The sequence below is a fragment of the Theropithecus gelada genome, chromosome 13 (assembly GCF_003255815.1).
Source record: "Theropithecus gelada isolate Dixy chromosome 13, Tgel_1.0, whole genome shotgun sequence".
In the NCBI taxonomy this organism is placed as follows: domain Eukaryota; kingdom Metazoa; phylum Chordata; class Mammalia; order Primates; family Cercopithecidae; genus Theropithecus; species Theropithecus gelada.
Genome location: NC_037681.1, coordinates 5,043,236 through 5,187,414, shown reverse-complemented (window position 1 = coordinate 5,187,414; position 144,179 = coordinate 5,043,236). Strand labels below are relative to the sequence as shown.

Here is a 144,179-nt window from a genome sequence, read left to right as displayed (position 1 = left end):
TTCCCTCCCTGCAGGGAGAGCCTGGTAAAGCTGAGGCAGTGGTTGGTGGAAAGTGATCCATTTGAGTCTGACTTCCTCATGTCTCTCCTTGGGCACATGTTTAGACTCCCAATAAACCCACCTCTGAGCCAGGTGGCCTCAGAGTAGTTGGACTTCTAACACAGTGGCTCGTGTTCCTAGCATGAGTGTTCCAGGCAACAAAGTGGAAGCTGCATGGCCTTTTGAGACCCAATCACGTATTGTTACCTCCACCAGACTCTGTTGGTCAAAGCAGTTACAAGAAGCCACTGAGTCCTGGGAGGTGGACATAGGCCAATGAGTACTTCCTGAATTGAATTGAGCTGAGAGGTTTCAAAGGATTTTAGGGCCATATTTTCAACATGCCACTCCTGGTTTCCTGTTTGGGTTTCCAGTGCCTCATGCAACCTGGCTTCCAGTCTGTGGGTTTCATCAGATAGCCCTGTGTCCTTTCAGTCTTCCTTTGCATGCATTCTTTTGGGTCTTCTTTTCAAACCAATGACTTCTGCCTAAAATAAAACTTACCCTCTAGTTGAGAAGTAAGATCTCCACATCTGTCACAAGGGGGTACTTTGAACAGTGGTAGAAACAGAGTGAAAAATCCGATGCGTGTGGTGCTGCAGGCTCACCAAGCTCAGAGGCTGGGGGCAAGGGGTCACCGGAAGAGTCAAGACCAATTCATGGAGAAGTTGGCACTTGATTCATGGAGCAGTTGGTTCTTATTAGAGGAAGTCTAATGGTAAACTTAGGCCACCCTTTGTCACAAAGAGCATTGCCAACAAAACACAGCATTGGCCTGACCACAGAAATATTAGCTGACTTGCAAACAAGAGACTAGGATGATGAAAATTAGATTTGGGCTGATGGGATTTTCTGAATCTGACCACATTTAATGAAAAATTAGATCTTAGCAATCTAGTTTCTTAGCTCGGGGAGCTCTTTAGGTGCATTCTTTAGGGGGAAAGTGTGCTCTGTCATATACCTTGCTAACTTATGCCAGGATTCACCTCAGCCACAGGGTGGCACTTACACAATAGCTTGCCTTCCTTTCTTATGGTTGGCTGAGTGGCCGGACATGTTTCTGCAGATAAAGATCTCTGCCTCTTAGACTCATTTGCCCACCTGACCCAGGCCAACCTCCATCATAGGAAGAGTTCACTCCTTGTGCCTTGCTGGGGCCCTGAGTGGCAAGGTAGTTTACTGCTCCCATTCCTTCATTCCTGTCTTCAGCTCCCAGGGAGTGCCAGACCTGGGCTTGAAAGCTGTGGGAGATAAGAACAGTGTCCTCTGGGGAGTCTTTCTCATACCATTGCTGGACTTCCTGTTATGTGAGATAACGTGGCTATGATTGAAGTAGGTTTCAGATGGAGTTCTTGTTTGTAGCCAGAAGCATCCCTACAGACCTGACCTGCTGGGATGCCAGCTCCGCAAAAGCAGGCATCTTGTCTGCATGCTCCCTGAGGCAGCTCCAGTGCCAGCCTGTCCTGTGGGCAAGGTGATGGACAAGGCACAAAACAGTTGGCATTTGTGGTAGACATTAGCAAATTTGGCCTAATATTTCCTCCTCTCCCACCTCTGGGCCCATGATAGGCTGGCACTCTGTGCCCTCATGGGAGCGCATGGCACTGGGACCAGTGCTGGCTCAGAAATGGTGCCAGTCTCTTCCAGGCCAAGGAACTCACAGATGCTGGGACCCTCAGAGTTCTCTCTCCTCTCATATGGCCAATGGCTCCACTCAATGTAGAGGTGGCCCTGTCAGTTCAGGTGCCTGAGTGATTACAGTGAATTGCTGACCTATGAGCCTCAAAAGCATGAGCAAAAAATGGTCCTTTGTTGTTTTAAGTCACAGCGATTTTAAGGTTATCCTTTGCTCCAGCATAACTATCCTGACTGACTCGTGGCAGAAAGGGAGAAAATAAAATGACAAGATCACTCACTCATGGATGGCAAGATTATGAAGTGGACTGAGGAATAGTCACATTTGACTCCGTGCACCTGCCTTACCCCTCCCCCCAAATTAATTTCTTCTTCCTTTTTTTTTGGAGGGGGGGACAGGGTTTCGCTCTGTCACCCAAGCTGGAGTGCAGTGGCATATTCTCATGCCACTTCAGTTTCCACCTCTCAGGCTTGTGCGATCCTCCCACCTCAGCCTCCCAAAGTGCTGGGATTACAGGCGTGAGCCACAGCGCCCAGCCTGATTTCTTAAATTGCAAAACTCAGGCTAGAATGGCCTGTATCAGAGGTTAGAATATCCTTTCCAGCATCATAGAAGAGTCAGCAGGGCCAACCTCAGCTCTGTCCCAGCCTCTTGCCTGAGGAACCTAATAGGCTTTGTGTTGTAGGCTGAACTGTGTCTCTCAAAAAGATATGTTTATGTCTCTATTAGTCCATTTTCATGCTGCTGATAAAGACATACCCAAGACTGGGTAATTATAAAGAAAAAGAGGTCCAATGGACTCACATTTCTGCATGGCTGGGGAGGCCTCACAATCATAGCGGAAGGCAAAGGTGAAGCAAAGGCATGTCTTACATGGCAGCAGACAAGAGGAAACTTGTGCAGGGGAACTCCTTTTTATAATACCATCAGATATCATAAGACTTATTTACTATCATGAGAACAGCACGGGGAAGACCTGCCCCCATGATTCAATTACCTCCCACCAGGTCCATCCCATGGCATGTGGGAATTGTGAGAGCTACAATTCAAGATAAGATTTGGGTGGGGATACAGCCAAACCAAGTCAATGTCCTAACACCTAACATAGTACTTATGAATATGACGTTATTTAGAAATAATGTCTTTGCAGATGTAATTACTTAAGATGGGGTCGTCGTGCAATGACTGGCGTCCATAAGTGAAAACACACACACACACACAGAGAGACATGCAGAGAGAGAGAAAAGACGGAAGCAGAGTTTGGTGTTATGCTTTCACAGCAAAGGGATGCTGAGATTGGTGGCAATCACCAAAAGCTAGGAAAAGGTAAGGAAGGATCATTGCAGCCTTCGAAGGAAGTGTGGCCCTGTATATACCTTTAGTTCAGACTTGTAGCCTCCGGAACTGTGACAGAATGCCACCTGCTTTGTGGTATTTTGTTCTGGCAGCCCTAGGAAATGAACACACCTAGTATCCCAACCTCCCCAGCTGAGGGTCAGTCCCCTGACACGGCTGAAAGGGGTCATCCCCATCCTAGGGAACACAGACAGCCACCAACTGCCAACCAGTCACTTCACTTCCAGTCCACATCCCGGCTCAGCCATCCTTTTCTTTGCCAATAATCTTGGAGCAAGATGATGACTTTATTAGTGTAATTGCAGCTAAATGTAGAGCCAGAGAGGAAAGCCATTTTGCAATGAGGGCAGAGTCATACTGGGACATTCAGGGAGCTGATTTTCAAACATTGTAATCTTTTTCTATTTCTGAAAAAGACATTGACTAATTTTATAACTAGTAATGACATGATTCTACTCACTTCAGCAGTAAAAGACGAAACAAGGGGCTCAATCAGCATATTTCGTAAAGAGATTCATTGACTCCAGGGATAGGAAGGACTGTAGAATCTTAATCCCAACCCTGGATTTGCCTGGAGAACTGCAAACAAAATCAAAGTCATTCTCTCCTCAGAATCTGCAGGATCCAAAACACTCCCTCTCGCAAACCTCCTCTTCCAGGCCTGCTGTCTGCCTCCTCCCTAACAATATTCCTGCAGCAGCTGATTCAGCTCTTACCCCTTTCTGTGGTCTGGATGTTTATGTCTCCCCCAACCACCCAAATTCATATGTTGAAACCTCATCTCTAAGGTGAAGGTGTTAAGGGTTAGGGCTTTTGGGAGGTGATTAGTTTATAAAGGTGGAGCTCTCATAAATGGGATTAGTGCCCTTGTAAAAGAAACCCAGAGGCGTAGTGTGGTGGCTCATGCTATAATCCCAGCATTTTGGGAGACCAAGGTGGGCAGATTAGTTGAGGTCAGGAGTTCAAGACCAGCCTGGCCAACATGGTGAAACCCCCGTCTCTACTAAAAATACAAAAATCAGCCAGGTGTGGTGGTAGACACCTGTAATCCCAGCTATTCGGGAGGCTGAGGCAGGAGAATCCCTTGAACCCTGGAGGCGGAGGTTACAGTGAGCTGAGATTGCACCACTGAACTCCTGCCTGGGTGACAGAGTGAGACTATCTCAAAAAAAGAAAGAAAGAAAGAAAGAAAGAAAGAGAGAGAGAGAAAGAGAGAAAGAGAGAAAGAAAGAAAGAAACCCAGAGAGTGTGTCTGCTACCTTTCATCATGTGAGGACACAGCAAAAAGGCACCATTTATTGGTCATGAAACAGGTCCTCACCAGGCACCAAACCTGCTGGAACCTTGATCTTGGACTTTCCAACCTCCAGAACTGTGAGAAATAAATTTTTGTTGTTTATTAGTCACCCAGCCTAAGGTAGTTTATTATAGCAACCTGAATGCACTAAGATACACCCTCAGTAAAGTCAGGGAAGCCTCCCTCCTCTATAGTCTACCAGTAAGTCAGGCTAACTAACTGGAAGCTCTGATTTTATTAACTTCAGGTGACATTACAGAGCAAGTGAAGGACTCTGTGGGTTCCATCTGCATGCTGATTAAAGTCAGGCTCTGCCCTAAGAACCAGGATGCATGACCTACCTTTCCTTTTCCTCTTAGACAAACAGAAGGGAAAAAATTTATAATCCAGATCAAAAGTGAGTCAAAAGACAAATGGACAGGAATTCCACAGAAATGCTCCCAGGACAAGGCAGTCCCCCTATCTGAGAAATTGCCCAGGGTGTCTTTTCTCTTTTAGCATCCCTGCATGCAACTCTCCCTCTCTGCATGGTGAGAGACAGTTGTAAGGTGGGCAGAGTCATTTCCTGGTGTCCATTTCTCTCATTTGCTACACTTTTCCAGCAACGGAGTGAAAAATTGCTCTGTTGGCAGCAAGGCTGTCAGGGAGAACTAAGAATTGAAACAGAAGCCACAACTTTTCAACATGGCTGCTCTAGAACTAACCCATAAATGACACCCATTCAGAACATGAATGTCACAAATCATCTAAGCATAAACTCTCCTAACATCCACTCACTCACACAGCCAGACAAGGGTGACTGACTCTTCCAGCAACTCTCTAGTTTACAAAATCTAACCCATGCCTCCCAGGATCATCCTATGACTTTCTCTGGTCTCAAATGCCCTGTCTCTAACTCCCTGCTGTTAAGATGTTCCCCAGTTCCTCTCTGCTGCTGTTTGAATGTGCCCCCAAATGTTCATGTGTTGGAAAATTAATCCCTCTGCCCTCATGAATGAATTAATGTTAGCTCTGTCTTCATGAATGGATTAATGGGTTAATGAGGCCTCTGCAGTCATAAATGGATTAATGTCACTATCACAGAAGTGGGTTCATTATTGAGGGAAGGGCTTTATTATAGAAGTGAGCTCTTTCTGGCTCTCCTGCTGTTGCCCTCTTACCATGTGATGCCCTTCACCGTAGTATGATGCAGCAAGAGGGCCTCACGAGATGCCAGTGCCATGCTCTTGAACTTCCCAGCCTCCAGAACCATGAGCTAAACATTTTCTTTATAAATTACCCAGTCTGTGGTATTCTGTTACAGCAACAGAAAACAGACAAAGACACCTGCCCTCCGGCCATATGCAATCTCTTTTGCTGCAGCAGATAGTAAACCTGACTTTGTTGACTGTATGTGGGTTTCTGGTGGTCTTTGACTAAGAGACATCAACTCCCAACTCAAGCAACCAGTGCCCTCAACTGCAATCCCTGATCCACTGGAGTGTGGTGATCAGTTTTGAAGTGTTTATTAGGTAGTTGGTGGCTAGTACTAATTAAGATTCCCAAGTTTGGAAATAACAAAGGAGTATGGCTTGCTCAGAAGGAACTGTGCAGAGCCATGGAGGACACCTCAGATGTTCATGGGAATGTCACATAAGGGATGGCATGTATGCAGCTGGCTTATGCATAAGGAACCACTAGCTGCATACTTGACCATTCTCCTTCATTTCTGCCTTTGTCTGGGGAATTCTTGAATTACCTGAGCAGAAGGACACATAACCTCCATCTATGTTGTTTCATGGATAAGGCGTAAATTTTTTTTTGTTTTTGTTTTGTTTTGTTTTTAGACAGAGTCTCACTTTGTCCCCCAGTCTGGAGTGCACTGGTGCGATCTCGGCTCACTGCAACCTCTGCCTCCCAGATTCAAGCTATTCTCCTGCCTCATCCTCACAAGTGGCTGGGATTACAGGTGCCCACCACCACACCCACATAATTTTTGTATTTTTAGTAGAGACGGGGTTTCACCAAATTAGCCAGGCTGGTCTTGAACTCCTGAGCTCAGGTGATCCACCCACTTTGGCCTCCCAAAGTACTGCGATTACAGGCGTTACAGGTGTGAGCCACCACACCCAGCCTTAAATGTTTTTTAAAATCCTATTTATTCTCTTTCACTTAAAGGTCACCATTTTTCATATCGTTGGATAGAAAAAAAGCAGCACCCATTTAAATGTTTTAAATTTTAATGATTTAATGAATATTGAGCAAGTGCCTTTTATGTGCTTGATCCTTGCAGAGAATACAGCTTTGGAAGGGTCAGGTACACTAAATGCCCTTCCACGGCTTCCAGAATGTCAGGGAGGACAATTTGAGACAAGGAGTGTGCGGGTTGCTGAGATCAAAGGAGGGTGGAAGGCGAGATGGACTCTTGCCTGGTGCACTAAGGCTGCCTCTGAAAACAGAGGAAATGTGAGTGAGGCCTCTGAGGCAGGAGGCAGGGCCCAGTTATTGCTGTCCTGAATCTCTTTACAAATCCTGTGATTTGACCTGGAGAGTTCTGAACAACAGACCCTTGCCCATTCATGGGTGGGCCCAGAAGACTGTTTCATGGACCATCACGCAGCTCCCACACCACAGCCTTGTCACAGGTCCTTGCCAAGATTTAACAGAAACAGAACAAAGGCCATAGACCCCAGCAGTGTCTTCCCAGGTGAAGATCTCCCAAGTCTCCCATTTGTTCCAGGGTACCCTGTTCCCTGCCTTGCTGTTCCAGCTCCTTGGCAGAAGGCCTGCATATCCTATTTTAAAAGTCAAGGGTGTTTTTTCTCTTCTTTTTATTCCCCCCCGGTTCAGAATTAGGTGTAGGACACATCCCAAAGAACATAGCCCTCCAGAACTCCAAGCAATCCAGAGTGGCAGGAGCCAGGGGAGGTTGGGCAGGTTTGTGTTTCCTGAGGGGCCACTCACATCATCTCCCCAACTTAGGGAGAACATAGAATCCTTCACAGCTACACAAGGACGGGCATTCAGTCTCTGAGATAATAAGGAATTCACAGCAACCAGGTTTCCCTCCTTCATGGACTGAAATGACTGTTTTATGTGTATTTGGCTGAAATAAGGAGCATTTCTGTTGGTTCCGGGTTTACCTAACTGAGTTCAGCTACATGAGGAAGTTTAAATTGGCTTACAGTCTGTGGGCATATGGGAGGCTGAAAAGAGCTGGTGTGTCAGCAGATATGGGGCCGAATCACAAATTCATTCAGGAAGTCCAAGATTAAAGTCTAGTTTATATTATTATGTAACAAATATACCTGCCAAGCAACACATCCAGGCAAATACATTTGAAGTATTTTGATGTAGGATACAGCTGGGATACAAAGCTTGTATTTGTTTAAGACTTATGGGAATGGTAAATAAGACCACTTCTGTGGAATCTCTTAAAAAGGTAGCTTAAAATTTGGAGCATGGAGTAAAGGTCCCAAATTCTTATGAACTAGGAGCTTCCTGCTAACAGCCATATGCACTTTATCTGTCAATTGTTTACCGTCTCGTTCCTCTGAGTGCAATTGCATTCCGCAGGAAGATGAGTCCCTGGACATGCCAGGCAGGGAAAGGGGATTTTGAAATAAAAGTACTAGAAGATGACATGTTCAATTTTCATACCAGTCATAAATACATATATAGTTTATTTATATATACTTCTACTTATATATACATACATAGATATGAAATATATTTAGAAATATATATATTTTAAAGTGCAGGGTTTTTTTTTTTTTTTAAAGATATTGTGATTTCAAACCATACTTAAAAGTGAGTTAAGGTTTCTACCTCTGGAATAGCAGAGTAAGAATCTTCAAAAATCCACTCCTCTATGAAAGACATAAAAACACTGTGAAAACAGTCAAAAATCAACTTTTCCAGAATTTGGAAATTAACTGAAGGCTAGCAACAATTTGAAGATAATTTATTCAAGTAAAACAGCTGAATCTTGGTGAAATGCCTGTGGCATTTTAACTTCTCTAATGTCATTCTCCTCTCCCCAGCTCCACAGAACAAGCCTTGAAGCCTAAAAGCCCTGCGACCTTAACAGCTATGAAAACTAGTACCTACTTACTAGTCACTGGAGTGAGTAGAACAAGTTTGGAGCTCCTCAAAAACTCCACCCCTCCCCCCACCGCCCAAACTCACTGTTTGATCTCACAGCTTACTGAAAAGCTACCTTCTCCGGGCTTAGACTCAAGAGCTCACTCTGTGTGAACAACCTTAACATTTGTCAAAAACAATCAGTAGCAATTGTTTAATATTGCAGCTGGAGGTGTTGTTACCTCCAGAGCCAACAAGAGGCTGATGACAACAAAACAAAACAAAACAAAAACAAAAAACTGGGAAATGAAATATCTATAGGGGGCTTTGAAAAGTTCTGACACATCCCTGGGAATCTAGAAGACCATGCGTGTGCAGGGATGAGAACATGCCCAAGAAAGAGCTGAAAGGGTCCTAAGTTCTCATCTCAGGCCAGCCTGAGGTACTCCTCGTGCAGGAAGTAAAGCCTAAGGCAGAGTTGTAAATTCTTAGCCAGAATATTGAAGGTATGTTCCAACTCACACACAGAGTTCCTCTATGAAGACTGGAAGACTCATATGTTCCAGGTATTTGAGAAAATCTCTGCCCAGTCATGGGCTGTCTATTAAGCTAACTGAGTGCTGACTTTAATAGTCATACACAATAAAAAAATACAAACTTTACACAATTAGTTCAGGAAAAACACTAAACAAACAGCAATGACAATAAGCAGAAAAAAAGTAAACCCTGGATGGAGTAGTATGATTTACAAAGTTGACAAATTATATTGTTTAAAATGTCCAATTTTCAATAAAATGTTATGAACTTACCAAACAAAGGGGGCCCAAAGAAGTATGCTCCCATGCATAAACAGTCAATACACACTATCCTTAAGGAAGCTCAGAGCTTATGTATTAGTCCGTTTTCGTGCTGCTGATAAAGACATACCTGAGACTGGGAAGAACAAGATGTTTAATTGGACTTACAGTTCCACATGGCTGGGGAGGCCTCAGAATCACGGCAGGAGGCAAAATGCACTTCTTACATGGTAGTGGCAAGAGAAAATGAGGATGATGCAAAAGCAAAAACCCCTGATAAAACCATCAGATCTCCTGAGACTTATTCACTACCACGAGAACAGTATGGGGGAAACCACCTCCATGATTCAAATGATCTCCCACCAGGTCCCTCGCACAACATGTGGGAATTATGGGAGTACAATTTAAGATGAGATTTGGGTGAGGATACAGCCAAACCATATCAGCTTACAAAGAAAGACTTTAAATCAGCTATTATAAATATTTTCAAAAAAACTAAAGAAAAACCATGTCTAAAGGAAAGTATGAGGTTGTCTCATCAAATAGAAAATATTGATAAAGAGATAGAAACTATTTTTAAAGAACCAAATAGAAATATTAAATTGAAAAGTATAACTGAAATAACAAATTCACAAGAAGGATCAAGAGACAATTTGAGGAGGCAGAAGAAAGAATCAGTGAATTTAAACATAGGTCATTGGTATTGTCCAGCTTGAGGAACAAAAAAGAAAAAAATAAAGAAAAATTATCTGAGCCTTAGATATTTGTGAGGTCACCATCAAGCATATCAATATATGTATAATGATCATCTCAGAAGGAGAAGAGAGTAAGAAAAGACAGAAAGGGTATTTGAATAAATAAGGCAGGAAACTCCCCAAATCTGATGAAAAACACTAATATGCACATCCAAGAAGCTAAAAGAATTCCAAGCAGGATAAAGACAAAAAGATCCACACTTAGACCCATCATGATCAAACTGTTGAAAGTCAAAAATAATTTTTTTTTTATTATACTTTAAGTTCTAGGGTACATGTGCACAACGTGCAGGTTTGTTACATATGTATACATGTGCCATGTTGGTGTGCTGCACCCATTAACTCGTCATTTACATTAGGTGTCTCTCCTAATGCTATCTCTCCCCCTCCCCACTCCCCACAATAGGCCCCGGTGTGTGATGTTCCCCTTCCTATGTCCAAGTGATCTCATTGTTCAATTCCCACCCATGAGTGAGAACATGCAGTGTTTGGTTTTCTGTTCTTGCGATAGTTTGCTGAGAATGATGGTTTCCAGCTGCATCCATGTCCCTACAAAGGACACAAACTCATCCTTTTTTATAGCTGCATAGTATTCCATGGTGTACATGTGCCACATTTTCTTAATCCAGTCTGTCACTGATGGACATTTGGGTTAATTCCAAGTCTTTGCTATAGTGAATAGTGCTGCAATAAACCTACGTGTGCATGTGTCTTTATAGCAGCATGATTTATAATCCTTTGGGTATATACCCAGTAATGGGATGGCTGGGTCAAATGGTATTTCTAGTTCTAGATCCTTGAGGAATCGCCACACTGTTTTCCACAATGGTTGAACTAGTTTACTTACAGTCCCACCAACAGTGTAAAAGTGTTCCTATTTCTCCACATCCTCTCCAGCACCTGTTGTTTCCTGACTTTTTAATGATTGCCATTTTAACTGGTGTGAGATGGTACCTCATTGTGGTTTTGATTTGCATTTCTCTGATGGCGAGTGATGATGAGCATTTTTTTTCATGTGTCGGTTGGCTGTATGAATGTCTTCTTTTGAGAAGTGTCTGTTCATATCCTTTGCCCACTTTTTGATGGGGTTGTTTGTTTTTTCTTGTAAATTTGTTTGAGTTCTTTGTAGGTTCTGGATATCAGCCCTTTGTCAGATGAGTAGATTGCAAAAATTTTCTCCCATTCTGTAGGTTACCTGTTCACTCTGATGGTAGTTTCTTTTGCTGTGCAGAAGCTCTTTAGTTTAATAAGATCCCATTTGTCAATTTTGGCTTTTGTTGCCATTGCTTTTGGTGTTTTAGACGTGAAGTACTTGCCCATGCCTATGTCCTGAATGGTATTACCTAGGTTTTCTTCTAGGGTTTTTACGATTTTAGGTCTAACATTTAAGTCTCTAATCCATCTTGAATTAATTTTCATATAAGGAGTAAGGAAAGGATCCAGTTTCAGCTTTCTACTTATGGCTAGCCAGTTTTCCCAGCACCATTTATTAAATAGGGAATCCTTTCCCCATTTCTTGTTTTTGTCAGGTTTGTCAAAGATCAGATGACTGTAGATGTGTGGTATTATTTCTGAGGGCTCTGTTCTGTTCCATTGGTCTATATCTCTGTTTCGGTACTAGTACCATGCTGTTTTGGTTACTGTAGCCTTGTGGTATAGTTTGAAGTCAGGTAGTGTGATGCCTCCACTTCATTCTTTTGGCTTAGGATAGTCTTGGCAATGCGGGCTCTTTTTTGGTTCCATATAAACTTTAAAGCAGTTTTTTCCAATTCTGTGAAGAAAGTCATTGGTAGCTTAATGGGGATGGCATTGAATCTATAAGTTACCTTGGGCAGTATGGCCATTTTCAAAATATTGATTCTTCCCATCCATGAGCATGGTATGTTCCTCCATTTGTTTCAAAAAGAATTTTTAAACCAGTAAGAGACAAGCCCTCAAGTATAAGAGAGCCTCAATAAGAGTAACAGGTCACTTCTCATCAGAAACTATGGAAGCCGGAAGACAGTGGGAGGACATATTCAAAGAGATCAAAGAAAAAAGCTGTTGACCAAGAATTCGATATCAGCCAAACTCTTCTTCAAGAAAAGAGAAACTTAGGCATTCTCAAATACAGAAAAATTGCGAAAAGGTATTGTTAGCACACATACCCCATAGGAAATATTAAAGGGAGTCCATTAGGCTGATACAAAAGGACACTAGAGAGTAACTTGAATTCACACAAAGAAATAAAGAACACCAATAAAGGAAATTATGTAAGTAAATATAAAAAAAACATTTTTTGTTTATAACACTGTTAAATTTTACCTGATTTAAATGACAACTGCATAAAGCAACAATTATACAACTTTGTTGATGAGTTTATAATGTATACAAATTTAATTGGTATAAATAAAATAGTACAAAAGAGGGGAAAGGGACAAAGGCCATATTGGAACAGGTTTTCATTGTCTGCTATAGAAATTAAGTTGGTGTCAATCTGAACTAGATTGTTTTACATTGTTAACTATAATCCCTGGGGCAATCATTAACAAAATAACTCAAATGGCTATAGTAAAAGAAATATCAAAGGAATTAAAATAGCCTAGAAAATACATATGTAACACAAAAGAAGCCATTCATACAGGAATAGAGAAACAAAAAGGACATAAGACACTCAGAAAACCAATAACAAAATGTCAGACATAAAATTCTAGCTTACCAGCAATTATATTAAGTATATTTGGACTGTTACATATGCATAAATTTTATATATGTATGGAGTAACTACTAAAAAAACTACACAAAGAGATGCACTCCAAAATACTATACAGAAATAAAAATGGAATTCTAAAAAATGTTCAAGTAACTCACAGGAAAGCAGGAAAAGAAGAAAAGAACAAAAAACAACAAAACAAATAATAAAATGGCAAATTTAAGTCTTGGCATATCAATAATTACATTAAATGTAAATAACAGTCTAAATACACCAATTAAATCAGTTGCTTATATTTGTGTGGACCTATTTCTGGAATCTCTCATCCATTAAGTTGATATGTTTGTCTATCACTTCACCAGTATCACTCTATCTTCATTACTATAGCTTATAGTAATTTTTAAAATCAGCTAGCATGAGTCTTCAAATTTTATTCTTTTAAAAAATATATTTGGACTATTCTACTCCCTCTGCCTTTCCATATAAATTTTAGAATGAATTTTTCTATATGTACAAAAAAATTCTTTTGGGATTTTTATGAGAGTTGTTTAAATCTGAATTAATTTGGAGAGAACTGACATATTCCTAATGTTGAGACAGTGTAGAATTTGTGGGTTTTTTTTTTATAGATTTTGGTAGAATTTGTCAGTGAAACTATCTGAATCTGGAGATTTCTTTTGTATAAAATTTAAACTATGACTTCAATAGTTACAAGGACTAATTCAGGTTATCTACTTCCTCTTATGTGGGTTTAGTCATTTGTGATTTTAGAGGAGTTGGTGTATTTCATCTATAATCTCAAATTTGTGTGCATATAGCTGTTTGTAGTATTCTCTTATCTCTTTCATTTCTTGCAGGATTGCTGGTACTATTCCCATTTTCATCCCTAACACTGGTATTTTTTGTCATCTCTCTTTTGCTCCTTATCAGTTTGCCTAAAAGTTTACCAATTTTACTGACCTTTACAAAGAACTTGGTTTAACCGACTTTTTAAAATTGATTTTGACTTACAAAGCTTTTGGTTTCATTGATTTTCTCTATTATTTTTCTGTTTACAATTTCATTGATCTCTATGGTCGTCTTCACTTCCTTCATTCATTTTGCTTTGGATTTATTTTGCTATACTTTTTCTAGCTCTAATCCACTTTAGATTATTTACTTGAGATTCCTGGGTTCAAGCAATTCTTGTGCCTCAGCCTCCCAAGTAGCTGCAACTATACATGTACACCACCACAGCTAATTTTTATAGAGACCGGGTTTTGCCATGTTGGCAGGCTGGTCTCAAACTCCTGGGCTCAAGCGATCTACCTGCCCTTGGCCTCTCAAAGTGCTGAGATTACAGGTGTGAGCCACTGTGTCTGGCCTTCTATTATCTTTCTTATTGACTGTGTTTTTTGGGACAAGATCTCACCCTGTTTCCTAGGCTGGAGTACAGTGGCACAGTCACGACTCACTTCAGCCTCAACCTTTCAGGCTCAAGTGATCCTCCCACCTCAGCCTCCCAAGTAGCTGGAACCACAGGTGCACACAACCATGGTTGGTGGATTAAAAAAAAAAAAAATTGTAAAGATGGGATCTCACTCTGTTTCCCAGGCTGGTCTCAAACTCTTGGGCTTAAGTGATCCTTTTGCCTTGGCCTCCCAAGGTCCTGGGATTATAGGCGTGAGTCACTGTGCTCAGCCTTCTTACTGATTTTTAATCTAATTCCATTATGTACAGAGAATACACTTTGAATTATTTCAATACTTTTAAATTTGTTAAGTTTTATTTTATGACCCAAGATATGGTTTATCTTGGTCAATGCTCCATGAGCACTTGAAAAGAATGTGTATTTGGCCAGGCAAGGTGGCTCATGCCTGTAATCCCAGTACTTTAGGAGGCAGAGGCAGGTGGATCACCTGAGGTCAGGAATTCGAGACCAGCCTGGCCAACGTGGCAAAACCCTGTCTCTACTAAAAATACAAAAATTAGCCAGGTGTGGTGGCAGGCACCTGTAATGCCAGCTACTCGGGAGGCTGAAGCGGGAGAATTGCTTGAACCCAGGAGGCAGAGGTTGTATTGAGTGGAGATTGCACCACTGCACTCCAGCCAGGGTGACAGAGAGACTCCATCTCAAAAAAAAAAAAAAAAAGAAAAAAACAAAAGAATGTGTATTCTACTCTTGTTTGAGGAATATTCAATAAATGTCAATTAGACCAAGTTAACTGATAGTGTTGCTCAGTTCTTCTATGTATTTGTTCTGTCTACTAGTTGTATGGATTACTGAGAAAAAGGAGTGTTGAAGTCACCAAATATAATTGTAAATTTGTCTATTTCTTGCCTCAGTTCTACCAGTTTTTGCTTCATATTCTGATTCACGGTTTTTAGATGTGTACACATTTTGGATTGTAATGTCATAACAAGTCACCCCTTTTGTTATTATGCAGTGACTCTATCTTTTGAAATTTTCTTTGCTCTGGAGTCTATTTTGTTATTAATATAGCCTCTCCATCTTTCTTTTGTTTGATGTTTGCATGTTGTATTTTTTCCCATCCTTTTACTTTTCACCAAAGTGACTTTATTGTAGACAGCATATAGTTGGGTCATTTAAAAAAAATCTTTTCTGACAATCTTTTTCTGTAAAGGCAGAAAGTAAATATTTTGGGCTTTGCAAGCCATACATCCCGTGTAGCAATTACTAAAGTCTGTTGTATTGGTAAAGCAGCCATAGACAACATGTAAACAAATGGGCATAGTTGTGTTCCAATAAAACTTTATTTACAAAAACACATAGTGGACTGGGCTGGAGGCGGTGGCTCATGCCAGTAATCCCAGCACTTTGGGAGGCTGAGGCAGGAGGATCCCCTGAGGTCAGGAGTTCAAGACCAGCCTGGCCAGCATAGTGAAATCCCCGTCTCTACTAAAAATACAAAAATTAGCCGGGCATGGTGGCAGGAACCTGTAATCCCAGCTAGTTGAGAGGCAAAGGCAGGAGAATCGCTTGAATCTTGGAGGCAGAGGTTGCAGTGTGTCGAGATCACGCCATTGCATTCCACACATAGTAGACTGGATTTGGCTTTTGAAGTTTCGACCATTTACATGTAACTGAGTTATTATGTCTGAATTTAGGTCTATGTTTTATTGTTGGTACTCTGTTTGATCCCTCCACTTCTTCATTCTTGTTTTACTGGCCATTTCTGTTTGGTATTCTTTGCTGAGTCCTCCTTATTTCCTCAGACTCTTAATTACGGAGTACCCTGTGGTTCAGTACTGGATTACTATTCTCTCTCTTTTTATGTCCACTCACTTTCCAGATAATCTTATACAGTCTGATAGTTTTTAATATTATGTACATGCTGATAACTCCAAAATTTATATTTCCAGGCAAAACTTCTTGAAACAAATCATATCTTAAAAGTGACAACTTCAAATTCCTCTGACATTTGGGGATCATTTCATTTGTAATAACATAAACATATCTCTAGTCCAAAGGACCCAAATTAACCCTCTGGACCTATCTTGAATGAATGGCTGATTTCAGAAAAAGGTGATGATGATGTGGCATTTGATTTGGACAATCCGCACCCTCCCCAAGATCCCTTTTGGTTCCCTTAGAAATGCATTATTGGACAACTTCCATTGTATTGTCCCTTAAATTTTTCAGTGTATTTATATCCATTACCTCAAATCAAAATCATAATGTAGGCATGACAAATTTTATTTTTAGCTCATGTTCCAGATGAAGAAACTAAGTTTCAGGAAGATTAACTGCCAAATGGCACACAGCTTAAAAATGAAGAAAATGGGATTCAAACACAAGATAATAATGAAAACATGGTGCTTTTTCTCCTGAAACAGGCTACCTTCCCCCCTTTATCTGTACCTCCGGCTGCTTCTCTGGAGGTGTTTTAGTATGAAGAGTGCTTCAGAACTTCTGAGTTTGACTGACATGGGTTCAAATACCAGCTCAATCATTTGCTGAATTACCCTGGGAAAAACTCAACCACGTTAGCTTTCTGCTGTGAAATGGCAATGACATCATCTACCTCATAGGCTTACTTTGACAATTAGAAGTAATAAAGAAATATACCATAAACTTAGGGAATGAAGAAATAATTTAATGGGCCACAGAGCATGGCATCCCCAGAGTGAGAAAGGGGAGACAGAGACACAGTGTGTCAGAACATGACTACGTTGAGAATGTCAACATGAGAGGGTAATCAAGCACGGGCTATCACCAGAGCCTGAGCAGGGTGAGGATAATGGAGTCAGACAAAAATTGAAGTCACAAAGGGAAGACGGCAATCTGACCCAGAATGCAGGAACCCCACATAGGGAAGACAGGTGTCTTCACAGGATGACCACCTGACAGAGTGTGAGAGCCCAAGCAGAGTGAGGAGGCCATCTGCTGAGAAGAGTGGCCCAAAAAAGGGTGTCAGAGCCAAAAGAGGGTGAAGAGGACGTCGGCACAGGTCAGCGTGGCCTGGGGTGTTGGAGGATGAGGGTGAAGTAGGATTAAAGGTGGAATCTATACCAAGTGGAGCCGGAGCACCAAGTGGAATGAGAGATGTCTGTGTGGGGAGTGGTGATGCTGGCAGCCCAGCACAGGGTGTCTGAGCCTGGGGAGGACACAGGGTATCTGAGCCTGGGCAGGGTGAGGAGGGAATTTGTGCAAGATATAGGGCACTGAATTCTGAAAGGGATGGGGAGGAATCTGGACTGGTGATGGCAATCTGACATAAGGTGTTGGAGCCCAAGCAGAGTGAGGGCAGTGTCTTTACGTGAGGTGGAGAATGTGGTGGCAGGGACATGGCTCAGTATGCCTAAAGCCCAGAAGAGTATCAGAGTCTGATCCTTCACTCAGAGATGGGGTAGCAGTGGGTAGCTGCAGTGGCGATGGAGCTCGTAATCAATTAAATGAATATGTATATTAAAGATATTGGGATCCAGAATTCTCACTGTTGAAGAAAGTTGTTAAAAATAAGGAAAGGTAGGGCCGGGTGCAGTGGCTCATGCCTGTAATCCCAGCACTTTGGGAGGCTGAGGCGAGATCACGAGGTCAGGAGATCGAGACCATCCTGGTTAACACAGTGAAACCCCATCTCTACTAAAAATACAAAAAATTAGCCGGGTGTGGTGGCAGGCACCTGTAGTCCTAGCTACTTGGGAGGCTGAGGCAGAGAATGGCATGAACCTGGGAGGCGGAGCTTGCAGTGAGCTGAGATCGTGCCACTGCACTCCAGCCTGGGCAACAGAGTGAGACTCTGTCTTAAAAAAAAAAAAAAAAAAAAAAGGAAAGGTAATAGGCTGGGCACGGTGTCTCACGCCTGTAACCCCAGCACTTTGGGAGGCCAAGACAGGTGGATCACCTGAGCTCAGGAGTTCGAGACCAGCTTGGCCAAGATGGCGAACCCCGTCTCTACTAACAAAAATTAGCCGGGCATGGTGACACGTGCCTGTAATCCCAGCTACTCGGGACACTGAGGCAGAAGAATTGCTTGAACCCAGGAGGAAGAGGTTGCAGTGAGCTGAGAGCGCGCCACTGCACTCCAGCCTGCATGACAGAGTGAGACTCTGTCTCAAAAAAAAAAAAAGTATGGAGAGGTAGAAAATTGGACTGGAATTCGAGATGCTGGTGTGAAACCAGAGTTTCCAATATACGTTGAAATAGAGATGTAAATGTGTGTACATTTATACACACAATACACATATTCCCTAGTTGTGTCTTAAGAAGGCACTAGATGCAGCGACATTCAGTAGTAATGAGCACATCTAGCGACCAGATACTGGTTTGCAAATACTATTCTCAACTAAAAGGAATCTGGGCTGCTTGGAGAAATGGCTCATCTGAGGGCTACGATGGGAAGATACAAAATAAGCCTGGAGCACCTCTTCCAAACCCATTCAGGTTGCTGGTAGATTGAGTGGCTGATAAGACTGAAATCTCCACTTCTTGTCATCTGGGGGTTGCTCTCTGCTACTAGCAGCTGTCCACAAGTCCTAGATACATGGCAGTTTACTTCTTCAAGGCTAATAGCAGAATCTCTCTGATGCTTCCTATCTTTGACTTCAGAAAGGGCCCAGTCTCTTTAAAAAGCTCACCTGATTCATCGAGGTCTACCCATGATAACCTCTCCCATTTTTTTTTAGACTCCAAATCAACTGATTGGAGACCTTAATTGCATCAAATGTCAAATCTTCATATTTGCCATATAATAAAAATTAATCATGGGAGTGAAATCCCTCGTATTCATAATAATGCCCACATTCAGGGGAGGGGTTATGAGGGTCATGTACACCAGAAAAGAGGAATCTTGGGAGCCATCTTAGAACTCTGCCTACAGAAAGGAGGAGGGGGCAGAGAACCACTCTTTTTCCCTGAAAAAACCTTCATTATGCTTTTGTAATTCATTAATCCATAAGAAACTCCATAACAAACTTTATTTCACAGTAAACTTTTATTTAACTATGTACAACTCCAGTTAAAAATTATATTTAATAGAATCTAAAGGTCACTGAATCAAGATTCCCCATTTCTTATGTACCACCAAGAAAACAATAACCTGCTAATTAAAATGTGAGTCTATCAATTGTAAAATATATTCCAGTTTCAGAGACGTTAAATAATGTATAGTTCAGAATAACATATAGTAACTAAAAACAGGTCTTTTTTTGTTTTTTCATGCCTCCGAGACAAGTTTGAATTTCTTAGTTTATTTTTAAATAATGTAAATGAGTGTTACAAATTTCTCAGGAATCAACAGCACTTTTAAGATGAGTTGGGCATCTTGTCCCTCCCTACCCAAACATATACATTCTCCCCTTTCCTCTTAACCCCTCTAAATGTATCTATTCTTTCTAGTTTTCTGCTCCTTGTTATGAAAATAGCCCTTCCCATCTTAATTTCTCTTCATTTCTTAGTCCATTTGGGCTATTGTAACAAAAATACCATAGAATAGGTGGCTTCAACGACACTTATTCCTCACAGTTCTGGAGACTGGGGGAGGTCAAGGTGCCGGTAGATTTAGTGTCTGGTGAGGGTCTGCGTCGTGCTTTGTAGACAGCCATTTTCTTGCTGTGTCCTCACATGGTGGAAAAGGGAGACAGCTCCCCAGGGCCTCTTTTATAAGGGCACTAATCCCATTCATGAGGGGCTCCACCCTCAAAACCCAATCACCTCCCAAAGGCCCTACCTCCTAATAGTTAGTCCTAGGAGTTAGGATTTCACCACATGAATTTCGGGGGATGCATACATTCAGTGTGTAACACTTCCTTAAACCTGTTTCTTAATGTGTGCTCTTTGCAGGAGCTGAATACAATGAATGTAGTTTTTGGTGAGGGGAAGAAACATGGACTTTGGGAAGAAGAATGTAGGTTTGCTTCTTGGTTCACATTTATTAGTTTCCCTTTGGCTGCAGGTAGCATAGTAGACAACCCAAATCAAAATGGCTTGAACAATAATGAAAATACATTATTTCAGGTGGTATGACATGAAATCTGAAGGTGGGGGTCTCTCTAAGACTGGTTAAGTCCATGGCTCAGCTGTTATCAAGGATCCAGCTTCTTCCCAACTTTCTTCTCTGTTATCTTAGCTAGCACCCCTTGAAATCTTAAGACAGCTGCCTCCGTTCTGGTGTCATAATCGCTATTATAAGATTGTAATAGAGATGAAAAATAGATTTAAAATGCATAGACACAATCCTAGCGTTCAGCAGGTGCTCAAACCTGAGATATTCTGATCTCACCAAACTCCAAATGTGGTATCTGTGCTTCTAATTGGCAGGAAGAGTCCCATGCTCATTAGGCACATCACCAAATCACCTTTTTTTTTTTAAAGAGACAAGGCTCTGTCGCCCAGGCTGGAGTGCAGTGGCACAATCAGAACTCACTGCAACCTTGAATTCATGGGCTCCAGTGATCCTCCTACCTCAGACTCCTAAGTAGCTGAGACTCAAGATGTGCACCTCCATGCCTGGTTAATTTTAAAATTTTCTGTAAAGATGATGAGATCTTGCTATGTTGCCAAGGCTGGTCTCAAACTCCTGGACTCAAGTGATCCTCCTGCCTTGGCTTCCCAGAATGCCGAGATTAAAGGTATGAGCCACTGCACCCGGCCTGAAGAAATCCTTGCATGTAACACCCCCAATGGTTATGCTTATAAGAAACTAGTCAGTGAACTGAGACAATTATGCTGAAAGTCAGGAAAACTATTAAAACAGGAGACAGTCATTTAACATCTCTGGGTCTGAATTCCTGAAGTTCTAAGATTGGATCAAGTCAAAACACCTAAAGGCTACATACCTGACCTATATTATCTCACCAACAGATAAACACTGAATTCTGCCTGGGCACGGTGGCTCATGCCTGTAATCCCAGCACTTTGGGAGGCCAAGGTGGGCAGCTCATGAGGTCAGGAGATCAAGACCATTCTGGCTAACATGGTGAAACCCCGTCCCTACTAAAAATACAAAAAATTAGCTGGGCATTGTGGCACACGCCTGTAGTCCCAGCTACTTGGGAGGCTGAGGCAGGAGAATCGCTTGAACCTGGGAGGCGGAGGTTGCAGTGAGCCGAGATCACACCACTGCACTCCAGCCTAGGCAACAAAGTGAGACTGTCAAAAAAAAAAAAAAAAATTGAGTTCTACTATTATGTGGCTTTTAGTAACTGATCATAAAAAGACCCATATGAAACGTGTCACACAGAATTTTAGAAATCAGAATTCTGTCCATTCTATTCTGTGATTTCCATAATGAAGACCCACATAAGAATTGTTTTTATGAAATTAAGAGAGGTTTTGCCTCCTGCCTCCTTTCTGATATTGAGAGGTAAGTAGTTGATCACTTTATCCTGTTTGCTTTGGCTTTAAAGACGGTCAGGGATAAATTTAATCGAGCCATAATAACCATGCTGGCCAAATATATCTGTGCAGATTTTTCCCATATAATTTTCTTGCTTTATTTCTCCTTTTTTAGACTATGGTTTTATTACATATCTATATAATATATATATATATACACACACACACACATATATATTATATATTATATATGCTTGGAGCGGCATGAAGGGTCAGTGAGATTTACTTCACAGGAGGAAACCAAGGGGAGCAGAGGGAAGTAGGAAGCCCGGCTTGGTACGGCTACAATGGCTAGTTGATAGAGTACTTTGGACGAATGGCTCTTGGGACGAATGGCTCTTGGTTCAGGGAACGACACAGTGAGGGCATGGCTGAAGCAGTATACTCAGAAATCTGCTCTGAGGAACCAGAGCAAACTGTACAGAGGAAAGGGGAGAATGGAGGCCAGCAGCTGGCTGTGAGGTACTGCCATAACCCAGGTAGGAGAGACCCACCGGCTAGCAGCTGCTTTGACAACACAGGACACATTCATGAGAATCTCTCTCTCCTAACTTGATTCAACACAAGTTAAGATATTTCACTGACACGGGTATGCTTGTTTCTTAAAACAAGTATTTGAAAAAGAAGAGGTTTTTAACCTACTCTATTTGACTTCTGAGTCCCTCAAATCTCTGCTGTCTCTTTTAAGTCTACAAGTGAGATGGGTGCTGCCTCAGAAATATAAGAATTGTTTTTTTCCTTATATATAAACTTTATATATAAAATCTATACTTCATAAGTATCAAACTATACATGAGGTAATATTAGGAAATAAACTGCTAGACTGTAGTAGAAGATTAATTACAAGTATTGACAAGGCTCATGAAAATTAAAAAATTAAGTATTCCTATTTACTCCCTTTCTATGCAATGAATTGCATTATCCACCTTATAAGGTTGTTATGAGACTTGAATAAGAAGTGTCTTGCCCTTCTCCCGAGCCACAGCTGGGAAGTGAACCAATCAACCTGGGGGCAGACAGCAAAAGGGCACTGAGAGATGACTTGCTCTTCATTCTTCAGTTTCCTGCTTCTAAGGGTCTAGGATTTACCCTTGTTTCCTGCTTTCTTTGGTCTTGTCTGATAAACCTTTGCTTGGAGTTGATGCAATTCCCTTTCTTGCTTTAGCGGGATTAGATAACAACGAAAATAACTTTGATTCCTACTTTCAAATAGGACTTGGCTAAGAAGTATCACTAGCTTTGGTGTACTCTGTATGTCCAGCAAGTTGGTAATAGTATTACTTTTCCCAGCAATAAAACAATATAATGACGAGTTTCCATTTCATAGTATTTGTCCAATAATAATATTACTATATAAAACTGCATATTTAGAATCTCATTATTATTTGTACTTGGAACATTTTGTATTTGAATCTTGTGTTAATGATACCATCACACTCCTAAAGTTTGTAATTTACACAAGTGTATAATATGACTACAGTTTATAAGCCAATGAGAAAGATAAATATTCTTATATTTTAACAACAGAAAAGTTAGGAACTCCAAATTTAGAAATGGTATAGTAAGAGATGTTGTTTCACTTTATTTATAATAGTAAGAAACTGGAAATAAATGTCTAACAATAGGAAACTGGTTTAAAAAAATCATAGAACCGTAATTTAAGCCCTAAAACGAACAACCATTAAAAATATGTTGTGAAACTATTTAATGTCATAAAGAGAACCAACTCTGTTTTTATGGTCCGTCTACCAATGTCTTCCGAGCAGTTCTCTCTCCTCAAACCTCCTCTACCTCTTCACCCACCCTCACTCAGCCTAACCTTGCTTCCTATTTTATTAAGGAAATCCAATCAATCAGAAGAGTTTTCTACAATTTACTATCATATTTACCCATCAGCCAGCATCTCTGCCATATATGCTCCTCTCCTATTCCAATGGCTGGAATGTCTCAGTGAAGACCAAGCCCTTCACTTGTACATTAGATCCCAGCTCTCTGTCCCATCCATTATGGAAGCTGCACATCACCCCAGTCACACAAGAGGGCACTCTGAATGAGGAATCTTGTAAACTACTCCAAATCACCAGTCTTGAACAGTCTTGAACAGGCATGGGTGTTAAGTACTCTTCATCTGTACAATGCTACCTACAGAAGAAAACAGAGAACAAAAACACATCAGCTCATGAAAATTACCAGCTTAGCCGCCCTTACTCCCAGCTCTCACCTCCCAAAACAACAACAAAAAACATACAGCTGAAGAAAACAATTAAGCAAAAATCCAAACTGAATTAAATACCCCTCTTTGGGAAAATTAAAGAACATTCTGAATTGAAATTCAAAAACTAAGACTAGAACTGAAGCAAAAAATATATATATAAATAATGAGACAAGAATTGACTAACCTCAGAAATGACAAGAAAAAAATAACATTACAAATTAAGAGTATATTACAAGAAAGAATAAATTTGAATGGAAACATGATAAACATTATCAGACAAAAGCAGAAAGAGAACAAAAAATGAGATGAAAAAAGAAAAATTTAATAGAAAACAAAGAAAACACATTATAAAGAAAGAAACAGTAACAATAAAATGACAGAAACTAAACCAAACATTTGGTCATTTTAATAAATGTGAATGATCTTAATCCACTTATCAAAAGAAAAAGATTTTTGGTTCAGTCTGCAGAGCAAAACCCAACTACATATGTTCCATACAAGAAACAAACCTAAAAATTATTCAGAAAAGCTAAAAATAGACCAGGCGCAGTGGCTCACACCTGTAATCCCAGCATTCTGGGAGACCAAGGCGGGTGGACCACTTGAGGTCAGAAGTTTGAGACCTGCCTGGCCAACATGGTGAAACCCCGTCTCTACTAAAAATACAAAAAAATTAGCCAGACGTGGTGGCACATGTCTGTAATCCCAGCTATTCAGGAGGCTGAGACATGAGAATCGCTGGAACCCGGGAGGCAGAGGTTGCAGTGAGAGAAGATCGTGCCACTTCACTCAAGCCTGGGTGACAGAGCGAGACTCCATCTCAAAAAAAAAAAAAAAAAAGAAAAAAAAAAAAACTAAAAATAAAGTGATAGGTGAATGAATATTAAAAGCAAATGGAAACAAATTTTCAAGTTGCAGTATGAAATCTGAAACCGCATCAATGCACTTTTTATACTGTTATATTAAAATCCATTGGTCTTTATAGGGTGGATGGGTGCTTTATGCATGTATAATTTTGTCATATTGTGCATTGTTTATGTGGAAAATATCAGTTTACTAATCTATGCGGATCTTCTACGTTTCATTATATAGTACAGTGTTTTTTAAAAGTCACATTCGTTAATATCACCAATGAACCTTGCCAAAACAGTCTTTAGGTACAGGAAAGCTTTCAAGCTCACAGGGACAGAGCAAATGTTCTAAAACTGTAATTTGTGCTTAAAAGCTTGAATTTTATCATTGAAGACAAATATTTTCAGTTGTCCTCCTCAAAGTGACAGTCACTCTGTTCATTTCTGAAAAAGTTCCTGTCAAACACCTATATCTGAAAAAAAAAAAACCTGCCCCTCAGTTTTGTGTGTTTCTGTTTGTGTTTGTATGTGTGTCTGGTTTGTTGTGTGTTTTTTGTTTTTGTTTTTGTTTTTGTAGAAATGGGGTCTTATTGTGTTACCCAGGCTGGACCTGAATTCAAACTCCTGCCTCCACCTCCGGAGCAGCTGGGATTACAGGTTTATACCAGCACACCCAGCTCTCGGTTGTTCTTTCATGTAAAAACAGCAGTCATGAAAAACAGCTCATTCAGCTTGCAACTCAGATAGCACAGCACATGTACTTTTCTTAGGAATACAGTTGCAGAAGTACTTTGCATATCTTCCCATTCTGTTAGGCATAATATTGAAAAGACTGTATGTGAGGTTTAATAACATTAATAATTGTTACTGCTTCATCAAGGACATTCTTCAATGAACCTGACCCCAAAGGCAGATGTTTTTAGAAGGAAACTCTACTCAAGGTTTAGAAACCAGGCAGTCTCAATGGAACACAGACTCTTCTAGTGGAAATGCCTGTACTGTTTGCCCTATTGAGTATGGTGCATTCCTATTAAGGTATAGAATATTTTATCATGTTAAAAAAGTATCCCCCCAATGATCTTCTATGTGGAAAACCTCAACACACAATAATCAGAACAATGAACAGTCTAAAAAGGAAATTAAAACAATTCCATTTACAATACCCAAAAAGAATAGAATACAGTTGACTCTTGAACAACACAAGTTTGAACTGTATGAATCCACTTATATATAGATGTTTTTCAATAAATACTTTGGAAAATTTTTTGGAGATTCACTACAATTCGGAAAAAAAAAATATATATATATATAGATATGAGTCTACTTATGTGTTAATCGACTGTTTATGTTCTTGGTAAGGCTTCCTGTCAACAGTACGCTATATTATTAGTTATGATTTTGAGGAGTGAAAAGTTATATGCAGATTTTTGACTGCACAACAGTTCAGTAATCATAATTCCTCTGTTGTTCAAGGGCCAAAGGTAATTAGGAATTAATTTAATCAAGGAGGTGAGACTTGTGTAATAAAAACTATAAAACACTGCTGAAAGAAATCGAAGGCACATAAATAAATGGAAAGATATCCCATGTTAATGGCCTGTAAGACAATATTGTTAAGATGTTATTACTACCCAAAGCAATCTATGTATTCAATGCAATCTCTATCAGATTCAAATCGATTGTTTTTTCCAAATATAGAAAAATCCATCTTAAAATTCACATGGGATCTGAAGGAATAGCCTATATATATATATATATATATATATATATATGTATATATATATAGAACAAATTTGGGGGACTCACACTTCCTGAGTTCAATACAAAGTGATAGTAATCAAACGGTGTGCTAACAGCATAAAAGACAGACATATAGAGTAATGGAACAGAGTGGAGAGGCTAGAAATAAACCTTCACATCTGTGGTAAATAATTGTTGACAAAAGCACCAAGACCATTCAATTAAGGAAGGACAGTCTTTCAACAAATGCTGCTAGGAAAACTGGATCTCCTCATGCAAAATAATGAAGCTGGACCATTGTCTTGGACAACAAATTAACACAAAATGGATCAAAGATGTAAATGTTAAGAGCTCCTAGAGGAAAACATAAAGGAAAGTCTTCACAACACTACTTACAATATTATTTACCCAGAAGCCATTCAGGACCAGGTTAACTTCCATGTAACTGTATAGTTTTGTGCAATTTTCTTTCTTTCTTTCTTTATTATTATTATTTTTTTGAGACGGAGTCTCGCTCCGTCGCCCAGGCTGGAGTGCAGTGGCGCAATCTCGGTTCACTGCAAGCTCCGCCTCCTGGGTTCATGCCATTCTCCTGCCTCAGCCTCCTAAGTAGCTGGGACTACAGGTGCCCGCCACCACGCCTGGTTAATTTTTTTGTATTTTTTAGTGGAAACGGGGTTTAACCGTGTTAGCCAGGATGGTCTCGATCTCCTGACCTGGTGATCCACCCGCCTCGGCCTCCCAAAGTGCTAGGATTACAGGCGTAAGCCACCGCGCCTGGCCTTGTGCGATTTTCTTAGCATTGATTTCTACTTTTCTTGCACAGCGGTCTGAGAGTGTGAGTGGGGTGATTTTTTTTTTTTTTAATTTGCTGTGGATTATTTTATGCCTGGTTGTATGGTCAATTTTAGAGTATGAGTCATATGCAGATGAGCACATACAGGAGTATGTGTCATGTGCACATGAGCACAGAATGAGTACCTTCTGATGTTTTTGGGTGCAGAGTTCTGTAGATGTCCCCTAGGTCCATTTTGATCAAGTATAGAGTTCAGGTCCCAAACATCTTTGTTACTTTTTTACCTCAATGATCTAATACTGTGAGTGGAGTGTTTAATGTCTCCCACTATTACTGTGTGGTTATTTAAGTCACTTCATAGGTCTTTAAAAATCTTTGTTGGTTTAAAGTCTGTTTTGCCTGAAATTAGAATAGCTAACTCCTGTCTTTTTATGTTTTCCATCTGCTTAGTAGACTTTTTTCCATTCCTTTACTTTGAGCCTATGGGTGTCACTGAACGTGAGATGATCCTCCTGAAGACAGCATACCATTGGGTTTTGTTTCTATATTCAACTTTCCAGTCTGTGCCTTTTAACTGGAGTGTGTAGCCTATTTACATTCTAGGTTAATACTGACACATGTAGATTTGATCCTGTCATAACACTGTCAGCTGGTTATTATGCAGACATGTTTGTGTGGCTGCATTATAGTGTCACTGGCCTGTGTACTTTTAAGCGTGTTTTTGTAGTGGCCAGTAATGGTCTTTACTTCCCATATTTAGCACTCCCTTCAGGACCTCTTGTAAGGCAGGTCTGGTGGTAACAAATTCCCTTAGCCTTTGCTTGTCTGAAAAGGATTTAATATTCCTTTGCTTATGAAGCTAAGTTTGGCTGGATATAAAATTCTTGGTTGAAAATTCTTTAAGAATGCTGAATACAGGCCTCTAATCTCTTCTGGCTTGTATGGTTGCTGCTGATAGGTCTGCTGTTAGCCTAAAGACCCCTTTGTAGGGCCAGGAGCGGTGGCTCACACCTGTGATCCCAGCACTTTGGGAAGCCAAGGCAGGTGGATCACCTGAGGTTGGGAGTTCAAGACCAGCCTGACCAACATGGAGAAACCCTGTCTCCACTAAAAATACAAAAATTAGCCAGGCATGGTGACGCATGCCTGTTATCCCAGCTACTCGGAAGGCTGAGGCAGGAGAATCACTTGAACCTGGGAGGTAGAGGCTGTGGTGAGCTGAGATCGTGCTATTGCACTCTAGCCTGAGCAAAAAGAGCAAAACTCCGTCTCAAGAAAAAAAAAAAATCCCTTTGTAGGTGACCTGCCCCTTCTCTCCAGTTGCCCTTAATTACTTTTTCTTTCATTTTGACCTTGGAGAATCTGATGACTATGTGTCATGAGGATGATCTTCTTGTGTAGAATTCTGCAGAGGTTCCCTGTATTTCCTGAACTTGAATGTTGGCCTCTCTAGCAAGGTTGGGGAAATTTTCATGGATGATATCCTGAAATACGCTTTCCAAGTTGCTTGTTTTCTCTTCCTGTCTTTCAGGGACAGAAATTTGTCACAGATTTGGTCTCTTTACATAATTTCATATTTCTCAGAGGTTTTGTTCAGTTTTTGATATGGTTTGAATCTGTGTCCCTGCTTGAATCTCATGTTGAATTGTCATCCCCAATGCTGAAGGTGCGGAGGTGACTAGATCATGGGGGCAGATTTCTCATGAATGGTTTAGCACCATCCCCCTTGGTACTGTCCTAGCAAGAGTGAGTGAGTGCTTGCAAGATATGGTTGTTTAAAAGTGTGTAGCTCCTCCCCACTCTCTCTCTCTTGCTGGTCATGCAACATGCTGGCTCCTCATTCACCTTCTGCCATGTCTGTAAGTTTCCTGAGGCCTCCTCAGAAGCAGAAGCCTCCGTGCTTCCTGTACAGCCTGCAGAACCATGAGCTAATTAAACTCCTTTTCTTTATAAATTACCCAGTCTAAGGTATTTCTTTATAGCAATGCATGAAGGAACTAATACAGTCTTCTTTATTGTTTTTACTTTATTTTTCTCTGACTGAGTTATTTTGGAGAGCCAGTCTTCCAGCTCTGAGCTCCTTCTTCAGCTTGGTTGATTCTGCTGATAAAACTTGAGATGGCACTCTGAAATTCTTCTCGTCTGTTTTTCAGCTCTATCAGGTCAACTCAGTTCTTTCTTATAATGGTCATTTGGTCTATCACCTCCTGTATTGTTTTATTGTAATCCTTAGATTTCTTGGATTGGGTTGACTATCTCCTGTATGTCATTGATCTTTGTTCCTATCCATATTCTGAATTCTATTTGTGACATTTCAGCCATTTCAACATAGTTAATAACCACTACTAGGGAACTGGTGCAGTCATTTGGAGGTAAGAAGGCACTCTGGCTTTTTGAGTTGCCAGAGTTCTTATGCTGGTTGTTTCTCATTTGTATGGGCTGATGTTCTTCAATCTTTGAAGCTGCTGTCCTTTGGATGGATTTTTTGCTTTTTTCTTCTTGATAACCTTAGGGGTTTGATTACAGTATAAGATGGGTTCAGTTGACTGGCTTAGATTCTAGTCTGCTCCTGGGTCTTGGAGGAGCCCTCTCTGATTACTGTCTCTGTGCCCGTGTTTCTTCTGTTGAGTGTTCTTGTCCATGGGGCTCTCCCTCAGACAGGAACCTCAGTTGGCAGACAAGTTGTATCCTTGCTAGGTCAGCCCTAATCTGTTGTCCGTGTACTTCCTGGGTAAACATGGGGTTTGCACCTGCCTGCAGAGTTCAAGTAGAAGTGGGACCACTGGGTTGGAAGCTCTAGCAGGTGTGGCCTGGCCTGTCTGGCTACAAGAGGTGGGGGTGGATGGAGTTGCCTACCCTTCTGTTTGGGTGTTTCCAGGGCAACAGGAGGCTGTGCCCTAAAGAAAGAAGAAATTCTGACATGCTACAGTATGGATGAATCTTGAGGACATTATGCTAAATGAAGTAAGTCTGTCAAGAAGGACAAATACCATATGATTTCACTTCTATGAGATACCTAAATTTGTCAAAATCACAAGGGACAGAAAATAGGATGGTGGTGACAGAAACGTCTGTCAAAAAGGATAAATGCTGTATGAGTTCACTTATATGAGATATCTAAAGTAGTCAAAATCACAAGAGACAGAAAACAGGATGGTAGTTGTCAAGGCCTTGAAGACAAGAGGAAATGGGGAGTTTTTGTTTAATGGATACAGGGTTTTAGTTTTGAGATTAAAAACATGAGCTCTGGTGATATACGTGGTGGTAATGGTTTCAAAACTATACGAATGAACTGAACATTACTTAACTATACATTTACAAATGGTTAAGATGGTAAATATTATGTGTATTTTATCACAATAAAAAACTTTTAAAGTATCCATCTATTCCTATTTTCTTTAGTGTTTTTTTAAAATAAGAAATGAGTGTTGAATTTAGCAGAAAGCTTTCCAGCATCTACAAAAATAATCATGATATGAAGGACTGCTGTTTTTCCACGATTCTTGTATAACCTCTTGACTTTTTAAACTATCTGCATATATTTTATAAGAATATTTAATTTAAAAACTTTGGGGATATAAGTAAAAGAGTACATTAAGAGAAATTTATAGGTTTAGATGTGCTAAGAAAGAAGAAATGCTAACAATCAATCTTTGGGCAAAATAAGCCCAAACAATGTAAAAGGACTGATATAATCTAGAAGATAAATTGATGAAATAGAAAATTAGTATAAAATAAAATTAAGGAAAGCAAAGTTGGTTCTTTCTAGAGAATAATGTAACTATGAAACTCCAGGCTAATTAATCAAGAAAAACAGAAGGCACAAATAATCAACATAAGGAATAAAGGCCAGGCATGGTGGCTTAGGCCTGTAATCCCAGCACTTTGGGAGGACAAGGCGGGTGGATCATTTGAGGTCAGGAGTTTGAGTCCAGGCTGGCCAACATGGTGAAACCCTGTCTCTACTAAAAATACAAAAATTACATGCCTGTAATTCCAGCTACTCGGGAGGCTGAGGCAGGAGACTTGCTTGAGCCTGGGAGGCAGAGGTTGTGGTGAGACGAGATCACACCACTGCACTCCAGCTTGGGTGACAGTGAGACCCTGTCTCAAAAAAAAAAAAAAAAGGAATAAAAAGGTAAACATAACTACAGATTTTTACAGCTATTAAGATACCATTAATATTATGCCAGATGTCTTCATATAATATTAATGATATTTGAAAACTTCACATTTATATTTAAAAATTTAGTTTATATCAGGAATGTAAGGGTGGATTAGTATTTTTAAATACATAGATATAATCTGTCGCTTTAGCAGAATAAAAAGAAAAACTCTGGTCACATCAAAAAGCATTCCAAAAAAGTCAACATCTCTGCATGATTATAAAACAAAGAAACAAAAAGCCCAATAACTCTTATCAAACTACAATTTGAAGAGAATTTCAGTAACTTGATAGAGTTTCTACCAGAAAATTGCAGGACACATTGTATTCAGTGGGGAAAATATTAACAGCAGTCTCTTTTAAAACCCAGGACAAAAATACACTATCACTGCTTTTATTTCAAATTACATTGCCTCAAAGACTTGAACACAAATGTTCACTGAAGCTTTATTTATAACACTCAAATGTCGATCAACAGATGAATAAACCAGTATATCCATACAAAAGAACACAATTCAGTAATAAAGAGAAGTGTGCTGCTAATACACACATAAAAAAGGGAAGCATCAAAACACCATACTGGGCAAAAGACACAAGAGTGTAGACTACAGAATTCTGCTTATATGAAATTCTACAACAGGCAAAACTAATAGATACTTACTGAAAGAATACCAGTGAATGCCTGAGGTTTGAGAGAAGGAGAATGAGTTGTAGTAAAGTGTCACAGGGAACATTCTGGGGTGATGGAATGTCCTATTTATTGATTGTGGGGGTAGATACATGGTTATACACTCATGTCAAAACTGGTGTCCAAACTCATTGAACTGTATACTCTCCATTTATTTAGATCTTCAGTTTCTCTCAGTTTTGTAATTTTCAGTGTACAAGTGTACACCTTTTAAATTTATTCCTATTTTATTCTGTTTGATGCTACTGAATGAAATTGTTGTTTAAACCTCATGTTTAGATTGTTCATTGGTAGTATGTAGAAACAGAATTTATTTTTATGTATTGATCTTGTTTCCCGAGACTTTGCTGAATTTATTAACTCTAGTAGGTTTTATTTTGCATGTGTGCATTTAAAATGGGTGCAATTTATTGACTGTTCTGTATACCTCAAAATAGTTAATTGGTAAAAAAAAATATGCAACCCACTGGGGAAAATAATAAAATGTTATCAAAAGACATTTTGAAAGACTACAGACAACAATTAGCCAGGTGTAGTAGCACACACCTGCAGTCCCAGCTACTTGGGAGGCTTAGGTAGGAGGACTGCTTGAGCCCAGGAGTTCGAGGCTAAATTGAGCTATGATTGTGCCACTGCACTCCAGCCTAGGCAACAGAGCAAGACCCTATGTCTAAAAAAAGACTACAGTCAACATATTCATAGATTAAAAGCCTCAATATCACAAAGCTGGCCAGGCAAAGTGGCTCATGCCTGTAATCCCAACACTTTGGGAGGCTGAGGCGAGCAGATCACTTGAGGTCAGGAGTTCGAGACCAGCTGGGCCAACATGGTGAAACTCGGTCTCTACTAAAAATACAAAAATTAGCTGGGCACGGTGGTAGGTGCTTGTAGTCCCAGCTACTCAGGAAGCTGAGGCAGGAGAATCACTTGAACCCAGGAGACAGAAGTTGCAGTGAGCCAAGATCATGCTACTGCTCTCCAGCCTGGACAACAGGGTGAGCATGGTGGCTCATGCCTGTAATCCCAACACTTTGAGAGGCCAAGGCAAGTGGATCACCTGAGGTCAGGAGTTCGAGACCAGCCTGGCCAACATGGTGAAACGCCATCTCTACTAAAAATACAAAAATTAGCCAGGTGTGGTGGCACACACCTGTAATCTCAGCTACTTGGGAAGCTGAGGCAGGAGAATCACTTGAACCCAGGAGGTAGAAGTTGCAGTAAGTTGAGATTGTGCCACTGTACTCCAGCCTAGGCAACAGAGTGAGACTCCATCTCAAAAAAAAAAAAAAAAGGAAATATTTTTATGATACAGAATTCAAAAGGTTTATAAGATAATACTATAAACAAATTTACACCAACAAAGTAGACAACTTAGATGAAATAGCGAAATTAATAGAAAGATACAAATTACCAAAGCTGTTTTTTTCTAAAAAAGAAAAATCTGAATAAACTTATAACAAGGACAGAAATTGAATCTGTTATGTAAAATCTTCTAATTAAAAAAAAAAAAAAAAGCAGCCAGGCGCGATGGCTCACGCCTGTAATCCCAGCCCTTTGGGAGGCTGAGGCAGGCAGATCACGAGGTCGGGAGATCGAGACCATCCTGGCTAACACGGTGAAACCCTGTCTCTACTAAAAATATAAAAACATTAGCCAGGCATGGTGGTGGGCACCTGTAGTCCCAGCTACTCGGGAGGCTGAGGCAGGAGAACGGCGTGAACCCAGAAGGCGGAGTTTGCAGTGAGCCGAGATTGCACCACTATACTTTAGCCTGGGCGACAGAGCAAGACTCCATCTCAAAAATAAATAAATAAATAAATAAAACAAAGAAGCTCAGGCCCAGTTATCTTACTGGTGAATTAAAGGAGAAATAATAACAATTTTTCATGAATTCTTCCAGAAAATAGAGAAAGCTGGAACACCTTTCAACTCATTCTAGGAGGCCAGTATTACCTTGATATGAAAGCCAGAAAAAGACATCACACAAAAAGAAAGCTACGCATGAATACCCCTCATAAACATGAAAAAGATGCAAAAATCCTTAATAAAATATTAGCAAATGAAATCCAATAATAAATTATATACAACATGACCAAGTGGGGTTTATCTCAGGAATGTAAGATTTGTTTTACAACTAATATATCATGTGAATAAAGTAAGGGGAAAATTATATGGCCATCTCAACAGATGCAGAGAAATCATTTGATAAAACCCAAGATTCATCCATGATAAAAGTACTCAAAAAACTAGAAATAGGAGAGAACTTCCTTGAACTACAGTAGCTATAAAAACCTACAGCTAAAATCATATGTAATGGTGAAAGACTGAATGCTTCTGCCAAATATCAGGACAAAGGCAACACTATCTGCTCTCACTTCTATTTAACCTTGTATAGAAGGTTTCAGCCAGTAAAATCAGGCACAAAAAGAAATGAAAAGCATCTAGTTTAGAAAGGAAGAGGTAGCCGGGCATGGTGGCTCACACCTGTATTCCCAGCACTTTGGGAGCCCAAGGCGGGTGGATCGCCTGAGGTCAGGAGTTTGAGACCAGCCTGGCTAACATGATGAAACCCCATCTCTATTAAAAATACAAAAATTAGCCGGGCATGGTGGCAGGTGCCTGTAATCCCAGCTACTCGGGAGGCTGAGGCAGGAGAATCACCTGAACCTGGGAGGCGGAGGTTGCAGTGAGCCAAGATCGCGCCATTTGCACTCCAGCCTGGGGGACAAGAGCAAGAATTCATCTCAAAAAAAAAAAAAAAAAAAAAAAGGAAGAGGTAAAACTAAAACAAAAAAAAAGGAAGAGGTAAAACTAAAAAAAAAAAAAGGAAGAGGTAAAACTATCTTTATTCTCAGATAACATAATCCTACATGCAAATTCCTAAGGAATTCCTAAGGAACACATGCACACACAAATAAAACCTACTAGAGCTAATAAATGAATACAAAGTCTTGGGAAACAAGATCAACAACAAAAATAAATTCTGTTTCTACATACTACCAGTGAACAATCTAAAAACAAAGTTTAAATGGCAATTCCATTCAATAGCATCAAACAGAATATGTAGGAATAAATTAACAAAAAAGTGTACACTGTACACTTGTACAATGAAAATTACAAAACTGAGAGAAACTGAAGATCTAAATAAATGGAGAGACATTCCACGCTCATAGATCAGAATTCTATGTGCAATTTTCCACAGATTCAATGCAATCCCTATCAAAATCTCGGCATGGGTTTTTTGCAGAAATTTACAAGCTGATCTTAAAACTTATATGGAAAAGCAAAAGATCCAGAGTAGCCAAAACAATCTTTGAAAAGTAGAATAAAGCTAGACAGCTTACACTTCCTTATTTCAAAACTTAGGACAAAGTTATAGTAATCAAGACACTGTGATAGTGTATAAGGACACACATATAGAGGTCAATGGAACACAACTGAGTACAGAAATAAATCCATACATTTATAGTCAGTTGATTTTTGACAAAGGCGTGAAGGCAAGTCAGAGGGAAGGGGCAGTCTTTTTTAAAAATGGTGCTGGTGGCCAGGCACAGTGGCTCACCTTTGTAATCCCAGAACTCTGGAAGTTCAAGGTGGGCAGATCACCTGAGGTCAGGAGTTCAAGACCAGCCTGGCCAATGTGGTGAAAGCCCGTCTCTACTAAAAATACAAAAAGTAGCCAGACGTGGTGGTGCATGCCTATAATTTCAGCTACTCAGGATGCTGAGGCACAAGAATCACTTGAACCTGGGAGGCAGAGGCTGCAGTGAGCCAAGACTGTGCCACTGCACTCCAGTCTGGCAACAGAGTAAGACTCTGTCTCAAAAAAAAAAAAAAAAGTTCTGGGACAACTGGATATCTACATGTAAAAAAATTTTGCCCTTAACTCACACAATTCCTAAAAATTAACTCAAAATGAATCATAGACATAAACACAAGAGCTAAAACTAGAACATTTTTAGAAGAAAACCTAAGAGCAAATCTTGTGACTTTGTGTTAGGCAATGAATTCTGAGATACAACACAGAAAGCATGATCCATAAAAGAAAAAACTGATAAACTGTACGATATCAAAATGAAAACTTTCATGCTTCAAAAGATAATAAAATAAGACAAGCCACAGATTGGGATATTTGCAAATAAAGTATCTAATGAAGGATCTGTATGCAATATATGTAAAGAACTCCTAAAACTCAATACGAAAGCAACCTAATTTTAAAATGAGCAGCGATCTAAACTGGCTAATGGCCAATAAGCACATGCAAAGATGTTCATAGTCATTAGAGAAATGAAAATTACAACTACAGTGAGATACAGCGTCACTCCTACTGCAAAAGCTAAAATCAAAATGACTGATAGACACAAGTGTTGCTACAGTAATTAAGATAGTATATGCTGGAGAAAAAAAAGACAAATGGAGAACTGACATCCCAGAAACAGACCTTCAGATCTTCACTTGATGGAAACTTGACATATACTGAAGGGGCATTACAGGTTAGTGGGGGAAAGCAGGCTTTTTAATTAAATAATACTTGGGAGATTGGTTATCCATATGGGAAAAAGGTAACAACAAAAAAAAAGAAAGGTATGAGTCAATTACTATTATTTTTTCTTTTCTCCCTAGAGTTATAGTTATACTCTTTTTTCATTCATTCTAACAGTTCCTCCCACATGTAAAGTACAAAAGGTGGAGTACAGTTTCCTTCTCCTTGACTTTGGGCTTGGCCACATGACTTACTTTAGCCAAGTCAATGTGCTGTAAACAGGGCTTTGCCCTCTTGAGTTTCTGCCAACACCATGAGAAGAACATGCCCTAGCTAGCCCACTGGTCCCAGGAAAATTAGATAAGAACTGTCCTAGCAGATCCGCCATATGAAACAGAGCCAACCCAACCAAGGCCAGATGAGATCAGCCAACTCCCAGCCAATCTACATATGCATAAAAAATAAGCACTTTGTGTTATTCACTACTGAGAACCTGGTAGTTGTTTTTGCTAAACACCATTACTGTACCAACTGTTAATACAATTCCCAATGGATTAAAATATAAATGTATAAGGCAAAGCTCCAAAACTTAAAAAAAGAAAGTTAAATTACTTTACAGACTCACGATAGGGAATAATTTCTTAAACGAGACACAAAACATAAAACTAGCCATAAACAAAAAGATTCCCAAAATAAGTAATTCTACTCCCTGAGATGCCTAAAAAAAAAAAAAAGAAAGAAAAGAAAAGACCGTCCACAAAATGGGAGAAGGCCTGCCACACATAACTCACAAAGAATTATATAAGGAATATATAAAAATCAATGTATAAAGGACAATCAGACCAATAAAAACATAGGCAAAAGACATTAACAGGCATTTCACCAAAGATGAAACTCAAAAGCCAGTAAGCATAAGAAAAGATGCAAATTAAGTTATGAGATTCTATTTTTACATCCACTAAATTGGTTAAAGTACTGACAATATAAAATATTGGCAAGTATAGAATGACAGGATTTCTTCTACACAGTTTGTAGGAGTATAAACTGGTATAACTACTTGAGAAAAAACTGATATTATATTATATTTTATGATGATATGATTCTACTCCTTGGCACATACTGTGGATAACTTGTGCACATTCATACCAAGAGGTATGTATATGGATACTTACAAAAAGAGTTTGTATTTTTAAAAATTGAAAATAACCTAAACATTCATTAATAGAATGACTAAATAACTAACATAAACATAGAATGAAATGTTATATAGGAGTAAAAATGAATGACAGCTGCATGCATCTACATGAATGAATAATGTTGAGTGAAATAGCCATGTCATCAATTAATACAGAGAGTATGATAGTCTGAATAAAATCCAGACATAAGCAGAACTAAATATATTGTTTTGTGACTTATATGTATTTGGTAAATCTACAAAGAAATACAAGAGAAGAATAAAAATATACCTGATAGACAAGCCCACACAAGGAAGCAGGCTGATGTCGATCCATATAGGTATGTAAATATATCAAATATTTTATAATTCTTTTTTACTGGGGGAGGAAGAAGAAAAATACTTCTATTTGAGAACCCTATTGAGGTTGACATGCCAACTTCTGGAGATGTTTAGACAAGAAAAAAATAAAAAAATAAATGTGGTAAATTCTAATTTTACCTTTTTATGTCTATTTTATTTACATGGCTTCCTTTCAGTATCCAAAACCTAATATGAAAAAAAAAATCACATAATCATTTTTATGCATTTATGTCTAATTCAGGTATACTGTCATACTCATAACTTTCAAATGATTCCAATAAAATTCATCCTAATAATCACCTAATATTATTTACTACTACTACAGGAACTGAAAAACTTATTTTATATATATCACTTTTCCATATCTATTTCATACAAATAAACAATGGAATATTTGGTACAACTTCTAATTCCACATTAACTATTCATATTTTACAACCTAAAAATATCTATAAACAAGCACCTTTGACTTTGTAATATTTGCATATGCTCAAGGGAACATTTTGCCACAAGATCGTATGGTTGGCTTCAAAAGAATCTTTTAAATTTTTATGTATACTTAGATTGAATTTTTAAGAGACTAGCTCCAACTAACATGAGAAATGAAAGAATGCAAATGACTAACTTTTCAATGACCTTTTCTCACAGACTGCAAGAATATCTGAAGAAAACATTTTGAAATTACTACTTAACTATTATCTGATGTAATTCTAAAATGTTTATAAACCTGTAACTTGTAACTTTCCTTCCAAGAGTCTTTATAACAGGCGTACTATTTTTCTTATTTGATTTGCTTTGTTTAGCTTAGCTTAGCTATTAAAATGGCTAATTACACTGAAGATTTTACATCATTCAACTTAAATCAGCAATGAATATACATCTTCCTTTCAGCTACAAGGAAACATATACAAATGAAAAATATTTAAGCTGAATTCTTATCAGTCCTAATATATCCCATATGCTAATCTAAGAGGCACTCTCCTTATCTTCAAATTCTCATCCTTAGTTCAAACATATTCCTTAAAAAAGAAAAAACAAAAGATTATTAAAAAGTATACTTACTTTAGCCAACAATTCTTGTGTTTCAGGAGTCAGTGGAGCATGAGAAAACTTGCAATATTCTCCCTGATAACATTTTGTTCCTGTATGGTAAAACTTACAAGGATATTCATGTAACCCAAGTGTTAAGGAAAAGAATAATTTTAATCCAACTGAAATAATGTTATTAACTTAATGACTTTATTTTTCCTAAATAAAGACCTTTGTGGCCAGGGGCGGTGGCTCATACCTGTAATCCCAGCACTTTAGGAGGCTGAGGTGGGCAGATCACTTGAGGCCAGGAATTCAAGACCAACCTAGCCAACATGGCGAAACGTTGCCTCTACTAAAAATACAAAAATTAGCTGGGCATGATGGCACAGGCATGCCTGTAATTCCAGTTACTCAGGAGGCTGAGGCACCAGAATCATTTGAACCTGGGAGGCAGAGGTTGCAGTGAACCAAGATTGTGCCACCGCCCTCCAGCCTAGGCAACAGAGCAAAGGAAAAAAAAAAGAAAAGAAAGAAAAGAAAAAGACCTTTCCTACTAGTAGAAACTGGATTTCTCTATTTAAAGTATGAGATAATAAATTAACTGGAATACATTAAAAAATCTAATTTTAGAAAGACTACATACATAAATCAAGTTTAATGGCTATCACAGGACATTTTCTTCCTTCATATCCATTCTTAGAGTACAGGCATGTTTCATATATGAAAGGGGTATATATTTTAAATACCTTGATAAATGTGATCATTTTTAAAGCATTCCTTTGGGGGTGGAGGAATCAAAGTCAAAAACAACATATCTTACAAATCTGGATCCTTTGTACATTAGACTTGTTCACAACAGAATAAATCTATATAACTTCAATATTGTTTTCTAGGAAAACAATCCTCAAATTACATTTTGATACTCCTTATACTGAATGCCTGAAGAAAAAAAAATTTTGTGATGACTAAAGGTGCTATTAACCTAAAATGTTTATATTCCATATTTTTATAACTTCTCTGTGCCATTTGCACTGAAGAGCTAAGGCTATTCCACAAATTAAGGGACAATTAATTTCTACACAGTATAGAATACACAGAAAACAGGTACTCCCAAATTACGTAATCCCTGCCTTTTTATGAAGTAGCTTATTTGAATATAGATTCAATTAGTCAGTGTCACAGTAGAAATTGTGATATTCTTTCTGGGACTTGAAGAGGTCTCATGGACCCTCTATATCACCCATGTTGAAGATCATTTGAGAGATTTTCTAAAGAATTCCTCTTTTCTTGCTTATGAAAAAATCCATGTACAATTTAATCACTTTGATACTAAGTTGGACTTGAATACTATCATTTTGGTATAGCTAAAACACTGGTTTCATTAAAAATTTTGCACATTTAAAATGTTCATGTAAATATTTATAAAGAATAAAGTCACTATATCTTGTGATAAAGGATATTATGCAAATACAGACAGTTTTCACCTCTGGTACAATATCCTTGTACGTAAAACTTACACATTTCCTTTTTCTTCTCTATCTCTGCATCATGATCAAATTTACACTGGTCTCCCTAAGCCAAAAGAAGGAGCAAGGAAAAGCCATTATTTCCCATAGTCATTATTATTTAATTCCCACTAAACTTTAAATAAGCAAATGATTCCAGAAAGAACCAAAGTCTTAGAGGTAGCACATTCTAATTGTTAATAAATTATAACCACATCACATATATTTGCTTAAAATTCTCTTAAGCCCCAAACATTTTTAAACACAAAGCATTTTTAAAAATTATCGGTGGCTCACGCCTGTAATCCCAGCACTTTGGGAGGCCGAGGTGGGCGGATCATGAGGTCAGGAGATCGAGACCATCCTGGTTAACACGGTGAAACCCCATCTCTACTAAAAATACAAAAAAATCAGCTAGGAGTGGTGGCAAGCATCTGTAGCCCCAGTTACTCAGGAGGCTGAGGCAGGAGAATGGCATGAACCCGGGAGGTGGAGCTTGAAGTGAGCCGATATTGCACCACTGCACTCCAGCCTGGGTGACAGAGTGAGACTCTGTCTCAAAACAACAAGAACAACAACAACAACAAACCCAAAAAATTATCTGACTTAGGTGATCCACCCGCATCGGCCTCCCAAAGTGCTAGGATTACTGGCCTGGCTACTTTTTTAAACACAAAAGAATACTTCACTAAAAAAGAAAAATTATCTTTTTTCTTTTTGAGACAGAGTCTTGCTCTGTCGCCCAGGCTGGAGTGCAGTGGCGCAATCACAGCTTACTGCAGCCTTCACCTCCCAGGTTCAAATGATTCTCCTGCCTCAGCCTCCCGAGTAGCTGGGACTACAGGCATGCGCTACCACATCTGGCTAATTTTTGTAGAGACTGGGTTTCACCATGTTGGCCAGGCTGGTCTTGAACTCCTGACTCAGGTGATCCACCCACCTTGGCCTCCCAAAGTGCTGGGATTACAGGCTTGGCTACTTTTTTAAACATGCAAGAATACTTCACTAAAATTTTCTAACTGAATTTTTTCCAGAATGAAACAGCTTTAAAAACCTAAAGGTATGAATTAGATAAGTATCAAACAGAAAGAGCAGTTTTACATTTTAGTAGATTTTTGCTTACACATTTTTATACCTTAATACATTTCCTTTCAAGAAAATATTTACAAATTTGTTTTCCCTTGCGTTCCACTGTATGTTGGTTGATGAATGCCTGACTCAAATGCTGCTGCTTCTCTTTAGGTTTACCATCCTTTAAAAACAAAAACAAAAAACTAAATGTAAGAAACAGAAAATTAAATATTTTATTCTGTTACACAAAATTATTTAAACCAACTTCAAAGCCTTAAAGGGTGATTCTTCTAAATTGGCCTTCATATGTAAAATTTGGATTTCAGTACACCAGGTTAAAAATGAATGTTTTGTCAGTTTCAACAGCATTCCATCATTGAATATCAGTGTTTGTATTGATTTGTATATTTTATTATACATTACCCTTATTTTGTAAAACTGAATGAAAAAAAAATTTTAAATGGGCCAGACGCAGTGGCTCACACCTGTAATCCCAGCACTTTGGGAGGCTGAGGTGGGTGGACCACTTGAGGTCAGGAGTTCAAGACCAGCCTGGCCAACATAGTGAAACCTCATCTCTACTAAATTACAAAAATTAGCCGTGCATGGTGGCAGATGCCTGTAATCCTAGCTACTCTGGAGGCTGAGGCAGGAGAATCTCTTGAACCCAGGAGGCGGAGGTTGCAGTGAACCGAGATTGCACCACTGCACTCCGGCCTGGGCAACAGAACAAGACTCTGTCTCAGGGAGAAAAAAAAAATTTTTTTTAAAAGAAAGTGATAATATTTATGATTAAAAAATGAAGTCTAAGAACAAAGATCTTTACAGTGATAGAGACAAAGATGGAAATCAGAGTGAACCAAAAGCAGCAGAATCTATAGTTTCAATGAGATGCTCACTGGGTGTGAGTTGAGCACACTTATCAGCCCAAATTAACAAATACAAGTAGCAATACACCATCAAAGATGGTGATAAAGGTATAAAAGGAGATTTTCATATTAAAAAAAGGAAGGAGATTTTATAATGCATTTAAGCTCTTCAGAAACATAAGGTAATTTTTACATGTTAACTTATGCTACAGCTTATAGCTTCTGTATACCAAATTTCTGAATACAGTCTTAGGAATACAGTATGTGCAAACAAGGGAGCTGACTGTACAGTCATTTACAATAATGTCAAATTTCCACTTAGCACCATCAAATTTATGTCTTATAAATATCTGCCAGTTTAAATCTTTTGTTTTATTTGGTAATGTTACTAAATTCTACTATGTATGTTTAGAATTTGTTCCTTGTGTAGGAGGGCTGTCAGCTTTGGCTGAATAATCATTTGAGCCATGTAAATCAAATCAAAAGAGAATACTGACAGGGTGTTGGGAAACAAAATCCTAGTCCTGGCTCGGCCCTGTGTGACTATGGGTAGTTATCTGAACTGTAGGGCTTCAGATTCCTCATTCATAAAATGTGGAGGCAGGGGATAGACTGTATATAAATGCTTTTCAATCTAGAATATTTGGCATTTCTAATATTTTACCACCCTTTACCCTTGTCCCCTATAACCAAGTGTAATAAAAAAGGTTGCCATCCAGTTAAAAGCCCTCAGAAAAGTGGAATCCAGAAAAGGTACTTATTATTCTACCCTGATTACATCTACAGACCAAGGAAAAGGAACTTCTAAAAAACAAAATCAAAATATAGGAAGGTGGGGAGATTTGGTAAGGCCAATGCTCAGAAATATTCATTTTTAATTTCCAGAAGGAGCCAGGATGAGGGACTTTAGATAGTAAAAAATTTGTAAGACTCAGTGACCTTTGAAATGCCTCATGACTATTTGATCTTCTCTGGCTTCCCATTTTTCCAGAGTCATTGATAGTATAATACTAAGGAAAAAAAAAAAAAAAAAAAAAATCAAGGAGCCTAGGCTGGCCACAGTGGCTCATGACTATAATCCCAGCACTTAGGGAGGTGGCGGGTGGTGGGAGCCGAGGCAGGTGGATCACCTGAGGTCAGGAGTTCAAGACCAGCCTGGCCAACATGGCGAAACCCTGTCTCTACTAAAAATACAAAAATTAGCTGGGCGTGGTGGCACGCACCTGTAGTCCCATCTACTCAGGAGGCTGAGGCAGGAGAATCGCCTGAACCCGGGAGGTGGAGGTTGCAGTGAGCCAAGATTGCAACAGCCTGGGTGACAAGGCAAGATTCCATCTCAGAATAATAATAAAAATAATAAAAATCAAGGAGCTTGTGTGCATATATTCAGGAACAATAGTGAGAACACTAAGGCTTTAAAGTAGTGTTGGCAGCTAATTAGTGGGAAAAAGAAAGCTGCAATAAGGAAGAAAGAACACGGAGAACCCAGTGATAGTAAAAGGACATCTTCATCTTAAAACCCTGATTCTGTAGGATGCTTCCACCTCTCCATATCACACAGCACTTCTTGTCACTGAAGTGTAAGATAAAGTCCAAAAGCATGCAGGGGCCAGGAATTCCTAGAAGCATATGTTCTTATACCTCTTCCTGTGAGCCACTGTTCCTCAGCAAAGCATTTGATCCTTTGTTTCCAGTGCCAGGCCGTTTTCGCTTCATTTTCTTCTGTTTGCCGTTTTTGTGACCAGCTTTAAGATTTTTATTTTTTTGTTTAGCAGCTAAAAGTAAAAAATTAATTTAAAAAATGACATAAAGTTACAATAGCAGTTTACTTTTAAGAAGTACGGGGCCAGGTGCAGTGGCTCATGTCTGTAATCCCAGCTCTTTGGGAGGCTGAGGCAGAAGGACTGCTCAAGGCTAGGAGTTCAAGGCCAGCCTAAGCGTTCAAGGCCAGCCTAGGCAGCCTGGAGATCTTGTCTCTACAAAAACTTAGCTGGGTGTGGTGGGTGCATGCCTGTAGTCCAGCTACTCTGGGACTATAGGCTAAGGCAGGAGGATTGCTTGAGCCAAGGAGTTCAAGGTTACAGTGAGCTATGACTGCACTGCTGCACTCCAGCCTGGGCAACAGAGTGAGACCTGTCTCAAAACAAACGGAAAAAAGAAGTGTGATTTACAATAATTGAGGAAACTTCTCTAAGCCTCAATAAGTGAAAACTGGCATGATACTGACCAGTCTTTCTAGAAGCTCTGGGATTAAGGGACCAAAAAGAGAATTATGATAATACACCCTGGATTCTCCATTCATTGTTTTTAAAAATATATAAGGTATTGTCAAGAAAAAAGTAAGATAATAAAATCAGTCTTACAAGCTCTAAGGCAGATCCTTTTGAAGTGTTCAGAGTATGATGGATCTAATTAGGAACTGTAACAGTAAAAGCTTTAAGTGTTTAAAATGACCTCATATATTACTGTCAGATTTTTCACTGAAAACATTTTAAATAGATTAAGTTTTTATTTATTTATCTATCCATCCCTGCATTTATCCATCCATCCTGCAATGGCATAATCACAGTTTACTGGAGCCTTGAACTCCTGGGCTCACAAAAAAATGACAGCATTAAAATGTTAATTTTTTTTGAGACAGAGTCTTGCTCTATTGTCCAGGTTGGACTGCACTGTGCGATCTCGGCTCACTGCAACCTCTGCCTCCTGGGCTCAAGTGATTCTTGTGCCTCAGCCTCCAGAGTAGCTAGGATTACAGGCATGTGCAACCATACCCTGCTACTTTTTTTATTTTTAGTAGAGACAGGGTTTCACCATGTTGGCCAGGCTAGTCTCGAACTCCTGACCTCAAGTGATCCACCCACCTTGGCCTTCCAAAGTGCTGGGATTACAGGCGTGAGCCACCATGCTTGGCCAAAAATTTCATTTATAATTGCCATTTACCCTCATATTTATGGCTAAATCTCATTTTAGTAATCCAGAATAATATATTTCTGAGTTACAGTCTGACATACAACCATTCCAGTCAATTCCTCTTTAAATGACAACAATACAAACAGGATATCCTATCCTTCATACATGCAGAGGCCAGGGCTTTAGCATTCTCCCTTTAGAAATAGACATGGCCTTTGATAACCCGCCTCCATCCTCCATCCTCCTACAAACTGAGCATTTAATGCACCAAGTGGCCAGGTCTCAGATGAGGTCTCTGGCCATGCAAGCTCATGTCTGGTATAAATATCCATGAAAACCACAGTCTTACCATGAGAGAAAGTGCAAGGAAAAATCCTCTGTCCATATATGGACAACTGTGACTGCTTCTCTAGATAAACTTTAAATGATAAAATAGTTTGACTCTTACCCTGTGGGGTATCTTTTACTCCTTCTTTCTTTGTAGATTCTTCAGGTTGTGCAGCATTTGCCATTTCTCTGGCTTGTATGTACTGTTGAAGCTCTTTGGCAAAATTATCTTCTGATTCCTGACCGCAGGTATCATTATCACTATACACATCATAGTCCTTACTTCTTGATTTTCTATGCAGCGAACTTTTTGGTGATACTGCAGAGTTTCCAAAGTGCCTAAACTAAGTAAAAATTAAAACTTCAATTTTAAAAACCTAGCATGATTCAAAACAATCTGGCCATACAGAAGAAACAAGATTGGCTATGAACTGGTCATTGTTGAAGTTGGGTAATAGGTACATGGGGTTCATATACTATTCTCTCCACTCATATATTTGAACATTTCCAGAATTAAAAACAAACTAACAAACCACTATGACATATCTATCCTTAAAGATGATTTGAGGGAAGATTCTAAATTTGTACATTGTATGCATTTGACTGAATTAAACATCTAAACCCCCAAATCTTAATTATTTGCTGTGAGAGGATTACAGTATTACAGTTCACACATTACATTTCTGCCTTTGCATCGACAGTACTTTTAAATGTCTTCAATAACTTATCATTTTGTAAAACACCAAGTAAACTGTAATGGTCCATATGAAAACCCACTTACACTTAAGATACATCTAAGTTACCAAAGCCTAGTCTTTCTCCTATAACTTACAGGAGTGGTAGCAACAATGATGACAAGGAATAAAGAACTACCCTGTTCTCTATAATCAAGTTAACTTCACTTTCAGAAAGTTTCCTAACTCTGTTGTTGCAAGTGCCCACGGAAGGGTGAAGAACCCAGGTATGGGAGCTAATCCTAGAGGAGCCCAAGCTGATCATAGCAGATGACTTAAAGCAATTTCTGCATAAAAATTTTCAGGTATTGGTTACACATGTGTCTACGTGACACAGGGATATTAAACTGTATAATTATAATTAGTATGTATGACACATTTTAATCAGAAAGTTTATTTTAAAAAAATGACCAAGGATCAAAGGGCTCTTATTCTGATGTCAGGAATAAATGGCATGCCTATCATTACAGTGGACAATGATTCTGTTTCAAAGCATACTTTGGGGTCTGGTCCCTTATTTGCTTTCACATGATAACTAAGAAGCAAACTCAAAACAAACAAACAAAAAACAAAACAGAAGACTCGCTATTATAAAATATATTAGGTGGTCCGATTTAACAGTTTACTTTTTTTTTTTCTTTTTTGATGGAGTCTCACTCTATTGCCCAGGCTGGAGTGCACTGGCACGATCCTGGCTCACTGCAACCTCTGTCTCCCAGACTCAAGCGATTCCCTTGCCTCAGCCTCCCGAGTAGCTGGGACTACAGGCGTGCACCACCATGCCCAGCTAATTTTTGTATTTTTGGTAGAGATGGGGTTTCACCATATTGGCCAGGGTGGTCTCGAACTGCTAACCTCAAGTGATCCGCCTGCCTCGGCCTCCCAAAGTGCTGGGATTACAGTCATGAACCACCGTGCCTGGCAATAGTTTACTTCTGATGTTTAACTTCAAAGTTAGGAGTTGTTCCACCAGAGGATTAATTATAAGCCTAGAAAATGAACTTGCTCCCTGCTTAAAGAATCCAAACAAGCTGAGGAAGTTTCTTGATCTGACAATGGCCTCAATTATACCTTATCTTCACTACACCAGACAAGACTACCAACCAATCTAATATCTTCGGGCCACCAAACTTCTGGTCTCCAAGTCTTCAAGAAAGAGTGCCTTTTTGCCACTAACACCATAGAATAAACTTGTAAATATAACTTCTGGACTGAAAGATCAGGGGTTGGCAAACTTTCAGCTTCACTACCTGTTTCTGTAAATACAGTTTTACTGTAACACCAATTACATCCATTCATTTACATACTGTCTTAGTTGTGACAGAGACAACATGGCCTACAAAGGTGAAAAGATTCACTAACTGATCCTTTATGAAAAGGTTGGCTGACTCCTGTGCTAGATTATGTTTACCTTGGTTTTGGCCTTTAATTTTATTTAGTAGGAATGGGGGAACCAAAAAGATTATTCAGTATGTATTTAAAAACGACTATTATTATGTACTGAATTCTATCAGTCAAAGGTTGTGGAAATTTTTTTTGTCTCCTTCATTATATAAGTACCTACATAACATCCTCAATTTTGCTTCTTGGCTTAAAAATCTAAAAGATTTATTGTCTTGTCCTTTATAGAAAATGCTTACCAATCCCTGATCTACAGAACATCCAGAAGAAGCAACCATCATTTGAGAAAAAGAACTCGAAAATTAAAAAATACACAAAGATATTCAAAATGTATTCAAAAACAATGTTAGCCATCAAAACAAGAATAAGATCTCAGTTAAATTGTAATTTATGAAATGATGATAAATAGAAACAGAGGAAATATCTTGGGATATAAAGAAAAAAGAGATAAAAAGTAAGAGATCTGTCTCATATAAAAGGATGTAAGTAAATAATCTCACCACAATAGCACTAAGCAGAATAAAAAAAGATTCACAATCTCATAGAATTAAGAATGCCAAGAATGAACAGAAGAGCCTTAAAGCTTCCAGAAAAAAAGGGATACTTACAAAGATATTAGAATGAAATTGGTAAGACTTCGCCTTTGTAACACTGGAGAGTAGAAGACAAAGGAGCAGTAACCTCAAACTTAATCCTATTTCAGCCAAACTCTCTACCAACAATGAGGATAAATTCAAGATATTTTCAGAAATGTGAACAAGAACTCAAAAAATCTGTCTTCCATGCATCCCTACATATGTGTGTATGCCAACCACTGAGAAACCAACAGCCAGAAAATGATACTTTAAAAAAATTATTCACAATAGTTTCATTAAACACTTAGCAATAAATATAACAAAAGGTATATAAGATGTGAGATATCTACAAAGAAAGTTATAGGAATATCTTATTTTAATGTCCTTCATTTTACCGTGTGTCACAAATAACGCATTTCTTTACAAATTGAAGGTCTGTGGCAACCCTGCGTTGAACAAGTCTGTTGGCACCATTTTTCGAAAAGCATGTGCTCACTGTGTCTCTGTGCTACATTTTGATAATTCTCACAATATTTCAAACTTTTTTGTTATTACTATATCTATTACAGTGATCTGTGATCAGTGGTCTTTGATGTTAATATTGTAATTTTTAAATTTTATTTATTATTATTATTATTTTTTGAGATGGAGTCTTGCTCTGTCGCCCAGGCTCGAGTGCAGTGGCACAATCTCGGCTCACTGCAAGCTCCGCCTCCTGGGTTCATGCCATTCTCCTGCCTCAGCATCCCGAGTAGCTGGGACTACAGGTGCCCGCCACCACCGGCTAATTTTTTTTTTTTTTTTGTATTTTTAGTAGAGTTGGGGTTTCACCGTGTTAGCCAGGATGGTCTCGATCTCCTGACCTTGTGATCCTCCCGCCTCGGCCTCCCAAAGTGCTGGGATTGTAGGCGTGAGCCACTGCGCCTGGCTACTACTGTAATTTTTGAGGGGGTGCCATGAACCATGCCCACATAAGATGGAGAACTTAATCAATAAATGTTGCATGTGTTCTGACTGCTCCACCAACCATCCTGTCTCCTGTTTCTCTCCCTCCCTCTCTCCTCAGGCTTCCCTATTCCCCGAGACACTAAGATAGTGAAGTTAGACTAATTAATAACCCTACAATGACTTCTAAGTGTTCAAGTGAAAGGAAGAGTCATATGTCTCTATTGAAATCAAAAGCTAGAAATGATTAAACTTAGCCAGGAAGGCATGTCAAAAGCCGAGACAAGCTGAAAGCTAGGCCTCATAAGTCAAATAGCCAGCTTGTGAATGCAAAGGGAAGGTTCTTGAAGGAAATTAAAAGTGCTACTCCAATGAACACACTAATGATATGAACACAAAACAGCCTTATTGCTGGTACAGAGAAAGTTGTATTGGTCTGGATAGAAGATCAGACCAGTCACAACATTCCCTTAAGCCAAAGCCTGATCCAGGGCAAGGCCCTAACTCTCTTCAAATCTGTGAAGGTGGAAAAAGTTGAGGAAGCTACAGAAGAAAAGTCTGAAGTTAGCAGAGGTTGGTTCTTGAGGTTTATGAATAGACAATGTCTCCATCACGTAAAAGTGCATGATAGGCCAGGCACAGTGGTTCACGCCTGTAATCCCAGCACTTTGGGAGGCCGAGGCGGGCAGATCACTTGAGGTCAAGGGTTCAAGACCAGCCTGGCCAACATGGTGAAACCCTGTCTCTACTAAAAATACAAAAATTAGCCAGGTATGATGGTGCACACCTGTAGTCCCAGCTACTCGGGAGGCTGAGGCAAGAGAATCGCTTGAACCCAGAAGGCAGAGGATGCAGTGAGTCAAGTCATGCCAATGCACTCCAGCCTGGGCAACAGAGCAAGACTCTGTGTCAAAAAAAAAAAAAAAAAAAAAAAAGTGTATGATGAAGCAACAAGTGCTGATGTAAAAGCTGTAAATTATCCAGAAGATCTAGCTAAGATCATTGATGAAGGTGGCTACACTAAACAACAGATTTTCAAAGTAAATGAAGCAGCATTATATTGGAAGAAGATGTTACCTAGGACTAGAGAGAAGTCAATACCTCACTTCAAAGCTTCAAAGAATACCCTGACTTCACCACTACAATCTATGCATGTAATCCAAAATTGCACTTGCACCCTGTAAATTTATACAAATAAAATATTTTAAAAGGCTTCAAAAAGACAGGTTAACTCTTGTTAGGAGCGAATGCAGCTGGTGACTTTAAGGTGAAACCAATGCTCATTTACCAGTCTGAAAATTCTAGGGCCCTTAAGTGTATACACTAAATATACTCTGCCTGTGCTCTATATATGGAGCAACAAAGCCTAGATGGCAGTATATCCGTTTACAGCATGGTTTACTGAATATTTTAAGCCCACTGTTGAGACCTACTGCTCAGAAAAAATACCCTTTTCAAAATATTGCTGCTCATTGACAATGCACCCCGTCACCTAAGAGCTCTGATGGAGATGCATGTTTCCATGTCCACAAACACAACATCCATTCTGCAGCTTATGGATCAAGGAATTGACTTTCAAATCTTACTTCAGAATGAAATACACTTTTTAAGGTTATAGTTGCCATAGAAAGTGATTTCTCTGATGGATCTGGGCAGAGTAAATTGAAAACCTAGAAAGGAGTCACCATTTTAGCTGCCATTAGGAACATTCGTGATTCATGGCAGAAGGTTAAATGTCAACATTAACAGGAGTTTGAAAGTTTATTGCAACTCTCAGGGATGACTGAGGAGTTCAAGACTTCAGTAGAGGAAGTAATTTCAGGTGTGGTGGAAATAGCAAGAGAACTAGAATTAAAAGTGGAGATTGAAGACGTGACTGAATTGCTGCAACTTCATGATCAAACTTGAACAGATGAGGAGCTGCTTCTTATGAGTGAGCAAAGTGGTTTCCTGAGATGCAATCTGTATCTGGTGAAGCTGCTATGAACATTGCTGAAATGACAACAGATTTAGAATATTATATAAACCTAGTTGATAAAGCAGTGGCAGGGGTTGAGAGGATTAACTCCAATTTTGAAAGAAGTTCTACTGTGGGTAAAATGCTATCAAACAGCATCACATACTACAGAGAAATCTTTTGTAAAAGGAGAAGTCAACTGAGGTGACAAACTTTACTGCTGTCCTATTTTAAGAAATTGCCAGAGCAATCACCACCCTGAGCAGTCATCAACACTGAGGCGAGACTCCCTGCCATCAAAATGATGACTCGCTGATTGTTAACATTTTTTAGCAACAAAGAATTTTTAATTAAGATATATACTGTTTTCTAAGATATAGTGGTATTGCACACTTAACAGACTACAGTATAGTATAAATATAACTTTTATATGCACTGGGAAACCAAAACATTCCTGTGCCTAGCTTTACTGCAATGTTTGCTTTATTGTCGTAGTATGAAATCAAACCCTCAATATCTCTGAGGTAATGCTCTTTCTTAACTTGCGAAGTGTTTACCTGGGTGTTCTCTTTTAAATAAGCTGTGGTCGGGCATTGTGGCTCACACCTGTAATCCCAGCACTTTAGGATGCCAAGGCGGGCAGATCTCGAGGTCAGGAGTTCGAGACCAGCCTGGCCAACATGGCAAAACTCTATCTCTACTAAAAATACAAAAATTAGCCAGGCAAGGTGGGTGGCAGTCACCTGTAATCCCAGCTACTTGGGAGGCTGAGACAGGAGAACTGCTTGAACCTGGGAGGTGGAGGTTGCAGTGAGACAAGATTTCGCCACTTTACCTGCAGCCTGTGCAACACAGCAAGACTCTGTCTCAAAAATAAGTTAATTAATTAGCTGTGATATTTATTTGATAATGTATTGACCTTTTACGTACTTGTGAGTGAAGAGCCTGCGCGGAAGCAAGCCTGGTTGGGAATAACCTAGGAGTCCATCTTCTCACAATACTGTTTTGTGGAAACTACGTAAGACAGTTGTAGAATGTTGTTTCTGCCTGTCTGCTGTGCAAGGTTATAACATATAATACAAAGACTGGAGGAGCTAAACATGGGCATAAAAGACTGAGGCCTATGTGACTCAAGTAGTAGAGAAAACTTGTGGGAAGTTGAAGTTGCAATTTCTTGCCGTCAACCTTGGCTCTCATCTTTGGAAGCCACACAGGCCCCAGAGGGCAAAAGAAGTTGCTTACTTGGGTAGCTCAGAGGCTTCTAAGAAGATGAAGATACTGTACCTGCTTTATCTTCTGTCCTGTATTCTTTTATGAAGCTAAGGAGGCTGGGCATGGTGGGTCAAACCTGTACTCCCAGCACTTTCAAAGGCCAAGGCTGGCGGATCACTTGAGCTTAGGAGTTTGAGACCAGCCTGGACAACATGGTGAAACCCCATCTCTGCTAAAAATACAAAAATTAGCCAGGTGTGGTGGCACATGCCTGTAGTCCCACCTACTTGGGAGGCTGAGGTGGGAAAATTGCTTGAACCTGGGAGGAGAAGGTTGCAGTGAACCAAGCACGCTACCGCACTCCAGCCTGGGCGACAGAGACTCCATCTCAAAAATAAATAAATAAATGAATAAATAAGCAAGCTAAGTAAAAGATATACTATTAAAAGTATATTTCTGTCTTATGAGTCTCGGTGACAATTTAACCCATTCTTCCATAGTGTGTTAAAACTCAATTTTTTTTTTTTTTTTTGAGACGGAGTTTCGCTCTTGTTGCCCAGACTGGAGTGCAATAGCACGATATGAGCTCACCGTAACCTCCGCCTCCCGGGTTCAAGCAATTCTCCTGCCTCAGCCTCCCGAGTAATAGGCACCTGCCACCATGCCTGGCTAATTTTGTATTTTTAGTAGAGATGGGGTTTCTCCATGTTCAAAAACAGAAAAGAAGGGCAAGACAGGAACAGACATTATTTGTGTTATGGGTTGAACTGTGCCCTCCTAAAATTCTTATAATGAACTTCTAATCCCTAATACCTCAGAATGTGATCTTTTCTGGAAATAGGGCCACTGCAAGTGTAATTAATTAAGATTAGGTCATTAGAGTGGGCCCAGTTCAATGACTGAGTTCCTTATAAAAAAGGGAAATTTGTCCGGGCACAGTGGCTCAGGCCTATAATCCCAGCACTTTGGGAGGTCGAGGTGGTCAGATCACTTGACCCCAGGAGTTCGAGACCAGCCTGGGCAACATGGCAAAACCCACGTACGTTTTGTCTCTACAAAAAATACAAAAATTAGCCGGGCGTGGTGGTGCACACCTGTAATCCCAGTTACTTGGGAGGCTGAGAATTGCTTGACTCCAGAAGGAGGCTGCAGTGAGCAGAGATCGTGCCACTGCACTCCAACCTGAGTGACAGAGCGAGACTCTGCCTCAAAAAACAGGAAATTCAGACAATTCAGACCCAGGCATGCAGGGAGAACACCATGTGAATATGAAGGCAGAAATCAGGATGATACTTTTGCAAGCCAGCACCAAAGACTGCCAGCACTCCATCAGGAGCTGGGGAGAGGAATGAATAGATTCTTCCCCACAGCCCTCAGAAGGAACCAACCCTGCCAACACCTTGTGCTGGGACCTCCAGCCTCCAGATCCTTGAGACAATAAAGTTCTGGGTTTTTTTTTTTTTTGAGATGGTGTCTCGCTCTGTCATCCAGGCTGGAGTGCAGTGGCGGGATTTTGGCTTACTGCAACCTCCGCCTCCTGGGTTCAAGCAATTCTTCTGCCTCAGCCTCTCTAGTAGCTGGGACTACAGGCGTACAGGCGCATGCCATCATGCCCAGCTAATTTTTTTTTGTATTTTTAGTAGAGACGGGGTTTCACCATATTGGCCAGGCTGGTCTTAAACTCCTGACCTCATGATCTACCCACCTCAGCCTCCCAAAGTGCTGGCATTTACAGGCATGAGCCACTGCACCCAGCTTAAGCCACCTGGTCTGTGGTACTTTATTATAGCAGCCCTAATGAACTAATACGGGCTTTAAGCTATATAAATCACTAAGGTTGGTTAAGTTAACAAATCATAACCCTCAAAAATGTCAACCCAACTTGAAAGAAGCTTTTGAAACTGTTTACAATCCATTTTGGAAACAACAAAAACCAAAATAAAGGCAATTATTAAAAATAGGTCATGTTAAATGACAATAATGTTATTGAATAATAATTTCTTTAAAAAATATAACCAGGTTTCTTTGATACAAGTAACTGGGTCCCGAATGCTGGTTAAAATGAGACAAGTAGGATCCTTCATTAATTTCTCATATCCATTTCTATCTGTTTTTTCTTTTTTTGTTGTTCCATGTGAAACTGAGAAAAAAAAAATGTGTTTTCAACTTAAACAGTTGTCAACTTAATCTTACTTTTTTGGGAATTTGCTCGTGCTCCAGTTTAATTTTCTCCTCTTGTATTTCTTCAACTTCTGCATCATCTATTTCATCATCGATTCTGCAAAAATATCAAATAACACAAAAGGGTTTTTTCAACCTGAAGAGTTTATACCACAGTGTTACAATTCGCTGCTTTGGCTTGTCTTCACCTTACCCTCAAAGAAATTACAAATTCAAATTCCACACCAAATACTCCAGGTAATGTACAAAATTATGTTGACCAATAAATGTCAATATATGTTTACGAATAACCTATCAAACTAAAATTTTAGATTATACCACCTTAATGTTCAAGCATTAGCAGCTATATAAATCATTCATTCATCCATCATTCCATTAATTCAACTGGCTCCAGGCCTTAGGCCCTGGACTACAGCAATGAAAAACACAGACCCTGTCACTGTCTTCTGAGAGCTTTCTACCTGCTTGGGAGAAAAAAATAAAGCTATTTCAATATGGTATACGTAAGTACAGGGGCATATACGCAGAACACGACCCAGACTTGGGGACCAGAGGCATTCAGAGCCTAAATGATACTTATGAGTTAGCCAACAAAGAGGAGAGAGGAATGTGAGGGAGAAGGGTATTTTAGGCAGAATGCAGAGTGCCTTTTGAGATTAGGAGCGAGACAAACACATTTAAGTGTAAAGACGAAAAGAAGAACTGTTTTTAGATTTATAGGACTGAGAAGTTGACCATGCATATATATAACAGTCTGAGACAATTACTTGAGGATATTCCAGCGAAACTAAATATGAACCCAAGAGGGATGGGAAATAAAAGAAACTGGTGAACAAAGAAGCCAATAAAATGTATAGGTGTATCTAAATTATGGTTGATACTAGAGATACAGGGAGCTGAAGAAAATAGTGTCTTAGTAAGTGGTGACTACTGAACACAAGATTGGGAAAAGCTGTGAATTAAAATATGAGTTATACACCAGATAAAGGCAAGGAATTGGGCAATATGTCCCGTCTCAAGGAAACATGTTACAAAGGGAAAGCACTGACAGCACAAGGAGAATGTGAACAGTGGCTCTCTGGCTCTTCCTTCAAAGTTACAGGAGCTCAGGCTTCACGGCTTTGTCCAATTCAACAGTTTACACTGACTCAGAGCTCCTGAGTTACATCCATCAGATGAGGTACCAAGTTGTGAGCCTTCTACCGAAGCCACCATTACAAGAACCAAAAATCCCAAATACTTGTGAACCTTTATTGCTATACTTTCCAGTAATGAATCACCTCATGGAGTAGGAGGCAACCTCTCCTTAGGCAGAGGAATAATGATGATAAAGACCTCACCGGGCGCGGTGGCTCAAGCCTGTAATCCCAGCACTTTGGGAGGCCGAGACGGGCGGATCACGAGGTCGGGAGATCGAGACCATCCTGGCTAACACGGTGAAACCCCGCCTCTACTAAAAAATACAAAAAACTAGCCGGGCGAGGTGGCGGGCGCCTGTAGTCCCAGCTACTCGGGAGGCGGAGGCAGGAGAATGGCGTAAACCCGGGAGGCGGAGCTTGCAGTGAGCTGAGATCTGGCCACTGCACTCCAGCCTGGGCGACAGAGCCAGACTCCGTCTCAAAAAAGAAAAAAAAGAAAAAAAAAAGATAATGACCTCGATAGCAGTAACAGCATCATCCAACACTTGAATGATGCTTACTCTGTGCCAGATGCTGCTCCATGCACGTAACACTTATCACAAACAACAGTGTTACGACATACATACTAAAAGCCCATTTTACGGATGAGAAAACAATCACAGAAAGGATATGTAACTTGTCACAGAGCTAATACATGGTGGAGCTGAGATCTGAGCCCCAGCAGGCAGGCAGGGCTCCCAAGTATGTGCCCTACAATCACACTGTTATTCAACACTGCCCATTCTAAATAGATGTCTACTTTCACTATGAAGGTCTACAATACTCAGCACCCATATTAGACCTATGAGCAGGATAGGACAGAGTTGACCCACCTCTTCTGTGTAAAACATGTTCTTTACTTAGCTTCAGAGATAGTGGGCTCTTCTAGTTTCTTCTTTCCTCACAGCTACAACTTCTCAGTCTCCTTTGTTGGTTCCTCATCTTCAGAACTTTAAAAGTCAGTTCTCACCTCTTCTCTTCTGTGTCTATATTCTCATTCTAGGCTATCACTTTCTATATCATCACTATCAATATCATCCGTATGTAGCTGATTTCAATATCCAAGTCTCTAACCCAAACTCCTCCTCTTAAAACCAAACAGAGCTAACTTCCTACTCAACATAACCACCTGAACATCTACTAGACATATGTAATCTTAAAACATCCAACACTGAACTCTTGCTCTTCTCTCTGAAGCCTAAGCCTTCTTGCTATTTAAATCGGCAGCGCCATGCCTCTCAAGATCCCCACCAAAACCTTAAAGTCAATCTTGATTCCTCTCTTACATCCCCATCCAATCTCGGAGGAAATCCAGTTTGTTCTATCTTCAACATACCCACATTTGACCACTTCTTGCCACTAATACAACAATCCGAGCTGCTCTGGCACCCCTACATTCTACTCTCAACACAACTAGAATGACCCTGCTAAAATATTTCAAATGTCACTCTGCTGAAAAACCCTCCAATGGTCTGTTGTCTCATTCAGAGTAAAAGCCAAAGTCCTTATTTTGGCACCTACCAGTTACTCCATGATTGGGCTCCCATAACCCTACCCCAATACCTCGCAGACTTCCAAGTCCCTCTTACTCCACCCCAGCTGTCCTTCTGGCCACTCTGCTCCCCTAACGCAATCACACCAAGCTCACTTCCCCTGAGGACCTTTACACAGACTCCTCTCCACTCCTCTAGACTATGAAACCCCCTCACCTCCTTCAGGTCCCTACACAGGTTTTTAAAACTTACCAACGTTATCAGTGAGGCTTTCCTTATCTACCTTCTTAAAATATCTACACCTGCCTGGCCGGGCACAGTGGCTCACGCCTGTAATCCCAGCACTTTGGGAGATGGAGGTGGGTGGATCACGAGGTCAGGAGATCGAGACCATCCTGGCTAACACAGTGAAACCCTGTCTCTACTAATACAAAAAAATTCGTCGGGTGTGGTGGCAGGCGCCTGTGGTCCTGGCTACTCCGGAGGCTGAGGCAGGAGAATGGTGCGAAAGCGAAAGGTGGAGCTTACAGCGAGCTGAGATTGTGCCACTGCACTCCAGGCTGGGCGACAGTGCAAGACTCCGTCTCAAAAAATAAATAAATAAATGAAAATAAAAAAATAAAAAAATCTGCCCCCTCCCTACCACCCCACCAGTACTTATTTTCCCCTTAGCCTTCATTCATTTTCTCAGGGTATTTAAATACGATATATTTATGTATTGTTTGTCTCCCCCTCCCCCTAATAACGTAAATTCATTAGTACAGAAATTTTCATCTCTTGTTCATTTACCGCTATATCCCCAAGGCCATAGCAGGTGCTGAATACGATTTTTTGAATGAATGAGAAGTACTCCCATCACAAATTACTAGGAAAAAAACCAGAAACCATATGAGAAAAGACTGATTCATTTGACTGGATAAAACAAAACCACAACATCCCTATTCCTTTATACCTTGAAAAATAATGCCATAGGCAAAGACAAATGACAATTGGGAGTAAAGTACTCTCAGATAAGAGATCCTAGAATTTGAAAAAGACCAAAAAGAAGAAAAATGGGCAAATAATATGGACAGCTCACCATACTTCCATACCATCCTTCACCCATCATTTTGGCAAAATTCCAAGTGTCTTTTATGTATTGCAGTCAAGTTTTTAGGAATGGAATTTTTGTCCAATACACTTTCAAACTGATAGCTGCTGTTGGGATTTTTACATGTTATCTTTTTTTTTTTTGGTGATGAATTCGTATATATTTTACAACGTATCAATTAGTTCCAGTTATTTTTCTTAGTAAATTATATCATCTGCAAGTAATTAGAGTCTTTGTCTCTTTCCAGTATTTATAGGCCTTATTTTATTTTAGTCATTTTGCATGAGAAGCTTGGTGGTAAAATCATGGGTCCTGGACATAGTTTTTCCACTTACACTGTGCAATCTCGGCAGGTTATTTAGCCTCTCCGTGCCTCATTTTCCCATTTGTAAAACAAAGACAGCATCATCTTTTCTTTAAGTTTGTTTTGAGGATTAAATGATTTCATGTAAAGCACGAGGTAAAGCTCTGGATGATCAGTTAAAATTTGAGATAGAGTGAACAGCTGAGCCATATCGAGAGGTAAAATCAACCATAATTGGAAATATATCTCAGTTGAGGGAAATAAAAGACGTAGGTTTAAGAACAAAGATAGTTTTTAGCATTTCAAATTCAAAGAATAAAAAGTGAACATCTGGGTGTAAGCACTATGCACTGCTCCAAAAATGAAATCTACAAATTAGGGCCATTTGACCAAAAGTCTCCTTTGCTTTTCCAACCTAATGGAAATATTAAGTCCAAATGATGTCTGTTGCTTTATTGTGGTCTTTAGGGTCTTTCCGTGCCAATCGGTGGACTAATGGCAGAGTATTCCCTATTCTTTACCTTTTAATAAACTTGTGGTTTCGTCCTTTCTACAGAAAAGAGCCTAGCATGTGTCAGTGAAAAAGGTCCAATCAGTGTCCTCTGGGAGTTTACGGTCTCGTGGAAACAAGCAATAGTAAAGACAGACGCTACCGGACCACAGAAGCGGGCTCCTAACCCGCTGCTGTGCAGAGAAAGGGGCGCATCCTGGAGCCTTCTCGCTTCCACCCCGCTCCCCCGCCCAGGCTCTCGGTAGCCCCGGCCGTGGCGGCCTACGCCTGAGCCCGGTGTTCAGCTTCTGCTCCCACCCGGACCCCGCACGACCACTATAGGTCAGACGGTGGCGTCCGGCCGGCCCACGTGCTCCCCACGGGCTCTCCCGACGCGGCCCGGACGTGGTTCCGGACGGCCTCCAATCCTGAAGAAACTAAGAGGCGGAGTCCCGCTGAGCCCCTGCATTCAAAGGATGAAAAGATGTGGGATCACCTTTCGTCAGAGTCCGTGGCCGTTTTGCCGAGGGCCGGGTTGGGGGGTTTTGAGAAAAGATTCTCAAAATCCATGACCCAGACAGGTCCTCCCTTTCGCGAGCCGAGAAGCTACAGAGTAATAACCCGAGAGAGTGACAACTCGGACGCGACAAGACGGACCCAGACCCGCACCAGGGCCACAGGCTCCGCCCCGCGCAGCCCCACCCACCCCGCACATGCGCCGAGCCGCCCTCCGCGTCTCTGGGCAAGCCCGCTCCCTCCCTGCCATCTTCGCCTCGGCTCTGCGCAGGCGCCGCCGTTGTTGCCCTTCCGTAGGCTTTTTCGTCCATTACCTCAGATAGTAGACTTTAATTAAATTAAATTAATTAATTTGTTATTTATTTATTTATTTTGAGACAGAGTCTAGCTCTGTCGTCCGGGCTGGAGTGCAGTGGCATGATCTCGGCTCACTGCAACCTCCGCCTCCCGGGTTCAAGCAAGTCTCCTGAGTAGTTGGGATTACAGGTGCGTGCTACTACGCCCGGCTAATTTTTGTATTTTTAGTAGACACGGGGTTTCGCCATGTTGGTCATATTTTTAGTAGAGACGGAGTTTCACCATGTTGGCCAGGATGGTCTCGATTTCTTGACCTCGTGATCCGCCCACCCCGGCCTTCCAAAGTGCTGGGATTACAGGCCTAAGCCACCCCGCCCGGCCCCAGCCCAGAATTTTAAAAATGATTTGTTAGGATTCTGCTTTCACCTTGGTGAAAACTGTTCCATCAAAATCACAGTATTTCTAAGGGATGGTAGTAACAGCTAACATCTGAGCACTCCACTACTATTCCTTAGAAATAGCGTTTCATATGTTAGCTAACTTAATCCTCACAACAGCCCTGTAAAAGATGTTCTATTACCATCCACATTTTTGAAATGAATAAGCAGATATGTAGTCTGGTAATGTAACTTGTAGGGTCTCTACAATTGAATGGGATTAAAAGGAATACACAAGTAACCTCAAGACCGAAAAGTCCATTAAAAAGTACCAAATACTAAGAGGATTCAGGAGAGGGAAAAAATTGCATCCAGTTGGGAAGGCTTCTTGAGAAGGGAGTATTTGGGCTGGGTCTTGAGATATTTCCATAGGAAAAGATGAAGTTAAGGGTAAATGGACATTCCAAGTAGAGAGAATTGTATTAAGGCAGGAAAACAGAGCATGCTGTTGCAGAACGGGGAATTGCTCAGTTTTGCTCAGTGTAATACCATTTAAGCCAATAGTAGAAAGGAAGGCGCAAACCCTAGGTTGGGCCAGTGATAGAGAACCTGACTTGCTTCTGTAAGTGAAGGGAATGATTCTTGACATGAATCAGGATCCCTCTACCAATTAGTGAAGGGAACTATTTGAAGCCAGACATCTTCCCTGGGGAAATTCTACTTTCCCGTGTTGTTTGTGTTATGTTATACAATCACCTATGGAACATGAATCATTACTAAAAATGGAGAGAAAAAATGAAGGAAATGAAAACTACAATTACTCCCTCTTTAGCAGGAAGCACTATTATAGAACTCAAATGGTTACCATACACATTTTTTTATATAAAATGTCCAGCATACAGCAAAAGATAACCAGACACAAATGAAAATTCGATTAGCAGGTAAAAAGCAGCTAAAACATCTGACCTGCAAAGGCATCAGACACTAGCATTTTCAGACAAAGACTATATAAAAGGCTACATATGTTTGTGTTAGATTGATGCCAAAAATGGCCCCAAATTCTCCAACTTTTCCTGTATCCATGTCCTTTGCGGTGTGACTTTGCAGCTCCTCCCACAAAGAGGTAGGATCTGTTTCACCTCCTCTTTAATCTAAGTTGACTTTGCCTGATAGAACAGCTTGTTTTAGCTAGTAGAATGCAGAAGTGGCCTGCCAATACCAAGCCAAGGCCCCAAGAGGCTTTGTATGTGTCTGCTCTCTCTTCTATGCCTGCTTTCTTCGGGACAGTAAGTTCAGGCTACCCTGCTGATGATAAGGGAGAGACATGTGGAAGATAAGGCAAATGGAGGAGAGCAAAAACACCCAGTCAACAGCTAGCAAAACCCTAAAAGCAAAGCCTCCTAGGCAGCATACAGCTGAGCACACACGATGAAGTCCTGCAGAGAACTGAAGACTCTCAGATGATCCCAGTCCAAATGACTAACCCACATTAATTGTGAGCTAAATAAATGGTTCCTGTTTTAAGTCACTAAGTTTTTAAGTAGTTTACTATATGGTAATATCTAACTAATAAAAAAGAAACTACAAAAAATGTCATAGAGGAACTGGGGAGAAGTAACCAAGTAGACCTTCTAGAAATAAAAAATATAATCCTGAAATTTTAAAAAATCAGTGGATGGGGCCGGGCGCAGTGGCTCACACCTGTAATCCCAGCACTTTGGGAGGCCAACGTCGGTGGATCACGAGGTCAAGATACAGAGACCGTCCTGCCAACATGGTGAAACCCCGTCTGTACTAAAAATACAAAAATTAGCTGGGCAGGATGGCGCGCACCTGTAGTCCCAGCTACTTGGGAGTCTGAGGCAGGATAATCGCTTGAACCTGGAAGGCGGAGGTTGCAGTGAGCCGACATCGCGCCACTGCACTCCAGCCTGGCGACAGAGTGAGACTCCGTCTAAAAAAAACCCAAAAAAACAAAAAACAAAATCAGTGGATGGTGTGGTCATATTAAAATGTGTTCAAAAATTCCTTAACACTTCTCCCTGCAAAAGGTGGAGACTTAGTCCCCTCTTCTTTAATGTGGATAGGGTTTACTGATTTATTTCTAACAAATACAATGTGGCAAAAGTGATGATGCATGATTTGTGAGGTCATAAGAAGACATTGTAGTTTCTGCCTTATTCTCTTGAATTATCTCAGCACTTTGGGAGGCTGAGGCAGGTGGATCACCTCAAGTCAGGAGTTTGAGACCAGCCTGGCCAACACAGTGAAACCCCATCTCTACTAGAAATACAAAATTAGCTGGGCGTGGTGGCGCATGCCTGTAGTCCCAGCTACTTGGGAGGCTGAGGCAGGAGAATCGCTTGAACCTGTGAGGCGGAGTTTGCAGTGAGCCTAGATCATGCCATTGCACTCCATGGGCAACAAGAGTGAAACTCCATCTCAAAAAAAATAATAATAATAAAGAAGATCGATTTTTTTTTTTAACCACAAAGTTTTAGGCTAATTTGCTATCCTGTATAGCAATAGATAAATGAAATTCCCTATTATTATAAAGCAGCTGGCCTAAACATAAAATTATCATATGACCCAGCAATTCCACTCCTAGGTATATACCCAAAAGAATTGAAAACAGGGACTGAAACATATATTTGTACATTCATGTTAATTGCAGCATTATTCACAATAGCCAAAAGGTAGAAACAAACCAAGTGTGCATCCACTGATTAATGGATAAATAAAACGAGATACACACATAGGATATTATTTATCCATAAAAAGGAATGATGCTCTGATACATGCTGTCAGAACTGAATTTTGTATCCTGGCTGAACTTTGAAAATGGTATGCTAAGTTAAATAAGTCAGGCACAAAAGGACAAATATTGTATGATTCCACTTATACGAAATATGTAGCATAGAGAATTGTATAGAGACAGACAGTAGATTAGAGGTTACCAGGGACTGAGAGGAGGTGAAATGGGGAATTGTTGCTTAAAAGTGACAGAATTTCTGTTTGAGGTGATAGGAAAGTTTGGAAATATATAATGGTGATGGTTGCACAACAATGTGAATGTAACTAATGTCACTGAATTACACACTTAAAAATGGCTATAGTTGCTCACTCCTGTAATCCCAATACTTTGGGAGGCCAAGGTGGGTGGATCATCTGAGGTCAGGAGTTCGAGACCAGCCTGACCAACATGATGAAACCTCATCTCTACTAACAATCCAAAAATTAGCCAGGCAGGGTGGCAGGCGCTTGTAATCCCAGCTACTCGGGAGACTGAGGCAGGAAAATCGCTTAAACCTGAGAGGTGGAGGTGAGTAGGCGGTAGTGAGCCGAGATGGCACCATTGCACTCCAGCCTGGGCGACAGAGTGAGACAGCGTGAGAGTCCCTCTCAAAAAAAAAAAAAAAAAAAGGTTGAAATGGCAAATTTTATATTTCTTTTACCAAAATGAAATAAAGCAGCTGGCATGTTAAAATGGTGAAATGGCCTGTGATAACTCAGTTCCAGTATGAGCTAGGTGTAATACCTCATGAGTATGTGCTATAAATCAGCAATCACCAATACGTGGTGCTGTTTCTCCCATAGCCAGGAGACATGGGGTCTGGGAATCAAAGCTTGCAAGTGGGAGTAGATCCTCTCTGTATTATTCCTAGTGATGCCCTAGAATAATGTTTGCTTCCTATCTCCACAACTTTGGGCTCTGCTGGTTTAGAGCAGACTTTTTCAACCTCAACATTATTGTCATTTCGGCCTGGATAATTGGGAACAGTCTTGCGCACTATAGGACGCTTGGCAGCATCCCTGGCCTCTACCGCTAGATGTCAGTAGCGGCTGTTCCCCAGTTGTGGCAACCCAAAATGTCTCCAGACATTACCAAGTGTCCTCTTGGGGAAGCAAAATCTTCCTCACTTGAGAACCACCGGTGTAGAGTTAATCCCGAAAGTAGGAATGTTTGCCTCAAGGAGCATGACAATGAGTCCATTAAACTTGAGGTTGAGACTGCCGTTTGGCCACCTCGGGCTCCTCATGCCAGGGAATTAACAGGTAAAAAAGGGGCTTATTGTATTGGCAGGGGTGATTAATCCTAACTAACAAGTTATCCTGACTACACAGTGAAGTTAAGGAAGAGTATGTCTAGAATGCAGGTGATTTCTCGGGCAGGGGACTAAGTAATCCTACGTTCCATGATTGAAGTTAATAGAAAACAACACCACCACAGGCAGCGCTGAAAGTGCCCCAAACCCTTCAGGCAAACCACCTGTTATCGGAAGGAGGGTACTTGAGTGTAAGTTGTGGTGGTCCTTGGTATTTTCAACAAAGAATTAGACAAAACTCACAAAGTAACAAAGGAATGAAACACAGGAACGAAGCAGCAAAAGCAGGAATGCATAAAAGCGAGAAAGCATTCCCCAGCGTGGGAATGGGCCAGAGCAAGCAGCTCAAGGGCCCAGTTGCAAAGTTTTCTGGGTTTTAATTACTCCTTTTGAGGTGCCTATAGATGAAGGATATGGTCTCTGGCTAATCAAAGGCTGAGGTGTATTGGCACCCTATGCAAATGAAGCGATAGTCCCTACTAGGCCCTCGGCCAATCCAGGGCACTTTCCTTTTCCATCTGAGATGTGGTAGAGGGGAGAGAGTTGTAGGGAGAGTAGCCTTTGATCCTTTGCTACTCTGGTGTGAGGAGATGCGGGGGCGGGGCAGGGTTCCTTTTGGTTCAGCTTTAGGATATTTACAGTAATTGGCCTTAGGGTCCCTTCCCCCAGACCCAGGTGTTTTCCTTTTGATCCAGCTTTGGGAAGTCAGCATGAATTGGCCTCAGATTCCCTGCCCCCAGACCCTTGGTGTTTTTCCTTGATTCAGCACGAATTGGCCTTAAGTTCCCTGCCTCCAGACCCTATTCTCCTGCCTCACACCCAGCAAGGAGTCAAGACCAGCTTGGGAGAGCAAAGAGAACATGGCAAAGGGTAGGAGCAGAAGGTGGTTGTACAAATATCAGCTGCAACTGATACAGGAGCTTAAAAGAAATTGTTTAGGCTGTAAATGAGGGTAAGAGAGTCCTCAGTAAGGTTTCCCTTTTAATAAAAAAGCAGCTCCAAAATCATTTCTTTTCTAACAAAGAGCAGCCTGAAAAATCAAGCAGCAGACATAGGAAAGCAAGCTAGAACCTTGCAGAGGTAAATGCCGACAGCTGTGCCAATAGAAAAGGGTTACCTAGGAGCCAGGCATATCCAACATGGAGGCTGCATCTTTCCTTTTCTTTGTCACCACATGTATAGTCAGGGAACAGGCAACATGGCACCAGTCACGCAGCAAACCCATCTGCATAATCAAACATTAGGATGAGGTTGCTAGCTTCTTCAAGCACCATGTAAATGGCACACCTGGTCCGACCAATCCTTTGTACCCTGTGTAAATCAGATACCACCTCCTCAAGCTCATCTATAAAACCACCCACATCTCTCCCTGAACCTGGAAATTTTGGGGACCCCTTCCTCTGCACAAGGCAGCTTTTCTCTTTCTTTCACCTATTAAACTTCTGCTCTTAAACTCAGTCCTTGTGTGTCTGCATCCTTGATTTCCTTGGCATGAGACAATGAACCTCAGGAATTACCCCAAACGAATGATGCTGCTTCCCAACTACATGACCAGTAGCAAAAATGATTGCAATATTTATGAATATATCATTCTTAATTTGATATAAATTTGTGGAAATATGGGTGTAGAAATACACACACATAGACACACACACACACACACACATATATATTTAAAATTTTCCCTTCTACTATTCCCCTACCATCGGACACAAAATATGTTAATAGTAGTTAACTTTATATCTCATTTAAGTTATAGGATATAAAAGGAGGAATGTGACTGAGCTAAAAGAAGAATTCAAAGAAGAATGAACATCACCCAAAAGTGAAAAAGGTACGTTTTATCCTTTCTTGGGAAAATGGGTAGCATGTTTTTGGTTGAATGGGGGATTGTTGCACCATGTTAGGCTGAGGCATGACTTTGCTATTGCTTTTATCTGAAAACTAAATATGGGTTAAAGAGACATTTATAGGCACCTAGTTAAAAAGTGTATACTTGGGCCAGGCACAGTGGCTCACGCCTGTAATCCCAGCACTTTGGGAGGCTGAAGTGGGCGGATCATGAGGTCAGGAGATCGAGACTATCCTGGCCAACATGGTGAAACCCCCTCTCTACTGAAATACAAAAAATTAGCCAGGCATGGTGGCAGGCTCCTGTAGTCCTAGTTACTCAGGAAGCTGAGGCAGGGGAATCGCTTGAACCCGGGAGGCAGAGGTTGCAGTAAGCTGAGATCGCCCCACTGCACTCCAGCCTGGTGACAGTGCAAGACTGTCTAAAAAAAAAAAAAAAAAAAAGTGTATACTTGGTGATTTTGTAACATGTCATCTTAGTGTATACTTGGTGATCTTGTAACATGTCATCTTAGCTAGGCTAACCCATGTTTTCCAGGATTCTTATCCTGCATTTTTCTAGTTAGGGTGAACCACAAGATAGATTTTGCATAAAATTTGGGAGGTGGAAGTAAAACAGCAGCCATATTGCTTTTAACATTCGGGAGGTCAGTGAAGGGGCAGAAGATGCTATTGCAACTCATGCGCATTGTTGTTTACTGGTTTACCTTGTTAATATGGGACAGCAACAAGACCTGATATAACTCACCCCAGATCTTCCTTCAGATTTTCTAAATTCTGGGCCAAGCATGTCTTTAGTTCCATGATAAAGGGCTCAAGATTCTCCTGCACAACACCTACATCATTGAAGTAGAACAGACGAAGACACCAATACAGGTTCTGGTTTATGCTCAGGGATTCTAGTTTGTCCTGAATCTCCCCACTTTACATCTAACTTCCCTTCCTGAATATGTGCCTTGCGGATTTTAAAAGTTTTTTAGACAAGGTCTTGCTCCATCAGTGGCAATATTATAGCTCACTGTATTCCCATGGGGTTGTCACTGTGTTGCCCAGACTGGTTTCAAACTCCTGGTCTCAACAATCCTCCTACCTCATCCTCCCAAAGTACTGGGATTACAGGCATAAGCCACTGTGCCTGGCCCCACCTTGTAGCTCTGAAGCTCCAATATCAGACAAGATCTTTACAGACTGTTTTAAACAGCTCCCACAATTGCATAAGGTCAAATCCCTGTAAATCTAGCTAGCTATCATCTGTCATCTATCTATTTATCTTCTAGTGATTCTGATTATCCGATTAGACTTTCAGTAATAAGATGGCATCAATAGAGTAGACAGGGTTTAAAAGAAAATTGTGAACCGGAAGATAAGTCAGAAGAAATTATCCAGAGTGCATCATAGAGAGACTGCCACCCCAAAAAAGGGAAATTACGGAAGATATTATTATAAAAATATAAATAATAGATTTAAATGTCTAACATATAACTAATAATAATTATAAGAAGAGAAGAAAAAAAAAGAATGAGGAGGAGGACATATTTGAAAAGAAAAGACTGGCCAGGTGGTGGTTCATGCCTGTATTCCCAGCACTTTGGGAGACTGACACGGGTGGATCTCTTGAGGTCAGGAGTTCAAGACCAGCCTGGCCAACATGGTGAAACACTGTCTCTACTAAAAATACAAAATAGCCAGGCGTGGGGGCTCACACCTGTAATTCCAGCTACTTGGGAGGCTGAGGCAGGAGAATCACTTGAACCCAGGAGGTGGAGGTTGCAGTGAGCCAAGATTGTGCCACTACACTGCAGCCTGGGTGACAGAGCAAGACTCTGTCTCAAAAAAAAAAAAAAAGAAAAAAAAAGAAAAAAAAAAAGAAAGAAAGAAAAGAAAAGGCTGAGACTTTTCCAAATTGTTGAAATTCACCAATTTACAGATCAATACATTAAACAAATACTAGGCAGGATAATTAAAAGAAATCCGGACTAAGACACACCATACTGAAACTACAGAAAAGCAGAGAAAATATGTAAAATAGCCACAGAAAAGTTTTAAAAGTTTACCTTCAGAATAATGACAATTAGACTGCCAGCTGTCTTCACAGCAGCAACAAGGGAATCCAAAAGACAATAAAATTGTATCTTCAATAAATTGAAAGAAAATAAAACTTGCGAACTAGAATTCTATACCTTGAAACTATATTATTCAAAAATGGAGGTGATCTATAAGATATATTTAGGAAAACAAAAACAGAGAGGTTACTATGAGCAAATTAGGAGAATTCTAAATAAATTTAGAAATTAGAAAGAATGAATTTGATAGCAGCAAATCTTAGGTGAAAGGTTTGAGTTATAAGAAAAAAATGCAGAATGAAGAAACTGATCATTCTAAGTAAATATTTAGTGAGTAGAACAATATTACTAAGGTATTTGGTGGTTAAAATTTATATATATTGGGATTTCTGGTTCTGGGTAACATAGTAAAGGCACACTATATCCCCTGAATATAGGTTTACCTAGATAGGATGCATGGAATTGTTTGAAGACTCTAGAAAATAATTAAAGGAGGTGTATTGGTGATGAAGATGAGAATTCAAAGTACCACTGAAATAGTGTTAAGGTGGTTTTTTTTTTTTTTTTTTTTTTTTTTTTTTTTTTTTTTGAGACGGAGTCTCGCTCTGTCGCCTAGGCTGGAGTGCAGTGGCCGGACCTCCACTCACTGCAAGCTCTGCCTCCTGGGTTTACGCCATTCTCCTGCCTCAGCCTCCCAACTAGCTGGGACTACAGGCGCCCACCACCTCGCCTGGCTAGTTTTTTGTATTTTTTAGTAGAGACTAGTGTTAAGTTTTTAATTTTCTTTTTTCTGTGGTCCTCCTGCCACCAAGCCCAGACATAGGTACAATTGCAAACGTGTGCAGAGGTGGGGCTAACTGAAGCTCAAGCTTTCTGGTTGGACAACCAAAAACTAAAGCTCCAGGGACCTGAAAAATTTCTAGGAGACCATAATGAAGAAGGGGCCTAGAAAAGTGACATCATAAATTTCTGAACCCCTGGGCTTACCACTGAGTTGTGCATGCATGGATGTGATCATAGTTGGCATGCCAAAGACTTTTGAGAGTTGAATAGACATAATTCATCCATGTCCTGACTGGTCCCTGGTAGTACAGATCTAAGATTCAAATAGCATTGCAAAGGCATTCAGTTGAACAGGCACTGGAATCGCAGTGGGTAGAAATCGAGGCTTGAACCTAACCAGGTCTATTACCTATAAAAACAAAAACATAAACATTCTGCATAAGATTTAACTAAGATCCAGAGGCTTTATAGCATATTATCATTCCTAATCTCCAGGATACAATTCAAACATATTTGGCATACGAAGAACCAGGAAAATCTCAAATTGCCTGGGAAAAGACAATCAACAAATGCCAAAGCTGTGATGACTTATATGTTGGAATTATCTGACAGACTTTGAAACAGCTCTTTATAAAAATGCTACACTAAATGCCCTTGAAACAAATGGAAAAAGTAGAGCATCTCAGTAAAAAAAGAGAAGACATGAAGAACCAAATGGAATTTTGAGAACTGAAAAATATAAAAACTAAAATTAAAAACTCAATGAATATTCAAAGACACAATAAATAAATCAAATATGGAATATCCCAAAATGTTAAAGCAGAAAAGAAAAAAAATAGAAGAGCACCAAGAGAATGAATAGAAAAAATGTTAAAGATAGACTTAAAATCAAACATATTAATAAGTACATTGAATGCAAGTGGGATAAATTTACCAAATAAAACAAAGGGGTTGTCAGAATGGATAAATATGATCCAGCTATGTGTTCTCCACAAGAAACTCATTTTATTTTACTTTATTTTATTTTATTTATTTATTTTTTGAGATGGAGTTTCGCTCTTGTCACCCAGGCTGGAGTGCAGTGGCACAATTTCAGCTCACTGCAACCTCTACCTCTCAAGTTCAAGGGATTCTCCTGTTTCAGCCTCCTGAGTAGCTGGGATTTCAGGCGCACTCCGCCATGCCCGCCTAAGTTTTGTATTTTTAGTAGAGATGAGGTTTCACCATATTAACCAGGCTGGTCTCGAACTCCTGAGCTCAAGTGATCCTCCCACCTCAACCTCCCAAAGTGCTAGGATTACAGGTGTGAACCACCACCCCTGGCAAGAAACTCACTTTAAACATGATATGGGTAAGTTAAAAATAAAGGTTGGCAAAGTACATACTAAGAAACACTAAACCAAAGAAAGCCAAAGTGACTGTATCAAAGTGGACCTTAGAGTAAAAAATTAGCAGAGATAAATATAGATGTTATGTAACTACAAAAAGGTAAATTCACCATAAAGTCATAATGGTCCTAAATAGGTGTGCACAATATCCAAAGCACATGGAAAATTCACCAAGATAAATCATAAACTGGGTTATAAAATAAACTTTAACAAATGTAATAGTATTGAAATAATACAGAGTATATTCGCTAACCATAATGGAATTGAATAAGAAATCAATAATAAATAACAACAACAACAACCATCTCCAAATACTTAGAAATTAAACAACATACCTCTAAAAATTCCATAGGTCAAAGGAGAAATCACGAAGTGAATTAGAAAATACCTTGAACTGAGGCCAGGTGTGGTGGCTCACACCTGTAATCCCAGCACTTTGGGAGGCTAAGGCGGGTGGATCACTTGAGGTCAGGAGTTTGAGACCAGCCTGGCCAATATGGTGAAACCCTGTCTTTACCAAAAATTAGCTGGATGTGGTGGCACGTGCCTGTAATCCCAGGTACTTGGGAGGCTGAGGCAGGAGAATCGCTTGAACCAGGGAGGAGGAAGTTGCAGTGAGCCGAGATTGCGCCACTGTACTCCACACTGGGAGAAAGAACAAGACCCCGTCTCAAAAAAAAAAAAAAAAAAAAGTTAAGAAAGCAAGATAGCGAGAAAGAAAGAAAGAAAGAAAAAGAAAGAAAGAAAGAAAAAAAAAATATTTTGAGCTGAATGAATGTGAAAATGCAACATAGCAAAATTTGTGAGATACTGCTAAAGCAGTGTTTATAGGAATTTTAGAGCTCTGAATACTTAAAGATCTCAAATAAATAAACTTCTACCTTCAGAAATTAGAAAAAACAAGCAGAAAGAATGATACATTAAAGATAAAGGCAGAAATCAATGAAAGGTAAGAGCAGAAAAATGATAGTTAAACCAAAATCTAATGATTTGAACAGATAATTGATAAATCACTAGCAAAACTGAAAAAGAAAAAGGAGAAAAGATACAAATTACCAATCAGATATGAAAGAGGATATTTCAGTACAGACTGTACTGATAAAAAAAACAAAAACAAAAACCGTAAGTCAATTTTATGAAACACTCTTAGATTAAAAGGCCAAATCCTCACAAACTACAAACCATGTAAACTCATCTAAGGTAAAGTATACAATCTAACAGAACAATAACTATTGAATAAATTAAATTCATATCTTAAAACCTTCTAAAATAAGAAATCTCAAGCCCCAGATGGTTTTTCTGGAGAATTCTACCAAACATTTAAGGAAGAAATACCAGTTTTATATGCTGTCATGCAGAAAACAGAAAAGAAAGGAATACTTCCCAAATTATTTTATTAGGCATGCATTAACCCAATTCCAAAACAGTCAAAAACAAAGAAAGAAAACTGCAGACCAATATCCCTCTTGAACATAGATTTTTAAATCCTTAACTGTTTAAAATCAAATCCAACAATATAAAAAGAATAATATGCAACAACTAAGTGGAGTTCATATCAGAAATATAAGGTGGTTTGTTACTTGAAAATCAATCAGTACAATCCAACATGTTATGAGTCAAAACAAGAAAATCTACATGATTTCATCAACTGATGCAGAAAATTATTTGACAATATCCAACATCAATTCAGCAAATTAGGAATAGATAGGTTTCCTTAACAGAAAGATTTCCTTAATAGATAAACCTCAACAAATGTAATAGAATTGAAATAATATAAGTATGTTGTCTAACTATGGTGGAATTAAAAAAGAAATCAATAATAAATAACAAAAAAACCCCTCCAAAACAAAAAAATAGATTTCCTCCATCTGATAAGGGCATGTCAAAAACTATGGCTAATAGCATACTTCATATGACTGAATGTTTTCCCTCTAAGATTTTGAAAAAGCAAGAGATACAAAAACTGAAAAAAAGGCAATTTTTAGCATAAAAAATAAATGAAGAAAGTCATTTTTCTGAGTGAAAAAAGCCTTATACAAAACAGCATTTATTCTATTTATAAATCATAACCATGTTTTAAAGCAGGCAAAACTAATTTATAGTGAAAAAAGTCAGAGGAATGGTTGCCTCTGGATGCAGATGAGGATTGAATGGGCAGGAGCAGAGGGAAATTTCTAGGGTATAGTCATGTTTTATGTTTTCATAAAGATTTGGGTGACGCAGGTGTATGTATTTCCTGCATTTTTCAGAACTCATCAAATTGTTTTCTCAAGATTCTGTACCTCAGTGTATGTAAAATTTACCTTAAAATGGTAGTGTAAAAAATATTACATTCTAATTAATAATTTGTATGCTGAAGTGTTCAGAAGGTGCTATAAATGGAATGTTTGTGTTCCCCCCAAATTTATGTTGAAAATTTGAAATTCCATACGTTGAAACGTAATCCCCAATGTGATGGTATTTGAAGATGAGGCCTCTGGGTGGTGATTAGGTCATGAGGTTGGAGCCCTCTTGAATGAGATTAGTGCCCCATAAAAGAGAACCCAGAGGGTTCCCTTGCCGATTCCACCATGTGAAGACACAGTGAGAAGACAGCCATCTGTGAATCAGGAAGCAGACCAAATCTTCTGGCACCTCGATCTTGTACTTTCTAGCCTCAAGAACTGTGAGAAATAAATTTCTGTTGTTTATAAACCACCAGTCTATGAAAATTTGTTATGGTGGCCCAAACAGGCTAAAACCGGTGAAGTCTGCAACTTACTTTGAACTGTGTCTAAAGATACAATCGGCTGATGGATGGATAAAGAAAAGAATAGATAGCTAATAGTGTAATAAATATGATAAAGTGTTAACAAAGTAACAAGTAACAGAGAAATTTGTGAAAAATGTCTGGAGATGCAATAGTGATGGTGGAGTCTGTGGGACTAGGTGCTGTTTTAAACTGATGTCTATGGGTTGGTGTCTTAGTATGTTTTGTGCTGCTATAACAAAATACCTGAGACTAGTTGACTTAGAAACAACAATTCTGAACAACAGTTCTGGAGGCTGGGAAGTCCAAGATCAAGGCACTGCCATGTGGCCTGGTGAGGGCCTTCTTGTTGTGTCCCCACTGGTGGAAGACGGAAGGGCAAGAAAGGGAAGAGCACCATGTCCTCACATGGTGCAACTGCAGAAGAGAGAGAAACAACTCCTGCAAGCCTTTTTTTTTGGCAGCATGAATCCATTCATGAGGGCAAACCCCTCATGACCTCTGCACCTCCCATTTGGCCCGCCTTTCAATACTGTTGCATTGAGGATTAAGTTCCCAACACATGAATTTTGGGGGTCACACTCAAACCATAACAGTTGGTGTCTTGGGCCTGGGGCAGGAAGCAGCTTGGGAAGGTTGTGAGAGGAGAAATTAGAAAAGAAACAGTTCCAATTGTACCCTTGTTTCCCTTACCACTGCCTTGGACAGACAGTGACCCACATTTTATATTGGTGTCCTCCAGACAAAAATCAGGGTAGTACAGAGCCTTCAGCTTGTGAAATGCTGAAAGAACAATGGAAAAAAAAAAAAAAAGGCTCATTAGACAGAAACTAAGAAAGATTTTATAGCTATATGAATATTAAAAAAAGATTTAAAAGACTTTAGGAAAAACAGCATCATTAGAAAAGGAGAAAGTTACTAAATAACTTACTAGGAAGGGAAAACAACTTTAGACACTATGTACAATGTCCTTGTAATAAACGAAGACTATGTGATATAACTGTAAAAGAAGTGGAGATATACATCATTGTGAGGGATTTAAATTACTTTACTTGATTGTTTTATCAAACAGACGAAGAAAAATCTGCAAGGATATAGAAAATAAGAACTTTACAGTGAATAATCTTGACCTACTGGACATATATAGAGTTCTGCATTTAACAATGAGAGAATTTACATTTTTAAAGCCCAAATGGAACATTTACAAAAATGAATCTTATACACAAAACCCCAAAATTGTAAAGAATGGGTGTTATACAGACCAAAACTTATGACCTCATGGCAGTGAAGCTAGAAGTTAAAAACACTTCTAAGTAACTCATAGGTTAAAGAATAAATTATAATAAAAATTGTAAAATAACTGAATGAAAATAAAAATACCACATGTTAAAACTTACAGGATTCAGCTAAAGGAGTTCTTCAAGAGAAATTTATAGCCATAAATACTTATAATAGAAAAGATGCATCAAAATTAATGAAAGAAGAAGTTAAAAATAAAATAACCAAAAAGAAAGCAGGAATAAAGATATAATATGATTGAGTGAAAATTGATGAAAGAGACAATAAAAATAAGAGTGAAAAATTATGACCTACAGTAAAAGGTGAAATTCTTAGGGGAAAAAAACCAAAGATTCACTTATATGAGAATTTGTTTCAACCAGACTTGGGAGTATCATAGGGGTGCAGAAAGCAGCATATATAAAGGACCCACTTTTCATATAGTAGAGTTGCCAATAGAGTTTCATATAATATGCGTGGATTTTGTTATATGCAGGGGTCTTGGTACCAATCCCCCATGTATGCTGAGGGACAACTGTATATAAAATCTCCAGATATCATCCTAAATGGGAAAACTTTATAGTCATCTGGGGAAACAAGACAAGGATATCCAATAAATCCATTTCTATTTAACACAGGATTGAATGTCCTAGTGCTGGAGATCCTAGCCAGGGCAGAAAAAGAAACTGGAGTCTAAGGATTGGAAAGGAAGAAATAAAACACTAGGTGTGTGGTAACTTGTTATGCAGCAACAGAAAACAAATACAAATACAAAATACTTAAGAATAAATCTATAAAAGATGCAAGATATTTATATAAATGAAAGACACATAGGAAAAATTTCAACATTGTATTAAGAGGTAGGAGTCCAAATAAATGGAGAGATATTACATATTCATAAAATGTAAGACATAACTAAGCAATTGTCAGTTCTTTCAAAATTGGTCTGTCGATTCAAGGCAATGCTGATAAAAATCTCATTTTCTTTACAGAACTTGATAACTCTAAATGTTGTATCAAATTATAAATTCTAAATGACTACTTCTAAACTCTATATTAAAACTTAAGGCCATGTATGGTGGCTCAATCCTGTATTGCTAGAACTTTGGACGACTGAGGCTGGAGGATTGCTTGAGGCTGGGAGTTCAAGACCAGCCCGGGCAACACAGTGAACCCCTGTCTCTACAAAAATAAAGACATAGGAAAAACTTACAAAATTGTATTAAGAGAAATGAGTCCTAAATAACACAGCGAGACCCTGCCTCTACAAATATACAAATAAATTAGCCAGCCTGGGCACAGAGTAAGACCTCGTCTCTACAAAAAATAAGCCAGATGTGATAGAGTGTACCAGTGGTCCCAGCTACTTGTGGCGGTGGGGGTGTGTGGGGGATGTGGACAGTGGGTGATGGTGGTGGCTGAGGTAGAAGGCTGCAGTTCTAGTTCTTGTATTATCTAGTGTGATATCGGCGATACATACACTCCTCCTTAACTGAGGCAATTAAAGACAAGGTGTCACAGACCACTAAACACTATAGTTGTGCCACTGCACTCCAGCACATCTGGATGTGCTGAGGTCATAACAAGGCTTGAGGAGGCACATCTCACACGTGCTTTTGAAAATCTAATCATCGTGCTTACGAGCTACAAAAGAATTGGAGGCAACATTTTAAAAATACTTTTTCAGGCCAGGTGCTGTGGTTCACACCTGTAATCCCAGCACTTTGGAAGGCCCAAGCGGGTGGATCATCTGAGGTCAGGAGTTAGAGACCAGCCTGGCCAACATGGTGAAACCCCGTCTCTACAAAATACAAAAATTAGCCGGGTGTGGTGGTGTACGCCTGTAGGCCCAGCTACTCAGGAGGCTGAGACAGAAGAATCACTTGAGCTCAGGAGGTGGAGGTTGCAGTGAGCCGAGATCATGCCACTGCACTCCGCCTGGGTGACAGAGTGAGACTCTATTTTAAAATAAAATAAAAGCACTTTTTCAAAGACATGGCTACTGTTCAGATGCTTGTATTTTTAGGGTATGTGTGTGTGTTAAAAAACTTTCCAGTGAATAACGCAAGTATTCATTCGTAACCTCAATGTGTACTGTATAGGGAATTATTCCTGCCAAATTAATTCTGCCTCTAAGCCCCTATTTTGGTAGGTAGGCAGAAAATAGTTGTAACTGGGGCTCCCTCCCCCTGCCTAGGGCCACATACACATTTAGGGTTTGTATAAGCTACCAGGAAGGATGGGGAAAAGGCCCCCTAATCCTCCAGCTAGGATGATCACCCAGGAGATGTCTTTGTCCCAAGCCTGACCAGTCCTGACTGTCTAGTGGTCCGCAGCTCCTGTGTCACTTTGTTGCACTGTAATTTGTGCCCATATTGGGAGCCTTGGGATACCAGGGCTTATTCTTACCATCTGGGACAAAACGCGGGCAATAAAAGGAATTTTTCTTACACTAAATGTAAAGGAATTCAAAGTAGATTAATTGGCTTTTTAAAGTATATCCTTGGCCAGGCACAGTGGCTCATGTCTGTAATCCCAGCACTTTGGGAGGCCGAGGCGGATGAATCACTCAAGGTCAGGAGATAGAAATCAGCTTGGCCAACATGGCAGAAACCACCATCTCTATTAAAAATACGAAAATTAGCGAGCATGATGGTGCGTGCCTGTAATCCTAGCTACTACTCAGAGGCTGAGGCATGAGAACTGCTTGAACCCAGAAGGCGGAGGTTGCAGTGAGCTGAGATGGTGCCACTACACTCCAGCCGGTGACGACGTGAAACTCTGTCTCAAAAAAAACACAAACAACAACAACAAAAACCAAGAAACAAAAATAATGATATCCTTTCTACTTTTTTGATGTTAAAATGTCTTTCATGAAATAACCATAAGATGCTTAATATGTTTAATTTATTTAGCAAAATTAAGTGTTGGTACCTTTAGGTCCATTACAATTTTTGTGTGCGTAGGGGGTGGGGAAGGTTGTCAAAGATAAATAAAACTGGACATTAAAGTGGTGAAAAACAATTTTATTCAGTAATTACTAACAGGAGGGGAAAGAGCAGCGTTCCATTTCAATGTAGAGGTAATTGAGCAGCTTACAGAGAGAATAGGGGAGGGTGAAAGAGCCGGAATGCATGCAAAAAATTTCAAAGTCAGTCAGTATAAAAGTGATTAGACCAGCTGTGTCAGCTAGCCGGCGATTATCACTGAAGTCAGGATTCTACCCTCCCACCAAGAATGGGAGACAGTAACCTTCCAGATGATTAAACTTCAAAGGAATGGCTTTCAGGTCCTTAGATACTCCTGAATTGTAGGAGAGAACACATACATGTCAAGGGGACAGAGGAAGGACTCACAATTGTAAGCTCTTTTTTTGTAAATGCTCCAAGAAAGGGGGTCAAGGGCCTATGGCCAGGTGGGCAGTATTGAGTTTTCTCTGGGAGACATTTAACCGAGAGGCCTGGGGAGAGATCTGCAGTCATCCTAGGAACACCTTTTGCTGCTACAAGCCTCACTACAGTCTGGTGGTCTCTCTTTGCTGAGGTTTTGACAAGGTCATTAAGTAACAAGAATTCTGTAGTTCTCATGATCCATATGTCATTATTAGGTAAAATCCGTTAGGTTTAAAATTAATTAGTGTAATCTATTTGATATCTACATTGCTCCTTAACTGAGGCAATTAAAGACAGGGTGTCACAGATGTCTAAGCACTTCTAGATTCTAAAAACCCATAGCCTCAAAGGAGCACTGCCCCTCAAAGCTCACCCACACACACCTCCCCTTCGTTACCTAGAGAAAAAGACCAAGGCCTGATGACAAATTTTATCATCAAACTTCTTAAGTGGCACATGCCAGCAGTTAGAAAAGGAGGCTTTTCATCCATAGAGAACTGCACTGTCCTACACCATCACAAACCAAACACCTTAATGAAAGTTTGAAAGAAATTCTCAGACCTCCAGATACAGGGGACAGGGAAAACAGAAGTGCAAGAAAGAACAGCAACTGTTTACCACAAGGGCCTTTGGATAACTTCAAGAAATCGGCTACCCAAATTAGCTGCAGAAAGGCCTAAATTAACTAAAACAGTTACAATAAAACTGAAGTCCTGAGATTTTAATGTAACTCCAAATGCTAATATAGTTTCTTCAGATCTATCTTTCGAAAGCTTCCTAGAAATGTATTATGGCAAAATGTGGCTGTAAGTACAGGTCCTGTCACTGGCTGTATTCAACTAAAAAAAAATAAAAAAGAAAAAAACAAAATGCGACTTTTTTTTTTTTTTTTTTTTTTTTTTAAAGACGGAGTTTCACTCTTGTTGCTGGAGCGCAATGACTAGACCTCGGCTCACTGCAACCTCCTCCTCCCGGGTTCAAGCGATTCTCTTGCCTCAGTCTCCCGATTAGCTGGGATTACAGGCGTGCACCATCAAGCCCGGCTAATTTTGTATTTTTAGTAGAGACGGGGTTTCTTGATGTTGGTCAAGGGGGTCTCGAACTCCCAACCTCAGGTGATCCGCCCACCTCGGTCTCCCAAAGTGCTGGGATTACAGGCGTGAGCCACCATGTCTGGCCTTTATTTTCAATGTATGTGTTAATATCAAAAACTTTACATTTCTAATTTAATCCACTCATTGCAATTGTTTCTGAATGCATTCCATTTATGCATTAGTAGAATGCATTATTAAAGAAAGACAAATTCAGTCAGATATTTGGATTAATCATTAAGTCTACTGTAGTATAAAGCAAGGAACTTTCCTTCAGGACATTTAATATATTAAATGGGCCAAAACACTGACTTGTCATTTAAAAATTTTTTAAGGTCACGTTCATAAGTGTAAAAAAAAAAAGTCATGCATAGCCGTGCGCAGTGGCTCACGGCTGTAACCCCAGCACTTTGAGAGACCCAGGCGGGCAGATCACCTGAGGTCAGGAGTTCGAGACCAGCCTGGACAAAACAGGGAAACCTCATCTCTACTAAAAATACAAAAATTAGCCAGTCGTGGTGGCGCGTGCCTGTAGCCCCAGCTACCACGGAGGCTCAGGCAGGAAAATTGCTTGAACCCAGGAGGCAGAGGTTGCAATGAGGGGAGAACGCCAACACCACACTCCAGCCTGGGTGACAAAGCGAGACTCCATCTCCCCCCCCCCCCCCCCCCCGCCAAAAAAAGCATGCCTAATGGTTATTTATAAAATACTCGCATACATTTTACGTTAATATTATTAGGAAATAAAGCAACGTTTATATAATTATTTCAATAGCTATTCCTATTTCAAGTAATAATGGGTAAATTTAGCACTAAATATAAAAAAAAATTGCATGGGCAAGCTGTTTTCCTTAAAACACGATTCTGAGCACTAAACGTTACAAAAACAGATACCTGCTACAACTGTGAAGGATAAACCGCATTTCCCTATTATTGCAAGAACAAAGGTTTTAACAAAAAATGTTAAGGACTCTACAGTCGCCTTGTTCTTTGTTATCCCACCCCTGCCCGCCTCAGCTAATGGTTTTGGGGCCCGTTTGCTTGGTGCGTCTGGAACTCCTCAGGCGGCGGGCCTCTGGCAGGAAAAACCGCGACCCGCACTGGGCCGGGAGCTGAGGCGCTGGTGGCCCTCGTTGGTCCCGTGGGCCGCCTCCCCCTCCTGCAGACACTCGAAGAGCCATCCGGCCGCGTCTCTCGCCGCCCGGCCCCGCCACTAGGCTGCCGCCTCCGCCGCCGCACGGAGAAGGGCGAAGACCCGCCCCTGCAGGTGATTGACGGGCAGTCTCCTCCAATGGTCAACGCGCTCGGCCCCGGCGGGCTGGGCAAGGGCCGCGGCTCGCGGAGGAATCTCTCTTGCCCTTTAGTCCCGGGCAAGGTGTTGCGGCCGGCGCCATTTTCTCGAGCCGCCTGTTTCGGGTGCCGCCATGTTGGTGAGGAGAAATCACCGTTACGGCCACTGTCCAAATCCCCGCGTCGCTGCACGCCGCCCGCCCGCTCCCACGCCACAGCCACCGGCGGCGAATAGAGACTAGAGCGGCAGCGCCGGCAGCGCGGGGCCGTTGCCCAGTGTTTGCAGTTAGAGCCCCACCTCTCTGGCGTGGTTGTTAATAGACTGGAAAGTCTGTGTCTGTGTCGCTCACTAGTAACCGTGAGTTTTTACCACTTCGTCACCTGTCGGCGGCGGCCGGGAGCAGGTTCCCGCAGGCGGCGCAGGGGTCTTCCCCGCGCCCCGTCGCCGCCGGCCTCGCAGACCTGCCCTCCAGCCCCGCCCCGTTCTTGACCAAACATGACAGACTCTGAACATGCAGGGCACGACAGGTCGGGAACCCTTCTTGTCTGTCTTTCTGTCGGATGAGAGGAGGGGTCTGGGGCGGCGGGAGCGGGCCGGGGCCGGGCGCCTCCTGCATGACCTAGACGTCTCTGTGTGGCTCCGTCAGTTCCATGACGCGCACCCTTATGTAAACTGCTGGATCGCGGCCGCGGGGGAGGTCGGCCCGGCCGCGCCCGCCTCCCCGAGCCGGGGTCGCTGCTCGCCGGCGCCGGCCCCGCCCCCGGCTGGGCACGTGCGAGCCCCCCGCCCCCGGGCGGGCTCCGTGTGCGCCGGGCGGCTCTCAGCGTCCCGGCTCGGTGCTGCGGTCCTGCCTCTTCCCGTCCAGGGGTCGGTGCTCCCGGCCAGATAGGACCAGCCAGGAATTTTCAGGAACGGGTGTTTTAATATTTGACTACTTCCCGAGAGCCGAGAACACCTCTAAAAAATAAACATGTTTGGTTTTCAGGGAAGTTTTAAGCAGCACCAAAAGGCCATCTGTTGTATACAGTCTTACCCCTTGGAATTTGAGATGGCAAGTTTCAAGTTCAGTATGTTAACACAAAATACTTAGGCTTTGCAGAAACTTAGTGTAGCATAGTTTTACCCTAACGGAAAAACTCCATCGATTATTCAGGCTTGCCCAATTTTCTAGATGGTGTGTATCACTTGAATGTTTCATTGAGATTCTGATTTTTTATTTTTTGCTCTGTGCCTTAAGAGGCACATTCTGGATTCCATTCAAGTTTGGGGACATTTACAAAGTATACTGTAGTATACTTAAATTTTGGTTATAATTCAAATTTTCGTTCGTATATATCTTTAATAATGACAAAGGGGGGCTTTCATTCATTAAACTTACTGAAACAAAATCCATTGCATCTGATTCTTACTTAGAATATTAATTTGAAAATCTAGAACCTCACAGTTACTCCTTTGTGAATAGAAGTAATCAAAAAATACATTTTACTATAGACTGTATACATTGCTGAAGTTTTATCTGTAGTAATGTGATTTGCTTGGTAAAGCATCCTAAACCCGTTTTTAAAACCCAGAAGGAAAAATCACAAACACTGCTGAAATTTGAAATATCTAAATGCCTAGCAATCTTGAGAGCGATAAAAGTGATATTTCAACAACTTCAGTATTGTAATAATAAACGTGGATTGCCAGACGGCACGTCGATGAAAGGTATAATAATTTTTAGAAAGTAAAATGCACTCTTAAAAATGATAAGCTTGCACTTGGCATATTTTTAATGATTTTTTTAAAGTTATCTTTTTTATTAAAAAGAATGTTCTTAGAATGGGTTGACTAATACCTTGAGAAGTTTCCCACTCTTGAGTATCTATGGACAAACCAATGATGGGGTTTTGCTAATGGAGCGAAAATCCTTTTTTTATATGGAAGAAGGAAATCTGTTTCCCTCTCTTAGTGCACAATGTAACTTCAATATATGGAGTTACGTATTGTACATCATGAAAAAACCATGTCATCAAATTCAAGAATCAAAATAATTTTGCTGGTAAGGAACTGTGATGACAGACCTTTTAAATAGCTTGAAATTTTAAAATACTGATTTAGAGGTTAAAAAGAAAACCTTAAATAATTATTTGTAAGATATGTTAATAGCTTGGTAGTAGGAGCTAAAGATTAGTCTATTTTATTTAAAATTAGGACTAAGAGTATTTTCCAGCGATTTCTGAAGCAAAAAGATTAGCTCCACTTTAACTTAGCCAGTTGTTAAGTGGCATCTTGGTTCTGAGGTGAAAGAGATGGTTTATTTTTTTTCACACTTTTTTTGTCAACCCACATGAAAAACAAAACAACTACATCAAAAACAAAGTGAATTAGAAGTCAGGAGAAATTCTACAAGATCAGATCGATGGTTCTAACCTTCCCTGGGGAACTTTTTTTTTTTTTTTTTTTTAAAGTATTGCTGCTGTTTCTGTTGGTCTGGACCTCCGCCTGGGTTTTAAGAGTTCTAAAAGCTCCCCAGGAAATTGTAATATGTGCCAAATTGAGAACTGCTGTACTCCATCAGTGTTTCCCAATGTTAGTTAATCATCAGAATCACTTCGGGGAATAAATTTTTGTTCTGCCCAGAGCAACTGAATCAGAATCTCTAGAGTATTTTTCATAGGCTCCCTGGATAATTCTTAAGAAATTTGGGGAAAAAATGGACTAATCTGCGGGGTCCCAAAATACTGTATCTTTCCATGTTATAGCTATTTTATGCTGTTATAAAAGTTTCTGTGAATTAAGTGGAGAAAAAGATATGAAACTTGGTGTATGGAGCTAGGCTTTGTCTCAAGGATTATTACTATTTTTTATTTTTATTTTTTTTGAGACGGAGTCTTGCTATGTTGCTCAGGCTAGAGTGCAGTGGGGCCATCTCGGCTCACTGCAAGCTCCGCCTCCCAGGTCCAGGCCATTCTTCTGCCTCAGCCTGCCTAGTAGCTGGGAATACGGGCACCCGCCTCCACACCTGGCTAAGTTTTTGTATTTTTAGTAGAGACCGCGTTTCACCATGTTGGGCAGGCTGGTCTTGAACTCCTGAACTCAAGTGATCCACCATCCTTGGCCTCCCGAAGTTCTGGGATTACAGGCGTGAGCCACTGCGCCCAGTCAAGGATACTCTTTTTATAACATTTTCAAAAATTAAGGCATATTGTGTGTGCAGGAAAAAAAACGAAGCCTATGATTTATATTTACAATTGCTTTGATTTTATACAAATTAAAATATTACTGTTTATGTGAGAATGAGATTCTAAATGTAAATGGAATTCACAGAATGCATAGTTTTTTTCTCCTTTAAAGAATAGAGTCTTACTATATGCCCAGGCTGGTCTTGAACTCTTGGGCTCCAGCCATCCTCCCATTTCAGTCTCCCAGAGTGTTGGGATTACAGGCGTGAGCCACCATGCCTGGCCTTGTACATGTTATATAGTGAACATTTTGCACAAGATTGTTTGCCAAATGAATAACTTTAAAAAAATACCCATTTAGTGTACTTTCCTTTAAGTATTTTCACACCTGGAGTTAAAACATTGTATTTTATAAAATGTTATTAATATAAAAATATTTGTAAATAAATTTGTGGCTATGTAGAATATAGTAGAGGACTTTTGCATAAGCCTAGAGCCTAGTTTCTGAAGGTCTTTAGAAATAGGTAATAGACTTGAAGAGGAAAGAGTTGGGGGAAATCAGAGGGAGGTATAATTCTGGTCTCTTGTCATTTAGTTCTCTTTCATTCAGTTCTCTCAGGCACAACTTAAGCCGCTTAGTTTTATATTTCAGCTGGATGTTCACCCAATTAAAACAATTCACAAACAACAAGTGAAGACGAAACACCGAGTCCCTTCTTTGGACACATCTGTAGTAGAGTAGGAAAAGATAAATATAACCCAAGTAATTGTTACAGAATTTTCTGAAATATACTAATGGTAAAAGGTTTTATAGGGAATGTACTCGGGAAAAAGATAAGTTTTTAACATGAACCATCTAAGAGCTTGTAAGTCTCAAAGAGTCTTTGATTGGTAGGTGGTATGAATAATACTCTCCTTTGGGAGGAGGTTTATAATATATAAACAATCTCCCCACCCTTCCCTCGCTGCTTGTGTCCTGTACAACAAGAACAACAAAACTCCAGCTAGTCAGAATTGCAAGTGGTTTATGCCCCCCCACCCCCCAATATAGATTGAAAACTTGCTAAGAGACTGTACTGGAGAATCTGAAGGGATGAGGATGGAAAAGATGATTATACTTTTCATTTGCAACAGGGCTTTCATTTGATTCTCACATTAATCCTATGTAGTAGTTAATTAAGGTAGTATTACAAGGTTCAGTGAATTGTCTGAGAACTCACAAATACAACCTAGATAAGAACCCAGGTATTATTATTTTCACTCTTGCAATATTATTTTCCTACTTGGATATTGTTTTCCCTCTTCATTAAGTTTGCACAGCAAAGTAATGGACTAAGTTCTGGGCTTTGATTCTTGAGTAGCTTGGAATTGTAATGTGTTATGTTTGAGAGAGCGCCCTTCATTTTGAATAAAACCTTGGTTCTGATCCTAGTCTTCTAAGTTGGTTAAAGCTCTTCCCCTTTTCATGATTTTTTTCACTTGTGAAATGGAGTAGTTGCACTAGCTCATTTTCAATTTTCCTTCCCTCTTTAAAAAATCAATTTTAGTTTAAAAAATTGCAGATGCCTTTTTTCAGATCAGAGTACACTTTTTGCTTCACACAATATCTGGTTTGTAAATTAGTATGTTCCGTGGAGTAAATACCTTTCCTGACTAGCCATTAACTCAAAACTTTCTGACTCCTGAATCCACTAATTTAATTATTGTTGAAATTACTAAAGGAAATTTTTCTTTAGCAAATGTAAAAACTCCTATCAGGTCTCAGGTCTGATGTTGGAAAGCACTCTGACTCTTAGGAAGACTCTTTTTTTCCCCCAGCCTCTCATAAAGAAATTATTTCATTCATTTTAAAATTTCATTTATTACATTTTCATTCTTAAGACTTACAGTGTTTCCTCTCTGCTAAGTATAGTGTTAAGCACTGGCAAAACAACTCTGTACACAACATCATGAACTTGCTCTCTGGGATCTTATAATCTAGTTGCAGAAACAGATTGGTAAATACATAGTTATAGCACAAGTACTATAATGGAGGCCTGAACTGAGTGTTGTGGGGGTACAGATGAAGGCTTCTGGGAGACATCATGGCATAGCTAGACCTGGAGGATGAATAAAACTTGGGCCGAGTAAATGCAGAGATACACAAAAAGCTTGGAGAAATGGCACAAGTAGGTTCAGGTATGATAAAAGTGTTAGTATGTGGAGAGTGTACAACTATTTTGGGGAATGGGGAAACGGATTAAATTTGGGGCCAGACCCTGAAGGATGTGGGGATCCCATCAAAGTCCTTTAAGCAGGAGAATGATGAGATGCATTTTTTGGTATACTACCTGGGGGATAGGAAGACATGGACTACAGAAGGGGAAATCAGTAGAAGAAAGACAAGTTAGGAAGCTTTTCAGTCATTTTCATTAAATATGAAGCTTAATGCATATTGGTCTAGGATTAGGAATACAGCAATGAAGAAAAAAAAATTCTTGCTGTAATGAAACTTACATTTTCTTGGGAGAGACAGAAAATAAATGTGAAAAACAGATGTGTTAGATGGTGATAAAGCAGAAAGGGAGATGGGGAGTCAAGTGGATGTGGGGAGGGTGTTTAGGGAAGCACTTGTGAAAGAGTAACATTTGAGCAAAGAATCCTGATATAACAATCCAGACCCAAGGTATTTGAGGAAAGAGCATCCAAATAAAGGGAGTGGGAGGTAGAGAAAGCCTGGGACAGGAATGAGCCTGATTTGATTCAGGAAAACACAAGGGATGTGGCCAGAGAAAAGAATGAGCAAGGGGGAGAGTAATAAGAGAATAAATTAGAGGGGTAACAGGTAATTGTATAGGGCCTTGTAAGCCATTGTGTGGACCTTGGATTTCACTCTTGAGTGACCTGGGAGCCACAGGGGGATTGACCATAGGAGGGACAGGATCCTCTATGGTATATGGTAAATGAGTAGTAAAAGGAACTGCTGTGGTAATTTAGGTAACAGATGATGATGGTTTAGGTGAAAATGGTTGGATTCTGGATATGGTTTGATTGGTGTTAGAACCAATAGGGTTTGCTGGTGGCTGGCTGTGGACAATGAGAGAATAGAATGAGCCAAATCTATTGTAAACATCTCGAAATCAGATGAGGACTTGACCAAAGACATTGGCAATGAGGAAGTAGACAGGCAAAATTCATGAGGTATTTCTTAGCATTGATAGAGTTGGATAGAAATATCTGGAATTTGGCCGGGCGCGGTGGCTCAAGCCTGTAATCCCAGCACTTTGGGAGGCCGAGGCGGGTGGATCACGAGGTCAGGAGATCGAGACTATCCTGGCTAACATGGTGAAACCCCGTCTCTACTAAAAATACAAAAAACTAGCTGGGCGTGGTGGCGGGCGCCTGTAGTCTCAGCTACTTGGGAGGCTGAGGCGGGAGAATGGCGTGAACCTGGGAGGCGGAGCTTGCAGTGAGCCGAGATCACGCCACTGCATTCCAGCCTGGGAGCACAGCGAGACTCCGTCTCAAAAAAAAAAAAAAAAAAAAAAAAAGAAATATCTGGAATTTTTAGCTGATTGAAATGTTAGTTGAAATGAATGATACCACTCCAAGTATGTATGTCAAGAGGTATGGAGAAGAGCACAGAAGTTTTTGGAAACCAAGGGAGAAGAAAAGAAGGGATAGTCACAGAGCAGTAAAGAAAAATTAAGGTTAAAAATAGGTCACAGGATATACCTTATCCTAAGTTAAAATATTTTAAAGTTTGAATGAAAGGGTGCTGCAGGGTTTGCACACTGGTGGGCTTCAGGCTTAAAATCTGCCTATACTGTTTTTGCCTGACAGAGTGTTTTAAAATATCTGTATTTGAAAGCATTTAAGGCTTGACTTGTGCTCTGCCCTCCACAGTCTTATCACTCATAGTTTCTTGGCAAACTCACCACTCAAGGTGTCCCTCACTTATCTAGGGGATCTGCCTCACTAGGATAGACATTTAGGTTTATGACTCTTATGTATTAAGTCAAGTTTTCGCCTGGACAGATTGGCTACGAAAAAGAATCTCACAGATGGGTGACCTTGAATTCACCAGGTCATGCCTTCAGTTCAGAGCGGCCGGAGAACTCTGTTCACTTGTGCATTGATGCTCCCGGAGTTGTGGAACACAGTGGCCCTGCTTTAATTTTTCAGATTTAGAAACTGATCAGTGTCAGAGCAATCAGACACAGGAATGTTAATTCATGTTCAAAAATAATAACAAGGCTAGCATTTGTTTAGCACTTGCTATATGACAGGTGCAGTTTTAAGTGCTTTACATGAATTGTTTAATCCTCACAACAACCCTGGGAAATAGGTCCTATTATTAGGCCCCTTTTCTACAGATGAGGAAACAGACAACAGATTGGTAAGTTTCCCAAGATCACAAAGTCACTCAGTAGGAACTCAAAAGTAACCTGACTCCAGAGCCCACACTGTTATCTGAGCATATACATCCCCATCACAAGAGAATGCCAGTTTATTTAAGTAAAATAAGGACTAGAAATTTACATCAGGGAGTGTATTCTTTCAATGTAGAATGCTGAATGGAAAACCACATTTCAGTAGTTGCCTACTGAGCAAGATCATGAGATAACAAGGGAGTTGATTATAAATGACTGGAAGTTTTAAATGGCATCAGCTCTGATAAAGTGATAATCCCAGCTCCATAATATACTTGTCAAGAAGTTGCTTACATCAATCTGCTTTATAGGATATCCTTTCTCCTGGGTAATGCTTACATGATAGTGTTTTGTACCTTTCCTTTTTCATTGCTTCCATTGCTGACCGAACTACTCACCTCCATATTTCTGGTAGATGTATTTCTTTTCATTGCATGTTAGTATCTTAAATTTAGTTAGTTCTATCTTTTACTTGATCCTCTGTGCTTGACTTCCTAATCTCTGTTCTGGTTTATGTTTTAGTTTTACAGTTGAGCTTTCTGAGGACATTCTTATTCCCAGTATCTTTTTTTGGGTGGTTGGGTTCTGGGAGGTGTTATTTGACTGCTGCTGATGTGTACCAACCAAGACAGTAGTCATTGAGTGACTAACAATAATCAGCAGATTATTATTATTCTTGGCAAAGAGCAAGCTTTCTCTATTATGATTTTGTATTTGTTTTGTTTTGCTTTATTTGTAATTTGAGTTCCAGCTTAACATTAATACTTCAGATAACTGTTAATACACTTTCATAAATCATACCCGCATTCTTGAGTGGCAAATAAATAAATAACCAAGTTCCAAGTAGTTTCTAAAGAGAGTAAACATTAAAAGTAAGCATAAAACTACATAAAAATCAGTTGCAGTCTGTTCATACAGTTGGTATGAAAATAACCTAGATTTGGAACCCTCAGATACTCAATATTTTACATATATCAGAGTTTATAATTTCTATAACTTCATTTGGTACATAGAGAAGATATTAATATATTCATTTTATAGTTTAGGAAACAGACTTGGAAGGTCAAATAACTTGTCCAAGATGACTAAGCCCTGGGTGAGAACCACAACCTATCTATGACATTCAGTTTCAGCCGTCTTTCCCTTGCTGCATAATGATGGTTCCTCTGGTATCAGTTGCTGGATTGGGATTTTGGGCATTTATAAATGTTTTTTATTTTGGATATTACTGAATCACAGACAATTTCATCTTAGTTAATTAGAAATTCATCTTATGTGACACTTGTCTAAATCTTAAAATATACCTTTTTCTAAATCTTAAAATACTAAAATTTTAATGTATAAGGATGTTAATAATCTTTATATTTTAAGAGACTATGAAATCAAGTCTAGCTAACTTAGCTCTGTAAGTTTTTAGCTGTAGAAAGCAATTCTATTGTGTACAACTTTCAGCCTGTGAAGGGAATTCATTGAAAATGCATAGAGATCAGAAGAACTAACACCTTTCTTGCATGGATTTTTCTTGATTATTGGCAGTTAACAATAAAATGTTATTAGATCGCTGGTGCTTCTGTGTGGGGTTGAGTTTTTGTGATATCCCCTGTTAGACCCATAATGGAGGCTGTTTTCTACATCCTTGAGTTGTTTTCTACATCATTGGAATATATAAGATCCTCTTTTAAAATTATATTTTGTATAAGCACATGAAAATGGAATTAAATAATGAATTGATATAGGAATTACCTAAGTATTTTGGCTGTACATTTAGTGCACAAAATATCCCTTTTTTGACTGCCAAATGGCCAAGTGTGAAAACAAATATTTGTTAAAGCTAGAGCAGAAGTCAGTATCATCATCATAGAGTAAACTTCTGGCATATGTTAAGATATGAAATGTTATCCCTGAAGTTATTATAATTTATTCTTAGGAATATTAGTAATCTTATTTTAAGAGTAGGACATTGTAGTGCAGTAACGATAATTTTCTCAGTGCTGCCTGTTGCTAAATTGTTCCTGTGATTGCTGTAATGCACATACAGACACTAAATTGAGGGTCACTTTCCACTAAAGTTAGTGGAATACAAAATAGGTGGAGGAACTTTCTTCCTCTAACGTCTTTATATGTGTCTGTGTTTATATATATATGTGTGTATATAATATCGAGCAAAAATGATTATGTTGTACATAACTTTGGAGGTTTTCCTCATAAAATTCTAAAGTGGTAGAGTTTATAGCATTCTGCTTTTAATTTATCTACAAAAAAAGTGAAGAATCCTCAAAAAAGATTTTCTCTTAGAAGATTCATGGATTTTGAGTGAGTCTCAGAAAAGGAAGAAAAAAATTCATAGAATAAAATAAAAATTAAATATAGTCTTTAGAAGTGATTTTGTTTAGTATAATGAATACTAGTAATGCAACTGAATACAATTGAAATTATGACAAAATTTCTATTCTGCTTTATATTTTTCATTAAAGTTTTTATAATTATTTGTTGTCTGAAAAAGGATTTAATATTCTTCTTAAATTCATTAGCTAACTCTCTCAATATTATTACACTATTTGCCTATTTGAAAAGTGTTAATTTCTTTTGTACATAAATAGCATTCATAATTATTGTGACATTTTCCTCTTGCTTTAATGTACATTTATACTTCATCTAATTGAGAAAATTTCAACATATAAAGTGAAACAAAAAGATTTTCATTCCAAGTTTTATGTAAAACACCTTAAATTGGAAAATGAATATTCAGATACTAAGAGTAAATTTTTTTTCTTTTTGAGACGGGGTCTTAACTCTGTCACCCAGGCTGGAGTGCAGTGGTGGGATCTTGGGCTCACTGTAACCTCTGCCTCCTGGGTTCAAATTATTCCCCTGCCTCAGCCTCCCGAGTAGCTGGGACTACAGGCCCACAACGCCATGCCCGGCTAATTTTGTATTTTTTAGTAGAGATGGGGTTTCACCGTGTTGACCAGGCTGGTCTCAAACTCCCAACTTCAAGGAATCTGCTGGCCTCAGTCTCCCAAAGTGCTGGAATTACAGGCATGAGCCACTGCACCTAAATGACATACTTGAAAAAATATTCTCAGGCCAGGTGTGGTGGCTCACGCCTGTAATCCCAGTACTGTGGGAGGTCGAGGGTGGATCACCTGAGGTCAGGAGTTCAAGACCAGCCTGGCTAACATGGTGAAATCCCACCTCTACTAAAAATACAAAAATTAGCTGGGTGTGGTGGTGTGTGCCTATAATCCCAGCTACTCGGGAGGCTGAGGCAGGAAAATTGCTTGAACCCAGGAGGCGGAGGCTGCAATGAACCGAGATTGCGCTGCTGCACACAGCCTGGGTGAGAGAGCGAGACTCCGTCTAAAAAAAAAAAAAAAAAAAAAAATCTCACTTTTTGTTGTTGTTGTTCAATGATTAATAGACTATTTAAGCAAGAATACATATAGTCATAATTGCCAGACTTTTTGACAGGTTAAATGTTGGATCCAATTTTCGTTCCCAGATAAGTTTTTCTTTCTTATCCCTGTCAGTTTGAAAACATAATACCAGAAGAAGAGGGGCCCAATTCCACACAGAGCTCCCAAGAGTGAGTTTTTAGGAGTGGGTCTGAAATTAGGAAAGACATTTGCTGATTTTGCATAGGTCGAACGAAATCAAGGCAGGATTTTCGATGAGTCCTTGGCAGTTAGGGTAAGCAGGTTTCAGCCAGGCTTTTAATGGTCAACCACTTGGCCTGTGCCCGCTGGGTTTTCGGAAATATGTCCTATTTGGCTGGGTCGAGGACATAGTGGCCAGGTGCTAAGGAGTATACTTTGGGAATGACATCTTGGCGACCCAGTGCACAGCTCACTTTGTTTTGGAAATGAGATTGGCTCTGTCGTCCAGGCTGGAGTGCAGTGGCACAATCTTGGCTCACTGCAACCTCCACTTCCCGAGTTCAGGCGATTGTCCTGCCTCAGCCTCCCAAGTTGCTGGGACTATGGGTGCATACCACCACGCCCAGCTAAATTTTGCATTTTTGGTAGAGATGGGATTTTGCTAGTCTTGAGCTCCTGGGCTCAAGTTAGCTGCCCACCTTGGCCTTCCAAAGTGCTGGGCTTATAGGCATGACACTGTGCCTAGCCAAATTTTTATTACACTGTTTAGATATAATGGTAACTGAATGATCATGCAACAATCTCTGACCTTGTGACATTCAGGGATACCAAAAATGACTTGAGATGGGCCAAGGCAGAATTGGAGAAGCATACTTTGGCTGAATACTTAGGCCAAAGTATAATTTGGAACATTTCTTTTAAAAAATCTACTCCCCTTATGCCCCCCAGTTGCAGTACCTTATAATTATAGTTAATCTAGTAGCAGATACTAGATTGGGATATTAGATATTTACAGGCCAAATGCCCGTTTGGGATATTACTAGGTAACAGGCTATTTCACTCTGGTTCATTGTAGATTCATCCAGTAAGCATTTCTAGAGAACTGCTATATGAAAATATTGTGGAAAGTATCAACTTTTTAAATAAACTTTCGATATCATGACACCTAGAAGATTATTTTCTGATACATTCTAAGGGAATTTTATTTTCTGAGATTTGTTTCCGTGGAATTTCTAGTTCTCCAGTCTGCACTGAAAGCCTAAATCAAGAGGATAATTTGAAAGGTAATGAAAGTAAATCAATTCTAGCTTAGATACCCAAGAGAGTAAATGAAATATAAAAAGAAAAACTTTTAAAATGTCTCAAAAAAAGCTATGGCAAGTTAATTCACAGTTTGGTTTATTCACGCAATAGTCTGTCTCTGCTTATGACATAAAGTATAATATATTTTAGGAATAGTGTGGTTTTCTTCATGATGTCAAACATACAAGCTTATGGATATATTTAAAAATGCTTAATTTTCTAGATTAATGTTCAGCACTACTTCTTCCATCTTGCATTGGATGGGGGCAGATAATTAATAATTAGCAAATATTTTCTTATCAAAAACCAATTTGTTGGAAACATTTTGAAGGAACTCTTTGTAAATAAAATACATAGCATGCCTTTCTGTTTTACCAGACAGTTGCTGATTTATCCTTTACTTGGTTACTTTGAATTATCATTAACATCTATTGTCACCATAATCCCTGTGATCACTAGATGTCATACTCCATTTTATGTTTTAGTGTTGCCTTGGGGAGACTGAGAATATGAGAGGTGTTCATGCAGACTGCTGCTGTGTGTTGCATAGAGATGGAATAAAGTACAAATATCTTCAGGAACAGACTCCAAACTTGGTTTATTCTAGCTTCCTTTCTTTTTTTTTTTTGAGACGGAGTCTCGCTCTGCCGCCCAGGCTGGAGTGCAGTGGCCGGATCTCAGCTCACTGCAAGCTCCGCCTCCCGGGTTCACACCATTCTCCTGCCTCAGCCTCCCGAGTAGCTGGGACTACAGGCGCCCACCACCTCGCCTGGCTAGTTTTTTGTATTTTTTAGTAGAGACGGGGTTTCACTGTGTCAGCCAGGATGGTCTCGATCTCCTGACCTCTTGATCCGCCCATCTCGGCCTCCCAAAGTGCTGGGATTACAGGCTTGAGCCACCATGCCCGACCCCTTTCATTTTTTTTTAAACCTGTTCCAGATAATTTTTCATTGTTATCCTCTGAAGGAAAATAAGAGAAATTTCCACTTAGAATCCCTTCTCCTTGGATTTATAACCTTTCCCAGTTCATTTCTGTGGAAGTATTTGTAGTCCAGCGTAGTAATTCTATTCAGATATGTGTAGTTAGGTAAGTCACGAAGGGAAAGGAAGCTTTCATTGAGGGCTATCTACTAGTTGGTACAATGATAGGTAATTACTTAACTTTGTCTCAATCCTTAAACAACTCTGCAGTGGTAAGGGTGATTAATTCATCCCATTTTGTAGAGAAGGAAACTGAATGTTAGAGGGATGGCATAATTTGTTCATGTTCATATAGGTAGTACATTGGGAAGCAGAATTTGAACACAGATCTTTCTGATTCTAGAGCTTTGTGTTCTTCTACCTTACTATGATGCTAAGTAATTAATGTTAATGCGCCACTTAAGTTTAAAGCCTTAAGTAGTCCTTTTAAGAAATCTTTTGTTGCTGGTTATTCTCATTTAACACTCCTATTTTAATTTCCAGGTTCAGGTGACCTCACTTTGCCAGAACCGTGGGTCTTCATTAAATAAGAGATTTCATTTGGTTTTTGTTTTGGTTTGGATCCTCTCTAACTTTAGGTAGAAATTGCTGTTCTGGCAATCACCTACCTCACTATATTCCACTCTCTCTTCTAGATATTGGTGCTCAGCCCTTTTTTGAACTGCAAACCTTATTAATAAAATAGTTTTCATTTCTTTGAGCATTCTTCTTCTCACTGCCACCACCCCCCACCACTGACTTTGATGTGTAGCTGAACTGAGCCACTCTTTTTTTTTTCTTTTTTTTTTTTTTTTTGAGACGGAATCTTGCTCTGTTGCCCAGGCTGGAGTGCAGTGGCACAACATCGGCTCACTGCAACCTCCACCTCCCGGATTCAAGCGATTTCCAGCTAATTTTTGTATTTTTAGTAGAGACAGGGTTTCAACATGTTGGCCAGGCTGGTCTCGAACTCCTGACCTCAAGTGATCCACCCGCCTCGGCCTCCCAAAGTGCTAGGATTACAGGCGTGAGCCATCATGCCTGGCCCTGAACCACTCTTTTTTTTTCGAGATGGAGTCTCGCTCTGTCACCCAGGCTGGAGTGCAGTGACGCGATCTCAGCTCACTGCAAGCTCTGCCTCCCGGGTTCACACCATTCTCCTGCCTCAGCCTCCCGAGTAGCTGGGAATACAGGCACCCGCCACCATGCCCGGCTAATTTTTTGTATTTTTTTAGTAGAGACGGGGTTTCACCGTGTTAGCCAGGATGGTCTCGATCTCCTGACCTCGTGATCTGCCTGCCTCGGCCTCCCAAAGTGCTGGGATTACAGGCGTGAGCCACTGCGCCTGGCCCTGAACCACTCTTTACCAACTTATCTGGGACCCTGAAATGAAATAGGGTGATCTATTTTCTAGCTTTATATGATTTTCTGGCTTCATATGGTTAAGCCTTTTTACCTTTTTTTTTTTTTTTTTTTTTTTGAGACAGGGTCTCTGTCACCCAAGCTGAAATACAATGGCCCAATGATAGCTTGCTCTAGCCTCGACCTTCCAGGCTCAGGCGATTCTACCACCCCAGCCTCCAGAATGGCTGGAGCCACAGCCACACACCGTCACACCTGGCTAATTTCTGTATTTTTTTTTATAGAGACAGGGTTTTGCTGTGTTGCCCAGGCTGCTCTCATGCTCCTGGGCTTGACCAGTTTACCCTCCTCAGCCTCCCAAAGTGCTGGTATTATAGGCATGAACCACCGTGCCCAGCTTTTGAAAAACCTGTACAATAAAAGGTTTGGACTAATGTTATTTGAGCACTTAAAAAAATGCTATTCAAAAAAAAAAAAAAAAAAAAAAAAACCTATAGCATCTTATAACTCCAAATCCCATGCTGTCACCCAGCTGGTCTGCCCTGTGGCCACCATTTCCTGACAAACATTCAAATAACTCCTGAGGAATTGAAGTAATTCACATTTATGACTCAGTGACACTGGCCTTGTCTCAGTTCCTATAGTGTGTCATACTCTTTTCTACACAGAAGTTTTGCTCATCCTATTCATTTGTTTGCAGAGGTCCCTTCCCCATCCCCTGTCTCTCAGGCAGACTCCTCATCTCAGTTAATTTACGACTTCCTCAGGGAAAGCCTTCCACACTTCCCTGACGGATGACTTTCCCCTGTTGTGTGCGCTCATAGCACCATTTACCTACTTCATATACTTGTGTGGTTATTTTATGTTTATTTGTGTGATTCTTCGGTGTCTGTGCTACCCCAAGATTAAAAACTTCATGAGAGAAGAAATCATGTCTTTTTCTTGTTTTTGTTTGCCATTGTATCCCCACTGAGAATGTGGTGAATAAATACATGTTAAATGAATGAATGGCCTTTTTTTTTTTTTTTTTTTTTTTTTAAGCTGGAAGGACATACAATTTTTACATGCATATAGTTTTTAAGAATTGCGACTCCAGATATTTTGGATTTCATCTCTGGATTAAGTCAGAATGTCAGACAATTGTGTACTCGCACAGTAGTACTTTGTTCCTTTACATAATTGTTTTTTCTTAATTGAACTTTGGTAGTGTGCCCTTGGCTCAAATTGGCATATTCTGTAAGCAATAAAATGTTGCATTGATTGTATGGACACTCTTGAGGACAGTGTCTGTCATATCAAGTACTGTCCATTACATCAGGTAATATTGTCATTATGAGGACTCGGAGAAATTTCTCTCTGATCTTACTCTCAGAAAAAAAGTGTGGTTTTCTTGAGCAACTGGTCTGTTTTTGTCTTGGAAGTACTGTTGTATTAGGCCTAATTTTTATTTCTTGAAGCTCAAAGCCAGATTTGCCACTCACATCTAAAAATTAGTTAGGGGTTTCTGGCATACACTATGTAAGCTAATCTTAGTTTTAGTTTCATCTTAATCTCTAGAATTTTAACTGTGATTATGTGATTATTTACATATTTTATAGATTGTTTAATAAAATACTCTTTTTTTTTTTTTTGGAGCAGAGTCTCACTCTGTCGGCCAGGCTGGAGTACAGTGGCACGATCTCAGCTCACTGCAACCTCTGTCTCCTGGACTCAAGCAATTCTCCTGCCTCATCCTCCTGAGTAGCTGAGATTATAGGCATGTCCCACCATGCCTGGCCAGTTTCTGTAATTTTAGTAGAGATGGGGTTTCACCATGTTGGCCAGGCTGGTCTCGAACTCCTGACCTCAGGTAATCGCCCACCTTGGCCTCCCAAAGTGCTGGGATTACAGACATGAGCCATCGTGCCAGGCCTCAATAAAATATTTTATAAATACTTCTAAGGAATAATATAAATACCACCAGGGCTTAAATAAATAAATATAAATCAATCTGCTTGCTGGTTAAGTAATGTTTCTCGCCACACAGAAAGTGGAAGAGATAGATGAAGAAGAAAATAAAGCTTATTACATGTTGGGAGGGATTCTAGGCGCTAAGTTCCTTTTTTTTTGAGACAGAGTCTCATTTCTGTCGCCTAAGCCGGAGTGCAATAGTTGGATCTCAGCTCACTGCAACCTCTGCCTCCCAGGTTCAAGAGATTCTCCTGCCTCAGCTTCCCAAGTAGCTGGGACTACAGGCACCCGCCACCACGCTTGGCTAATTTTTGTGTTTTTAGTAGAGATAGGGTTTCACCGTGTTGGCCAGGCTGGTCTCGAACTACTGACCTGAAACAGTCTGCCCACCTTGGCTGTCAAAGTGTTGCGATTACAGGCGTGAACCACTGTGCTTGGCCAATTCTAGGCATTACGTTCTAATTGGTTCACTTGGGGACTGGAAATTCTCCATTTTATTTTATTTTATTTTATTTTTTCTGCTTATGTCACAAAAGCACAGACATTCTTTTTTTTTTTTTTTTTTTTGAGACGGAGTCTCGCTCTGTCGCCCAGGCTGGAGTGCAGTGGCACAATCTCGGCTCACTGCAAGCTCTGCTCCGCCTCCCGGGTTCACGCCATTCTCCTGCCTCAGCTTCCCAAGTAGCTGGGACTACAGGCGCACGCCACCACGCCCGGCTAATTTTTTTGTAATTTTAGTAGAGACGGGGTTTCACCATGTTAGCCAGGATGGTCTCGAACTCCTGACCTCGTGATCCACCCACCTCGGCCTCCCAAAGTGCTGGGATTACAGACGTGAGCCACCGCGCCCGGCCAGCACAGACATTCTTAACAAAGAGGTCTGAGATGGGATGTGAGTATTTGTTAAGCTAAGGGACATAGGGTCAACACTTTTGAGTGCACAGACTGGGAACCTGGCAGAGGTTTTTGTTTTTTGTTTGTTTTGTTTTGTTTTGAGATGGAGTCTCGCTCTGTTGCCCAGGCTGGAGTGCAGTGGCGTGATCTCAGCTCACTGCAAGCTCCGCCTGCCGGGTTCACGCCATTCTCCTGCCTCAACTTCCAGAGCAGCCAGGACTACAGGTGTGTGTCACCACGCCCGGCTAGCTTTTTGTATTTTTAGTAGAGATGGGGTTTCACCGTGTTAGCCAGGATGGTCTCGATCTCCTGACCTCGTGATCTGTCCGCCTTGGCCTCCCAAAGTGCTGGGATTACAGGTGTGAGCCACTGCATCCAGTGAACCTAGCAGAGTTTTAACAATCCGCTCCCCTATTTTGACCATCCCTTAGTCCTGTAGAAATAGAACAGATGATTACGTATTCACTGCTGTATGGCTTATTACCTTTGTAGGAATTCTGACTGAAGGACTTGGCATTTGGCCTGACTAAATGTCAGAATCCCTTTATTTTTCCTTCCATTGCAAAATAATTTTTTGTACCATCAGTGAAATAACAGCTATGCAGTGGCATATATAGCTCTGGAGACCAGGCATTAGAAGAATGAGAGACAAGAATAACCAGAATGATGATAAGGAGAGACTGGAAGTCACTTTAGGTTGATGACCAAAGATTTCCTTCCTTTGACCAGGAGATCAGATCTCAAGGGTCCTTCTGAGTCCACTTGTGATTAGCCAAATTGTCTTTTCTTTCAGTTTGACTATAGGTTAGTCAACCTTCCCTCCACAATCATCAGGGAATGTTAGTAATATGTCCTATTTTTTTTCTTGGCGTGCCATTAAGAAATCTAAAGCTATGCTGTTACCTGTAACCACTTGGATTAATTATTTTAGATTAGTTTGTTATACTTCTAGGGCTTTATGGCTTTATCTTTTCAGTCAGCATTATTAACCAAGTTTTGATAGCTTTTTCGAGTTTTGTAACCCCCATCCAGGGAGATCAGTGTCCTCTCGGACACTCCCAGGTAAGCATGATCTCCTGGAAGACATGAGAAGTCTCTTAAATCATCTCATTATTACATTGTTACCAAGAGTTATTATGTGTATATGCAAGTTAGGTTCTCATGAGGCAAATATAAGTAAATATGTTGTTGATTCAGGAGGTAAAAATTAGGAGAGCCACCTGTAGTTTCAAAAACAAAAGAGGAATTACTTGTAACAAAAGTAAATAAGAAAGGAATTCTCAGTTATCTCTTGGGTAGAGATACGGTGCATAGAGTTCAGCAAAAATTGCAAAGGTTGTCACAGGACTATGGAGGCCATTAGGCTAATTAAAATTTATAATATTGCCCATATATTTGTACTAAGTCTCATTCCTGAAGGATTTTATATTTGGGTTGAGGCTTTGACAAATTCTAAGATGGGCTTGAGGAGTAAAACAAACCAAGTAAAAATTGCCATTGCTGTAGATAGTCAAAAAAGGGGTAAGCTAAGTTTCTGCAAATTAAATAATTTCAGAAGGTGTAAGAATGTATTGGATAAAGGATAAAGATAAAAAACACTTTTAAAACTATTGATACTCATCAGATTTTGCCAGTAATTTTTCAAGAGGAACTGTTTATGAAACTATAAAGAGAAAATGGAGATACGGAAAGCCATCCAAGATACATATGCCCAAGGCCAAGTTTTGAGATGAACAGAAAATCACAAAAACTCATGTCAAGTGGATCTTCCATGGCCCCAGTATGAGCAGACAGTATTTACCTTGAGGAGAAATATCTAGTTTGCTAGGGGCAAGGTAGGGAGTTAGTTTAACAATTAATCAAGAGAACTATACATGTGCTATTTAGGTTGAGGGAAAAGATCACAGTAGGCATGGGCAAAGCCTAGACTCAATCAAAGTTATCTATCAAGCATGCTGACAGATTCAGACAGTTTATTAATTACATAGACAAATGCATGATCAGCATGGTGTCAGCTCCTCATGTCCCTCATCCACAGGATAACACTGAAACCAAACGGGGCCAAATGATAGGTAACGTGAGTGGTGGGCACTCTGTTGCTGAGGAACAGTTTCCATCCTGTAGCTAAGCAATTTTTTAGCCTACGGCTACATCCTAAGGAGTGGGCAAGGTGGTGAATCTCAGACCTCATGGAACCAGGGAAGGTGGATGAGAAACTGACTCCCAGCAGGCTCCCACAAAATACGGAGGTAGGTAAGAAATAGCCTTGTAGCAGCACCTCACAAGACTGCCTGTCTTTCCGTATTCTGAAGGAACACGGGGCATTCTGCCAAGGCTTAGGTCAGCCTATCGTTGGGCTTACCTAAGTGGCCTGTGTGGAGGCATGCAAGTTTTCCAGGGCAGCAGTACAGAGCAGTTATCCTACCCTATCATCTATAGTAAGGAAGAAATGACTGTGTGAATTCGTACAAAAGCAGAAACAGAAAAATGTTATAAGTAATCATTTCAAACATCTAGGAAATTTTGTTCTGTTGGTCTTAGGGTAAGCAGTCTAATTCTATTAAGTTGCTTGCTCCTGGACTGGAAAGAAATCCTGGAGATTCCGACACAGTCACTTGGTACATTCTGAAGATTGTCTTTTTTGTGATTATCATATTATCCCAAGAAGTTTGCATTCATGAGTAATGTCTTTGTACTGTCATCTATCAGGAGTACTTGTATAGTCTTTTATAGAGGCTTTTGTGTTTCTTCCAGAAGACTCAGTTTCTGATCTGTAGCTTGTAACAGGAGCCTTTAGGCAAGCATAAAGAAAAAGCAGAAACTACCTGTGGAGGTAAGACTGAATAGTTCAGGTTAATTTATTTTAATAGCCATCAATATCAGAATAGAAAAAAGTAGAATCTTCTATTAAGGCATATCAGTTTGTAAAGATTTAATGAATAATTACCTTAAAATAAGAACATCATGAATGACAAGGGTACTGACCATTTTCAGAGTCTTGAATTTTTATATCATAGTGTATTACAATTTTCCCCAGTTGTCTCCAATCTAGATATTTAAATCTAGAGAAAAAATATTTTTAACTGTTTTTAAAAATAACAGCTTTATTGAGATACATTTCACTTTTAAAGTGTACAGATTTTTAGTATATTCAGAGTAGTACAGTCATTACCACTATTTAATTTTAGAACGTTTTCACCACTCCACAAAGTAACCCTTTACCCACTGGCAGTCACTCCCTGTTTTTCCCTTTAATCTACCTGGCAACTCCTAATCTACTTTGTATCTATATAGATTTGCCTAAGAGATAAAATCTATTAAATTAATTTTGTTTATTAACTGGACAGTTATTTACCAGTCATTGGTACAAGAACATGAATATACTCCTTTTTTAAAAAGGACATAATCTCCCTATTATGTTTATATTAATAAAACATCACCTATATATAATTAATTGACTTAGAAACTTATCTATTTGATGTATTACATTTTTAAAAAATCTTTAGTAAACAAAACAGCTCTTGTAGTATTAAGGTAGTTCCAAATCTGGAGAATGATAAGCAGTCTTAATTATTTCTGTTACCTCTTCTAGGTGTTTCTCAAGATCACTAAGTTAGTATCTGATACATTACTAGGTGCTCAATTAAGAAAGCTTTTTTTTTATTTTGGTGATAGAGCTGGAGTAAGAATCCAGCTTTCCTCCCATGAAATCTCCTTCTCTTTCCATGATACCACACATGCTTTCCACATGTGTCCAAAACTGACTTTCAAAGGGTTTGGAAGCAGTTCATAGTGTGAATTGTTCTCTATTTTCTCTTTCTTTCACATTTTTTGTAGCCATACAAAAATGTACAAGTTTAAATCTGCTATTGTATGAATGCTGAAATAAGTAGGGGTAAGGGAAAATAAAGAGAAAATGTTAAAAGCTTGCAATGTTTTATGTCTCATAACAAATATAAATGGCCCATATTTCACACTTAAATAATGTATGTAAAGTAGGACATGAATTTATGGGCATTTTTAGCCTGTGTACTTTGTTTTTAAATAGCTCTAGTTAAAATGCTAAATATGAAGCAGTGATTTCCAGGTGTAATTTTTTTTATGCTTTAAGGAGCTCACGTTGAAGGAGAGAGGCAATAAAAGAAAGGATAAACACTTACAGATTTTTTTGTCATTTGTGTTTTAAATTTTATTGTATAAATATAGATAACAAAGTACACAGTACTTAAATGTATAACTTGATGAGTTTTTACAAATATGTATAGTGTATATATAGTAATCACCACACAGATCAATATACAGAATATTTCAATACCTCAGAAGTTTCCTTAATACCCCTTTTTTTGTCACTTGCACTCCTGCAAGAGGTAATCACTATTCTGACTTCTGTTATATATTGGTTTGTCTGTTTTCGAAGTGCATATAAATGAAATCATACAGTACTGTCTCGTGTCTGGCTTATTTTGCTCCTCATTATGTCTATAAGATTCCCCTATATTTTTTGTAGCAGTTGTTAATTTTTTTCTTTTTAGTATTCTGATATAAATAAAGTATAATTTATTTATCTGTTTGCCTGTTGATAGAGATTTGTTGTTTATAATTTTTTACTATTATGACTAGAGCTGCCAAAAACATTCTTATACTTGTCTTTTAGTGAATATCTGCACTCATTTTTTTGGATTATAAGGTTTTATCGTTTATAAAAGTTCAAAACATTTTAACTGAAATAGCCAGAATGTCAAGACTGCCTCATAAGCAATTTTCAAGTCTAAGTGAATATATATCTCTTTGATTTTATAACAGAAGCTGGGGAAAATTCCAGTGACTTTATAGCCACTTTAGGATAGTATCATATACCTGTTCTACGATGCAAGAGTTATGGGTATTATACATTCAGTCATTCAGTAAATAGCAAAGTGCCATGCTAGGTGCTAGAGATACCTCTGTAAAAGACAGTCACACACCCTGCTTTCACCAACGAACAAACAAGTCATTTGACATAATGTACAGAGTGCAATGATAAGAGAAATGAGAGCTAGCAGAGGAGTACTTAGAATGAAGCATCTCACCTAAACCTGGGTAGTAATGGGAGACATCTTATAGGAAATGACACCTAAACTGCATCCGAAATACTGAATTGGAATTAGCCAGGTGAAGGAGTTGTGGTGAGGCTGGTGACGTGAGCTGGGCATTGAGAGATTTTAGGCACTTTTTAAGGCTTGTAGACTTGAGAAACTGAAAGTAGCTGAGTAAGCAGAGGGAACCATTGAAGATTATGTTTTTATTACAGAACCCCTTAAATGTATAAAGAATAGAATGAATCCTCATATACACATCCCACAGTTTCAGCAGTTTACCAATTCATGGCCAATCTTATTAAGACCATGTCCACTATCCGTAGTGGATTATTTTGAAGCAGATTTGAGATATCATATCATATCATTGAAGATTTATGGCAGGAGAGTGACATTATCAGTTTTGTGTTTTAGAAATTACACATACCTGGTAATTCTGAATTACCTTTAAAATGCACACACCATAGTTTAGTTGTTTTTCTTTGCTGCCATATATACATACATTTGCCTTTCTGCATGTACTATTTGTAGTAGTTTGCATTTTTTCAAACTATAGTGTTTTGGAAGTATGATTAAATGTTAAAATTGTTTTATGTATTCATCTTTCCATGTGTGTCGATTGGTTTATTTGCATTTAAAAATACTGTTAATGAATATTTTGGTTTCCATCTTTAAAAATGTCGTAATCAATATAGAAGTCAGCTTGTTTCTAGGATTCAGCCTCCATAATAGCAAAGATACTAGTATTTGGAAAGAAATTAGATTTATAGTTTTATTATGAATCTTTTTTACAGATTCACGTTAAGGAATTGTTTTGTGGCTTGAGTTTTGTTACTATCTGTATGAAAATTTGTTTTTTTGTTTGTTTGTTTACTTAGTGTTTACTTTGTTGGTAAGAATTAATATAGACTGGCTGGGCATGGTGGCTCGTGCCTGTAATCCTGGCATTTTAGAAGGCCAAGGCAGGCAGATCACTTGAGGTCGGGAGTTTGAGACCAGCCTGGCCAACATGGTGAAACCCCCATCTCTATAAAAATACAAAAATTAGTCGAGTGTGATGGTGTGTGCCTGTAATCCCAGCACTGGGGAGACTGAGGCATGAGAATCGCTTGAACCTGGGAGGCGGAGGTTGCAGTGAGCTGAGATTGTGCCACTGCACTTCAGTCTGGGTGACAGAGTGAGACCCTGTCTCAAAAAAAAGCTTTTTAAAAACTTTTTTTTTTCAAATTAGGAAAATCATTTGTATTAAATATGACCAACAGTACTAGTTTTGAATAAAATTTTATACAGATAAGCTTAAAAAAATGGTGTGACCCCAATCCAAAAGAAGGACAGTGACACAAACAGGTAAAGTATGCATGCTATATAACAGGCAGGGAAAATTCAACTTCACTAGTCATCAAAGAAAGTAAAATTTTAGACCTATTAAGCTGGCAAAAAAAAGCAACTGAAATTCCACCACCACCATTAGTAAAGTTGTAGTAAAACTAATCCACTGATTCACTGCCAAAGATGATCTAAATTGGTGCAGCCCTTGTGCAAAGCATCATGGCGATACATGTCAAAATTCCTGAGCATGGTAATTTCTGTAGACCAGATATCTGACTCTTAAGTAAGCCCCGTATCAAGAATAAAGTTCAACCAAAGAATAACTTCACGCTTAAAAATGCTTATTGCTGAATTATCGGCAAGCAGTCAAATGCCCAGCTCTATGTGAATTATTTATGATATAAAAGAACTTGATCAAATAAATACACAGCCATGAAATGTATAATATTTAAGTACAAAATACAAATTCTGCTATGCACACCTACTAAAATTTCTGAAAATGTGTAAGCACAGGAAAGGGAACATATAATAAAGAAAAAAGAAGTTATGATATTCAAATGAAGAAATGTTTAATTATTTGATAGTGATACAGTATTTTTTAACCTAAAATGAGACAGATCCTTTTGTGCCTTTTGAGATTTCCCTTTAAGCCACATGCCTGTATTATCTATTTAAAGAATTATTTTTTAGAAATAAAATAATAATTTAAGGACTGTACGCGTAGTGACAAGCCATAAGCTGAAGCCATAAGCTGCATCAACCGGATTCTAGATCCTCTTTCCCCAAGGGCAGCCCATTCTTGGTTCTTAGGTTGCTTTTAGTTTAAAACTATAGCTGTCTATGAGCTACTAAGTTAAAAATACCTTCTTGTAAGTCGAGTGTTTCTTATAGCATTTTAGTTTAATTCCTTTTTTTGAAGAAAGTTTAGTAGATGGTAACTGTTGCAGTACTTTGGGATAACACTGTATTTATTCATGCATTCATTTTGTGAGAATCAGTGATTGTAATCTAAGAGGTTTGCAAACTTCGGCTGCTAAGAATGGTTCTTACATTTTTAAAGGAATGTTAAATGAAGAAGAATTCGCAACAGAAGCCATATACAGCCTGCATATGTAAAATATACTATCTGGGCCTTTATAGAAAAATTTTTCAAGCACTTGTCTAAATGAATATAACATAAATTCTTAGCATATGCTTTTTTTCTTTTGAAAATGTTTCTGTAAGATTTGTTTTAGAATTGATATTTGAAAATTAAAATTTTCCTTCTGTAGAGAAGATGGCGAATTAGAAGATGGTGAAATAGACGATGCAGGATTTGAAGAAATACAAGAAAAAGAAGCAAAAGAGAATGAAAAGCAGAAAAGTGAGAAAGCCTACAGAAAATCAAGAAAAAAACATAAGAAAGAGAGAGAGAAGAAAAAATCCAAAAGGCGAAAACGTGAGAAACATAAGGTTAGTTAGAATCTACTTTTTATTCTTTGATAAATTTTTATGAAATATATTAAAAATTAGAAAGCAGAAGTCATGATTTTATTATAAAACATATGGATTAGATATTTTCATTTATGTGATTAAACTTTCTAAACAAAGATTATATGAATTATCTTAAAGATTTAAAAAGTAATTAAGTTAAATCTTTTTTTGTTGTTGACACAGGGTCTGTTGCCCAGGCTTGAGTGCAGTGGCACAATTTTGGCTCACTGCAGCCTCAACCTCCCAGGCTTCGGTGATCCCCCACTCAGCCTCCTGAGTAGCTGAACTACAGGTGCATGCCACCACACCTGGCTAATTTTTTTTTTTTTTTTTTTTTTTTAGTAGAGACAGGGTTTTGCTATGTTGCCCAGGCTGGGCTCAAACTCCTGGGCTCAAGTGATCTGCTGATCATGGCCTCCCAAATTGCTAGGTTTACAGGTGTGAGCCACCACGCCGGGCTTCAGTTAAATTTTAATACAGATTGAAATAAATAATATTTTAATTGATGGAAAATTGTATACATGGATATTGGAAGGTTAAGGAAAGACAGTTTCATTCTCTACAGATACAGATTAGCGCATTCGCATTGTCCATCTATTTACGTATTCATTTATATGTATGATCGAGTGCTTACTATGGAAACCTTTATACTATGTGCTGAGGGTTATAGTAGTGAGTGAAATAGTTGGCTCTTAAAGAGATTACATTGCAATGGGAAGGAGAGAGGCAACACACAAGTGAAAAACAAATGCTATCAGAAAAACAGCAGGGTACTGGATGGAGAATTATGTGTATTTGGGGTAGGGAAGAAGGGGAACCTATGCTGACTGAGAAATCATGGACAAGTTGGCAGCAATGGCGGGAGGTTTTGAAACTCCCTGAATTTTCTCCATTAAAACCGCATGAATTAGGATAACACAACCAAAACCCATTGACAACATCTACGAAAGAAGAAAGAAACAAGTTATCTCTAATAAACCTAAAAAATACAAATGATTGGAGCCAAACCATAGACAGCAACAAGACCAGTGTTGCAACAGCATCAGTACAAATGAAGCAGAGGGAAAATAAAGGGACTTCCAGAAACCAAGTTGCCAACAGATATTCACTTCAAATGGTCCATGCCCAGCATGGAAAACTTATGGGCCTGAAAACAGCAACAGAAACTGGGAGGGGCTATACTCTCACCAGTTCATGCATGAATGTAAGGTGACCACAGAAATTGGATGGTGCTGAAAAGATCTGGACCTGATGAACCCCTAATACGAATCAACCAAATCCCTTTCTACGACAGTGCCACACTGAGTAGGTAACTGCTGGAAGTAGAATCTACATTGAGAAACAGGCATATAGGGCCAAGGAAAGAAATAGATAACAAGTGGGGGAAGGAAGCAGAAGAGGCATAGCTCAGAAAATAACCATATTTTTGAATACTTCATGCTAACAGCAGAAGAGATAACCCTAGAACTATGAAGCTGGGAAAGCTTTCTTGGCCCATTCCGTCCATTTTTTTCACATGAGAAGCAAGATAGGACTATGGTCACATTTCATAGTTGTTATTGTAAGATAAAAGGGAATAATGGTGAGGAAGTCTTCCAGAAAAGAAAGCATGCCCACAAAGCATATGAAGAATTTAACCTAATACTTAAAAATGACAAAAAATTAAGAAAACAATATAAGCTATGATCAAACAGCATAGAATAATAACAAAACAAAAAGGAAGTACTTAATAAAGTTATGAGCACAAGTGAATGCATTAGAATGAAAGCCAATAGTTTTTTTAAAAAGATCAACAACATATTTATCATTGACCAAACTAATCAATAATAAAAAGGGAAAGAAAAATAAATATATATATGCTGAGGGTGAAATAACTATCAAAAAGGAAATTAAAATCATAAGAAATTTATGTATATAATTTTATGAAAATAAATATTAAAACCAAGATGAAATGGAAAATTTTCTAGAAAAGTACTGCCTATTGAAATTAATTCCAGAGAGTCAAAAAGTCTGAGACTTTTTGGGGTTTGTAATCTACCCTACCAAGAAACACAAGGACCAAATCTTTTCAGAGTATAATTCTACTAGCATTTTTCAGGTAAAAGGTTTTCCTTAGAGCTGGAGCTGCCTTCTCATGGTGACTGAGCAAACTTGGCTTTTAAATATATACTGTTTATCTTAAATCCTAGCCAAGAATGATTAGATACTTAAAGTTGAAGCGTTTGACAGCATAATTAAAAAATATTTCTTCGGCCGGGCGCGGTGGCTCAAGCCTGTAATCCCAGCACTTTGGGAGGCCGAGATGGGCGGATCATGAGGTCAGGAGATCGAGACCATCCTGGCTAACCCGGTGAAACCCCGTCTCTACTAAAAAAAAAATACAAAAAATAGCCGGGCGAGGTGGCAGCGCCTGTAGTCCCAGCTACTCGGGAGGCTGAGGCCGGAGAATGGCGTGAACCCGGGAGGCGGAGCTTGTAGTGAGCTGAGATCCGGCCACTGCACTCCAGCCTGGGCGACAGCGCGAGACTCCGTCTCAAAAAAAAAAAAAAAAAAAAAAAAAAAAAAAAAAAAAAAAAAAAATATTTCTTCATATCATCTATCAAATCAGCAAAGACAAAAGCAATAAAATCATAAAAACCAAACTCCAGACCATTTAGGAACAAGATGGAGGAAAGCAATTTGTCTTTCCTAAAATAACATTTCAGGATGGGTTAGAGAAAAACAGAGCCTTCCCTTATAAGAGCATCAGAGTTCAATCATTGCAGCAAATTTTTACTGAGTTTGTACTAGATCTAGATGCTGGGACTGCAAGGATAGTAATACACAGAGCCAGTGTCTTCATTGCTAAGAAATGTAAGAACTCTTTAAAGAGAATGCTCAACTCGGGAGGGTAATCATTTTGACCAGATGGAGAAGATTTGGCCCCATTTTTTTTTAAATTATATTAATACTTGAAAATGGTTACTCTTGATATCAATTATCATTATACTTGACATCAATAATTATCAGTTACTTATGCTTTTCATTTCACTTTTGTTCAATTTTGTGGGCCAGATTTATTTTATTTTATTTTATTTTTTTTTTTTTTTTTTTGAGACGGAGTCTCGCTCTGCCGCCCAGGCTGGAGTGCAGTGGCCGGATCTCAGCTCACTGCAAGCTCTGCCTCCCGGGTTCACGCCATTCTCCTGCCTCAGCCTCCCGAGTAGCTGGGACTACAGGCGCCCGCCACCTCGCCCGGCTAGTTTTCTGTATTTTTTAGTAGAGACGGGGTTTCACCATATCGGCCAGGATGGTCTCGATCTCCTGACCTCGTGATCCACCCGTCTCAGCCTCCCAAAGTGCTGGGATTACAGGCTTGAGCCACCGCGCCCGGCCTTTATTTTATTTTTGTAATTTGTAATGTTTTGGTATCTTTTAGTTTTAGGGTACTCATGCAATAGAATAAGAACTCCAAAGCCATTTTAGGTAAAAACAAATTAATACATATTCTACTCATGTTCTATGACCCTTTTTGGTGATCTAGGAGCCAATTTTACTTTCTTTAGGTTTAGCTTAAATGTAGATCATTTTAGAGCACAGGGGCGGAGTATTTCTGTTTAGGTCAAAGGGATAATGAGGAAAATGTCATAAAGTTTCTGAGCAGAGAGGAAGATACACTTTCTTCTCAGAAAACCTCAGCGAAGTTGGAATGGTGGTGGCCTTTGGAGCAAGAATTTTTCAGTAGTACTTCAGAGTCTCCTGGAATAATATAATCTACTGGTTGGTACCTTTGGCTGAAACAAGCTCATCTAATTACTAGTAAAATTTTCTTCCTTTTGCAAATGTAACATATTTGTCTTTCCCCTCCCTTCAGCATAATTCCCCATCTAGTGATGATAGTTCGGACTACAGCCTTGATTCAGATGTTGAACATACAGAAAGTTCCCATAAAAAAAGAACTGGTTTCTACAGGGATTATGACATTCCATTTACTCAGGTATTGCCATTTTTTTGTTTTGTGGTAGAACATAGATAGCATAAAATGTACCATTTTAACCCTACAATTCAGTGGTATTAAGTATATTCACAGTGTTGTTCGGTCATCACCACTTATCCATTTCTAGAAATTCTTGATCATTCCAAACAGACACTCAGCACCTATTAAGCAATAACACCTCGTTTTCCCCTGCCCCCAGCCCCTGAAAACCACTATTTTCTGTTTCTATGGATTCGCCTATTCTAGGTATTTCAAATAAGTGGAATCATACAGTATTTGTCCTTTTGTATCTGGCTTATTTCACTTACCATAATATTTTAAAAGTTCACCCAAGCTGTAGCATGTGTCAGAATTTCTTTCCTTTTTAAGGCTGAATAATATTCCACTGTATGTATATATCACATTTTGTTTATCCATTCATCTGTTGATGGACACGTGGGTGTTCATCAAAAAAAGCTTGTACCTTTTGCTATTGTGAATCATGCTGCTTATGAACATGGGTATACAAAAATCTTTTTAAGACTTTTTTCGGTTTATTGGGGTATATATTTAGGAGTAGAATTGCTAGATCATATGGTGATTCTATGTCCAACTGTCTGAGGAACCATGAAACTGTTTTCCACAGTGGCTGCACTATTTTACATTATTTACAATATTTACATATTATTTACATTACAATAATGTAAGTATAAAAATACATTTACATTATTTACGGAATGCCTGAGGGTTTCAATTTCTCTACATCCTTGCCAACACGTGTTTTTTTTTTTTTCTTTGTTTTCTTTTGGAAACAGAAAATGGTATGAAGTGGCATCTCATTGTGGTTTTGAGTATTGCCCTTTTAAGAGAAAAATTAAACTTTGAATTTTATTCTTTCTGGTCTTTTATCAGACACAGGCTATAAATTTGAAATCTTTGAACATAAAGAATACCTAATGTATTCGTTTGCTAGAGCTAACATAAAATTTTACAGACTAGGTGGCTTAAGCATTAGAAATGTGTTTTCTCACAGTCTGGAGTCTAGAAGCCCCAGAGCAAGGTGCCAGCAGGGTTGGTTTCTTTTGAGGGCTGTAAGGGAAGGATCTGTGCTAGGCTTCTCTCCTTGGTTTGTCGCTGGCCTCCTTCTCACTGCTTTGTCCTTACATGGTCATGCCTCTGTGCACAGGAACCCCTGGTGTCTCTCTTTGTCCAAATTTCCTCTTACTGTAGGAACACCAGTCAAACTGGATTAGAGCCCACTTTAACAGCCTCATTCTAATTTAGTCACCTCTTTAAAGGCCCTATCTCCAAATATACAGTATTTTGTGCTAGGCAAGTAATGATGCTCTCAGAGTCACTAGGAAGTATTCGGATCAGTGTGCACTTATCTGAAAAGCCCCAGAGTTTCTGAGTTCTCGTTTTTGCCAGTCTGTCACTGTTCTGGTCTACAGCAGCACTATTCTTTCTCCTAATTTGGTGTTCCTAATCTCTTGTGAGTTAGAAACCAAAAGACTATTTTTGTTAGTTATCTCTATTGTCTGATTCACTGTTGCTGCCTTTATAGTTGAGATTGCTAAGTGACCATTAAATAAATGAGGTTTTATTAAAATATCTTCTCAAAATTTGAAAAGAATTATATATTAGTTAATAATTTTATCTAGTTAGGTAAATATCAAAATGTTTGTAAGGTCAATATGTCCAGTGATTTTAGAGTCAGTGGTTGTTGCTATTTCTCAGAACATTTTTTTTTTTTTTTTTTTTTTTTTTTTTTTTTGAGACGGAGTCTCGCTCTGTCGCCCAGGCTGGAGTGCAGTGGCCGGATCTCAGCTCACTGCAAGCTCTGCCTCCCGGGTTTATGCCATTCTCCTGCCTCAGCCTCCCGAGTAGCTGGGACTACAGGCGCCCGCCACCTCGCCCGGCTATTTTTTTGTATTTTTAGTAGAGACGGGGTTTCACCATGTTAGCCAGGATGGTCTCGATCTCCTGACCTTGTGATCCGCCCGTCTCAGCCTCCCAAAGTGCTGGGATTGCAGGCTTGAGCCACCGCGCCCGGCTTCTCAGAACATTTTATAACTATTCATTAAAAAAATATTTTTACCACAAATGACAAAACTTTTAATTCAGCAACACTGATATGTAGTTAGATTTATTCTTTAGAAATATTCAGAAGTCATTTGGAGACTCTTACAATGAATGAAAAGATGCTCAGAATGGGCATTATTATTTTAGGTAAGAAGACATTTGAAAATATCAAGTAATGAGACAGGTTCTGGATTCATAAGTTATCACTGAAAGTATCCCCAAATAGGAAGTTCCAAATATTTAAAATAGTGGCAGCATTATTATAATAAATACATAGCCTTCTATGTAGCCACTGTGGGAGGCAAGATCAATTTGTATGTATACACAATAGTGCAGTTGTTTGAGGTATCTCACATTTTTTAAACATTATGCAGTTATTTATTGTTAATAAATATGTATTGTTAATATTAAATAGACTATTATATATCCCTATAGATATTCTGTTATTATTTTTGCTTCAAAAATCAGTTAAAGAAATTAAGAAAAAGGATGGTCTTTTATATTTATCTACATTTCATTTCCAGTGTTTTTCACTTTTTTGTAGATCTGAGTTTTAATATGGTACCATTTTCTTTTAGCCAAATGTGCTACACCGTTTAGCCTTTGTTTAGCATATCTTATTGCGCAGGTTTGCTATCAGTAAATTCTCTCAGCTTTTATTTATTGGGCCATTGTGTTTATTTTATCCTCATGTTTTATAACTTTTCATTTTGTCATAATTTCAGGCTTACAAAAAAGTTACAAGAATGGTGCAGAGAACTCCTGTATATCTTTCATCCAGATTCCCCAGTTAACATTTTACCACATACGCTTTACCTAATCTTTCTTCTCTAGTCGTCTCTTCCCTTCAGAGAGATCTAATTTGCCTTTATTTATTTATTTGTTTATTAGAGACAGGGTCTTGCTCTGCCACCCAGGCTAGAGTGTAATTTGCCTTTAAATCCATCTATTAAGTATTTTTCATGTATAGAAATTTGGTTCTTTTAAAATCTTCTAAGTCATTTTTATAGTTTCAAGTTTGCTACCGAAATGTTCATATTGTCTTTTTCTTGAAAATAGCAGACTTCAGATATAAATTTCTGTATCTTTTTTATATATATATTTATATATATATAAATTTCTATATCTGAAGTCTGTATTTCTTTTTTTTGAGACAGAGTCTCACTTTGTTGCCCATACTGGAATGCAGTGGCGTGATCTTGGCTCACTGCAACCTCTGCTTCTCGAGTTCAAGCAATTCTTTTGCCTCAGCTTCCCAAGTAGCTGGGACTACAGGCATACGCCACCACACCCAGCTAATTTTTGTAGTTTTAGTAGAGACGGGGTTTCACCATGTTGGCCAGGTTGGTCTCGAACTCCTGAACTCAGGTGATCCGCCCACCTCTGCCTCCCAAAGTACTGGGATTGTAGGCGTGAGCCACCGTGCGCGGCCTGAAGTCTGTATTTCTATTGCCTGTTATTTTTTGCTGGTTCTCTTTCATGTGATCCCACCTCTTCATAAGCCTATTTTTGTTTTCAGTTTTGTCTATTCTGTGCTGAGCATTTTGTAGAAATAACTTGAGGCCTCGGGTAATGTTCTTTTCCTTCAGAAAGGATTTTTACTTACTTTTGCCAGATTTCTGGTGACCCTTACAAACTTCATTCCAGTTTCAGCATTTGAGACTTCTGAGCCACTCAGATTCCTGAAGGCTGGGCTGCAGTCTCTGATTCACATTTTGCAATCCCTTTACAATTGAGGATGGGGGTTACTAAGCTTCCACCTTTTCCAGACTCTGGACTCCACCTTTTGTTTCCATAGACAACAGAGACAGTCAAAAGTGCTGTTGGATCTTTCACCTGGTTCTTCCTGATGGGGTGATACTCTCGGAGCAAATGCAGCTCCAAATGCTGCCCACTTCTCAGAATTTTCATCTACCTCATGGGTATTGGTCTAGTAATCCTTCACTAATTTGTTAGCTGTCTGATGTCTACAAACGGATTTAAGAAAAATATTTTGTCTATCTTTCTAGTTTTTTTAAGAGAGACAAATAGTCTGAATTACCCCGTCTGCTATTTACAAGAAGAGAAAGTTGAATACCATTTCTTCCATATATATATTTTGGAGTTGACTCACTGAGAATTAAGATTATATCCTAACTGTAACTAAAAATCCATTTTTGTTAGATAACAAGTATCTGCTATATAACTTCTAAAATTACGGGGCAAAATTAGAATATACTGTCAACACCTAGCAGTTAAATTAGAGAACTTAATATAGCTTCCTTTTTTCTCATCTTTTTTCAGGGCCTCCTTAAACTTTATTTGTTTCCAGTGATTGCTGTGGGGCCCATTTTTGTTTTACGGAAACCAAATCTATCCCTACAGACATTCTATCAGTTTTTATAGCCTAATAATCAGTCGGCAAAGTGATTAGAAAAGCTATCTATTTTTGTGGGATTTGTTGTCTTTTTCATTTATCTTCTCTTGGTTGGACTTGAAGAAATACTTGCTAGACCCTTGCCTGTGAGTGCATTTTGTTCATCCCAGTGATGAATGTATGAACCGCTCTAGAAAAGTGGGGCTGCTCTGTAACCCCTTTTTCATTTCATGCTTCCTGGAAAGCTCATACCACATGGTATGAATGCGAATGTGAAGACCTTAGCAGTCCACACTAGAAGTCTTTAAGCACAGAAGGAGCCATGAGATGGAATGTGCATTCTTAGGGGACTATTAAGAATATTTACAGTGGGGAAACTAGGGAGGAGGTAAATGAAAATTTAGGGATAATTCTACTGAAGGTAGGAACACAGAGATTATTTTGATAAAGCTATGCAAATCAGAGAACTGAATTAATATTAAGAATTTAAAACTTCTATGAGAAGCATCTAATCTCCAGAGAAAAATTTATACTCATCTATTAACAGAGTAATCTTCAATCATAAAGTGTTGAAATATATCAAGTATTAATATAGTCACAGTTTTAATAAAAGGAAATGTAACCATCATTTAACTAGTTAATTTAATCTTCAACTTAATCTAAGCAATTATTTTTTGTTTTGCTTTAGTTTTCATAGTGGCTTTTAAAAAATGTCAGAAACACTGTGTTTTGGCTACAATCATAAATTCCCTTCTGAACTTCTGAAGTGCTAGACTAAGAATGGAGTTTATAAACTTTAAAAAGTACTACTTAAAACAAATAAAAAATATGATACAATGTTTTTAAAATTTAAAATTGATGAGTGAATTGGTTTTCTTGATTATGCATTTTTTCTCTATTTTATAATTAGAAAGATTTAATACTTCATTGCATTTCATTAAATACATTGTCTCATATTGGTATGTTGCCAAAGTAGTATTTTATTTTGTTTGTTTGTTTATTTGTTTATTTTGAGACAGGGTCTCACTGTGTTGCCCAGGCTGGAGTGCAGTGGTGCAATCTTGGCTCACTGCAACCTCCTTTCACTTCTTGGGTTCAAGCAATTCTGCCACCTCAGACTCCCGAGTAGCTGAGACTACAGATGTATGCTACCACATTCAGCTCATTTTTGTATTTTTTGGTAGAGACGGGGTTTCACCATGTTGGCCAGGCTCTTCTTGAACTCCTGACTTCAGGTGATCCGCCTGCCTCGGCCTCCCAAAGTGTTGGGATTACAGGCGTGAGCCACTGTGCCTGGCCAGAGTAGTATTTTAATATCACATTTAAAATGCACTAAGCTGACTGGGCGCAGTGGTTCACACCTGTAATCCCAGCACTTTGGCAGGCTGAGGTGGGCAGATCACGAGGTCAGTAGTTTTGAGACCAGCCTGGCCAACACAGTGAAACCCCATCTCTATTAAAAATATAAAAATTAGCCAGGCATGGTGGCACACGCCTGTAGTCCCAGCTACTTGGGAGGCTGAGGCAGGAGAATTGCTTGAACCCAGGAGGCAGAGGTTGCAGTGAGCTAAGATCGTGCCGTTGCACTCCAGCCTGGGCAACAGAGCGAGACTCTTTCTCTAAATAAATAAATAAATAAATAAAATAAAATGCACTAAGCTAAAGATGAGTTATTTGGTTTGGATTTTTCTAGATCCGTAAGTTGTAAGTATGTGCAATTTTTTCTCGCTTTATTATAAAATATTGACAGAGGATACAATAGAGCTAATAAAAATGTTTCAGTGAATAGAGACAGACCTGAATACTGTCATTTAATAAACTTCTAGTACTAAAGTGTGTTCTTTGTTTTCACATGCTTTAGTAAGGAAGCAATAAAATTAATAATATTTGTTGTAATAAACAGTTTCTAATGAGCAACTTATTCACTAGATGTTTTTCACTATTAGGGAAAGCTCTGTTTTTTTCTGTTAGACCCTTGATACAGACATTTTCTTTTTATGAAATTTTCCACACATACAGTTTTTTATTAAATGTAATGTAATTTGAGAATTCCAGTGTTAGGAGAAATAGTATGTTTTACCACACTCCCCCACCCCAAGCTATTTAACTGTCTTTTCCCTGTTTTCAAAAAGGCTTTTTCATTTTTTGGAGGAAAAATTTATAGTATGATGGTGTGTATTTTTACTTTTTCCTGTGTGTAAGATACTGAGACATAGAACATAGAAAACAAAGGCTAAAGCATAAAGATTACAATATTTAATTATCTCAGGGTAACATTTAGGCTTTTGAACTTAGTGTTAAGTAGTATCACAGATAAGTACTAATGAAGAGTCAGAACTAGTAACTATCTTTTCTCCTTTCTCCATACTTGCTGGGGGGAAAAGGATGTCCTGTGCTACTGTCAATTGCTATATATAATTGAAAAATCCTGATAATGATTGTCCATTTTCACTTAGCGTGGACATATATCAGGAAGCTACATGACATCAAAGAAGGGTCAACATAAAAAATTTAAAAGTAAAGAATATGATGAGTACAGCACCTACAGTGATGACAACTTCGGTAACTACAGTGATGACAACTTTGGTAATTACGGTCAGGAAACAGAGGAAGATTTTGCCAATCAGCTGAAACAATACAGGCAAGCTAAAGAAACCTCAAATATTGCTTTAGGGTCATCATTTTCTAAAGAATCAGGGAAAAAACAGAGAATGAAAGGAGTTCAGCAAGGTAAGTTTGAAATTACAGTCTGTCTTAGAATGTGAGAACCTTATTAAACAGGCATCTGTGGAGTAAAAACTTAGAAACTTCTTATCCCCGCTCAAGATTAGCTTATTCTTGTAGAACCTAAATTCGTTTTCTTTTATTTTGTAGACCTTTAGAACAGAATCTGCAAATATTTCAATCTGTATGATATATGAATATTTCAATTGGAAAGATATTCTAATTACAAATACATAAAAATGCAATCCAACTTTCTTACATTTTTCCCCTTGCTTCTATATGATGTCAGTATACAGTTGTCTCTCTTGCTCTATGTATTGCTTTAAATTTAGACCAGCTGGGAAGCTATTGTTTTATTAGGCTTTAAAATACAGCAGTCATTTTTGCTAAGCAAATGTGCATAAACTATGAACATCCTTTAAAATTGGAGATAAAAACATAATCTAAAGACATTTCTGCACTGATCACCTTAGATGGTCCCTGGAGAGACAGGACAAGTTGTCAGCTGTTGACAATAATTGAAGAAACTATGGGTCATGTAAGGCTCAAATCAGCCTTAAGTATTGGCTAGTCAAAATACATGCTTCAGGAAAAGTGGAGCAATATGAGACTGAAATGAAGTAGTGAGGAACCACACTCTATATAACTACCCTTTAATTATCTTTGCATACAGGAATCCATTATGAGTAAATTTGGTTATTTCTATGACTTTATTTTTTTCTTGATTTCCTAGCAAAATTTCTTTGAAAAATATGAATGTAGGCTTTAGCTGAAATAAAGGGAAAATAATTTTTCTACACATATGCTGTTGTACTGAGCAAGTTTGTTCCTGTAGTCTAGATGTTGTGGTATCAGGGATCATCCCACTTGGAGAATAAGGGTAATGCAAAGAAGTCTTGCTCATCCCTTCCCACCTGGGGCTTTTCTTTTCAAGCTCCTACCTGTTTGTCCTCTTAAAGGACTGAGTATTGGCCAGGCCAATGGCTCGCACCTAAAGTCCCAGCTTCTCAGGAAGCTGAGGTGGGAGGATTGCTTGAGCCCAGGACTTCAAGGTTACAGCGAGCTATGATCTCACCACTTTACTCCAGTCTGGGTGACAGAGTGAGACCCTGTCTCCAAAAAGAAAAGCAATATTTGTAATTTGGGTATCTTTTTATATACTTTTAAATACCAAGTTTTCCAAAAACAAAACAAGTATAATTTTTTCATGTGTATATATCTACTCAAAATTATCAGTGGAAATTTGATTTGCTGCTAATTAACCACTGATACCTATAATGTCTTCCTTAAATAGGAATATAATATTTGATTCTCTTAAAAACAGAAAGGCTTGTTCATGATCTTATGCTAAGGAAAATTAAAAATAATAAAACTCGATTTTGCTTCTCTAGCCATGCGTATCCTTGTTCCTTGCCTTCCTATGTTGTTAACATCCCTTAAGAAACAGTACCAAGGAGATAAGATATAAAGATTTAATTTTTTTCATTGAATCTAGAAGGAGAAAAAAATGCACTATTATAGACTATTAAAATGTGCTGTTCCTTATAAACTAATAAATTGAAAGGTATGCTGTTTTCCTCTTAAATTTAAGTACATTTTAACTTTTCTAGGTATTGAACAGAGAGTTAAAAGTTTTAATGTTGGCCGTGGACGTGGCTTGCCGAAGAAAATCAAACGAAAAGAACGTGGGGGAAGAACCAATAAAGGGCCTAATGTTTTTTCAGTATCGGATGACTTTCAAGAGGTACTAAGAATTTATATATAAGGAAGGGAGGAGCTTTTTCATCTTTTAATTTATTTGGTGGCAAAGAAAGCATTGTGATTTTAATGATACTTTCCTAGTAAATGAAAAATTACCAGCTCAGATAAAATGAGTATCAGTAACCTCCAAAAAATAGTTGTTAATTAGTTGTGAAACTAGTATAGAAGTACAAATGTTGGTGACTTTGAAATAAAATTGTTATGTTTGAAGGAACCTCAAAATAAAATTGATAAGTTTAAAAGCAAAAATATATCCTCTGTTAGTCTTCTTTTGTGCTTTCCTTTCCTAGGAATCATCTTCCCCAGATGTAATTGGCAATAAAATGCTAATAGCTCAATATGTAGCGGGGACAAGAAGGGAGGCAGTGGTAAATTAACTTCCTTTTTAGAGTTGAAAGCATTGAAAGAGAAGAAAGGGGGATATAAATGGTTGGAAAGGTGAACTTATTTATGTTACATGTGGTAGATATTCAATAAATACATGTCAAATTGAGTTGAACTCTGAACATGAACTTTAACCTTGTAGTGACTCCCTGGATTACAGTGGTCCAATTCCTGTATTCTACTGCTGTTCTAGTAAGATTTGATTGAATTATAGAGGCAATAGTGGGTCATTAAAAGCTGCAGTTTTGGCCAGGCACAGTGGCTCACGCCTGTAATCCCAGCACTTTGGTAGGCCAAGTCGGGCAGATCCTGAGGTCAGGAGTTCAAGACCAGCCTGGTCAACATGGAAGAAACCCTGTCTCTACAAAAATACAAACATTTGTCGGATGCGGTGGTGCACGTCCGTAGTCCCAGCTACTTGGGAGGCTGAAGCAGAAGAGTCATTTGAACCCAGGGGCCCGAGCTTGCAGTGAGCCGAGATGGCTCCACTACACTCTAGCCTGGGCAACAGAGCGAGACTTCATCTTGGGAAAAAAAAAAAAAAAAAAAAAAACAACTGCAACTTTGAGTGAGAACTGAGAGTGATAGCTATATACTATAATTTGAAAATACTTGGTTTTCGGATCTCTCAGTTTAAAGATAATGGGCAGAGATTGCTTAATATGCACTCCTTAGTATACTATTTAGAGAGATGTTAACAGGTGTGACCTAAAAAAAGTTCAGACCCAAATAAATTTGCAAAACACAGCACATGCCATCTGCTTTTAGAGATTCTCAGTTGACATTAATGTAGTAAAGCTTCTGAGCAGCTTAGGCAGAAAGAAGCTTATTTTGTTCAACCCATCATTTACTCAACTACAAACTATTTTTTTTCCCTACACACCTACTAACATTCACTGAGCCACTCACTGTTCCATGGAACAGCAGTTTTGGAATTATTGTAGTTATTATTTTAGAATTTTGGGGTGACTAAAAACCTACCTGTCATCTTCTTAGACACCAGTAGACCTTTAGAATGTGCTGATTTCCCTAACCCAAACTAATACGAATGCTTTCTAAGAAAGCCTGCTCTTATATCCAGTTCTTACACCCTATACCTTTAAACAAAATTAACTTCCAGGAAAGTGTGACTTTGAGCAAGTTTTACCTGTGTCTTTGCCTCAATTTGCTTAATCTGCAAAGTGAGGGTATAGTATTAAGTTAACTCTAAGGGCTCCATCAAGCACAACATTTTACATGTCTATAGGTCTGGGCTATACCTGAAAGATACTCATATAACAGAAATACCAAGATAAAAATGCATTATCAATCATGTCAGTTTATTGGCTATCATGAGAGTCAATTCTTAAGATTCCATAAACAACTGGGAGTGTGCCAGAGCCCAAGGAAGCAGTTCATTTTCAGAAATGGTCTGCAGGTGGCCCATCCAGAATAGCGTGAACATGCAGGCCACACCAGAGTGGCCAAGATAGATCCATCTCCGTCCTAGGCCTTTCAGAGACTATGAGTCTCCAAAGCCAAATCAATTCAGGGGTGCCTTCAGATTCATCATAATTTTTTTTTTGAAAAATCAAGAGTAGTCACAGAAGAAGCAAACTTTCACTGAATTTTAAAGGATTTTTCATTTTATTGGCCATAATACTCTTAAATTGTGTTAGTGTTTACGGTACCTACTACATTTTTTGTAATTTTTTTTCCTGGTAGATCCTTACATTTCCTCTACCTGATATATATATTTTATGCTCTTGTCTCTTGTATCAGTATATCTTCTAAAGTAAATAAGTTTTAAAATGACCAAGTACAGTAGGTAGCTTGTTTTTTTTTTTCTCCCTGCATCTCTCCCTCTTTCTCTCCTTTCTTGTATTGTTTATTTGTAGTACTGTGTTGTAATGCAAAGAATATAGGAGTTGCAAGGCACAATTCCTGAATTCTGTCAGTCTGCTAACTCGCCATATCTTCTAGGCACTGAATTTTGCCCTAAAAATTTATTTGTTAAAGTTGCTTTAGATTTTCTATAGTACCTTGACTATAGTCAGGTTTCCCATAGCTGTGGACACTGAGATACTTTCTACTCATTTAAGTGGAACTAAACTAAAAAACAAAACAAAACACTTCCCCACCACAATCCTCTGTTAAAACAATGAAACATTATTTGAAAGTAATATATACAGAAAGAGTAAGTTATTAATGAAACATAAGTACAACTTGTTGCATTTTTCAGGGTGTGTGTGTGTGTGTGATTACCTAATTTGTTTACTTTTTAATTTCAGAGTTGTATTCCTCAGGTTGGCTCATTGATTTTTGCATAATTCAGTTCCTTTGGCTGTTTATTTTGTTTTATAACAGCCACGATTCTTCGTACAGAATGCCTGTGTGAGCTGGTCTTTTATATCTGCTTATTCTGAACAAATCTGTAAACATAAAAATGTGAATCAAATTTATATAGATTTGAGACACTTTAAATGAGTCTGTCAGAGTATATTATAAGCACTTTCATTGTGTTTTCCTGGGGTAAATTAGGTATATTTATATTTTTAAAACGAATCTCTAGGATTATCTGTTTACTTGGTATTCTCATACCTTTTTCAGAATTCTTATAGTAAAATGTGATTTCCGCTGTGAGTGCTGGGGATCCCATTTCAATTTGGACATCTATTGCCTCAATGTTTGCTGTGAGGCAGTTTCTTGTTTTCAGTAGATTGAACTTTATGCTCTATCTTTTAGCAAATTAAGAGAAAAGGGAAAACAGAAATCAGAAGAGTAACTCCTGTGATGTACAGGGCACAGTGCATGCCAAGGTGCTTGAAAAGTATTGTTGTTTTTTAGAGTTGATGAATGTAACTCATTACATTTAGCATGGTTAAGCATCATACTCTGCCTTGTTATTCAATCTTACACTTAAAGCAGAAGTTGAATAGGGGACTCAGGAGAAGTAAGGAAAACAAGTAGGGCTATAAGATTTCTTTTCCTTTAATTTTCTTAAGTTTTTTTCTTAACTTTTCAAATTTAAAAGTTAAAGGTAATACACGCTCCCTGTTTGTTTGCCCTTTTTTCCCCTAAAGAAAATACAAAATAACCACACACACATGCAATCTCTAATCCTGCCATCCAGAGACATATACACCGTAAAATATGGGGGTATATTGTTTTTGTCTTTTTTCCTTTGCCTTTATTTATTATTGTAGAATTAGGATCAATGTTTTACTTCAAAAATTATTGTAAACTTTTTTTTTTTTTTTGCTTTGTTTTTTTTGAGACATTGTCACTCTGTTGCCCAGGCAGGAATGCAGTGGCATGATCTTGGCTCACTGCAGCCTCCACCTCCCAGGTTCAAGTGATTCTCATGCCTCAGCATCCCAAGTAGCTGAGATTACAGAGGCGTGTGCCACCACGCCCAGCTAATATTTTGTATTTTTAGTAGAGACAGGATTTCACTATGTTGGCCAAGCTGATCTCAAACTCCTGGCCTCAAGTGATTCCAAAGTGCTGAGATTACAGGCATGAGCCACCATGTAAACATTTTTTATGATCCAAAATTATTGATTTTTTTAATGACTGCATAATATTCTGCCACCTAAATGTATCCTAATGTATTTGACTAGTCTCCTAGTTTTAGATGTGTAGAGTGTTTCTCGTTTTTCTGTTTGTTTTACTATGTCAGTATTTCTGCAGTAATTTATTATATGAATAGATCTTTATGTGTCTCCCTGATAATTCTTTCAAAATAATCCCCAAAAGTACAAATTGTATGTCAAACAATATGGATATTTCAAAGTCTTTTATAACATATCTATCAATAATATTAGTGCATATTTTATTGTGCCTTTGCCCATATTGAGAATTATTGTGGATTTTCAAGCTTTTAATAATTTTATTTAAAAATAGTTATTCATCTTCATTAAAATAGAAAGAAATAGACTTTTTTTGTAATCACTAGTAGCATAAGTAGATTACTAGACACATCTTTCTCCAAATAAATGAATAACATCAGAATGTTCAGTCTTGATCACTTTTTGTAGTCAATTTGTACTTTTTTCCAGATTAACTTAATTATACATTTTGATACCTATTGATGTTTCATATGTTGCATTCAAATGAAATTTTTTTCTTGCAGTATAGTAAACCAGGGAAAAAATGGAAGGTTATGACTCAGGAATTTATTAATCAGCACACAGTGGAACACAAAGGAAAACAAATCTGTAAATACTTCCTGGAAGGGAGATGTATTAAGGTAAATTTATAGAGGTATCATAAGTCATTTTAACCTCCAAAATAATCTTTAAAATTAAAGTCTTTTGGGGGGTGGTTAATTTTTTTCTCTTCTCATGTAGTTGTAATAAAACTGGGTCTTTAAAATGTATCTTGCATGGAAATACCATACATTAGAGCTCATTTAATTATGTTCTGGGACAATAACATAATTTGTTGAAATTATGTTTTAATTTTGCTTAAAAGACACATAATGCTACGTGGCAAGTACTGTTCAAAGTACAACTAATATTAAATGATTTAATCCTACAGTGACCCTGCAAAGTAGTTAATGTTATTATCCCCATTTTATTCATGGCACCAAGAGGTTAAGTAAGTTCCCATGGTAGCTCAGCTAGAAATGGTGAGTGCTGGTTGAATTCAGGCAGTATCCTGTGAGGTCTTGCTCACTGTGCTGCCTCAATGCATGTAGCTACATCCACTGTCTTGGGCAGGAATTCTGAGGGGTCATTTGAGTTATTATTTGTTTATTATTAAAGACTGAAGATAATGACCATAATTTTACCATGAGACACCATGTAGAAAATTCAGCTGTTGTTTCTTTGTTTCTCTTTGTTTCTTACCGTTTTTTTCTATCTCTTTTCTTTTTTTTTTTTTTTTTTGTGAATAGGGAGATCAGTGTAAATTTGATCATGATGCAGAGTTGGAGAAAAGAAAAGAGATCTGCAAATTTTATTTACAAGGATATTGTACCAAAGGAGAGAACTGCATTTATATGCATAATATCCTTTATTTAAAATGTATGTTAAACAAAATGCTGGGGTTTTAAAGCATCATTGAGGTTTTAAAAAATAATAAATACACCCTAGAAAGCCTAGTTTGGTTTTAAATTTAAAACAACACATTACATAAAGCCAGTCTAGTCAAACTTTGTACTTCAAAAGAGCAAACCGACTTTTATTCTTTAGGGAAATGAGATAACTGCCCTTTGGAAAAAGTTCTGTGAAGGGAAGGTACCTTAATATAATCAGCTTAAAGTATTTCAAAAGACTGTGCTTCCTGAAGGAGTAGTTGGCAAAATAACTTATTTTATTCCATAATTATTTTACTCCATAATTATTCTACTTAATTTCAGGAGTAATAAAATTATCATTGTGAAAATTATAAAAGTCTTATCAAATCTTACCACTCAATGATAGATGCTATATATTCTTTCCCACTCTCCCTTGGAAAATATATACATGTAAATTGTATTCCTGCTCCTACCCAAATTGGAATTTCACTATATATAGTGTTCTGGTCCTTTAAAAAAATGTATTCTGCAATTTTTCCATGTTAATTTCCCCCCAAATATCTTATCAGGTTGCTCACTACCACTTATGACTAATAAAGCTTTCCCCCACGGAATTGAAACTATCATCAATAATATGTTTATATGTATGGATTTTTTTTTTTGGACTTCGTGTTTGGCTTCATGGATTTGTTCACCCTTGTGTCTGTGTTGCTTTGCTGTGATTATTTCTGCCACAACAGCACACTGTAATATTTGGTAGATTCTGATGTTTATTTTTCCAGATAAATTTTAAAATTCTGTTGTCGTGTTTTAAAAATGTGAAAAAAAGAAAGTGAATAAAATGGAAAATGAAAAATGCCTGTTATCATAGATCAAAATGTCAAAAAATGGAACCATGTAATTACCAGAGGAATACTTGATGAATTTCTTTATAACCCAGGAGAACAGAAAAATTTCCATGTCTCAAAATCCAGACGCAAAAAGGGAATAGATTGAAAGTTTGACTCCATGAAAAAGCTTGCATTTGCAAAACAAATACATATAACATGAGCTAATAAAAAGATAAATAATAAAGTGAGAAAGATTATGTGTAATTTATATCACTTACGAAGAAGTCATACCCTTAATATATGAGTTTCTAAACACTGAGAAGAAAAATGAGGCAAGAGATACAGATTCACAGAAAGAGAAATGCAAATGGTCCCAAAACATAGAAAGATGTTCAGTCTTGTTCCTAATAAGGGGAATGTAATTTAAGCCACACTGAGATAACATTTGCAGCTGTGTCATGTTTGCAAAATCAAAAAACCATGACAGCAAAGTTTGTTAGCAAGGATGTGAGAAAACCTTGTTGCTGGCAGTGTCAAAATGGTGCATTCCTATGGAGGAGAGCTTGGCAATGTCTGGCAAAATTATATATGCATTTACCCTTTGATCCAGCAACCCTAAGTTTTGCAAATTCTCCCCAATAGACCTGGGCAGTGATTACTGATGCCTGCTAAAATCATGAGGTGAAAGTTAATTAGGAACTTTACAATTGATGGATGAAGCTGACAACACCTGAAAGGACTGATCAGTCTTAACATTACTAAAAAGAAACCACCAGATATTAAATGCCTTTTGATATGATACAGTAGAGAGTATTTGAATACCATCTATGACCCATATTAAAATTAACATGATACAAAAATAAAAGGGAAAGGGGAACTTCTAGAAATCAATAAAAGTAACTTGGGAGATAACTAGATACAATTTGTGGATCATCTTTGTGTCCTGATCTGAAGAAAGGAATTATAAAAATATACTTTTTTAAGAGTCTGGAAAATTTGTATATTGACTGGTTACTAGTTGAAATTAACACATTAATTTTGCCAGGTTGGTAATGAAGTCTTGATTGGTAAGAAAAAGTATTCCTGGCTAGGCATGGTAGCTCACACCTGAAATCCTAACACTGGGATGCTGGGTCGGGAGGATTGCTTGAGGCCAGGAGTTGACCAGCCTGGGTAACATAGTGAGACACCTCCTCCACTCCCATAACTAATTTAAGGAGGAAAGGGACTGGGCACGGTGGCTCATGCCTGTAATCCCAGCACTTTCGGAGGCCGAGGCTGGTGGATCACCTGAGGTGAGGAGTTTGAGACCAACCTGGCCAACATGGTGAAACCCCATCTCTACTAAAAATACACAAATTAGTTGGGCGTGGTGGTGTGGGACTGTAATCCCAGCTACTTGGGAGGCTGAGGCAGGAGAATTGCTTGAACCTGGGAGGTGGAGCTTGCAGTGAGCCAAGAGATGGTGCCACTGCACTCCAGTTTGGGCAACAGAGCAAGACTCAATCTCAAAAAAAAAAAAAAGGAAAGAAACAATAGAAACAATATTCCTTATCTGTTCAGAATAGGTATGGAAATATTTACAACAAATGATGAAAGTTGTTGAACCTATGAGGTCAACATGAGAGGGACTTCATTTTATTATTCTTTCTACTTTGGTATGGTTAAAGACCTTCAAACAAACTTAAAATATCCTAAGTAATGTCATCCTACAGAGATAACTATGCTTGCATTATGGCATAAAGCCTCTCAGACTTTTTTTTCTGTGCTATGGTATGTATATATGAATGGATGTGTATATGTTTATACACATAATTTTTTTTTTTTTTTTTGAGATTGAGTTTCACTTTTGTTGCTCAGACTGGAGTCCAATGGCGCGATCTCTGCTCACTGCAACCTCTGCCTCCCGGGTTCAAGCAATTCTCCTGCCTCAGCCTCCCTAGTAGCTGGGATTACAGGCATGCACCACCACGCCCAGCTAATTTTTATAATTTTAGTAGAGACGTGGTTTCTCCACGTTGGTCAGGCTGGTCTCAAACTCCCGCCCTCAGGTGATCCACCTGCCTCAGTCTCCCAAAGTGCTGGGATTATAGGTGTGAGCCACTGGGCCCAGCCTATACACATATTTTACAAAAATGAAATCTATAATGATTATGAATATTGTATTTTTAAATTTGACATTTACATTAATGTGGACTGTGTTTTAATACACAGTGTGTTATAAGGACCTTTTATTTTCCAGATTATTAACTCATTGCCTCATCTTTACTGATTTAAAATGGCATCTTTACCAGACCCTAAATTCTCATTTTTACACAATTCTGCTTCTATACTACTCTTATCTATTGTGGTATTTGATTATTCTCCTCTGTAAGAGTATGTTTGGTATTTGATAAGGCATATACGCCTTCCTTTTTAAAAAAAATGTTGTAATATTCTCAGGTTAGAAGTGATTTGGCAAACAATAAAAACAAATAAAATGTAATAAATTTGTCCTAATCAAGAAAAATAAACTTTTTCAGATTTGACATTTTTTTTAGAAAACAAATACTTTACTCTGTTTCTGAAAGCTTTCAATCTATTCTTACAAACAGTCATGCTGTTTGTAAATAATAATAATTTTACTTCATTTACAATATTCATACTTCTTATTTAATTTTAATTGTATTGGCCACATTTCCAGAAGAATGTTAAATAATAGTGATTGTGGCAGACATAAACATGTTTTAATGATAGTGCCTTTTTGTTTTAGCTTGAGCACACATCACCTGAGAATGGTACATTTTTCACTATACTTCTATATTTAATATTTTCTTTATAAGTTTGTCTCCAAAATCTTAAGATTAGTCTGTAGTTGATTATTGGGATATTTGCCTTTAACATGACGTATAAATTTTTTTTTCCTTTAAAAAGTGGCTTTCTAGTTTTAATAGAGAAAAAAGCTGTTTGAATGTTTTTGTATAATTAAAATATCTAACCTTAATAGGATAAAAAATAAGCTGATGTGATTATAGTAAATTCAGTATAATATATAATAATACAGCCTTATTGATTCAGCACAGTTATGGTTTAGTGTGTGTATGTGTTAAGAACACTTAGCATGAGTTCTACTCCCTTAACAAAATTTTAAGTATACAATACGGTATCGTTGACTATAGGTACAATGTTATATAGCAGATCTCTACAACTTAACCATCTTGTCTAACAGTTGTAGGTTGTGGTTTTAAAATAAAAAAAAAATTAGACCTTGATTTTACCTGGTCTTTTCCTTAATATTTTTATTTACATGAATTTCCTTGCAAGTTCTATCATAGTGGAGCAAAATGTTACCAGGGAGACAACTGTAAATTTTCCCATGATGATCTAACTAAAGAAACAAAGAAACTTTTGGACAAAGTGAGTAATATTTTTGTACCTTGATTACATCTCTCCACAAATGCATTTGACTTGAATAATATTTTATAAATGATATTTTGTGAAACTGCTGAGAAATTGAAGGTTTACTATTTTATATTTTATTCTATTTGAGGAATATTCTTTACCTTTTTGAACCTCATTCTGTTTATAAAAAATGAGGAGTTAGCTATCTCCAAACCATTTCAACTGTTTTTTTCTTTCTCTCTCCCTTCCCTCCTTCCCTCCTTTCCTTCCTTTCCTTCCTTTCCTTCCTTCCTTCCTTCCTCCCTCTCTCCCTCTCTCTCTTGCTTGCTTTTTCTTTCTTTCTTTCTCTCTCTCTCTTTTTTCTCTTTTTTTTTTTTTTGGCAGGGTCTTGCTGCGTTGCCCAGGCTGGGTGTAGTGGTGCGATCTTGGCTCAGCTTATTGCAACCTCCACACCCTGCTCCTTGCCAACCCCCTGTCCTGCAACCCGCCCCCCCCCGCCACCCCTGAGGCCATCCTCCCACCTAAACCTTCCGAGGTGGGCACTACCATGAGCAGCTAATTTTTGCACTTTTTATAGAGACAGGGGATTCTTCATGTTGCTCAGGCTGGTCTCTTGGGCTCAAGCGATCCACCTGCCTTGGCCTTCCAAAGTGTCGAGATTATAGGCGTGAGCCACTGTGACCAGCTCATTTCAACTTTAATGTTATTTTTCTACTAACAAAACTTAAGTCTTCCTAGTTTTAAATGTGAGGAAAAGACTCACTTTGAAATAGTAATCTTTGCCAATTATTTTTAGGTGTTGAATACTGATGAAGAACTCATAAATGAAGATGAAAGAGAATTAGAGGAACTTAGAAAGCGTGGCATAACTCCTCTTCCCAAACCACCTCCAGGGGTTGGGCTTCTGCCAACCCCTCCAGAGCATTTTCCCTTTTCTGATCCTGAAGACGATTTTCAGACAGATTTCTCTGATGATTTTAGGAAAATTCCATCTCTTTTTGAAATAGTTGTAAAACCTACTGTGGATTTAGCGCATAAAATTGGGAGGAAGTAAGTGAAAACTTTCAAAATGACATCAACTTTTTTTTTTCTGAAAACGATCATTAAGAAACTAAGTCATATTCCAAGCTAATCGTATAATTAAACTTGGTTAGAGATAGCACATATCTGGCATGCACGCAGATGGCTGCTTCCCCTTTGTTTTCCATTCCCACCCTCTGCTGCTTGCCGTCAGTGCTTTCCCATATGGGATCCTTACACAACTTCTGAAACCTCTCAGCATAGTAATCCTGAAGGACCCTGCCTGGTGGGTGGATTTGGCATTCTCACTTGATTATGAGGCTGCATTGTCGTTGATAATGCCTTCAGATTGTGGGAAATAGGTCTCCACGTATTTGATTGTTTTTGAAGAGCAATTCCTTAGGCTATTGGAGGAAAACCTCTGGATCCAGATTTTCATTTTCTAACACCACCATTCCAGCCCTGCTGCCAGTTCCCCAGGGTCTGTGCATCTGGGCCTTAAGTGGCATTGTGGAGCATTCGTTTAGCCTTGACAACTTAGGAAAGCAAGGAGGTCTCAGCCAATGAGGAACAAGAAATCTATAGCAAATATCACAATTCATTTGAACCATTAAAAGTATTTCTACTAATGTCAAGAAGATAAGTATGTCCACTGTTTTGCTAATATATATTGTATCCTGGTCAATGAAATCAGATAAAGTTATAAAGATTAGAAGTGGAGTGGCAGCCTAATTATTTGGGAAGATTCCCTCAACCCAAAGGAATCAACAGACAAAACTATTGGAAATAATAATTAAATTAGCAAGATGTCAAGAAAGAAGAGCAACATTCAAAAACAATGTCTTTTTATATGCCAGCAATAACCAATTACAAATTGTTATAAAAAGTTGGATGTTTATATATAGTAGATTCTAATTTTATTGTAAAAGGTTACATATACCTGAAAAAAGGAAGTAGTAAGAGAGAACCAATAAAAAATTTTATCTCTGAGTAGTGGGATTAGGGGTGATTCTTATTTATCTTTGTACTTTTCTGTATTTTTCAAAACAGAGTAAGTTTTAGAACAGCTGACAGTAAGCAGCAAGTGGGCTAAAATGAAAGCAAGAGGTCTGTTTCGTGTTTCTGCCTATCAACGATATGGGACAAATTGGTTCTTAAACACACAGTATTCTGATATTAAAAAATACTTAACCAATATCTGTTTAGAAGTGTTAATGTTCTTGTTTGTTTCTTTTTCTTTGAAGTAAGAAATACTATTATTTCTGTCTACAGGCCACCAGCATTTTATAACAGTGCCTCACCACCAGGACCACAATTTCAGGGAAGCAGTCCACACTCTCAACATATCTATAGTTCTGGGTCAAGTCCAGGTCCTGGACCTAACATGTCTCAGGGACACAGTAGTCCTGTGATGCACCCAGGCTCCCCTGGACATCACCCATGTGCAGGACCTCCTGGTCTACCAGTGCCACAGAGCCCACCTTTACCACCTGGTCCACCTGAAATTGTAGGTCCTCAAAATCAAGCTGGAGTACTTGTTCAACCAGACACATCTTTGACACCACCAAATATGGGTGGGGCTTACCACTCCCCAGGCTTTCCAGGACATGTGATGAAAGTACCCAGAGAGAATCACTGTTCTCCAGGTTCATCATACCAGCAAAGTCCTGGTGAAATGCAGCTTAACACCAATTATGAGTCCCTGCAAAACCCAGCTGAGTTTTATGATAATTACTATGCACAGCATCCTGTACATAATTTTCAGCCACCCAGTAACTCTGGTGGTAAGTTTACTTTTTGAAATAATTTATTCCTAATGTAAAATGCAGTCCTATTTTTCATTAAAAGCATGATAGAAATGTATGTTTTAAGTAAAGCTAAATAAAATTGATAAGATTGAAACCTTAAAATGTTTTCAGTTTGCCAAACTTTTGAAACAATAGAATTTTAGATAACTTTTAGAAATATTTTAAAATGACATAATTTGATAATCCAGTGTGTCTGTTATGAAAGTTTTCATTTCTTATGACTCTGGTGGAGTTTTGTGCTCACTCAATGACTGTCTCTCCCCATGTTATACATGTAGATGGGATGTGGCATGGCGAATTTGCCCAGCAGCAGCCTCCTATTGTTCAAGACTCACCTAACCATGGGAGTGGGTCTGATGGCAGCAGCACCAGGACAGGCCATGGCCCTCTGCCTGTACCAGGCCTCCTCCCTGCGGTGCAAAGAGCTCTTTTTGTCAGACTTACTCAGAGATACCAAGAAGATGAAGAACAAACCAGCACCCAACCTCATAGAGCACCAAGCAAGGAAGAAGGTGTGTCAGAAGTTATTAATAGCATCTTACCTATTTGGATGGGTTAAAACTTTTAAATGGTCGAGGCAGGTGAATCACCGGAGGTCAGGAGTTCGAGATCAACCTGGCCAACATGGTGAAACCCCATCTCCACTAAAAATGCAAAACTTAGCTGGTTGTGTTGGCATGTGCCTGTAGTACCAGCTACTCAGGAGGCTGAGGCAGGAGAATCGCTTCAACCTGGGAGGCAGAGGTTATAGTGAGCTGAGACCTCGCCACTGCACTCCAGCCTGGGCAACAGAGTGAGACTCAGTCTCAAAAAAAAAAAAAAAAAAAAATTAAAAATGAACTCTCTTTTCTATTTCCAATTTATCTCATAGCAACTATCTTGTGATTGATTTTGGTTTCAGTGCCATTAATTGCATTAATACTTAATTGCAAAAGGTTTGACTTGAAGCAGTAAAAATATCTGAAGCTAGAGTTCAAGGTTGTGCAGACTTGCAAGCAATTAAGCCTTTTGCTTTTTTTTTTTTTTTAGAAGAAAATAAATAGAACAAGAAAAGGACACCTTTCAGTTTGAGGATTTTGAATTCTAGCCCAATTTCAAAATGATTTAATTATTAGAGATATTTTTATGTCATAGGCTATATAATTAAGGATCTGCTATAATACTAAGAAATATTTTTAAACATAAAAAGATTATATGGAAACTAAGTTTATCTTAGTATTTTTGATATTAGTAAGTATACAACAGTTAGTTCAGTAAAGGATGAGAAAAGTTTAAAGCATTCAGTTCTGTTTATGAATTACAAAATTGATGTTTGGCCACTCAAACATGACATTTATGTAAAACTATGTAACGCTAGGTAGCTACAAGCTATTATATGAACGTTTAAAAATATATATTTATAATTTTAAAATTATTTTTGTGGGTACATAGTAGGTATATATATTTATGGAGTACATGAGGTATTTTGATAGAGGCATGCAATGCGTAATAATCACATCAGGGTAAATAGAGTATCCATCACCTTAAGCATTTATCCTCTGTGTTACAAATAATCCAGTTATATTCCTTTAGTGTTTTTTTAATGTACAATTAAATTATTATTGACAATAGTCACCCTGTTGTGCTATCAAATACTAGGTCTTATTCATTCTATTTAACTTTTGGTACCCATTAACCATCCCCACTTCCTCCCTATCTGCCAGCTACCCTTCCCAGTCTCTGATAACCATCCTTCTACTCTCTATGTCCATGAGTTCAATTGTTTTAGTTTTTAGCTCCCACAAATAAGTGAGAACACGAGAAGTTTGTCTTTATGTGCCTGACTTATTTCACTTAACATAATGACCTCCAGTTCCTTATTGCAAATGACAGGATCTCATTCTTTTTATGGCTGAATAGTACTCCATTGTGTATATATGCCACATTTTCTTTACCCATTGTCTGTTTTTTGTTTTGTTTTGTTTGTTTTGTTTTAAGAGTCCCACTCTGTTGCCCAGGCTAGAGTTCAGTGGCACGATCTCAGCTCACTGCAACCTCTTCTTCCCAGGTTCAAGCAATTCTTAATGCCGCAGCCTCCTAAGTAGCTGTGATTACAGGTGTGCACCACCATGCCCAGCTAATTTTTATATTTTTAGTAAAGATGGGGTTTCACTGTGTTGGCCAGGCTGGTTGCGAACTCCTGACCTCAGGTGATCTGCCCACCTCAGCCTACCAAAGTGCTGGGATTACAGGTGTGAGCCACCACGCCTGACTGTTTGTCTGTTGATGGACACTTAGGTTGCTTCCAAATCTTGGCTATTGTGAATAATGCTGCAGTAAACGTGAGAGTACAGATATCTCTTTGATATACTGATTTCCTTTCTTTTGGGTATATACCTAGCAGTGGTATTGCTGGATCAGATGGTAACTTTATTTTTAGTTTTTTGAGGAACTTTCAAACTGTTCTCCATAGTGGTTGTACTGATTTACTTCCCACCGACAGTGTATGAGGGTTCTCTTTCCTCCACATCCTTGCCTGCATTTGTTATTTCCTGTCTTTTGAATAAGAACCATTTTAACTGGGGTGAGATGATATCTCATTGTAGTTTTGCTTTGCATTTCTCTGATGATGAGTGATGTTGTGCACCTTTTCATACACCTGTGTACCATTTTTATGTCTTCTTTTGAGAAATGTCTATTCAGATATTTTGCCCATTTTTAAATTGGATTATTGATTTTTTTTCCTATAGAGTTGTTTGAGCTCCTTATATATTCTAGTTATTAATCCCTTCTCGGATAGGTAGTTTGCAGATATTTTCTCCCATTCTGTGGTTTGTCTCATCATTTGTTTCCTTTATAATGCAGCTTTTAAACTTGATATGATCCCATTTGTCCATTTTTGCTTTGGTTGCCTGTGCTTGTGAGGTATTAAGAAATCTTTGCTCAGACCAGTGTCCTGGAGAGTTTACCCATTGTTTTCTGGTAGCAGTTTCATAGTTTGAGGTCTTAGATTTCAGTATTTAATCCATTTTGATTTGATTTTTGTGTATGGTGAGAAATAGGAGTCTAGTTTTACTCTTCTGCATATGGATATCCAGTTTTCCCAGCACCATTTATTGAAGAGATTGTCCTTTCCCCAATGTATGTTTTTGGCACCTTTGTCGAAAATCAGTTCACTGTAGATGTATGGGTTTGCTTCTGGGTTCTCTGTTCTGTTCCATTGGTCTATGTGTCTGCTTTTTTGTTAGTTCATTTTTTTGTTTTTGTTTTTGTTTTTTCTTGAGACAGGGTCTTACTCTGTTGCGCAGTGGTGCAATCTCAGCTCACCACAACCTTTCACCTCCTGAGTTTGAGCAATTCTCGTGTCTCAGCCTCCCAAGTAGCTGGGACTACAGGTGTGCGCCACCATGCCCAGCTAATTTTTTTTGTATTTTTAGTAGAGACAGGGTTTTGCCATGTTGGCCCGGTTGATCTCAAATGCCTGGCCTCAAGTGATCTGCCTGTGTCGGCCTCCCAAAGTGCTGGGATTACAGGTGTGAGCCATTGTACCCAGCTTATGTGCCTGTTTTTATGCCAGTACCATGCTGTTTTGATTACTATAGCTCTGTAGTATAATTTGACCTCAGGTAATGTGATTCCTCTAGTTTTGTTCCTTTTGCTCAGGATAGGTTTGACTATTCTGAGTCCTTTGTGGTTCCATATAAATTTTAGGATAGTTTTTTCTATATCTGTGAAGAACGCTATTGGTATTTTGATTGGAATTGCATTGAATCTGTAGATTGCTTTGGGTAGTATGGACATTTTTAACAATATTGATTCTTCCAATCCATGAACATGGAATATCTTTCCAATTTTTGGTGTCCTCTTCAGTTTCTTGCATCAATGTATATGACCATTTTTTGCTACATTTTCAAAGAAGATATTATTAATTCTTCATTTACCTAACATCACAGGAGAATGAAAGATTCCTAATAAGTGAATTTCCTGTACAATTTAAATTATAAACATTTTAATAGTAGTCTTTCAGCTGGGCACAGTGGCTCACGCCTGTAATCCCAGCACTTTGGGAGGCCAAGACGGGTGGATCACGAGGTCAAGAGATCGAGACCATCCTGCCAGCATGGTGAAACGTCTATACTAAAAATGCAAAAATTGGCTGGGCGTGGTGGCACACATCTATAGTCCCAGCTACTCAGAAGGCTGAGGCAGGAGAATCGCTTGAACTCAGGAGGCAGAGGTTGCAGTGAGCCGATATCACGCCATTGCACTCCAGCCTGGGTAACAGAGCGAGACTCTGTCTCAAAAAAAAATAAATAAGTAATCTTTTGGTAGTCTTAAAGTTTCATAAACAAAGATATTAAAACTTTTAGATAATAGAAAATTTTATTCTATAATGTTATGTAATTGGTAGTGTTCTATGGGAGTTGTTGGCTCTGATACAGAAATATTTTGAACAGCTAGGTTTACTTTTGTTTGTGTTAACTTTTATGGATTTTGATGCTTTTATGCATTTTATCTCTGCTTTGATAAAAAGCTGCTAATTATCATTTTTTATCTAACATCTGTTTTCCACCAGCCTGTCTCTATTCTTCTACTCTCCCTCTGTTACTATTTTCACTCTCATTTAAGAAAGATTTTTAAGTATGCTTTATACATTATAAAACATATATATAATGCTTATAAAATATATTGATATGGGAATGAAAAAGTGAGGATAGAAGTAACAAATACTATGAGGAGTGAAATGACTATACAGAAATGTTTAAAGTAATTGCAGCTGGTAAAAGAGAATCACAAATCCATCTGTAGGTTTCCTTGATGTTAAAGAGAAGAAAAGAGATCTAGTGTCTAGAAGTAGTTTTTTCAGACTGAGATCTGAGTAAAACTTTTTGCAGTTGTGACATACCATATGCTGTTTTAACCCACATTCCACCCTAAATACCAGCGCTTGTTTTGTAAGCACTGCTCTGTTCAAACTAACCCTGTAACACTAAAGTTTCATGTAGTAGGCATGCATTAGTGAGCAGTGAGATGAGGTAAAAATGAGAATGTCTAGGATATTCTGCTGATCCAAGATACTCTAGGATGGAGATACATATATGCATATACAGTATATCTATATATCTGTATGCCATATTCTGACTCTTACGTTCTGGCAAGAATGTGAACAGGAGATACGTTGTGGCCAATTCAGAGCCAACCTGTGTCTATTTTAATGGAGAGGAGAGAGAATCACCCTTCTGAAACATCAGTTTGTAATTCCTTCTGCTAGAGAAAAGACTTATGATAGGTAGGCTTCTTAAACTTGTGTCTAATACACTAGAGTTAAATAGGCTTTAAAAGTAAGACTCAAAGTGTTCTCATAAAGTATATAAGTTTTAGGATGTTAGGGTTTTTGTTTGTTTGTTTTGTTTTGTTTTGAGATGGAGTCTTGCTCTGTCACCCAGGCTGGAGTGCAGTGGCTCGATCTTGGCTCACTTCAAGCTCCGCCTCTTGGGTTCATGCGGTTCTCCTGCCTCAGCCTCCTGAGTAGCTGGGACTACAGGTGCCTGCCACCGCGCCCGGCCAATTTTTTTGTATTTTTAGGAGAGACGGGGTTTCACCGTGTTAGCCAGGAAGGTCTCAATCTCCTGACCTCGTGATCCGCCTGCCTCGGCCTCCCAAAGTGCTGGTATTACAGGCCTGAGCCACCGTGCCTGGCTAGTTTTGTTATTTTTAAAGTTAATGTTTGAATAGCTAATATAGTCACACAGGTCAAATATCTAAACATATAATAAAGAGTAAATGAAAAGTCTCCACCCCATTTCTCATTTGCTCAGTTTCCATTGCTACCTTAACCATCACTTTCAATGTTTTGTTTTCTTTTCAGTCCATTGTTAACTTGATAAATTCAGAGCTAGGAAGCTTAAGGAATGCTTGATTTGAAGAGACCTAGCACATTTTAGAATGCTAAGAGCATTTTCCTTTCTTCTACAGCCCACCACACATACAACACACATATCTGAATTCCCTTTGGCCAGTTGGAAGGAAAGGTCCTGCTTTTTCTCTGACTGGAATGACATTACACATATTCTAGTATCACCCTGCTTCCTTAATAGAGTATAATGACTGAAGTGATAGTTTTCTTACCACATCTTATTTTGTTCCAGTTTTGAAATCTGGCATTTTTGTTACGCATTTTCTTGAAGTTAGACTATACTTATTTCAGAAATAGTATGTGTTTTTTAATATTAATTAAGTCTACATATAAATGCTTCATTCTTTATAATAAGTTTTTGTCTGCATTTAGATGATACAGTTAACTGGTATTCCAGTAGTGAAGAGGAAGAAGGAAGCAGTGTCAAATCAATACTGAAAACATTACAGAAACAAACAGAAACTTTAAGGAATCAGCAACAACCTTCCACAGAACTCAGCACTCCTACTGATCCAAGACTTGCTAAAGAGAAAAGTAAAGGAAACCAAGTGGTTGACCCTAGACTTAGGACTATCCCAAGGCAAGACATTAGAAAGCCTTCTGAGTCTGCCCCACTGGATCTTAGACTTGCGTGGGATCCCAGGAAATTGAGAGGGAATGGAAGTGGTCACGTAGGCTCTTCTGTTAGTGGAGCAAAGTTTGATTTGCATCATGCAAATGCTGGCACTAATGTCAAACACAAAAGAGGCGATGATGATGATGAAGATACAGAAAGAGAACTGAGAGAAAAAGCTTTCTTAATACCTTTGGATGCCCCACCTGGCATAATGCTCCAGGATCCAAGGTCACAATTGAGACAGTTCAGTCACATTAAAATGGACATTACTCTAACCAAACCCAACTTTGCAAAACACATCGTGTGGGCTCCGGAAGACTTACTTCCAGTACCTTTACCTAAACCTGATCCAGTGTCTTCAATCAATTTACCTCTGCCCCCGCTTATAGCTGACCAGAGGCTAAATAGGTTATGGAATACCAAAAGTGATCTTCATCAAAACACAGTGTCCATTGATCCAAAATTAGCAGCCAAAGCGAAAATTAATACAACAAGCAGAGAAGGCTACCTAGAACAATTTGGAGACTCACACAGTTCAGGAAGTAAATTAGGAGATCCTAGACTACAAAAAAATTTTGATCCTAGGCTTCACAGACTGCCCAATACAGAGTCTCATCAAGTGGTTATGAAGGATTCACATACATCAAAGGGTGCCCCTCACTTAGCCAGACCAAACCCTGGTTCATCACAGCCCTCAGGGGCAGGAGCTAGCAATTCTGGTTCCGGGGCTCTGCCTCCATATGTCCCTAAACTCTCTTCCTCAGCTGGCCTTCCACTGGGAACTTCAACTTCAGTTCTTAGTGGTATTAGTTTGTATGACCCTAGGGATCATGGTTCATCATCCACATCAGAACTAGCAACAGCTTCTTCAGGAGAAAACTCAAAGAACCAGAAAAAAAGTGGTGGCTTAAAAAGTAGTGACAAAAATGAGCCTTCTCCTGGAGAAGCTATCCTTCCACAGAAAACCAGTCCAAATGTGGAAGTCACTCTTGATGGGCCAGCTGACCCACAGGCAGATGTTCCCAGGAGTTCTGGTAAGGTTCAGGTCCCAGCAGTGCACAGCCTTCCTGTTCAGGCATTAACAGGCTTAATTAGGCCACAGTACAGTGATCCAAGGCAGGCAAGGCAGCCAGGACAGGGGAGCCCAACCCCAGATAATGATCCCGGAAGAGAAACAGATGACAAATCTCTGAAAGAGGTTTTTAAAACTTTTGATCCAACTGCTTCACCATTTTGTTAGCTATTGTGTAATTGAGCAATTCTTTTCACTCTTGTGACTATCTCAGTCCTCTGCTGTTTTGTAACTGGTTTACCTCTATAGTTTATTTATTTTTAAATTATAGACACTTTTCAGCTGCTAGTATCAGAACCACATGAAGTTATAGCCTCTAAAGCCTGTGGTATTTTATATAATATTTTTATAACTTTAAGAGACTGTAGTAATTGACCTAAAAACTTATGTTAGCTTCAGTAAAAGTACTTTTATTGTAAATAAACGATCATGAACTCAACACTCTGCCTGAGTATATGCCAGTTGTCTTTCATAATCAATGTTTAGATAAATGATTGCCACTTTTTATATGGTTGTTTAGTTTCAAGCAATATGATGTACATTACTTTTGAGAAACAGTATTTTGACTAGGACCTCTCTATTTGTCAGCACAGAACTGATTAATATGTAATGCTAACTGCTAATTAAAATGTAAAATCAAGTAAAGAAAACATTTTAAAATTACAATTAGCAGAGCAGTTCATGTTTAAGGGCATCACTTTTATTAGTATTGGCAATATTATTTGTGTAAATGAAGCATTTGAATGTCATATCTTTTTAAAGTATTTTATTGTATACTGTATCATAGAAGTTGGAGGTATATAAATAGAACATTTTGCTAAAGTGAAAAATTTCCAAGTTCCCTAGCATAACTTTTTACATTTAATTTTTCATATGAAATAGCAATTAGTTACTGCTGTGTTTCATTGTGATGTTTATGTATGTCAATGTTTTTGTCTTTAGCAGCATAATTTATATCGCTTTTTCAAATGATGTAGCTGCATTAATTGTGTTCATCATGACTGGCGATTTTTAACACAATTTTTAAAGATCCAGTGAGAGTCTGTAGTGATTATTACACGAATAATGTTTTAAATGTCTAGGTTCTGTATTTTTTTCTTAAATAGCAAGAAAACACAGATTGCTAGTATAGTCAACAATATTTGGCTATCAATAAAGAATCTCTTTCAGATCTCACCCGGCTGGCATTCTGTAACAGAGGGGATTACCTGGTGTTTTAAGTATTTAATGTCCTCATAGTGTGGAAATCTCCTAAATTGATTAGAAATTGTATTTTATGAAAAATAACTTGTATTCATTCTTGTGTATTTATTGCAATATATAAATAATGGCAACTCTATTTGTTTTATACGTATATAATTTATAACTGAATCTAAGTATTACACAGCTACTCATATTTTGAACTGGAGGTGTAGGACAGTGTTTGCTGGTAACAACTCCAATGCGTATTAATAACTTGAAAAGGAGCATTTCACTATAAAAGACAATGAAAATAGTTAATGAAATCAGTCCTCTAATGAAAGCAGTGCCCTTGAGAAGGGATTTTTTTTTTTTAATGAACAGTAAAATATTTTGTGGGAACCTAACACTCACATAGCATATGGTTTATTAATAATGCATATCCTTTCTAATCACTTCTTCAATTCTTTTGATGCAATTCTGTGCTAAAATGAGGTGTGGTTAAGTGAACGAGAACTCTGCCCACCTAAGAAGTTCATTGTTTTCTAAGTGGAAGGAGAGTTACTGAAGGGAATGCGAATTTTTACTGTTTGTACTTCGGATACATTTATTGTCTAAAATGGCTCTGGATAACATTTTTGGGTTAAAAAATGTAATTTAAAGCCACCATAGAAAGTATTTTCTGATTTACTGTCCAAATGAACTTTGTTGTTAATCGAGAAGTCAATAAAATGGATTAAACTGACAGAAAAAAAATATATATATCCCAAAGTGTAATTTACTCTTTTGTCAGGATAAAATCGGAAAGATGGCTGATTTTAGTAAATGAAGTTTTTAGCAAATCTTTAATTCATTCATGTAGTTTATAATTATTGTGTCAAGCAATGCTGTTTACATTTTAAGCATCATACAAAAAAGATAATTTGGCTTGTTAAAGATCAAAATAGAATCCAAACTGTTAACAGAATATCTTTTTTACAACTAAAGGAGATACTCCAAGATTTGTTAAAAAGTCAGGTTTAAAAGTTATTAATGCAAATTATGTAATGTTCATGCATTCAGTATTCTTGGGTCCCTATTACCTCAGTTGGTGTTCTAGAGGCTATTTTATAAGAAAGCTTGAACTTAGTTTCAAATTTGACAATATATTTTATATGAAAATGTTTATGTTTAAAATAATTGTTATTATGCAGCATTTTTATTGTGATAACATTAGTTTATGGGCCATTCTGTCATATCCTGTAAACATAGTTTGCTTTTCTTTTTTTTCCCCATTTTCTCATACAAATTGAGTAAGTAGCCATTTTCCCCCAATGAATACTTCTTCTTTTAGGTCAATTGGTGTTTTTAGAATCCATGTAATTTGATTTGCACTGTTAGATTGAAAAGTAACTTATGTTCCTATTCTTAGAAGCCACACATTTAGAGATAACAGAAATAACTTGAGTCTTAAGAGTCTGGATAGGCTCATCCATTGAGATGTAACTTAATTATTCATACTGTTTGTGACAGAAATTTTATACCTGTTTACTGTGATGCTGAATAGAGTGGATATATCGGGGGTTGAAATGCAACACACAAGATCATGACAATTTAGATTCAGCAACTACTTTCCCATACCTTGGTTAAGACCTCATTGTGAACCTTGAAAACAAATCAGATGTTGGAGTGATTTCAAACTCTATTTCAACAATTGGGTCTGTTTCTGTATGGACCCTCTATTTCCCAGCTGAATGTTTCAAACCCCCGAATTAGGCTGCAACCAAAAGAGCCTAATTGTGAAATGAGGTGTGCTTAGGTTTCTGTTTATCCTTTAGCCATGGAACTTTAAAAAGTAGTGTTCCTCCTACTTATTTTAAGCATGGAAGAAGAGTTGAGTAGTAAATCTTGTGTGAACTTGTAGCTCAGCTACTCTGCTGAATTAATTAGAGGTTAGGAAGGACTTACAAGGGCTGGAAGTTTAAAGATAATAAATTCATATTTTTTGTTCTGAATTGATTTCTGTGCAATTTATATCAATATCTAGTTGCTTATCTGTGAAATTGGGTTAATTTTTATTGATCACATATTTGATGTATGAATTATTTTTGTAAAGTATTTGTAAATATAAAACTTTTATAGCTTGAATGAACACAATCATTATGCTCCCATTAGGGTGCATTAAGTTGTACAAATTCCAAAATAACATGATGTGGTTTGTATGGTTTAACAGTTTTACGAAGCTTCAGATGACACGCACTGATGACACAACAGTAGAATTTCCTGAGAGGTTGAGTGAATATTAACCCATCAAGTTAGCAATTTCCTTAAATACATGTGTATCAGGAAGACAGGACTTCCCTACCTTAGAGCTATATAGACCTGCGTCTCTTCAAGATCTGACTTCTCTGCCCATTTTATACAGGTTGGGTATTGATGGAGGGTTAAAAATGCTATGACAGTTCATGGTGCATGGTGTGTTTGTTTAAATCATAGCATGTTTAGGCAAAGTGACCAGCTCATTCAATGTAAGAGCCACCGAAACAGCAGATGTATTCACACCCAGCCTGTAGTACGTATTTCTTCAGGCATGTCCCATTGAAGTCTTCCTGAAAGACCACTTACTTCATAAAGGTATTGCGTTTCTTTAGTTAATGGCCACTAGAAGTTAGGAACATCTTTCCATTTGCATGACATGGCATCTGTAGTGGAAATGTTTTCCCTGATGTTTTTGGAGGGCTGGACTGTGCTGAAGGCTGTACCTTGGTGGGGGTGGTCTGCAGTCATGCAGTCCACTGATAGGGTCCCCCCCACCCCCGCAAGCTTCAATAATTGAGCTTTCTGTTAATTTCTCAAATGATCTTTTCAAAAATGGTTTGGCAGTACTTGATGAGATTATGTTCAAAATTAAGTCCAGTAAAATACATAAGCATTTGTAAACTATAATTAGTTTAAATAAGACTTAGTTTAGGAAATCTAAGCTTTGACATATATACCAAACAGGGCCTAAGGGTTCAAAGCTATTTTCTTAGGTATTACACCTTAGCATTTACAGAATGCCTTTTCCCCAAGCAGTTTAATGTGGTTTGCAGAAAGTTTCAGTAGCTACCAATCACTATATTGCTGGAGTTCTGTGTTTGAGTATGTCATTTATCAGCAGTATCTGCCAGTTGTGACAAAGCCCACCATATTCACCTGCCTTTCCTGGAGAGGATACAGATCCAAGAAAGGTTAACATCTACATAGGACTTAGAATTTCTGATTTTAAAATAAGAAACAAAAAGCACATTTGAAATAATATTTAATGCTTTTGGAGGCAGGACCCACATGTATCTCCTTATTTTTATACTTGCCATAGGAACAAGCCTAGTTGTAGGCACACAGTGGGTGCTTTGTTAACTGCCTGTTGATGGCTTCCTGACATCCATCCAAGGGTCACTTTTACAGGTGCTGTCACCCATTAAACAGGTGTGGCGGAAGTATTCCCTGACGGCAGTAGGAAGAATGCACCTTACGTGTTGTATCTCTTTCAGTAGACACAGAGAGCCCACCTGCTCTTTTCTGTCCCCACCCTCACCCCAAGTAATGTGAAGACAGATTATGCCAATTTAGGAGCTCCATGTTTCTATAATAAGAGTCCTCTAGACTTAGGAGATTACTTCATGGTGACAGTTTGGATCGATCAATAATTTATTCCTATAAATGTCTGCAGGATTTTTTCTGTAACCAGAAAAGTAACTGCATAGCCAGTCTTTTTTTTTTTTTTTTTTAATTTTTAATTATTTGTTGTTTTTGTTTGAGACAGAGACTTCACTCTTGTTGCCCAGGCTGGAGTGTAATGGTGCAATCTCAGATCACTGCAACCTCCCCTTTCCCGGGTTCAAGTGATTCTCCTGCCTCAGCCTCCCAAGTAGCTGGGCTTACAGGCATGTGCCACTACACCCAGCTAATTTTTTGTATTTACTAGAGACGGGGTTTCACCACGTTGATCAGGCTGATCTCGAACTCCTGACCCCAGGTGATCCACCCGCCTCAACCTCCTAAAGTGTTGGGATAACAGGCGTGAGCCACCATGCTCAGCCTGTTTTTTATTTATTTTTTGAGACAGTCTCACTCTGTCGCTCAGGCTGAAGTGCAGTGGCGCGATCTCAGCTCACTGCAGCCTCCGCCTCCCAGGTTCAAGCAATTCTCCCACCTTAGCCTCCTGAGTAGCTGGAACTACAGGTGTGTGCCACCACATCCAGCTAATTTTTGTATTTTTTTGGTAGAGACAGGGTTTCACCATGTTGGCCAGGCTGATCTTGAACTCCTGGCCTCAAGTGATCCACCAGTCTGGGCCTCTCAAAGTGCTGGGATCACAGGCATGAGCCACCATGCCTGGCCCAGTATTTTTATTATTATTATTTATTTTTATTTATTTTATTTTTTG

At 38.8% G+C, this 144,179-nt stretch overlaps 2 protein-coding genes and 1 pseudogene across 2 annotated transcripts; 1 reads left to right on the top strand and 2 right to left on the bottom strand.

The window, feature by feature from the left end:
- Positions 1-22,833: 22,833 nt before the first annotated feature.
- ZC3H8 (zinc finger CCCH-type containing 8) lies at positions 22,834-59,923 on the bottom strand. Its single transcript, XM_025354243.1, has 9 exons — positions 59,722-59,923; positions 54,683-54,767; positions 45,787-46,009; positions 44,067-44,200; positions 41,621-41,737; positions 40,441-40,552; positions 39,011-39,120; positions 38,087-38,134; positions 22,834-23,615 (listed from the first exon to the last, which is right to left on the bottom strand). Exons 1-8 carry the CDS (start codon positions 59,793-59,795, stop codon positions 38,102-38,104), a joined length of 888 nt encoding a protein of 295 aa, XP_025210028.1. The 5' UTR covers positions 59,796-59,923; the 3' UTR covers positions 22,834-23,615; positions 38,087-38,101.
- A 16,269-nt stretch (positions 59,924-76,192) lies between these two features.
- Positions 76,193-76,289, bottom strand: LOC112605502 (annotated as a pseudogene).
- Positions 76,290-80,451: 4,162 nt separating this feature from the next.
- On the top strand, positions 80,452-140,531 carry ZC3H6 (zinc finger CCCH-type containing 6). The gene is made up of 12 exons (XM_025405639.1): positions 80,452-80,934; positions 105,504-105,684; positions 109,559-109,681; positions 116,555-116,828; positions 118,433-118,566; positions 123,082-123,198; positions 123,847-123,958; positions 128,086-128,195; positions 128,977-129,230; positions 130,473-130,984; positions 131,287-131,520; positions 137,277-140,531. The coding sequence occupies exons 1-12, from the start codon at positions 80,903-80,905 to the stop codon at positions 138,758-138,760; spliced, it is 3,567 nt and encodes a 1,188-aa protein (XP_025261424.1). The 5' UTR covers positions 80,452-80,902; the 3' UTR covers positions 138,761-140,531.
- The last annotated feature ends 3,648 nt before the right edge of the window (positions 140,532-144,179 follow it).

Bases quoted from the DNA above. Each gene is read 5' to 3' on its own strand.
- ZC3H8 (XM_025354243.1), bottom strand. From the start codon at position 59,795: ATGGATTTTGAGAATCTTTTCTCAAAACCCCCCAACCCGGCCCTCGGC. The intron at 54,768-59,721 runs GTGATCCCACAT...ATATTTTTGCAG, and splicing joins GCCACGGACTCTGACGAAAG to AATCGATGATGAAATAGATG. The intron at 46,010-54,682 runs GTAAGATTAAGT...ATTTTTACTTAG, and splicing joins ACGAGCAAATTCCCAAAAAA to TTTAGGCACTTTGGAAACTC.
- ZC3H6 (XM_025405639.1), top strand. From the start codon at position 80,903: ATGACAGACTCTGAACATGCAGGGCACGACAG. The intron at 128,196-128,976 runs GTGAGTAATATT...AATTATTTTTAG, and splicing joins CAAAGAAACTTTTGGACAAA to GTGTTGAATACTGATGAAGA. The intron at 129,231-130,472 runs GTAAGTGAAAAC...TTCTGTCTACAG, and splicing joins GCGCATAAAATTGGGAGGAA to GCCACCAGCATTTTATAACA.